This window comes from Prionailurus viverrinus, chromosome C1, assembly GCF_022837055.1.
Source record: "Prionailurus viverrinus isolate Anna chromosome C1, UM_Priviv_1.0, whole genome shotgun sequence".
Lineage (NCBI taxonomy): Eukaryota > Metazoa > Chordata > Mammalia > Carnivora > Felidae > Prionailurus > Prionailurus viverrinus.
Window position 1 is genome coordinate 69,858,217 of NC_062568.1, and position 138,585 is coordinate 69,996,801.

Sequence of the window (138,585 nt, forward strand, 5' to 3'; positions counted from 1 at the left end):
TGGCTTCTCGTTCATTTAGAGTTATGCTTCAGCTGGTTGCTGGGACAGAAGGGACTAATTGGCATGAATAAGAGAACATTTTTTGGGGTAGCCTCGGTGGCTCAATTGGCTAAGTATCCGACTTCAGCTCAGGTCATGATCTCATAGTTTGTGGGTTTGAACCCTGTGTCAGACTCTGTGCGGACAGGTCAGAGCCTGGAGACTGCTTTGGATTCTGTGTCTCCCTCTGTCTCTCTGCTCCTCCTCTGCTCTCTCTCTCTCTCTCTCTCTCTCTCTCAAAAATAAATAAACATTTAAAAAATTTAAAAGAGAGAGAACACCTTTAAAGAAGTCACAAGTGAAGTCTGGTTTCATGACACAGTTTCACAGCACGAGAGTCTACTGGAGGAAAGTTGCTTTGCATTAAGTGTGTAACTTTGACTGGAAGCTCCCTCCAATGCAATGTTTAGAGCCCAGTGATTCTAATTCTGCTTTGAAGAATAAGGACTGATTTTGGGCTACATGCTTTTGTTCAGTGTGAAACAGATTCCACTGGATCTAAACCAGCAGGGGCGCTGTCGTATAAGAAAAGCCCAGAGCCTCCAAGCAGCACAATGTGCCTTTAATAGTGACACCATGTGGTACCATGTGGTACCAACAATCGTGTACCAGTTCAGGGGTCTTAAACTTGATTTCCATTAGCTTTAAAAACATACCAATACTAGAAATTTACTTTAAAAATTATTGAATTGTATACTTACAGTGGGTGAATTTATGGTGCAAATTATACCTCAATAAAGTGAAAAAACAGTGTAAAAAATGACACCAATGCTTGGTGCCATCTTTCAGTCAGTTATGTCAGAACCTCTGGGGTAGGGCTTGGACATCATTAGGTACGAAAATCTCCCCAGGAAGATTTAGCAATAACTAACAATGGTACATATGCATTTCCCTTCTGACTCAATCCTGTTTCCAGAAAGTTACTCCGAAGACAGCAATACAAACAACATACACAGTGCTATTCATTGGAGCACTGTTTGTGAATGCAAAATATGGAAAAACACTTAAATACTCATACATAAGAGAGTAGAAGAATAAACTATGGTTCATCCACACAACAGAGAGTATTATGCAGCTGTAAAAAAAAAAATGAAGAAGACCTTTCCAAACCAACATTCAGTGATATCCAGAATATATTTTTATGTGAAAGAAAAATACATATATCAATAGTAGGGAACCCTTCAAGTAAAAATGAAGGAGATATAAAAATATATACATACCTCTTCTCATTTGGGCAAAAAGGAATATGGGAAGAATAAATTATACACTAAAGTGATGGATTATCTACAGAGGTAAGTGGGAATGGAGTGGAGAGGATGTGGGAGTAAGAATGGGTAGAAAGCATGCGTGGGGGCACATTTCTAAGCCCACCATCTTGTATAGTTCTGACTTTTAGGACCAAGTGGTGTTTCACGTATTAAAAAATAGGTAATTAATATCCATCAAGATGGGGGGGGCAAAGAGAATACACATGGTGACCAATGAATCTAACTGCTAGAAATAAATACCACAGCTGTAACAAATGAGATATAAAAGAAGATAAGCCTAATATTGGAAAACAGTATTTTGAACATAGTCTACAAGGCCAAAGACACAAATATTGCCCTCTTGTTAGTAAATTTCTTTTCATCAGAGGTTTGTATTAGTAATTCTGTAACTACATATACTCTAAAATTGAATAAAGAAGTAAATAAACTGTGGATAGTGAGGGCCAATTTATTACTGTCCAAAGGAGTTACAAATGAGGAAAGAGGGAAGGCTAGAATGAACCCTGTGCATAAGGATCATAGAGATAAGATTTAACTACTGGTTTTCAATACATATATAGAGAGAGGTAGATGCAGAGATAGATACAGGTGTGCATGTATTTGTGTGTGTATGCATGTATATATTTCCTTGCTCTGGTTCACTTAGAAGACCTAGAAACAATGACACCTCAGCAATGAATATACCTAATGCCCTAACCTTGGTTTTTTAAGCACTATTTTTCAATAAAATAGCTGAGTCCAGGGCTGAGCACAGAAAACACGAAGAAAGTCTGGATCATGTTGTGGTACTAGAAAGTAAACGTTGAAGAGGGGTGGAAGCTTAATGAAAAGATTAGATACCAACCTGAAGTAGCTCCCAATTGCCAAAGCTGGGAATATTGGATTATAATTCATAGGATAAAATAAATATCCAAGTCTGCATGGATAAAACAGATAATTGAACAAGTAACTAAATAAACACAAAAGAAAGGCCTGGTTTTCCTTACAGTAGAATTGCAATGAGTAAATGTAAAATGAATAGTGGAAATATAAAATCACCATTTGGCAAATGCCACTGTAATAATTGTTTTAGGGAAGCCTCAATGGATGCTAAAATTAGCGGGTAAACATATAATTAGAAACAAGATATTTGCATAATCTCAGAATATCTCACCACAAGATGCTAATTACAAAGAAAAAGTAGTATCCTTACAGTGGAGAAACTTGGCAGACACTATCCAACCAAGTAATAAAAATTAACATCACCAATAATGTGACACATTGACATCCTGGACTTCCTGACAGGATGCCCTGAGGGTATGATGCTATTTCTGCAATTTCTTGTCAAAAATACATAACTTCCATTTAATCATGAAGAAATGCCAGACAAACCCAAATTGAAGAACATTTTACAAAACAACTGACCTGTACTCTTCAAAAATATCAAGGTCACGAAAGACAAAGAGAAAGTGACTGAGGACCAGTCCCAGATTGGAGGTGACTGAGAAGACATACTTGATTTTGTCTTGTTTGGGGGTTGGGGGAGGCTCTCTGGAGAGCCAGGCAGGACTCGGTGCTATTAGAATAGGTGATTCCTTGAGTAATTGAAGTGATGGGGACAAATGCATAATCCAGGAGGCGGTACAAGTCACAGAGTTTAAGAATGATCTTGTGGTACCCTGTACTTTTCCAGCGTAGCATTTATCAAATTACAGTCACATGTCTGTTTCCCCTACTAGAATATAAGCTCCATGAACACAGATAGGTGCCCATCTATCTCATCCACTACTCTGTCCCAGTGCTGAATACATTGTTCAATAAACATGCAGAAAACCATAACCTTAGTCTTTCTTTGCTGAGCAAGCCCCTGCAAGCACCTTTGTCTCTCACCTTTGCTCTATGAGTACCCACACTGGTTGGAATGCTCTGTTCACAAGTGACTGAATGCTCCATTCACAAGTGACTGAATGCTCCATTCCTTTATTTAATGCCTCTCTTCCTTCAGGCTCAATGCAAGCCCTATATTTATTGGGAAGCATCTCTGGCTTTGGAGACTAGATGTAAGTATGCAAGTGCCCGTTCTTTCACCCTCGAGCTTCCAATCCACCTCCGGTCTTTCTTTCTTTCCAGGCAAGGTTACTTAAACAATAAAGAAATGTCTTTGGGGGTACCTGGATGGCTCCATCGATTGAGGATCCAACTTTGGCTCAGGTCGAAATCCTTCATGAGTTTGAGCCCCGCATTAAGCTAGCTGCTGTCAGAGCAGAGTTCACTTCAGACCCTCTGTCCCCCCTCTCTCTGTCTCTCCCCCCCCCTCAAAAAATAGAAAAAGAAAGGCCTTTAAATTTTTGAGCAATGATTTTCATGCTGTTTTTAACATCTATCTTGTTGTTTTGTAATTACTGATGAACACATTGTTTGAGTATGTTTACAGGCTCCTTTTCTAAAAAGAAGTCATATAATACACAGGGGTGTACATAAATAATACAGGTAAAAATGGAACTGCTCTCATCTGGTTGGGGGAAGGGAGGGGAGCAGAGAGGAGTGGACTGAGGAATAATGCAGAGCCTTCCCAAGTGACCACCACACTCCTAGTCGCCACTCCACTCTGGGAGCCTTTGAGGTACAGTTGACAAACTTTTTGTCCATAGTTTGAAAACTCTGGGCTAGAAGTTTGTCTCCTGTGAACTATGGCACTCATTCTGCTCCCTTCCATTTTGTATTTACCATGCTATAAACTGGACTAGAAGAATGGAGTATATCTTTTTAAACCCAAGACCTGGCACAAAGCCTTCGTCTACTGGTTCACTTGGTGAAAGTTTCTTGGTAATGATCATAGGGCCAAGGTTTCCAGAAATTTTCTTGAGACGGTTCCAGAATCGGACCTGGGGACAGAAAGGGAAGTTTTGAATTAGGGGGCAGAGGTCATTCTCTTATATCGATGTGCAGTAATGTCAGACAGAGGAGGCTATGCAGTGGGGAGCCATTAGGAGTTTTGGAGGACACAGGGGGATTTAGTAAGTTCAGGATGGATTGAGGTGGGGGGCCCGACAAGGCCTGTGAGCGCAATAGCCCACTGTGACCTGAGACAGCCTAAAACCAGAAACAAATGATCACGCTCTGTCTTACATTAATCCCCCAGGGTGGCCTCCTCAGCAAGCTATTCTGGGAAGATAATTGGAACTCGCTAGTTTCCAGGTACCTTGAAGATCAAATCCCAACAAAATGTGGGCAGCCTCCAAAGCAAAACTTTCCTTGACATTCCCCAGTCTCCATCCCACAGCCCCTATTCTCAGCTCAAGCCTGAACTCTTTTTCAGATCCAGATGAGAAAATGATAACTGCTCTAATTATGCGGGAACCCTGCTCTGGGTAATTGTGCTGGTTTGATTGGTGGCTCCAGTGAGCCGGCTGTTGGTGGGAGCATCCTGCCCTCTGCTGGATATGGCGGGAAGAATGAATGTGCATGGCCTGCGAAGGGATTAATTAGATGGAAAGTTTTTTATTTTATCCGAAAACAAATATTTGCTTGCATGGTGATGAGGTCTAATTAATCAGAGAACACATCCTTTCAATGACATCTGGTTTCTTAGGGGATTTCCAGGTATCCAGGAAAAAATCATTATCATGTGTATACTTCTTGCTCAGTAAACGGGGGTGCAGACATTTGTAAAGAAATGTAAAGAACCAAAGCTGTGTCTCTAATAAGTCTTAAAGTATTCACATGGCCTGATGGGGTAGAAAACACTTCAGGAGTACCATCAGACTGCTTGAGTTTAATTCCGCAAGATACTAAATCTCTCCAAAATGAAGTCTCTTCATGTGTCAGGTGCCAAACCCACTTTGAAATGTTGTTGTGAGGTTGGAGCCAGCTGATCATCTATATGAAAGTATTTTACTGTGCCCACCAGAACTGTGATATATATATATATATATATATATATATATATATATATAATGCACAGGTTCATACAAGAGTATACATACACACATGAGGTTCACACAAAAGTACCAGGCAACACTGTTTGATCATTGACTCTTAGTGAATTCTGAAAATTGACTTTGGGTAAAACTAGAAAACAGATACCAATATTTCAAGTCTAGAGAATGAAAGAAACCTTCCTAAACATATTGAAAGAAAGCAGGATGTCCTAAAATAATTTTTTGCGAGTGGCTCTGGAGACAGAGCAACTTTTTACAAAGTAGTATTTACCTTCAACTGCCCATCATTATGTTCTGTATAACCGCTAAGAATGTCTATATTTCTCACTTTTCTAAACAGAAAAATGGCCACGACGAATTCTAAGAATAATTCTTTACAGAAATCCAATCCTTCTCTTCCCTCCTTTCTTCTTTTGTTCTGGGTCCTTCCCTATTCCTCTCCCTCCTGTTCTCCTCCTGTTTGATTTGAAACCAGAAATAAGTTGTTTCCACTAGCATTGTTGTTGCTGTTGAGGGTGAGTCATTTCTTGTCCCCTACAGCAACTGCGTAAGCATGCCTATCCTTTCTTTTCAGTGCCATTATTACCACTGGAGTAGCATATGGTCCCAGCTCTTAAGTCGCTGGTCATCCAAAGGGTGCAAAGCTGAATGACAACGGTGTTTGATAATATAGTAGCTCTTGAATCAAAAATAATTTTAACTGAAAAATTTATTTAATTTTATTCTCTTCATTAGCAACTCTGTTTAATAAGGGATTTTAAAACCTCCCATTTGTGCTTCCAGATGAAGAGTAAAACCAAGTGTAGTTGATCACCTTGCCAGCCTCCATAAGTGCTATATTGATGTTCTGTAGAAAATTTAACTTCATCAAAAATTTAATACTAGCTGCTGAAGATACAAAGGAATAAAATATGATCTCAAAACCTGAGACATTCAAGCTTTAGAGACCTATATAAATAAATATGTGATAAGGTGGCGGTGTGGGAGTTGAGGGAGAAATAACCAAAAGAATTCATCTAATCTTGAAGAATGAAAAATTTTCCAGGTGGGCAAAGTGTGTGTGTGTGTGTGTGTGTGTGTGTGTGTGTGTGTGTTGGAGTAGGAGGCAGGGGAGCAGCCTTCAAGGCAGAAAGGCAGAGCGTGATATTGTATTATGGACATACGTGCTGTGACAAGAGTAACGGAGGGGGAGGTTGAGGCTGGAAAGGCAGTTTGGGGCCAAATGAAGACCCTATTTAAGGACTAAGATATGGGGCTTGAATCTCACTGAGTTTGTGTGTTAACCTATACGCTTGAGTGGCAGATCAACATTAGACCTCTAATATTTTCTGTCAGTAGGGAAGTGTTTGCTGGGGAGGAAGGCTGGGTTTAAAGTGGTGCTATAATTCCCTAGACTTTTAAAATATATGTAAGTTGCTGACTGAGGAGTGCAACAGCCTCTATGTTCAGCCTCAAAGTGGGTTGAGCTAGTGACTCCCAGGACAGACTAGAATCCTTACTTAACATCTTTAAAACATAAAGGCTTACCTCCCTTTTGATTCATCAGAAAGTCATGCATTTTTTAAAAGCAGTTACCAGACTCTTGTCTAGTTAGTCTTAGATAACCCTATACTCTAAAATATCGGGAATCCATTGCCTGAAGAGAAGGGTTCAGAACTGGCATAAGTCATTTTCTGCATCCAATCAGCCATCTTTTCACATAAAATAAAAAGGAGTCAGGAAAAGACCTGTGGAGAATGGCTCTCTGCTTCACCAAATATGCTTGCTCATCTGATTAATCATTTTTAGAAAGCCAGATTATTTATATAAACTGCTTGGTATGATGTTACTGATCTTAACTCTCCTTGTTCGACCACAGTAATTCCATCAACATTGCAAGAGACAGGACTGCTCCCAGTAAAGCTTTGTTTATGGTATCTTAAAAGAAAGCACTTTGAGTTGATATTCCCAATTCCTGTCATCATAATGCGATTTACAGGTAGCTTAAAAAGGTTTTCTGTTGTGTGTTTGCTCAGCACTTAGCACATTATAGACATTCTGAAGAATGGAACAAATTCCATTAAATAATTTGGACAAACACAAAGCATAAAGAAGCGTATGCAGCGGAGTCTGGTGCTTCGTGCCCCCCACTGCTGCTGTAGGAGCGCAGACCATGTCTGTCTTGTTTGCTCTTCTGCCTCTCATACCCAGCACATAGTTGGTGCTCAATAAATACCTGAGGAATAATGAGACAATGAAGAGAGTCCCTTTTCTCTTGACTTTGCTTGCAGTGGTTACCCTAAGGGCATAATAAAGGAATATTTGCTCCATGACTACTTGGGCTCATGAGTTAATGTTTGCAAAGCGCTTTGAACTTCTTGGGAAAAAGAATGGTGTTTTTGTTGGCATTGTATCATGTTTGCAGTGGCACATGAATTACTCCTCCTTCTCTTCCTCCAGCTGCTCGCACTGTGCCCTCCCCCAGCTCCATGCCAGGCCAGCATCTCGCAGAGGACAGCTGCACGGGTCTTCCTGCCTTCCTCCAGCCACCTCCAGCCCTACAGGAGAGGTAGGGACAGAGCAAACGCTGGAAAGATTTCTTTCAGGCCTCCTTAAGACACTCTGGGGAAATGAAATTGGGGTCGGGGTCGATCCTAATGACCTTTAGAGCAAATAGTGTACAGAGGGCTCCCCAGCCATGGAAGGAGCTGTTAGGGCAGAGAGGCTGACCCATGGGGACTAGATTCTGAAGGAGAACTAGAGGATGTCATACAGGCGACTGGGAGAATGTGCCAACATGGGTGGTTTCTTTAATGTATGTAGTTTTAAACACATAATACAAAGCCTTGACAAGTTACTGGCAGAAAATACAGTTGCATTACAAGGAACTCAACCAGATATCTTCTGTATGGGTACATTTCAACTGTCGTGACCACTTTCTCCATAATATTTAAATATTTGAGAGTGGCAAATAAAGGAGTTCTATCTCAATAGATACAGGCTTCAATGTTTTCCAATGTGTTTATGACTATAAAAATTGCCTTTATTTCTAGGAACTCGATCATTAAGCAGTTCAAGTGTGATCTGGGAAACAAAAGGTTTTTGTGTTTGTGCTTGTTTTGTTTTATTAAGAATGGCTGTCCTTTATGAACAAATTCAAGAAAAAGAGGTTTGGGTTTTTTGTTTGGGTGTTTTTGTTTTGAGGTTACAATATATTAACTCTCAGCTGATCACACACAACAAACATCTCAAAGTAATTCAGGGAGAGCTGGTTACAAGCAGAAAAACCAAATTGAGTATCAGCGGCAGAGTTTGCCTTAAAGGAAGGAACAGGTCCTATTTGCCACAACTTTGAAGTGACTTGTTTTCCAGAGCAAATCATGAGGTTTTCTCTGTGTGTGGAAAATTTTCCATAATACATATTCATATGCTGGTTGCTGTACATGTAGCAAATTTGCTCTCTCTCTCTCTATTGTTCCTAAGGACTGGAAATGAATGTTATGTGGACAAAAACTAACATGGTTCCCTGTTAAAAAGACCACACAAACGATGTCTGTCTTGCTTCAAAGAAAAAACTGAGGTAAGTCTGGGTTTAGCTGACGGCACAAAATAAACCAAAAGTCTTCGATTTTGTTTTAAGAAACCATGGAAGGAAACTTCTCTCCAATTAAATTAGACTTATTAATCTGAAAACAAACACAAGCTGAGTATATTTTGTGGTTAGGTTATAGTAAGCAGCATTTGAAACTCTGAGACCTCAGTGTCCCCATAAAAGCCACCCGTGAAACATTTATTTGGGGGTGACTCCAGATAAGAAATGGTTTCTTCCCCCACTTGATTCACTATAAAATAAAGCGCCATGATTTCCCATTTGTTTGGGGCTTGAAAATCACATAGGTATTATTGAATTGTTATGGGTTTTTTTTTTCCCATCTCTTTATTTGTGAGGTATTTGAAACTAGACAGTTTGCCCAGGTCCTAAAATAAACACACGGGATCCCCCTTCAGGAAAGAGGAGAAGGGCGGTATGAATCAGGATGAGATCAAATTTCTTTTTCAGAACGTCAGTGTCCTGTGGTATTGCATGGAGCTGTAAATTCATGTAGAGCAGACGGCAGGCAACCTCATGTGGCCTGGCTTGGAGACCAGGAGGAATCACTGTCTGAGATTTGCCAACCAAAGTTCTATGGTAAGTTTGAGTTTGCAATGCGCGGGTGATTCTCCTCTTGTGTTATTTTCTTGGGGGTGGGGCGGGGAGGAAGCAAACAAGAGTGAACGAAGTGTGATATATTAAGATAAATAAAATATTGAGGGAATTATTACTGGGAAGTCCTTAGTCAAGTGTTTCGTGAGTAAGCAGATTGGCTCTTTGGGGTTTCTTTCCTAAATATTTTGGGCTTCTACTTGCTGTTACTCGGTCTCTCTTTTTTGTTCTTGTTGTTCTTGTCACTAGATCTCTTCTACTTTTTCTTATATTATAGGGTCAGCAGATTTGGTGGTGGGAATGTGTTCTGTAAAAGGCAGATGTGGCGTTTGTGACATGCGTGCTATTTTTGGTAACGGCCAGAAAGGTCCAATAAATACAGGAGTGTGACATTATGGCCAGGAAAAGGGAAAAGAGTAGAGAATGGCCTGGAAAGTTGAAAGCTCTTATTAAGAGAAAGGAAAAAGCTGGTGAGAAGCCAAGTTTAAACTGGCTAAGCACTAGAGCTCAAACATGGTATCCTAATGATGAAGGCAGAGCAAAGCAGCTCATGGAAACTCTCTCTCTTTCTGTGTGTGTGTGTGTGTGTGTGTGTCTGTGTGTGTGTGTTTAGGGAAAAGAATTGGGTATTTTCTTATCTATATATACACTAGTCTTTCTTTTTTTTTTAATGTTTTTTTCAACGTTTATTTATTTTTGGGACAGAGAGAGACAGAGCATGAACGGGGGAGGGGCAGAGAGAGAGGGAGACACAGAATCGGAAACAGGCTCCAGGCTCTGAGCCATCAGCCCAGAGCCCGACGCGGGGCTTGAACTCACAGACCGCGAGATCGTGACCTGGCTGAAGTCGGACGCTTAACCGACTGTGCCACCCAGGCGCCCCTACACTAGTCTTTCTAAGGACAGGAGCTCTGTCCTTAGCTCCGTATCATCTGCAAAGAATAAACAATCAAACATTTATTGAACAAAAACTGAGCTCTCTTTGTAGGTGCTACAAAACAAACAAACAAACAAACAAGAAACAAGTCAGCAAGCCAATTGCTTTCAGGTACTTTCTGTGTGATGGGCCTGAATAAAGTAAGCAGAACTCAGACAGAGGCAGCTGAAACCCAATCAAATAATTTGTCCGTCAAAAGGTGATCAGTGAGTGTATCATCAAGAATTCCCTCAAACCCCTCATTACGGCAGTCACACTTTTGGGTTAGGCCACCAGGGGGCAGGGCATTGTCTCCAGGAAAGGTTTGTTAAAGGACAGTTGGCATCAAAAACACAGGGCAGTGGATCTCAAACTTTTTCAAGTATGACAAGTGTTCGAGTCCTGGTTCCTGGGTCTTACCTGTGGTGATTCTGATTCAGCCAGTCAGGGTGGGGTGGTGGGGGAATATCCCTGGGGATCTTCATTTTGTAAAAGATGCAGAAAATGTGTGGGGTTTCTCTAGCTTGCTAACCTCATTAGAAGACTGTTCGGAGTCCACCAGGAGCCTGGCTGTGAGAGAGACTCATAGCAGTTGAGATGAAGAAGCCGTGCCTTTGTCACACACACCTGGGTTTGAATCCTCTGTGGCGGTGGACAAAGTGCTTTTCTTGTTGGAAATTCAGGTTCCTCCTTTTTGAGGACGGCCATCTTGTCTACCTCCAGGGGTTTAATGATGCACAGAAAGCACTTAGGGGAGGGGCATACAATAATGCAATTAGTAAATATTACCTCTTGCAGTGGGGAGAGAAGGGAAATGTCAGTGGTTAAGACCTCAGTGGCCAGGAAAATGGTTCCGGGAAGACAGAGACAGGGATAACAAACAGGAGGCTAGTTCTTGGATCTTGGGGGTCCAGGGGCAAGGTGTGACCAACAGGAGGCTAGTTCTTGGATCTTGGGGGTCCAGGGGCAAGGTCTGAAGATAGATCACAGACTGGAAAAAGCATAAACATGAGGACAGGAGGCACCCTTTCTCACCATTACAAATGTTTCCCAGGAGTGGTAATAAGCCACCCAGATGGCACAGTTAATTGGAATTATAATTGATCCCCAAATAGTATTTATGTCAATAGTTAATTGATTTTCCTCAGGAAAATCATTGTAAGAACTTCTAAAAGGGAACAAAATGAAATGCATCAAATTCGGCAAGTTGTTCCTATCTGCCACCCACTCTCCATGGGAGGAGTAATGAATGAAGAGAAAAATGGAAAGGAACAGGGACTACAAATCAAATAGACTGTCATGAAATGAAATCCTTTTCTGGCAATTCAGTGCGATGTCAGGTTGTACTGAACCGTCTGGCTCGCGTGCATGTGACCGTTGCCAGGGACTCTCCCAAGGAGAAGCATGAAGAGTAGAGGAAACAGGCTGATACCTTTGTTAGGTGTCTTTCTTAAAAGACAAAGATAAAATTTAGAGGCCCCGAAATGTATGCTCTGACTGCAACAGCCAACAAATTAATAGACGGGGGGTATGAAGGACCAGTGGGGGTGAGATGCAACCAGACTGTCCCTGGGCAAATCATTTACCCTCTTTGGGCCTTACTTTCCTCCCTAAGTGCCCTTCTAGCCCTGACGCACTGTGATAAGGCATAGAGAGTGGGGCAAATCCCAAAGCATTCGTATTTGTACCTGGAATGTAGTCCCTAAACTAGGGTACCTAAATTATTGCCAAATGCTAGCTGTTTTGAAGAACTTTGTTCACCCTGAAACATGAATTGTTCTGGGCTTTTCTATAAACCCAAATTTCAACTGAAATATATTTTAACCAATGCTGTTATTTCTATTGATGTTATTCATATCCTCTCAGTAAACACCCATGATAACGCATGGTAATGATAAATAAATGATGAAGGAAAAAATGCTAACCATTTTTGAACACGGTGACCTCCTACATATTATGCTTATCATATTTCCTCTTTAATCCTTACACTAACACTGTTAGAAGGCATCATTGTGGCCATTTTCCATGAGGATTCTAAGGAGTCACAGAGGTAGCAAATGGCAGAGCTGGGATTTGAAGCCAGGTCTTTCTAACTCTAAAATCCATGTTTCTATCCTGTAACATACCATAAATCTACTCTACTAAGTACATGCATAGTATGCCTGTATAGTTTGTTTCTCAATTCAGGGTCTTCCATTATTCAAAAATACAATTCAGGGGCACCTGGGTGGCTCAGTCGGTTGAGTGTCTGACTCCTGGTTTCGTCTCAGGTCATGATCTCACGGTCTGTGGGTTAGAGCCCCAAGTCAGGCTCTGTGCTGACAGTGCAGAACCTGCTTGGGAATCTCTCCTTTTCTCTCTGCCCCTCCCCTGCTCGCGCTCACTCTCTCTTTCAAAATAAGCAAATAAACATAAAAAAAAAATAGAATGCAAAGTGTACATATATTGTCTTCCTCCTTCACTTTTTACTTGTGACCACTTTAGGGGGCCACTTTTCCTTAACATCAATATCACATTGTTTTTTAAACTGAATGAGTTTACTGACTAGTCTGAACTTGGCCTGCGGGCATACATGTGAAAGTAACAATGTTTCTGTCTCCAGTTGCTTAAGCTTTGTCAAAATTCTCTTTTCTCTGGACAGATACCATGACCTTTGGTCGGTTTTTCTGTGAAAAAAAAAAAAAAAATGACAACAAAACACAAGTGACTCCTTGTTACAAAAATTCAGTCTCAAGCCGGTTTTAAAGTATCCCCTTTGACATCATCAGTTAGGAGAAGGTCTTAGAATGGGAGGGTGGGGTTTGCTTTGCCTCTGGGACATCATCTCTGTCTCCCTTTTCCAGGCTACAACAACTTGAGGAGATGTGGGGCAGGGAGGAAGGAGAAGAAAAGGCCAAGTTTCTCACATTTAATAGTGAGGTTTTCATCCTTCTGTGAAAGATTTTCTCTTCCTCTGGTTAAGGTTGACTGGCAGGCTGAAGCTCCCGGTATGGTAGGCGTCCATATAGCAGTTTTCAGAGGGCCCTTTGGGGGCCTTTCCAAGCTAATGGTATAGGCGATCCAGCTCCAGTAAGATCTTATACGTGTAACACCCCCCCCCCCCCCCCTTCTCCAACACTACCACCCACCCTACTGCTGCTGTGCTCTGCTCGGTCAGCAGCCAGCCCTCGTGCACGGAATATGGCAAGATTGTACTAACTGGCTACTTCCCCTGAGTTCCCTTGGCCCACAGACAAAAGCTTGCAAGTGGCCCCGGGGCTGTGGCCTCTCTCCACGTCCCTTTTTTCCCTCAGTTCAAATAGATACAGTAAGTGAACTGGCAAGGCAACTGCATACGCAGATGTCCAAGTTAGTCATGAAATGCTGGCATTCTCCCCCTAGAGCCCCCTCTCCCTGGCTTTAAGAATGCCTCTCTTGGCAGCCCCCGCACTTGGCTCAGCGGTGAGAGGTGTGTCCTTGGGGAGCGGATAAAAAACCCTCAGCATCACTCTTTCCGCCCCCCCCCCCGCCCCCGTATTAAGGCCGCCTCACAGCTTTGAAGACTTGCTGCTTTTCTTTCCCCTCCAATCTTCCTTCTAGACTTCACTGGGGGAGGGGAGGACACGGTGCGGAGTGGCAATTGAGAGCAGTGGGGCCACTCACCTTTCCCTCAGGGAGCCTGGGAGGAGTTGATGGCTGCAGATGTCCTCCAGCTTCTTTATCTCAATATTGGGACTCCAGTAGTTCATTCCGCGGCGGCAGGAAAACTTACACTTAATAGCTTATTAACATTTGTGCCTTTCTGGGGACAAATATTGATATCAAATGAAAAACTTCTTATTTGCTAAAGACACTGCCAAGAGAATGAAAAGGCAAGCCACAGACTGGTAGAAAATACTTGCAAAAGGCATACCGAATGAAAGGTTGTTATCCAAAAAGTACAAACGACACCTAAAACTCAATTATAAGAAAATGAACAAGCTGATGAAATAAATGTGCAAAAGATTTGCACAGACTCCTCGTTGAAGAAGATACACAAGACGATGGTTAAGCATTTGTATGATCCCCGTATCACAATGAAATTCCACTACACACCTGTTAGGACAGTGAAATCCAAATTATTGACAATACCAAATGCTGGGGCCATGATGTGGAATGACAGGAACTCTCATCCATTGCTAATGAGAATGAGAAAACAGTACAGCCACTACGGAAGAGAGTTTGGCAGTTTTTGACAACACTAAAAATACTCTTACCCTACAATACAAGGATTGCACTCCTTAATGTTTACCCAAATGAGCTAAAAAAAAAAACCAACAACTTATGATTATATAAAAGCCTACACAAGGATGTTTATAGCTGCTTTATTCACAATTTCCAAAGTTTGGATGCAACTAAGATGTCCTTTAGTGGATGAATAGATAAAGTGTGATATGTCCACACAATGGAATATTATTCAGTACTAAAGATAATGCTCTATCAAACCATGAAAAGCAATGGAGAAACCATAAATGCAAATTACTGAGGAAAAGAAGCCAATCTGAGAAGGCTACATATTGTATGATTCCAGCTATATGACATTCTTTAAAAGGCAACACTAGAGGACAATAAAAAGATTAGTTGTTGCCAGCATGTCAGAGGAGGGAAGGATGAATAGATAGAGCACAGAGGATATTTAGGGAAATGAAACTAATCTGTAAAATATTACAGTGGTGGATACATGTCATTACATATTTTTCCAAACTCATAGAACATACAGCACCAAGAGTCAACCCTAGTGTAAACCCTGGACTTTCAATGAGAATGATGTATCAGTGTAGGTTCAATAACTGTAACAAATCTCCCCGAGTGTGAGGTTGATAGTGGGAGAGACTGTGCGTGTGTAGGGGCAAAGGGGATATAAGGACTCTATACTTTCTGTTACATTTTGCTGTGAACCTAAATGTGCTCTAAAAAAGAACGTCTTTTAAGAATTAACTTACATTAAAAACATTCTTGGGGCGCCTGGGTGGCTTAGCCAGCAACTCTTGATTTTGGCTCAGCTCATGATCTTGCAGGTTATGGGATGGAGAGATCAAGCCCTGTGCACTGTAGATCCTCTCTCCCTCTCTCTCTGCCCCTCTCCCACTCGCTCTCTCCCTCTCTCAAAATAAATAAAAAATAAACTTAAAAAATACATTCTTATAAACAGTCACAGGTCGCCAAAATAGAGAAATCTGCTTTCTACTTTAAAAAAAAATTAATAGGGGTGCCTGGGTGGCGCAGTCGGTTAAGTGTCCGACTTCAGCCAGGTCACGATCTCGCGGTCCGTGAGTTCGACCCCCGCGTCAGGCTCTGGGCTGATGGCTCAGAGCCTGGAGCCTGTTTCCGATTCTGTGTCTCCCTCTCTCTCTGCCCCTCCCCCGTTCATGCTCTGTCTCTCTCTGTCCCAAAAATAAAAAAAAAATAAAAAAAAATTTATAATGTTTATTTATTTTTGAGAGAGAGAGAGAAGGGGAGGGGCAGAGAGAGAGGGAGACACAGAATTGCAAATGGGCTCCAGGCTCTGAGCTGTGAGTCCTGAGCCTCACGAACTGCAAGATTGTGACCTGAGCCAAAGTCGGAGGTTTAACTGACTGAGGCACCCAGGCGCCCCAAGATAATCTGCTTTCTAAATGGATGACAGATTTCTTCACATCTGTATAGAACCAAGTAATTTGTTACATGTTTGTCCATCCTTTGGGCAAAGAATGTCTAGCAAATGATAGATGCAATTTAGTCTTCTACGTCCTCTCTATTATGTTATACTAGGAGACACTGATCCTGAGATGACTAGGCAGCAGCACAGGTGGATGAGTAGAGACACCTCTTCCAGGAAGCCTTCTCTTTGATAGTGCAGCTACCTCAAGGCTACAGAGAATTCTGCACCACAGTTACCGTTCCGAACAATGTAACTCTACAGTGACTCATTGTTACCTAAAAAAACAGCAATCTCCAAAAGCTGGGATGCTCTTTTCTTAGAACACTCTTTTCTCTGTTCACAACTTCAGTTGGTGTTTACTTGGTACTAGAGGCAGAGAAAGACAAAACCGAAGCTGTCAAATTAGACATGGCAGAGCTCTGAGACATTTAGTCACTTGGGCGAAAATGACATTTAACTATTACAGTACTATTTGACTTTTAACTGTAGACACCCATGCTGTGTGTTGGCCTCTCAGACACCTTCTATCAAAATAAGATGTTTTAGGGGCACCTGGGTGGCTTAATCAGTTAAGCATCTGACTCTTGATTCCAGCTCAGGTGAGGATCTCACAGTTCGTGGGATCGAGCCCCATGTTGGGCTCCATGTTGACAGCATGGAGCCTGCTTGGGACTCTCTCCCTCTCCCTCTGTTCCCCCACCCCCAACTATTCACTTTCTCTCTCTCTCAAAATAAACTTTAAAAAAAAATAAGATGTTTTACACAACTAACAAAGAGTTAATATTTGGAGATTTCCTAGGTAGGTGCTACAAACGTATCTCCAAAGGATGGGGTTATAGGTGATTGTAAATTACATTTATGTATTTTTCTGAAAATTGTGCTTATAATGAACACGCATTGTTTATCATCAGGAAAAAATATATATATAACTCCATTTGAAAATTTAGATGACCCAAAAGGAAAACAGATAAAGTAGTTACGAAAATTTTGAAAGATAAAGGTTACAAGGACTCGCCCTGTTAACATACAATAATGACAACAAAAATATCCGACACTTCTGTGACACTCTCTATGTGCCAAGCACTATTCTAAGCGTTTTATTTTACAAACTAATTTAATCTTCATAACCTCATGAATGAAGTAATATTGGTATACCCATTTTATAGAGAAGGAAACTGAGTCATGGAGAAGCCATGACCAGCCCATTGTTAGATAGCTCGTAAAGGGTAGAGTTTAGATCTGAGAACAAGAACCTGGCTCCAGAGTAGGATTCTTTTTTTTTTTTTTAATTTTTTTAATGTTTATTTTTGAGAGAGAGAGACACACACAGAGGCAGAGAGATAGAGGCAGAGAGACAGAGTATGAGCAGGGGAGGGGCAGAGAGAGAGGGAGACACAGAATACCAAGCAGGTTCCAGGCTCTGAGCTGTCAGCACAGAGCCCAACGTGGAGCTAGAACTCACGAACTGTGAGATCATGACCTGAGCTGAAATCGGACGCTTAACCGAGTCACTCAGACACCCCTCCAGAGTAGGATTCTTAATCACTCTACTGAGTTACAAAAACAACATAGTAGAATAACATAGCATTGTCTAAAGATCATAGCTCTTAATGTAATAAATATAAACAGACTGGAAATAGAATATTGAAAAACTTAATAGGAAATATGAAGCACCATAAATCAATGAAACAGAAGCTAGGTATTTTTACAGTGCTATTCAGGAAAGCAGATATTTAGATTGTAAAAATGCAGTTTAGGGGCGCCTGGATGGTGCAGTCGGTTAAGCGTCCGACTTCAGCCAGGTCACAATCTCGCGGTCCGTGAGTTCGAGCCCCGCGTCGGGCTCTGGGCTGATGGCTCAGAGCCTGGAGCCTGTTTCCAATTCTGTGTCTCCCTCTCTCTCTGCCCCTCCCCCGTTCATGCTCTGTCTCTCTCTGTCCCAAAAATAAATAAACGTTGAAAAAAAAAATTAAAAAAAAAAAATGCAGTTTAGTGCACCTTCCCCCCCACTAAAAATAATTATCCATTTTATTCCAAATAAATTAAGGAGTTAAATCTAAATAGTTAAACCAAAATAACTTGGAAGAAATATAGATGAATATTTATCTGATCTCTGGATGAAAAAGGATTTTCTAAACTTAAAAACAACTAAGAAAATCACAGAGGAAAATACCGATGGATAAAATAAAAAATTTCTGTATGTCATAAGACAAAAAGAAAAGACAAACAATCAGCATGTTTAAGAAATTATAATGTTTCATACACAAAAGAGGAATGGAAATGGCTAACAAAATATGAAAAATACCCTCCTCTAATACAAGAAAGACAAAAACTCAAATTAAAACAAAAATTTGGTGGCATTTTTCACAGACCAAGTTTTAACTGGCAGTAATCAAGGTTGTCAGGAGTTCTTCAGGATGGATGGAAAATTTCTACCAAAATTTTACCAATATCCATAGACAGCCTTAAAACATCCATCATTTCAAACCAATATTTTTATATAAGGATTTATCCTCTGAAAATGGTTACGTGGACAACTATTTACGTTCAAGTTTTCATCACATCATTATTTGTAATAGTGAAATGTTAGAAACTACTTAATATTTAATAAAGTTGGATGAGTTGGTAATAACTGGAAAATACGGCATGGCTATAGAGTGGACTATCTCACTACAATTAAAATCACATTGTGAGTAGTTCTTAGTGAGTAGAGAACATGGTTAAGTGTAGCAAGAGAGGATATGCAATTATTTATGCATCCAGTTAAAAATAATAACAACAAAGGACTTGAAAGATCATGACATATGTTCCTCATGGTTACAGGTAGTGGTGGGGATTTCTATCTCTTACAGGCTGCCTTAAAACAGAGACAAGAATGGGTGGAAAGTTATTTTAAACAAATAAAAGAAGAAGTATGGGGGCAAAATAGAGACAAAGAAAGAGGGGCAGATCACTGAAAATGATGAGAGGTACACAAATATGATCTCAAATCAGCAATGATCGCACAGCCAGGAGGAAGTCTAGAGCGAATAAAAATGTTGAAACAATGAATGCTCTTGGTCCGCCCCTTCAAAGCAATGGAGTCAAGAGAAAAACTGCAAGGATGGGTGCCTCTGTCTCTAACTTTGAAAACAGATGCCAGTCCATCCCCTGGGATATGTTGATAAAAGCTGGTGTTTTTCTAAAACAAACCAGTTCTCTTCCCAAACTCACGTCTTTATAGATGTCATGTAGATTTTCAGTGTTACCTCTAAAATGTCTGGTTAAGATGTTTCCAAAGGAATGAGTCTGGCACATGAAAAGATGCTCAAGATCACTCATCATCAGGGAAATACAAATCAAAACCACGATGAGATACCACCTCACACCTGTCAGAGTGGCTAAAATTAACAACACAGGAAACAACAGCTGTTGATGGAAATGCAAACTGGTGCAGTCACTTTGGAGAAGAGTATGGAGGTGCCTCAGAATGTTAAATATAGAACTATCCTACAACCCAGCAATTGTACTACTAGGTGTTTACCCAAATGATACAAAAGTACTGATTTGAAGGGGCATATGCAGCATTATCAACAGCATGTTTACGGCAGCATTATCAACAATAGCCAAACTATGGAAAGAGCGAAAATACGCATCAACTGATGAATGGATAAATAAGAAGGGGGAGATAGATAGATAGATAGATAGATAATGGAATATTACTAAGCCATCGAAAAGATTGAAATCTTGCCATTTACAATGACATGGATGTAACTAGAGTGTATTATGCTAAGCAAAATAAGTCAAGTCAGAGAAACACAAATGCCATATCATTTCACTCATATGTAGAATTTAAGAAACACTAGAGATGAACATAGGGGAAGGGAAACAAAGAGAGCGGGAAGCAAACCATAAGAGACTCTTAACTATAGAGAACAAACTGAGGGTTGCTGGAGGGGAGGTGGGTGGGGGGATGGGGTGGACAGGTGATGGGTATTAAAAAGGACACTTGGGATGAGCACTGGGTGTTGCATGTAAGTGATGATACAAATCTAAATTCTACCCCTGAAAACAATATTACACTATATGTTTACTAATTAGAATTTAAATAAAAACTTGAAATTAAAAAAAAAAAAAGGAATGAGTCTTGGAATTCAGTCTTTAGCATTTCTCTGTGATTAAATCTCTGAACTTTCCAGTCCCTGCTATTTTATAAACTGGGGAGGAGGGCAGCAACAAAAATAGATGTAATTGGTCTGTTAGCTGTTACTTTCATTTTTCTATAAATATACACAGAATTTTCCAATTCCCCCCCCCCCGTTTCAATTGAACTTTATAAAATGTCTTAGAGAAAATTGAAGGTCTAATTATTTTCTTCAAACACTTGTCTCCCCTGGGAGGTTGGATGTATTTATCTCTTGTAAGCTCTGCTCCATGGCCGGACCAGGAGGATTTATTTCCCTGCATTTTGGTTCTCATCTTGACCTCTTGGTTCTAATCAAACCCTTCTGGAATCAGGCTCTAACATCCAGTATCCTGGATCCTTGATCCACACTCAGGTTTCTCTTCTCAGTTTCTGTCTCCTCAACTTACCTGGGATCTCTTCCTATGTTCCCTTGCACTAGCCTGCCTACCTGCCCACAGTGAGTGGCCATTTATGTAGGTATGGTAGAAAAGAATGTTGTTTACTTTCGTTGTTTTTTTAGGAGGTATCTGTGTTTGGTTCAACCATGAACATAATTATTTTTAATGAACTTGAACAGAAATCAGGTGTATTTAAAGCTGCATTTTCCATTGAGTCATCATTGAACTGTTTTATATAGAGAAGAACATTTTCTTTCCTCTCTCTTAGTAAGATCCCATGGGGTTCTCCATCAGCCCAGGATATGAGATTCTGGCTGTTGGATCTCAAAAGGTGATATCACCAATCCCAGGGCATGAATCATCATAGCCTGTGCATCGTTTCACTGGTTGCTCTGTGAGGTCTAGGAGATGATGCCTATGAATTCACCTCCTCCAAGGTCACCTTCTCTCCTCTCTCCTCTCCACTTTATCTCTAAAGGCAGTTTTGGCTGTCACCGCAAGCAGTACCCCAGGTGCCAGATTTTCAGATGCAAATGGTATTCCGCCGCTTTACAGGAACATCTTGTCACTCGGGCCAGCTCATTCTTTCAGGGAGGACATACCTACCAGTAGTACGGTGGTGGTTTTAGCTGCTGTTTTGTAAAGACAGAGGTCACAATCAGAGTTGTAAAGTGCTCATTTAAAACCAGCATGTCTACAGGTAGTTTCAAATGCCCATCGAGTCACTAAATCTCTTTAGAAGTGTGGAGCCATTTCAGACTTCCATGCCACATAAAGCCCCTCTGTTTCCTGTTGGAAATCCTGACGTTGTTATTAACTTCTCATGTCAACCCTGCCCGCCACTGCTTCTAACTCTGGTATTCAGTAATTCATTTAGCAAATGCAAAGTGCAGAGCACCTATCACCGGGCACTCTGGTAGGTGCTAGAGATACAAGTGAAAAAGAGTTGAGACCCTACCCTGAGGCAGCTTACAACCTGTTGTGAAATACAGAAGAGAAAAAGCCAGTGAATGATGTGGGGTGGTAAGAAAAATCCCCCATGCTGTGGGAATGTAAGTACACAAGAGGGACATTGAGAATAGTTTTTGGAGAGGGGAAATTCCCTGGAGAAGCAATCTAGAGCCTGAAGAAGAGTGGCAAAGCTGTCTGGTGCTTCCAGATCCCTCCTCCATGGGAGGCATCTGCATGATGCATGTGACAGGGGCACACACTGGGATTCCAGAAGCACCAGGATGATAGGGCAGTAAATCACCAAAGCAAGCTTGGCCAGGCTCTGGGGAAACAACAATCATTAATCTCTAGTTTGGGTAGTGTTCCGGTTTGTTAACGTTTGGGGGCATTCTCTCAGTGTCACTTAATACACGTTAAAGACAAAAATACATAAATGGTTTATTTCTTTTTGTGGGCAAAATTCTGAATGTGCCCTGTCGGATCCAAAGTTCCCTCTGGGGTTTGACTGCAGATCTAACTTTCCTGGAGGCTGGCTCGAGCCCCAGAGTGACCTCTGAGAATGGACCTACCTTGTGAATAACCCCACCAGAGAGGATCTGTCTGGGCAAGGCTGAAATGATACTACTTGTGCGGCTGATGCTACTTCTACTACAGCTTGGCGTTGTCGTTTTTGTTGAGTGACAATATTGTAGGCACTGTCCAAAGCATCATTCGCTATCTCCAGAACAATCCTGCAAAAACAGATGCATTATCTTCATTTTGCAGGTGAGGTTACGGAGGCACAGGGAGTGTAAAAAGCTTTGGGCCACTGTTCTCAGCTTATGGGACATATTAAAAATTCATATACAATAGGGAACAGCACATTGCTACTGAGCTCTGTTGATAATCCCTGAGGTTCAGAAGGCCCTTGTGCCCCAGCAGCGCTTCCTGGCCTGTGACACACTGGCAGCAACGTGCCCAGAAGAGCCCCGTGGGACTGGTGGCTGTGTCAGTTGCCACAGGTTTCAAGGAATTTTAGTCTTGGGCTTCTATAACAAAATACCACAGACTGGGTGACTTCAACAGCAAACATTTATTTCTCCCAGTTCACAGGACTCAGATGCCCAAGGTCACGGTACCAACATGATTGGGTTCTGCTGAGAGCCCGATTCTATCTTGCTGTGTGTCATATGATGAGAAGATCACAGGGCGCCTGGGTGGCTCAGCCGGTTAAGCGTCCGACTTTGGCTCAGGTCGTGATCTCGAGGTTCGTGGGTTCGAGCCCTACTTCCGGCTCTGTGCTGACAGCTCGGAGCCTGAAGCCTGCTTCGGAGTCTGTGTCTCCCTCTCTCTTTGCTCCTCACCTGCTCCAACTCTGTCTTCCTCCCCTAAATAAATAAAATATCAAAAGAAAAATTAAAAAAAAAAAAAAGATCAGAGAGAGGCAAGCTCACTTGTCTTTTCTTAGAAAGGCACTAATCCCATCATCAGGGCCCCACCCTTATGCCATAATTACCTCCCAAAGGCCTAATCACCAAATACTAACACACTGGGTGTTAGGGTTTCAATACATAAATGTGGTAGGGGTGGGGATGTAAACATGCACTTCATAATACAAGGCAAACAAAGGGCCTTCTTGGGGGCAAGTAGGCCTTGTTAGAGGAATAACACAATCTGGAAGACCCCAGAGTCAGCGATCAGCGAGGAGCCCTGAGTAGCCCACCCCAGGCCAGCGGTGTCACCCGGCATTAGTTTTCTGTTTTGTTTTCTTTTTGTTTCTGTTTTGTACTGTCTGCTGCGTGTTGGTTGTTAGGGGCTTAGATATGTTATTTCTTGCCCAAAAAAATGATCGGAGTTACTGTAGTTGAAACCACTCCTCTTGGGGATAGGGGAAAGTGTTGTCTGGATTATCAGATCAATATTGTTGACATCAGTAATTCCTAGGTAACCCTGTAAATCTACAGACTCTTTGACATACTCTAAAACTTTTATTATCTAAAAACACCCACCTTTTTAATGTGGGTTTACTTACTGTAATAACACATAAACTGAAAAAGAACACAAGAAACTAATTAAAACTTTTTTCTATGCTAGTGGAGGGGCTGTTATGCATATGTGCACTTTGACAGGTGGCTAAGAAAGTATAGAAATCTCTTACTTAGAGGGGTTGAAGATAGAGCAGGTGTCAAATTGGTTCTAATTAGACCATCGAGGAGGCACTTTTAGTGGTGGAGAAAGGCATGGCCTGGGCGGCTAAGAATAGAAGGTGCACTTAGCCACATGCCATGCGTTAGTGGGGCTCTGATTCTTGTTTTGAAGTAATGTCAACCTCAGTAGACACCTTTCTCCGCACTCCAACTTTATTGAATATAATTGACAAAATTGTAAGGTATTTATTTATTTTTTTATTAAAAAAATTTTTTTTGTTTATTTTTTAGAGAAACGGAGCATAGGTGGGGGAGGGGCAGAGACAGAGGGAGACAGAATCCAAAGCAGGCTTCAGGCTCTGAGCTGTCGGCACAGAGCCCAACGCGGGGCTCGAGCCCACCAACCGTGAGGTCATGACCTGAGCTGAAATCAGCAGCTTAACTGACTGAGCCACCCAGGCACCCCTAGTTTTACTCTTTGAAAGTTTATTAATTTATTTTGAGAGAGAGAAAGAGAGCATGTGAGTGGAGGAGGAGCAGAGAGATAGGGAGAGAGAGAATGCCAAGCAGATTCCATGCTGTCAGTACGGAGCCCCATGAGGGGCTTGATGTTATGAGATCACGACCTGACCCGAAATCAAGAGACAGATGCTTAACCAACTGAGCCACCCACCCAGGTACCCCTGTAAGATATTTAAAGTGTACAACACAATGATTTTGACATTGTGAAAGGATTTGCTTCATTAGGTAATTATCACATCCATCACCTCACCCTTTTATTTTTTCATTTAAGTTCTACTCTCCTGGCAAATTTCAATGATATAATACAGTGTTCTCAACTACAGTCACAAGTTATACATGAGATCGTCAGACCTTATTCATATTCTACTGAGTGCCCTCTTGTTGAGGGACCTCTTGTGCTAAAGACTTATGATAAAAGGGTACTTAAAAGATACAAAAGAGAATCATTGACTCATTGTTATCTGAACATGGCCTTCCTTTCACTTTCTTTCCAGAATGTTGCCATCAGCAGTGACAATGACAAGTAGGGGAAAATGGTCTGGAGGAGGGCGGGGATGACTGCCGTACCACATAAATCTTGTGTCCAGTTGTTACTATTACTATTTTTGCTAGAGACCTGAACCATCTTTCAGAAGTCCCAGCTAAGCGTCGCCACAGAACCTTTGTAGGTTGTGTTTGTCCCCGTCAAGACAAGCTCCTATAGAGCTAATTAGGGATGCTTCGTGCCCCTGCCCAATTCCACCCAAGGTATGAGAGGGAACTCTGGGTACATAGTTTGTACGGTGTACTCTTCGTATTCATCTCAGTTCACACAGACATTTCCTCATATGCGTTATGCAGTGATGGAATCAGCAAGATTTGTTTGTTACTTAGTCATTCTCTTGGTTTATTTAATTTTATCCCTGTTTAAAAAGGGATTTCAAGTGGCTAAATTTTCGTAAAATTGAACAAGTTGGCTCTTGACCACATTTAGCATGATGTCTCTTCTTTTGCTATTTTTGTCGTTGCTTAATTCATTGTGAGCATAGAGAGTTCTCTTGCATTTGAGAGGCTGGCTTCACGGCTAAGTTAAGGAAAGGGAAATGGAGATACAACACGGTTCCTGACGTGCCAGAAGCTTGGAGGAGGTGAAACACCTGGTCCATAAGAAAAAAAATATCAAGTCTGGTCACCTTGAAACAGCTGAAGCAATATTTTATCTGTTTCTAAGATACTTGGGGAAGTTAAATCAAACAGGAAACAACAGAAATTTCTGAGTCAGAGAGGAACTGCTCGTTACTCATTTGACTTTGCAAGCATGGTGATGATGCCATTGCCCTGAAACATACAACACTTAAGATAACTCATTGCCAATTATGAAAATACTATGGTTATACTTGCCCATCACGTAATCTCATGGCTGGCTGGCCTCACCGTCTCCATTTCGTTTAGAGTGCTCCAAACCTTCATAGAAATAGATCATGTTGTCACCAACGTTTTAGAACGTCGGGCACTTTGACGACGAAGAAGTTAACTTATCCCTCCCTATCTTTTGGGTGACCTATATAACTTGAATGGGGAAACTATGTATGAGAGTAAATGAAAAGATCAGTGTTCCCCTGATGTAGCTGAGACAACGCCTAGTTTCTCAAGATACAGGGAAAAGCTGAACACTAGATGCAAAAGTACTGTAAACACTGACCTTGCCGCCTGTGGATGGCAGTCATCTGTAAGACGCAGACAACTTGTTACACCCAATGAAAATCATGAAAGGGGAAGCTGAATGGGGAACTGGGATAGAAAGTTTTCTCTTAGTGGTCTCTTCACATTTTGGAAAACGAGTAGGTCCGTGTAGCATTTGCAGAAGTTTTCACATTATAATCACTGCCATCATACACTGTCTCTTGTAATGACATCTAGCAGGGCTGCTTCCGTTTTATTCTCTACTCTCAGTGGGAGAGACAATGTCTTTGTTCCTAAAGCAACAGTCTGATTCTGTGACTTGGGACCCTCTGTCTGCATGCCATGGCAACACTCAGCAGTTCAGGATCTCTTAGATCTTTTCATTTCTATTTGTTGAGTGCTTACCGGCGTTGGGTGCTCATACAGCATTTAAATTTTCACAGAACCCTCTGAGGCTGGTCCTATTTTCTACAGATGTGAAAACAGAGGCATAGAGAGAGAAGAGGCAGCTCTTCCCAATGGCTTCATTGCATTCTGTCCCCGTAAGGTGCTTGCAGCAAAAGTCTAGCTTTTTCCTTCAACATATTTTATCATTATTTTAGACATTTAAACAGTTTCTGTAGTTACGGAAGTAAGTCCATATATAGGGTGAAGCTTAAAACATACAAAGAGGTAGACAAAAAGAAGTCTTCCTTCCCTTACCCCCAAAGACTACTCCACAGAGGTAACTGGTATGAATTTTTAATGTATTCAGAGTTGCCTATGCATAAGCCCGGATATACATGCATACGCACGCATATTCAGTTTCATTTGTGGATCTCCTAAGGTAATTGTGTTATACCTTGACATATTATAGTCATTTGTGAACATGCTTATCTCCCTAAATCGACTGTGAGCTCTCTGAGGACATCATGCTATGCATGATGGTTCTGGTTATCTATCATTAAGTGACAAGTGATCCTAAGACTCAGAGGTTAAAATAAATGCTTCTTCTTCTTTTTTTCTTTTTTTTTTTCTTTTTATTCACATATCGACAATTTGAGCAAGGTCCAAGGGGAAAATAATCTTTGCTCCATTCAATATTGGGGGGGTGGGCTCAGAGGTAGGGCTAGAATCATGGGAAGGCTCAGTTGCTCTTATGTGGGTACTTGATACTGGCTCTCTGTTGGAACTTCAAGTAACATGGTGGCCGGGACACACACTCATGGTCTTTCCATGGACCTACTTGGCTTCCTCAGAGCATGGTGGCTGGGTTGCGGGCATCTCAAGGGAACAGGATAGAAACTCCTTTTTTTTTTTAATAACTTAACCTTGGATGTCACATGGCATATTTCTGCACTAGCCACAGCCTTATCTAGACTCAAGGGAATAGAATGTATATCCTGCCTCTCAAAAATCACTTTGTAAGGAAAGCCTATGGGATATCTATGAGGTCATCTTTATAAAATACACTTATCCCCCAAGTAGCTTTTCATGTTAGGCTCATCCCTCTACTTTCCAGAACTTCATCTCATAGTATTGTACATAGTAGATGATGAATCAATGTCCAGGAAATTGAATTGTTGAATCCTGGTTAGGAGGAGGAACAGGTAGAAGTTCTTTGCACTTCTGAACTGGGCTAACAAGGGAAGAGGGGGGATGGCTCATTCTCATGAGGATGCTGCCCATCATCTCAGAAAGAAGATCCAGGTATAAAATCTCACCAGAGACGATGGTTCGCGGTTGCTAGAAAAGGTGCTTATACGATGAATCACGGGAATCTACCCATGAAACCAAGAGCACACATTGTATGTTAGCTAACTTGACAATAAATTATATTTAAAAAGAAAAGGTTCTTATAAAATGGTTCCCCTGGGGTAACTGCAGATGCATTTGAGCTGTTTTCTTTGCCAAAAAGATGTCTGAAAAGTACCATTTGACTGTGCAGGAGAAACCGGGACGAATGCCGTGCTGAGTTTCATGTGAGCAGGTGTGCAGAAAACTGCATCCTCTAGGGACCATAGTCCGTGCATAAAGCCCTGCCCCGTCCTAGTGAAACTCACCTGGATGACCCAAGAGCCCGAGTAATGGTTTGGCAGTGGTTACGTGAGCATGGAAGTGAAAGCCTGGGGTAGAAAAGGTGAGGGCCAAGTGTCCAGGCTGCGTCCTGTTGGCTCTTAGATTTCGTGGCAAAAATTATTATAGGTGCCTATGAGAGAAAAGCTTTGACACAATGGTATCTCTGTGGGCCTTCTGGTACCGACATTAAGTCTCTAACACCCGCTGAGGTCTGGCATCAAAGAACACATCTCCTGAACAAGCAAAGCGGGATGGGCTATGCACAGGGAGATGTGGAAACACGGGAGAAGTCCCTGTTCACAGAATTTGTTTCAAAACCCATTCCTATTACATCTTATTTTGTCACTTCTATTTGTGCATCTTCTCCTCTGTCCTGCCCTTCATCCTCTCACACGTGGTTTCCTCAGTCAGCTCTCCATCTCCTCTGCTCACTGGACATTGACACGTTTGTCGTCTCTTGGTGTCACATCACTCAAACCGATAACCCCAAATCAGACCAGCCTGGCCCCTGGGAATAATCTTTCCCCCACCTCCTTCCACATTCACATGTACACCTGCAGTACACATACTTGTTGCCTCCCTTGTGGGGGTTTTAACTGGGGAAATTCAAGCTCCAGGGGCTCTACTCTTCCTCCTAGTTTGGCCTCAATAGAGGGAGACCATACGATCATTAAGGTTCCGTGATGATGTGCTTACAAGAGCTTAGAACCAGAGATATAATTTTAAAAGAGCTTGTGTTCATTTTTAAGTGCATTTAGAAAAAACCGAACAGAGACACAAGGGCAATATCTTTGGCTAAATGTTTCTCAGTGACCCGTAGGAGCTTTCTGTCATGTTTGCCTACATTGGCTTCTCCACCCATATGTATGTTTGGGTTCATTTACCCTTTAGTTCATTATTATTTTTTAATATTTAAACTACTTTAATAAAACATTACTCTTGAATAGGTCATTAAAGGCCACGTTCTTCCTCTACTGATAAGATTCACTAGTAGAGTATGACTTCTTGGTACCCACTGGGAGTTGTCTCATACAGGAAGAGGAAGCAACTGAAACAAATTCCATTACAGTCTTCAGATGCTCAGGTCAGATTCTCTGATTGGGCATTAGTCTGAAGGGATGGTCAGACTCTGATTATCTAGCTGAGTTCAAGATACACATTTAGTGCGGCTTTCAGAATTACTGTTTTTAGAAAACTACAGAATCTCAACAATTGTTGACCTGCCATTACAAATGAATTCTGTAGCATGGGATAAGGAGAGGATTAGATTTCCCAATGTAATTTGATTTTTGGACCTCAGAGGTTGAGCACTGTTTGTTGGAGCTTGGCTACAGAAGTGGCAGTGAAATTGGAGTCCAACAGTGGAGCAAAATCATTAGGTTCCTTGCCATTCCTGCCCAAGGTATCATCATCCTCAGTATGGCTCAGAGTTCAACTTGCACTCCCATTGTGCTTTATACCTAAGAGTCACTATGTAAGTCCTATTCCTATACTTCTGTACTTCTGGCTTCTCCTCTTTCGCATTTTCCCCAATGGACACTACTCTGGTTCAAGCCTTTATTGCCTATTTCTAAGATTATGACATTAGTCCAACTGGCCTTTAGCTCTTTTCCCTCCAATTATCTTACGATCAAGTCAATTTTCCTAAAATTTCCACTTAGTTGACTTATACCTCTGCTCAAAAAAATGAGTGATTCCCCTTTGATTATTGAATCAAGTCCAAAGTATTTAGCATAGTAGATAAGAGCCCTTACCCATTCAGTCCCTGTAAGGTGCTTGGTAGCACCTTACAGGTAGCACCTGTAAGGTGTCTCTTACTAAGCAGCCCACACTCCTGAAACACCAGCCTTGTTACCAGTCTCTGATCAGTTCTCTCTCTGTTTTCTCCTCTTGATGACTCCCTTTGGACCCTCATCCGTATGTGAAATGTTGAGTCTTCCATAACCACCGTATCTAACTATTGAAATTATACTAGTATCTCTAAATTTGTCTTCCTCCTTTAAAGAGAACTCCTGCCCCATCCCAAGAAGAAATCAGTCTCTCAGTTCTGTCTTCTTGAAATCCTTTGTACCATTTTCTGTCTTTTATTCTATGGAAGTGGGTATGTTGATCTCTTACTAGACTGTAGGCTCATTCTGGGCAGGGACAATGTTTTACAAAATTCAGCATTGCTTTTCCTTAGCTTAGAGCCAGATATATAGTGGGATTTTGCTAAAGGTTGTTGTTTTGAATGGAATTCTCACAGATTCTGGGGGAAAAGTTAAATTTAATCCAGACCATCAACTCAAGTTTTTCTCTATATAAAGCGTATAAAGCGAGTGTGGTGAAATGTGTATGATTGGTTTGTTTTCGTATTACTTTGATTATATATTCTAAGTCAGACATTTTAAATATGATTTAATAAAGGATGCTTAAGAGATATAATTGTTGAAAGACAATAGGACAGTTTTCTCAAACACTGGATGCACAGTGAGTGCACTTATGTGTTAGTGTGTTAGAATTTGTCAAGTCTAACAACAAACTCCTAATACAGAGGAGACATATATATGTATACATATATATATGTGTATATATATATGTGTGTGTGTGTGTATATATATATATATATATATATATGCCTTTATTTTCCTCATCTCTTTTTAGAGGTGACTCTATTACTCTATTGTGTGGTATGCTTATGAGAAGTGAGACCACCAGTGTGTATTTCCATCTTCAACTATATTAATAAGATCCAACTAATGTGTAAGCTAGACTGAGGGTTAGGGTCACAGAAAATTGTACAGTAAAGTCATAAAACTGCTATTTTAAAGAAAAGCTGTTTTTGTGATTTGTTGTTCCAAATCTTCCTTCTCTCATATTAAAAGGTATCACTTTCAGAATTGACTCTCTTTGTACCTTGTAATAATTAGTTATCCTGTTTTCAGTTTTGAATAGTGCATCATTTTCCATCATTACCTTCAGGTAATGTATACTTTCTTGGGGGTAATGTTATTCATATTGGACTTGCTTTTTCAGTCCCGACCACACATTTACCTATTTCTCTTGAGCACAGGTCTTTTTTTTTTTTTTTTGAAGACAGAGGGAACTTTGTTCACAGATGAACTATGTGACAGGAAGGGGACATTTCCCACCTTCCTCTCTGTCTTACTATTTCATCATGTGTAACAATGTTTTCCACTCCTCTGTAGATAAGAATCTTTTTTGTGAATTTTCTATATTTAACACCAACACTAAATGCTGTTAAGCAACATCAGCCATTCTCACCACATCCACCCAGATTAAAAGTGAGTCAAAGACAATTAGGTTACTCTGGCAGGAACCGTCACCCCACAAACTGATAATTTTTGACAGTGTCTTTCAGTCCTTGTAGATGCAAACAATGTGTTTCTTCTGCAAATGCTAGGAGATAGACTAAGGTCATTTCCTTTTTTTACCTGTTTTTTACTTTTAAAAGAGAATACAATATTTTTCCTCATTTTACATTCTTTTTCAAAAAAAATTAACAATTTTATTTATTTCTGAGAGACACAGAGAGACAGAGCACGAGTGGTAGAGGGGCAGAGAGAAAGGGAGATACAAAGCAGGCTCCAGGCTCTAAGCCGTCAGCATAGAACCCAACGCAGGGCTCGAACCCACGAACCACGTGATTATGACCTGAGCCAAAGTTGGACACTTAACAATTGAGCCACCCAGGCACACACACACCCCCCCCCCCACCTTATTTTACATTCTTGATCCTTTGCTTGACTTGTTAGGGCTAGATGGGTACTTAAGGATGCTCAGTTCTCATATGTAACCAACCACTGGATTTCATCCAACTCTCTTCCCTAGAAGTCTTGCCTAACTTTGTAAAACTCCAAAAAAAGACACTCCACAAATTCCTTGACAGTACATGCTAATGTTGAATGGCCTTTCTTTTCTGGAAAATGTCACCTCAAGTAGTCATTTGAAGAGTAGTAATAACTGGGTTGCTCTTGTCTGGACATCAAGTCTTGTCCTCTTGTAGTTAATCAACAGACTGATTATCAGGTCAGCCTTTGTGTTTTATCCAATCCGTGTCATTCAACTCTTAGCTTCTTCTTGATTTCTTCTCTGCATCTTCTTCAAATATCCACAACTTATGACTTGTTAAACTTGGGACTTTCTTTGCTTCTATCACTAGTCTCCATATTTAAGTTTTTTTATATGAAGTAAACTGAGTGGGCCAAAGTTTGCTTTTCACCAACCAGTTCAACTCAGGCTCTTCTAGTTAAGAAACTCAGGGACAAGGAAAAGATACTCCTGTGACCAGTTTTTCACAAAGGACATTTTAATCCTCCAATTTGAGTGTTTTCACACGCAGGTGTAACTTACCGTTAAACTGATATAAAAGACCACTCTTACCACCCCTTACCCCGAGTAAATTTGTTTTGGAATGAATTTATCTCTTCTAGTTTATTTAGAATAATGTTTTGTGTTCTTCGGCAAATCTAATACACTGTCTCTACCTAAGTTTCCTTGTGTGTCAAATGTAGCAGAGGAAGGGGATTGTCCCAGGACTTTTTTACTCTAATCATATCTTTTAAATTTTGTGATTCTAGATGAACCTTTAGTGTGGACAGAATGGTGATTAGAAAAGACCGTTGGGTAGAAAGACAAGAATTATAAAGTTGAACAAGATCTGGGTGCAAACAGAACTATCTTCCTCTCTCTGTGAGAGCCTTCCCCTAACTCAGGAAGAGTCTGACTTTTTCCTCCTCCTGCTGCTTTCCTTCTTATTCTTCTTTGTTTCCTGTTTTCCTCCTCTTTCTCCTTATGTTCTGCCTTCTTTTTCTTTCTTTCCATTTTATTCTTCCAGAGGTAAGAAGGCATAATTTTCTAAGCAGCACACTTGGAACATTTTTGGAATGACTACCCCCAAGTTCTTATTCTTACGTAGACTCATATCGAACAAAAACCCTGTGGCAGTGTGCATGTGTGTTTTTTAAACTTTATTATTTGTGTATTAAATTGAGTTTGCATTTCCCAGTTTTCCACCTGAGACAACAAGGGCTTAGCAGAGAGAATATTTATTAGGATGTGAGACCCCTTTCATATGCATAGTATCTTTCTTTCTCATGGAAGAAGGGCATGCTAACCCAGTGTACATAGTTAGTACAATGGGTTTTTATTGTTTTAATATGTTAATCTTGTTTTCCATTGAAATGCCAGTTACCATGATTGAATTTATATTCTATCTCCTTTCCTACCCCACCTCAAATAACCAAGCATAAAAAAGTTTTTTAGTTTATTTAATTTAGCAGAACAGGCAAACAAAACAAAACAAAAACCAGTAGTTCATTCGGTGTTGTTATAACTCAGACTTTTTTCCAGGTACCTGAAGAAAGAATTTATTTTTTCTTTCCTATAATTATGTTTTAGTATTGAGGGTTATTTTTTGTCAGGGTATATTTCTAGCAATTTGGTTAAATGTTGTAAATCAGTCAGAGTCTTTAAAAAATTTGTCCTGCCAAGACTGTGAAATACATTCCTACATATTCATTTTTGAATTGATGGACGGATGACAGGCAGTAAGGCAGCGGGATTGAGCACTGAGCGATTCTTGTGTCAGGCTTCAGAAATCTTAGCAGTCTGATCTGTAGCACATGAAAAGGAGTAGGAAAAGAGCAAAAACCAGAAATATGTATGAGAGTTTGGTTTTCAAACAGAAAATAGCAGCAAAGAACTATTTTTATTAAGAGGAACAGAAAACTAGTAAAACTAGAGAGCTAGAACAATAGATGCCATTATGGGCAAATGAACTGATGGTTTTATATTATATTGAAAAGTTACCTGTCATCTTACGCCATGCCACAATCTTACTGATTAGTTGAAAGATCATAAAAATGATTGAAAGTCTAGTAGCCTGGAGTTATGCGGAAAGAAAAGAAAAAGGCAAAGTAGGTTCTAATGATGATCTTCTGGTAAAAGGTGGTGTGGTTTGGCAGAAGGAGCATTGGTGTGGGAAGTGGAAGCCCCATGCCTTACTCCGCAGCTACTCCAGGGTTCCATGTCTCTCCAGGCAAGTGGCTTCACCTCTTTGGTTCAGATTGTCCCCATCAGTAAAATGAAGGCATTGTATTGAGTTATGTCTAAGGTCCCCCCATCTCAAACTTTATAATGGCTTCTCATCCACCAGGAATACAGGAGAAACGTACAAAGTATATGAAATTAGCCTTGGTGACAAAAAATATACAGTATTTTTCAAGCTAGGGATGAAACAGTCATAAAACCTGGGGCAATTCTATTCAATCTGTGATGTTGGCATTTGGGTGCAATGCTTATCTTCTTTTCCTTCCCTTTACAAAGACCATTGTATCTTGTTTATTCTTAGCGGTTTTCAAAAAAACAGCTGTAAAAAAAAAAGGAATGTAAATAGAAAAATTAATGCCAACTACACTTTCTTCTGGGGAGACCGCTGGTTTCCTCTCAGCCTGCCCTGCTTTTTCTCAAACCTTGTTTGCATGCCAATTTTGTGTTTCTTTGCAAACCTTGTTAGAGTTTTTGTAAAAAAAGTGGAGGAATAAGGAAAAGAAAAAGACAGACAATTACAAAACTATTACTAACAAACTACCAGTAGTTAAAAGCAAAATAACACACAACTGCATTCCTCTCTGTACCTAAATCCTTCAAGCACCCACGGAATTAAGTAAATAATTAACTACTGCTTACCTGGGGAATGACAAAGAGGGCCTCAGGGTTTGGTAAGCAGGGCTAGATGATCTTCAAGATCCCATTTAGTCCAACTGAGAACAAACTGAGGGTTGATGGGGGGCGGGAGGGAGGGGAGGGTGGGTGATGGGTATTGAGGAGGGCACCTTTTGGGATGAGCACTGGGTGTTGTATGTAAACCAATTTGACAATAAATTTCATATATTGAAAAAAAAAAAGATCCCATTTAGTCCATAGTTTTCATGACATGATTCCTGCCTTCAAGGAAATCACATTTAAAAAGTGGAGAAAAAGGGAAATTTACACTAAGCCATGGTGGTTCACTTGAAAATGACAAAAGCCATATTACAGACTAGCGTGTCCCTAAACACTGCCAGCATTTTCAATTACGCTGTTTTTCCTGGGGAGTTCATTGATTTAGATGGTTTGGCTTTCCATTTGCTTGGGAGAGTGAACCATGTTCCAGAAACAAAACCATTAAGCAAAGGATAGCAAACAGCAAGCAAGGGATATAGTGGAGAGTGACAAATCTATAATGATATAACTGATTATTACATTTGAGAGAGAGAGAGAGAGAGAGAGAGAGTACGTGAGGGGGGGAGACGGGCAGAGGGAGGAAGAGAGAGAGAGAGGACCTTAAACAGGTGTCACACTCAGCGCAAAGCCCAATGTGGGGCTCTCAGATTATGACCCAAGCCAAAATCAAGTCGGATGCTCAACTGGCTGAGCCACCCAGGCCCACCCCATTTACTCCTGAACGGAATTTGTATCCTTAGAAAAGTTCAAAGGCGTAAGTTTAGTAACATCATCAGCTAGCAGTTATTGGAAAACAAATCAAAGTTAATTGCCTTGAAGACCGTTGCTCATGTTAGCCCTACATCTTGGACAGAATACTTCAAAAGCATTTATTTTTTAAAAATCTACTTGAGAAACCAGCTAGTAAACCAACTCTCTAGGTCAGTGAAAGGTGGGAGTCAACAACCTGGCAAAAAAAAAAAAAAAAAGAAAGAAAGAAAGAAAAAACCAAAAACAAAAACTACCTTGTTATCCCTGGTTCAGGGAGTAAAAGCTTAAGTTTGTTTTCTGGAGTGAAGAGGAAAGGAAACATCAGTGTGTCAGTGTGTAACACGTACGGGATTTTTTTTTTTTTTTTTTTTTTTTGCCAGGTGTATGAGTGAGACAAGTGTTTCGCACAAACTTTGCCCCTATGATTGCTGTTATTGAGGGAGATGAAATGCAGCAGCATGAGAAAGACCTAGGGAATATTAACAATCTGCTTACAGGGAGCGAAAGCGTTGTCCTACACACTGATTAGGGCGTTGAATATCATATCATAGATAGGAGCGACAGATCGATACAATCTGGCTTTTCCTTCATTCACTTTCTTAGCTTGTGGCTAGGAGCCAGTGATATATTTTCCTGTCTTTGTTCCTCACTCCACACGTGCTCCGGGAAGCAGCAGTTATGCTTTCCTTTCTTTGCTTAGCCACGCTCAGCGCTTCTCTGAGGTCCTAGCGAGAATTTTAATCAGTCCTGGCCAGTAATTACTGTCTCTCTCCAGATGCATCTCTTCTACAGACTTCATTTTTATGCTTCTCCAGTGTTGCCGAGGAGGGTGGTCCCGAAATCCTCCGCGGTACAGAGCCTGTCGGCTGAAGTTGAACCACCAGCAGGGAAGACGTGAAATGCTTCCTTTTCTCTTTCCACAAAATGACATATTTTTCCTTCCTCTTCTCTTTCCTGTAAAGTGGTGACATCTTTTTCTGACACTGCTAACCTACAACAGGTATTTCGGTGGTGACATACACTTGAGAGTTTCCCCTCCGTGACCCCAAGAATATTTAATAGTTTAGCCCTTCTACTCTGCATTTTTTCTACTTGGTCAAAACAAAACCAATCGGTTAGGGACAGTGGCCATTTTACCAATGGCCTTAAGGGGCATCCTTAAGCGTGCCAGTTGTTCCTCTATCACGCTCCTGAGTGCCCTGTCAAACAAGCCTATGGAATAGCTTGAAGTAAAATTCTTAATTTCAGTAATTTTCATCGGCTCTGACTCCCCCCATGTCACTCCAGAAACCTCCATGTGACATCCAGTCAAGTGAGTTATCTGCTCCAAGAATCTTGTTTACTCACTTGATATCTATCCATTCGATTTTTACTAAACCAATATGTGGTTTAAGCCCATGAGGGGGATAAATATATATAAAATGAGGTTCTCAACCAAATAGTAGGAGGATGACGATTCACATAAGTGACTAGAATATATGGTGATGTGTCAAGGGCTGTGTGAATGAGGCAGATACTAAATTTTATAGGAGTTTAGCGGTAGTGAGATAGGCTGGCTGCTATCATCAGGGAATACTTCACCGAGGAGGTAGGACATGAGCTTAGCTCTTAACAGTGGAGGAAGTTTCAACAAATAGAAATGAGGGGGAGGTTTTAGGAAGAGGGGACAGTTAAAATTATTTAATGTTTATTTATTTTTGAAAGAGAGAGCCAGAGCACGAGTGGGGCAGAGGGAGGGGGAGACATGGGATATGACGCAGGTTGCAGGCTCTGAGCTATCAACACAGAGCCCGATGCTGGGCTCAGATTCACAAACTGTGAGATCACGACCTGAGCCAAAGTTGGATGCTCGACGGACTGAGCCACCCAGACACAGGAAGAGGGGAGAGTTTAAACAAAGATGCTGAGGTATGACAACGCTAGGTATATTCTCAGGAGGAAGGCTTTCACACCGTGGGGACTCTAAATTTATTTGGATTAAAAGCTAAGATTGGAAAATTAGGTAAGAATTAGATTCTGACTGATTTTTAATGCCAGGCTAAGAAGTGTAAACTTTATTCAGTAGGCCTGAGGTATGACACAGTCAGACAGGAATAGTTGGGTTGGGGGAGACTGTACGTAGGGAGATAAGTTGCCTACCATTTTGTTGTGTTGTAGGCTGCTGGACCCAGGGCCCGAGCTTGGAAGAGGCAGGTAGGTGGTCAGATGTTAGACGTTAAGACATTCTAGAGGCAGAAGTGATAAAACATGAGGTTCAATCAAGTAGAAAAAGAGAAGTCTGAAACAAAGTGAGAGGCTGCATTCTGCCCTACAGGACTGGCTAGGTGAGTCTAATTTATAAAGTGTGTACATCTCAAAGCACTGAGGGGTCTATGCTGGGAGAAAGGAGCCCTAATTATACTTCTTCAATTCTGATGCATATCTTTTCCACAGTTTACATTTCTGATATTAGGATGCTTCTTACCGTCTATGGGTACATTTAACGTGGAAGTTTTCCTTGAAAAGTATAGTATTTCAATGGCAGTTGATGGCACTTTACCAGCACAGAAATAAAGTATAAAATGTATATTATTACCGTATTAAGTTTTCCTTTCAAACTACCAAATTATTTCACACTCATTACAATTAAGCCAAACAATCCAGAAAACATAAATTACACATGGATATTGAAAACACAGTAACTATTATTCATCAAATGCCTACATTGCCCAGAGTAAAGAACCACCAGGAGAATAAATCAACTGCCAGAGCTCTGGGCAGGTTATGAATGCATTCATCAAATGCTTACTGAGCAGCTCTTATGAGAAAGTCACTCTTCCAAGTGCTAGCTGGAAGGATACAGAGATGAATGAGGAAAGAATTCTATCCTGGGGAGGGGGGGTGGAGAGGTGAGCTCACGACTTATTAAGGGAGAGGAGGAAATGTGATTCATCATAAGAGAGATCCCCAAAAATGTGTTTTGGATGCTCATATCTGCTTGGGGACATCGGGCAACGCTTCGTGAAAGATAGGGTATTTAAGTCAGGCCTGGGAGGATGGGTTGGATTTCTACAGATAGAGCTGGTGTAGGTAGATTCAGGTGAACACTGTGTTGTGAACAAAGGTAAGAAGTTGGAAAAAATCATGTGTATAGAAGGAACACAGCAGTCCAGGGTGGCTGGCGGGCCAATATGAGTAAACAGTATGAGTAATAATGGTTTCAGGAAGCATTTAATGAACAATACTAGGTTCTGTGTACTCTTGTGTTTTCCTTGGTGATGTGCAGTATAACTAGTCCCATTTTATAGGTGAGGACAATAGCACACAGATCCGTTCAGTAACTTGCCCAGGGGCCTAAGAGCTCAAGCCGAAAGGTTGGCCTTACTCCTTTCATAAGCAGTGTACGTGTAAGGTCACACACAGGGATACACAGCTGTGAAAGGGTCCTGGACACAGGCCGAGGAAGGGGCCACAAACTATGTGAAGGACTCGGAAGCTTACTCTGTAGCTGATGTGATGGCATCCCTGGGTTTGAAATGCTACGTTCTCACTGCTATGGTGTATATAATGGAAGTGGACCAAAGTGGTTTTTAGAAATATGGTACCAGAAGAGTGTAGGTTGTGCATCAAATTCTAGCATCCTCTAGGGAACTTTAAAACCCTTAGATTCTTGTAAGACTACAATCTCATAGATCTTTTTTCCATTTCCTATGTCATTTATTTTGATCCACATAATGATGTGGCATTTCCCCCGGCATTGAGTCCATGGAGAAACGTACCCCAAATTGTCACTGACTTTGCCAAAGCCCTCAGGCTGGTAGGTGGCAGAGCTGGGGAAGGAAACAAGATCTTCTGGAGCCTAAGTCATTGCTACTGTCCTTATTTGGTCCTCACTTACTTTTATCTTAACAATTTCCTCTGCAATCAGAGGTGCAAATAGGCATATATATATATATATATATATATATATATATATGTATGTATAGTAATTGATAGGCTTGCTCAACACTGGAAATCAGTACTCTTAAGTAGATCATATCCTTGCTCAACAAGAGATGTGGACCACTTTCTGGCTGACACTGGCAGGACCATATGATCAGGTGTTCGTCCAGAGAGGCAGTAGTTCCTGTATTTTTCCATCAGTGGGGAGGGAAAAACCCTAGCTGGCTGCCTCCGGAAACTTAGTGTCCGGACTTCTTGGCAATTTCCCAAGGCTTTTGTTTTGGGAACTAGGCCAGCTGTCTACCTATCTTAGGTTAGATCATTCATTTCACGACCTTCTCCCCAGCCCCATCCAGGTGATTAGTAAAAAAGAATGATCAGTGCTTGGCTAAAGAGAAAGTATCATTGTTTCCAAATTCAGCATAATTCCTTGTCGTGAATTTGTGTATAAAATGTCAATACTTGTCACTTCACAGACCTTTCGCTGTGTTCTGAATCAGCACCCAGATCAAGGAGGGGCTGAATAACCACCTGCTCTTGAGATTGACCACATTCCACTTTTAATATTGTTATACTTTCTTTAAATATAAGGAAGAATGGATGTGTATGCGTTTCCTAGGGCTGCCATGAGAAGTTACCACAAACTTAGCGGCTTAACTCAGAGTTTTTTTTTTTTCTCTCACAGTTCTAGAAATTAGAAGTTTGAAATCAAGGTGTCATCAGGGCCATGTGTCCTCTGAGACTCTGGGTAGAATCCTTCCTTCTCTCTTCACAGCTTCTGGTGGTGCCCTTTCATCCCTGGTGTCCCTTGACTTGCACCCACAAAGCTTAGCAATCCAAAATCTGTCTCTGCTACGTTGTGTGATTCCTATGTGTCTCCCTTCAATATGATGTTTTCCTCTTATAAGGACACGGGTAAAAATACTGGATTGGGGCCTACCCTAAATCTTCATCTTAACTTGATTACGTATGCAAAGACACTCTAATAAATAAGGTCACAGGTACCAAGGGTTAGGACTTCAACATTATTTTGGGGGGGGGGGAACACAGTTCAGTCCCTGTGGTACTCTTCCTTTTATTTTGATTTAATTATGTACAAATCATACCACTGTGTCTAGATTGTAAATTTCTTAGGGGAATGAACTGAGCTACAGTAGAGGAAATAATTGGTCCCTCTTTAGTAAATCCATATTGTTTTTTAGATTTTTTTTTTTTTAATTTTTTTTAACGTTTATTTACTATTGAGAGACAGAAAGAGACAGAGCATGAACATGGGAGAGGCAGAGAGAGGAGGAGACACAGAATCCAAAGCAGGGTCCAGGCTCTGAGCTGTGCCCGGGCACAGAGCCCGACACGGGGCTTGAACTCACAAGCCACGAGATCATGACCTGAGCTGAAGTCGGACGCTTAACCAACTGACCCAGCCAGGTGCCCCTTGAATTATTGTTTCAATTGCTATCATTCTGAGAGACTTTTTTCCCTATATGTCTGGATTCTGATCTCCATGAGGGCAAGGTCCTATCTGGTTCATCTTTATGTCCCCATAGTGTTAGAGCAGTTTTGGGGAAGCAATATTGCACAGTGGTTAATGTTGTTATCATTGGAAATGTCTGCTGTGGATTTTAATCCTGACTGTCCTGGATATTCGTTGTGTAAGGTTAGGCAAGTATGTGAGCTTCATCTGAAAAATAATGATAAATATAATATTATTCTTATGATTTTTATGAGAATAAACACTTTAGACATTGCCGAGATGTTACTATGATTATATACTCAGTAAATGCTTGTAGGATCAAAGGATACCAAGTAGTCTACTTATAGTTCTGCCGTAAAATTACTCTGTCTCTTCAGTGAGACTTACATTTTCTAGGGCTTAGTTGTTGTTTTTGTTGTTGTTGTTGTTGTTGTTGTTACCCCAAAATTAAGGGAGTTAGATGAGATGACTCTTAAGTTCCTTCCAGTCTAACATTCGGTAAATTCAGCTAGTATTTTCTTATTACTTCAAGGATATATATGTTTCTTCAGTTGTATATTTAGTTGATTCTATATTGAAGATTCTAACTGTGGATTTACCAAAGAAGGATGCATCTTCATTGATTTGTCTCCTGTGCTTACTACCTTGTACAGTATCTGTCTGACTTTATTATTTCAATTAAATAATAGGAAAAATTTATAGATGCCCATTTTAGCCAGCTCTGTTCATAACTTTATGGACACATGGAAATGACTAATATACTGTCCTTCCCTGTATTACATTTGGATCTCAGAGAAATTAAGATTTCATGTCTTTCCTTCTTTTTGTAAGTAGACAGGGATGGAAGTAAAATAGAGAATTCTGATATTCTAAGAGTTACCTTATTGTTCTTCTGTATTTCCTTCTGATGCACACGTATACACACACACCCCATCTCTCTAGACTCTAAAAGCAAAAATGGAGAAGGTGAAGTACACTCCAGTAAGTTGCTTCCTGCTAGCCTTTGTCTGCTGCCTCTCTTGCTATTGTCAAAAACAAGTCCCTTACAGGTAGTAAGGTCAATCCAGGCAGCTCCAGGTGTTCAGTAGATTGGAGAGCTGTCTACTTAGGAAACTCCAAGGTGAACACTCCCTCCCAGAGTTGTTCTGCTTGGACTGGCTTATTTAACACCTTTATCCATTCAGTTAGGAATAGTTTGGGCCTCTCCAAGAGGCAATATTTGAGCTGAACTTTGAAGAGACAGAGGACAAGCCACCTGAAGATGGTGGGGAGAGCACTGTTTTGGGCATAGAGAAAAGTGAGTGCAAGAAGCCCTGAGGAGGAACTGCTTTCCGTTGGAGGGTCAGAAGAAAGGCCAGTGTAACCAGGGTGTGGTATGATATGAGGTCATAGGATCTACCAGAATATACACAACCTCAAAGGGCAGGCTAAGGAGTTTGGATTTTAATCAAAGGCCAGGAGGAAATTACCTACCTAGCAAGTAGGTATTTTAGTCTTCCAAGTAGTATGCAAAATTCCAGTCCCAGACAGGCTTCTTGCTTTCTAAGAAGCTCCCTTCTACAGTTCTGAAACCCTTCCCCATTCTGTGGGGTGGCACTGCCTGCAGCCCCTGGGCGAGTTAAGAAAAAGCTGAGTACTGAGGGTGATGCAAGGTGTTCACTGAGGGAAAAGGAAGGAACACTGTCACTTGTTTACCTTGAATTTTGATGAAAGATCTGGGTTTTGAAATGGAGCTATGCGTGTGTGGTGGGGAAGGGGATGGGTAATAGAAGACTAATGAGAACTGAACTTGGCAGTTCTGCCACTTAGGAGGGGGTTTCAATAGGACGAACCGGTGCCCTTTACTTGCATAAAAATCAGAGGCTTGTGATTGTGTTCCTCTCCTTTACTACACTATGTTGTGGGGAGTCCAGCGGTCCTTCCTGAGGAAGAAGTTTAGCTGGTTGACAGAAAATGATAAAGAAATACGAAAGAATTCCCTAAATGGGTGCAAAATATCCCATTAAAGAAAGCAAAATCGTAGGCTGTGAACAAACACCACACATCCAATAATTCTCATCACTAAGCTTAAACAGGTATGGTGACCTTGAAAATGCTAAGATATTATTATCAACAAAAGGTGACCTTGAAAATGCTAAGATATTATTATCAACAAAAGGTGATGGTCTTTTTAACATTCTCTGTGAATTGTTGGTATTTTTTAAGTTGACCAACTAGTATAGGAATGCATATTTGTTATTAAAGGTTCAAAACACATAGACTAAATTTTGTAGGGCTTCTTTCACACCCCTCCTCCCTTGCACCCACAGCACCTTCTCCAGCAGTAACCAGTATTCACAGGTTGGCATATGTTTGTGCACATCTACATAAATGATCTTTTTTTAAGGAACAAACATGGGATCCTATTATGCACATTATTCTTTTCTCTTGCTTTATTTCCCTTAAAGATCTTTATGCGTGTACATATTTATTTTGTATTTTCTAATGGGTGCAGAATATTCCTTGGAATTATCATCAGTTACTTAGACACTGCCCAATATATATACATTTAAAACTCCAATTTTTCATAATTACAAACAATGCCACAAGAAACATTTTTGTACTGTTTTCTGCATGTGTTAAGAGTACCTCTGTATGGTAAATTCTTAGTAGAATTCCTGGTATGTATATTTTGATTTCAATACTGTCAAATTATTAATAAAGCTTTATTGATTTCTATTCCTAAAAGTTCTAAGAGTCCACTTAACTGTAACTTTACCAGTACTAGGTATTATCCATTCTTATTTTTTGTTTATCTGGTGGGTAAAATTAGTGTCTATTGTTTCAAGTTTTACTTTCCTGATTGCTAACATGTTTGAATATCCTTTAATAAATGTGTTGATGCCTTGTATTTCTTCTGTAATCAATTGTGCATCACAAATAATTTCTTGATATCTGCCATTTAGCTTTGACCTATGTTCATTATAGTTTTCATTGGACATAAATTTTTAATCTTTATGTTGCTAATGCTGTCTGGACTTTTATATTGTTAGGAAAACCATTCCCAACCTGATCTTACTATAATATTCTATATTTTCCACTACTATTTCATATATGTAAATTTTTTTTCTTACATTTAACTTTTTAAACCATCCGGAATTTATTATTCATTGTAATAAAATACTATCACTTAATTTTTTTCCACATGGGTAGCAACCACATTTATTGAAGAGTCTATTCTTTTCCTGATGAAATTAATTGCTTTAATGATATAATACCTGAATATGCATGGATATGTTTGGGATTCTCTATCCATTTGACAATATTCTATTTGTTAATATTCTTTTTATTGACCTATTCTATTTGATGGTGTTAACTCCTATGATATTTTTTGATACTCAGGTACGATAGTTTTCTCAATTCCCATACTTACCTACCACTATTATTTTCAAATTCTTCTCAGCTAGTCTTGTGTACTTTCTTGTTCAGATGAGTGTAAGAACGTATATAAAATGCTATAAACAAACAAGCTAACAAAACCCCTGGGGATTTTGATGTGTAGTACATTGAATACTTTAGGAAATTTACAGATATCTTTATAAGAAGGACTTTTCTCATATAGGAACATGGTATTTCTTTTCCTTAGTCTGGATTTTATAATGTTCTTCGTAAAATCTTAAACATGCTAGGTTCATTCCTATTTTATGGTTTTTGGCTCTTTTGATAATGTTTCTCTCCCCCGTTATTTCAGTTCTTTTCATCCATTGCTGCAGTATGATAAATTCGTTTCTCTTTATATGGTATCCTTTGAAACTCACACTTAAGAAAACCGTCTACTGAGTCTGCTTTTCAGTGGCTTGTAGATTGTCACGGATATTCTAGTTATGCAACCATATCACCAATAAAGATTACAGTTTCTCTCTCTCTCTCTCTCTTGCACACACACTCATCTATGTATACACACACATGTATATATTATCTATTTATAAATATTTTATCTTCTTGCCCACATGCTTAAGGTCCTATTCTTTGACTTAAATGGATCTGAATGAACTCATTTCAGTGAATTACCCCTATGTTCAAATGGAAACCACATACTTTACTGAAGTAATTTTTATTAGGTGTAGCTGATACTTTTCACCTATTTTATGGTTGTTAGAATAAAAAACAATACATATTTTGACCTTTATGTTTAAACGTGTTGGTCATATCCCAAATGCTTTACTAATGAAGCAACTTTAAAAGAAAAAAAATAGGGGCACCTGGGTGGCGCAGACGGTTAAGCGTCCGACTTCAGCCAGGTCACGATCTCGCGGTCCGGGAGTTTGAGACCCGCGTCAGGCTCTGGGCTGATGGCTCAGAGCCTGGAGCCTGTTTCCGGTTCTGTGTGTCCCTCTCTCTCTGCCCCTCCCCTGTTCATGCTCTGTCTCTCTCTGTCCCAAAAATAAATAAGCGTTGAAAAAAAAAATTTTTTTTTAAAGAAAAAAAATAGCTACTTTTTTTTAAGATAATAATCCTCAAGCAAGGAAAATATTCTGGTAATTAGGTGGCCAATTTATTTCTCTTAGAGACTTTATATTTCTGAGAAAGGCATCTTCATATCAGAGAATGACTTCTTTAGGATGAAAATGTACTTCAGTTTGCTTAAAGCATCTTCACCTTTCTCTTAATAAATTCATGGGGAAAAAAGTAGTTTAAAACCTTTTTTCAGCAAATCCAGAATTAGGGATCCTTGGGCTACTGATCACTCGTTACTTTGTGTTCATGCTTAAAGAGTCTTTACTATTGTTACAGGAGCAACGGCACCAACAGACAGACAGACCCCAGTCAGGCAGGCCTCCCATAGAGAAAGTGCCCTTCTCCAAAAAGGTTGGAAGGGCCTTGTTCTGATTGGTCAATACTGACAGGCAATTCGGGAAGCTCATTGGTGTGGTTTGGAGCCGGGGTCTCCCATTTTAAGGCTGGCTTGTATATAAGGCTGCATTGTGGCCCCTTTCTGGTTCTGTCCCGGAGAGAAACAGTTTCACAGGAGTAGGCAACAGAAAGCGCTTCAGGTACACAACGTTTTTCATTTGGGGCTTGTCCCCACGAACCCTAACTATCTCACTGTTGGTGTTTTTCCCTCCAAAAGAGAGCCATGTCTGTGAATACCGGGAAACTCATTTGCGGACTGACACTTTCTTAACGAGTGACTTAACAGGCTATTATTTTTCACACAGTATGTGTTGTGATTCTTTTCTCTGTTCTGTAAGCCTGTAGCTTTCGTTTTTTAAGCCAAGGAAACCATGTGGTATGAGGAGGAACACAGTACAAAGCAAATAAAGATGGAGATACTGTGGTTCAAGTCAGGGCTGGAAATTCCAGAAGCTGGCACACCTTTCTCCTCTGGGTAACTCAAGGATCTTCTTACATTCTGAGGAGTACAGTCTCAAAAGTATTGTAGGGGAGTGCCTGGGTGGCTCAGTTGGTTGAGCTCGGACTTTTGCTTTCAGCTCGGGTCATGGTCCCGGAGTCCTGGGATCCAGCCTTGCGTTGGGCTCTGCGCTGAGTGTGGAGCCTGCTTGAGAGTCTTTCTCTCTTTTTCTGCCCCTCCCTCCCTTGAATGCGCGCACACGTGCTCTGTCTCGTGCGCACTCTCTCTCAAATTAAATAAATAACTAAAATAAGTAAAATAATTTGTAGAGACTGTGTCCTGAAGACTTAAGTCCTTCGTACCTACAGAGCATTTTGTATAGATGTATTGACATACCCACAAAGATCCGGGGTAAAACCTACACACATACGTATCACATCAAAGTGGCCCACATACAACTTTATACCTTTAACATGGACCTTCTTAGAGACCCATCTTTGGCATATTCCCATCATGCTCAGAGCACGCTCCCTAAACCTGAAGTAGGTAAAATGATGTAAATATTTTTTTTTAAAAAGCAGTTAATTATGTTTCTATGCAATAAATGCACAAAATGAAGGCACAAAGATAATCTGTTTTTACATTTGAAATAAGGCTTGAAATTATCTTACTGAATGGATTCATGAACACCTGATCTAGATAATCTGTTTAGGACCCCAGATGAATTCAGCAGCTAAATCTCTTAGGTGGCACTATAGTCTACCCATAGCTTCATGACTGGTTGGATTAAGCTTTAATAGGTCAGAAAATTTCCTTGTACTTGTAATAAAACATAGTGGATATGATCTATTGTTAACTATTATTTATATTATATTTAAAGTCTTACGTGTGTGTGTGTGTGTGTGTGTGTGTGGTTTTAAATAAGTACGTCACAACTTGAAGCTAATATTTGGTTTGTATCCACATTAGGGTTTCTAATATAGGGACTTCATGATCTCTGTTTCTATTATTTCCCTTTCCTCAGCTTGTTATTTTTCAGAGCCAGCCCTGATTGTCGTTTACCTTTTTCTGAAGAAGGAGAATTCCCTTTAAGGAACTCTCTCAGAATCCCAGGGACCCACACAGAGTTTTTGAGGAAGATAGAGACACCCATCCACCCAGTCCAATCACACAAATAGGTGAGAAATAGGATAAGCCAGTTGTCACTGTTAGTCAGCTCTCAGATATGAGAGTAGCCCTACCAAATTAAATTTACCTTACATAAACTCAAACATAAAAGACTCAAATATTGTCTGTGTGACTATAACCTGTGTCTATGTCAGTGCAAGTAGCCAAATAAGGGCTTCCTGTGTAAATGAAGGCAAAATGCAAAAATAAAACAAATAAGCAAAACCAAACACCAAACCAAAACAAAACCCTATGGTTTTCCAGGAAGCAAATAAAGACTTCTTGTGCAAATAAAGGCAAACAGCCAAAATAAAATAAACCCAACAACTGTCTTAAAACCTGAAGGACACAAAGGAATTCTTGGGTTTTTCTTTTTTCTTTTCTTTTCTTTCTTTCTTTCTTTCTTTCTTTCTTCCTTTGAGCAGCCATTTCCTTCTGTCCCATATCTACTCTAATGAATAGATGAATTAGGGGTAATGGAAACCCGGAAATTCCTGACGTTGGCTCTGACAGTGTTTTGCAAGCATTGCAAAATGGTACAGGACAACAAGGGTTTTCACATGTACTCTGGCCTTTAGACTGCTCATCCTTGCTGCATATATGAGCATTTGGTAGTAGATAAGGCATTTCATAGAGAATTAAAGTAATTTCCTTTGAAGTTTTTCCTTTTGAATTCTTATTACTTAAAATTCAATAGTAATACTCTACTTTGAACCAAGCGCTATGCATGGACTATTTTATCTGTTCTTCCCTACAAATTTTTATTTTAGATATGTAAAAACTGTGGTTTAGAGAGCGTATTAGTCAGCTTGGACCAATACTGTAATAACAAATACCACAGACCGGGTGGCTTAAACAGTAGAAATGTATTACAGTTCTAGAGGGTGGAAAGTCAAAGATCAAGGTGCCCATAGATTGGGTTCCTGGTGAGAGCTCTCTTTCCTCTCTTTCTGGCTTGCAGACGGCTACCGCCTCCCTATGTTTTCACATGGCAGAGAGACAAGAGAGCAAGCTAGCAGGCACCAGCTCTCTGATGTCTTTTCGTATCAAGACATCAATTCTATTGGATCATGATTCCACCCTAGGACTTCACTTAATTTTAATTACCTCCTTAATTATAGGTCCTGTTTCCAAACACGGGGGTTTGGAGCTTCAGCATATGAGTATAGTGGGGCACAATTCAGTCCACAGCAGAAAGAATAAATGACTTTTCCAAGGTCAAACGCTACTTGTAGGGCCAGGATTTGAATCCAAAAAGTTAAGCAATGAAACCGCCGTTGTTAACCTTCTTATAGCTGTCTATGAGTTTAATGGGTGTTATGGAATTGGCCAAGTTTGCCTTCTAGACCCTCCTGCCTTTCTCTGTTCCGTCCTCTAGGTATATACCCTTCTCAGAGGCCTCTATCACATCTTGCCCATGTTCCAGCTCCTCAGGGTTCAATTCATTTGTACTAAAACTTAACTCAATCCACGAGTATTTGCATATTTATGAAAAAATGCCTCAAATAAGAATGCCCCCCCATAATGGGATGTTAGGTTTCTGAGTAGACGACAGACATATATATATATTTAAGCTTATTTATTTTGAGAGAGAGAAAGAGATAGATGAGAGAGAGAGAGAAATGGGGGAGGGAAAGAAGGAGAGAGGAAGGGAGGGAACATGAGTGGGGGAGGGACAGAGAGCACAGAGCCTGATGCAGAGTTCCAGCTCCATGAGATCCTGACCTGAGCTGAAACCAAAATTCAGGTAGTTAAATGACTGAGACACCCGGGCGCTCCATGACAAACATATTTTAAAAGAGCTTCTTTCTTTTTGGGGCGCCTGGGTGGCGCAGTCGGTTAAGCGTCCGACTTCAGCCAGGTCACGATCTCGCGGTCCGTGAGTTTGAGCCCCGTGTCGGGCTCTGGGCTGATGGCTCAGAGCCTGGAGCCTGTTTCCGATTCTGTGTCTCCCTCTCTCTCTGCCCCTCGCCCGTTCATGCTCTGTCTCTCTCTGTCCCAAAAATAAATAAATGTTGAAAAAAAAAATTAAAAAAAAAAAAGAGATTCTTTCTGCATCTCTCAGATTTCTCTTTACGTAAGATTGTGGCTCTTTGGACTATGGGTCCATAATACAAGAATTTTCTACCAGTTTAGTTTTTCTTCTTTGGTGCTTTAGATGAATATGAATTCATTTTTGTTAAATATCTACTTCCCTCCCCTTTTTGTTAACAAACATTGCTTGAATGCTTTCTATACATAGGACACGAGTATACATTTAAAGATACAAATTGGCTCTTACTTTCCAGGTGTAATCTAAGTATCATATGTTAAGTTCAAAAGAAAGATCTGAAAAAAATGATATGACATTTCAGAGAATAACGTTAGATAAGAACTGGACTTTTTAAAAGTTTTATTTTATTTTATTTTGTGGACAATGAGGCAATTTTGAAATCTTTTGAGTAGGTAGATACATTGATCTGATTTATTTTCTGAATCAGCTTTATAAAATAAAGGGGAGGATGAAGAGGAAGAGAGTTCGGAATAGTGTAATTATTCTGAGGCAAATTCTATAGAACAAATAAATTGTAAATAGTAGAACACCTTTGTGAATCAAGGGTTTGAGGCTTGAAGTCATATTTGTATGAAAATATTAGTATTTCTCCACATTTTATCACAAAGGCTACTTTTGATGGAGGATGTTATTAAAAATATTTAATAACTGGTATGACACAAGACTTTGACAATCAGAGAAAGGAACTGGCCAATCAAAATAGGCCAGGTCCTAAATATATAATTAACAAGTCTGACCAATCTGGTATATACTGACTGAATGTCAGCTCTGCCTTTGTCTCTGGTTGCACAGCAATGGATCTTACGATTTGAAAGATTCTCCTTCTTAAACAAATGTCATAAAATAAGTAAAGCTTTTTTTTCTAATTTCTTAATTTAATAATAAACTTCTATAATTTATATTAGCTAAGGTCAGCATAACAAATTGAATTGATACAATTTTGGCATCCATCTGTAATGCTTGGTTGTCATTTTGCTATATGGCCTTATATCAGGCAAGTGTATAATTTCCATTTGGCATTTTGAAATATGAAAATATTTACTTAACTTTATAAAATTCTGAGGGGGCAGGTGCACTGCTGTCCTCAATTAACAGTGTTGATTTAAGTCATGTACCTCATAGCCTGGAGATGTTTTAAAATCTCTCTCTCTCTCTCTCTCTCTCACACACACACACACACACACACACACATACACACACACACATACACACACACACACACCACATAAATGTCTTCATAACTGACACATTCTTTAGTTGTCAAAGTCTCTACCAGTCTCTTTTGTTTTACACATTTATGTTATATTATTTTACCTATCTGGGCCCTGAAGGCAAATGCAGTTGTAATCCCTGATTTAGATATTTTTGTGTTTTTAGAAACATCGTTTTGTTCAAGATTTTACCCTTTATACTTGGCAGCTTCTGTTCGGCCTGGATTTACCTTGACCTCCATTTTAGTTCAAAACTTTCTAACTCCTTTACGTCCTACTATTGACCTTCACAATTATTTTGAAAATCACAGTTGACTTTTTCTAGTAGGGAAAACTTCTTTTTTTGGTTTTTGTTTTGATCCTTTTCTCTACTTACATCCCCGCTCCTCCTCTGAAACCAGTTCTCTCAAAACTACAGGTCTCAAACCCCCACCAAAAAAAGTATCTGTGATCTTGAGTACTTCATGATGGCGTCCTTGACCCATATTCATGCCCGGACCAACAAGAAACATTCTTGCGCCACCTTGGTTTGCCTGATAACTTCCTGTTCTTTCCATTATTCCCCGAGGACCACAGGCTGATGCTGCAGCAAAGTCTAGTCTAAGAGAGGGTCAACTTTGAGCTCTGAACGTGCCGGTCTTCTCCTCCCATTGTTCCTTGTAAGATGATGGATAATTTTAGTCAGGACAAAGTAGTAGAAGGGCAACCGGAAGAATGCCGAATGGTTATCCAAGTGGCAGATATAATGCCTTTTTGATGAACATTAATGAGCTAGGGTGTACTTTGGGGAAAGTACATTACAAGGACTTTGTAAGAGAACATTATGACTGGACCCTGTAATTCTTGCTTATATCCACAAGAACTGAATGTGTGCGTATCTTGACTTTGACATTGAACTGCCCATATTAAGTAGGAGAATGGGTGGGTAACAAATGGCAGAACTTGGGGAAATATTTCTTTCTTCCTTTTAAAACAAGGCAGGTGGTTTTTTGAACACGACTTGCCACAGCTCATAAAAGCATAAGAGTTCTGGTTTTTTGAAAGAGAAAATAATAAGTTGATTTTTTTTAACGGTAAAAGTATTGTTTCTCCCAGGGGCTTAAAGAAAAAAAAGCATTGAGAAATGGGAGTGAACTGCAAGATAGGGTTTGTGTAACAAGTACCTAAAACCACAGAAGTCACGTGGGCTCTTTCTGCTTTGCTACTTTTGATTACTTGTCAGAGGGTTAGAGTTTTAGCTTCCCCCATCCTGCAAGGCCACTCAACCATGTGCTAGCTGGAGTAATCTTTATTCACAATGTCTTTACAAAGGCTCCTGCAACAGAACAGCAATGGCAATCTGGTGGACTACTGTGCTGGTCCATCTTATAACCCTGACTCCACACTCACAGGCAGCTTCCGAATGGATGATAATAGAAGGATTCAAATGCTGGCAGACACAGTGGCCACTTTGCCTCGGGGAAGAAAGCAGGTATGATTACTGTTTTGTACTTTGAGAGTTTTCCTGTTCTCTTGGGAGCAGAGTGATATGTTTATCTGACTTTGCACTGAACTTGTACTTTAGAGGCTTGGAATTAGTCACTAAGAGTATGGGGGAGGACGCAGCTAAGAAGCCCAGGTTGCTCATGGACTAGTCCAAAAGATTTAAGACCATAATAAAATATTGTTTGCAAGGCCAAACTTAAAAGAAGATTGTTTTCCTCATTTGAAGAGGTGTTCAGGTAAAATGAAAATCGTTAAGTGCATCAAACTTAGAGAGTGCATGCAGATGTGGCCCGTTTGAGAATCATTGATCTTTTCCCCCTGTATGTGTCCCATTGATTCTATGCCTCCCAGCCTCACTCCGTGATAGTCATTTTCAATGGAATGAGAGTACCTTTTCTCCAGGACAGCGTTTGTTGACTAAATTGTTTTCGTTGCGGGGGCAGAGGTACATACCTAATGCCATTGGGGATGAAGGCTTTTACTGGATAAATTGGCAGATTGAGAACCAGCTCAGCTATTTACTAGCGGGTGGGACCTTGGGCAAGCCACTTGCCTAAGACTTCGTTTTCTTTTCTCTGTAATGGAGATAATAATAGAACCACCCTAAGGAGCTCTTCTTTGGCGTAAGTGAAGAAAATGTGCCGTGCCTGACACAGCGCCTGACGTGAGGTTGGTGCTCAACCATCATGTTATCATTTTTATTTTTATGGTAAGGGATTTCCCTAGAGATGAAAAGTCACTTAGGAAAATCCATGTCCAGCTGAGTTTATTTTTCGTTTCTTTGATTCTACAATTTCCAATTTTTAAAATAATTTTTTAACCATGGCACCTCTTCAGGTTTTAGTTATATAACTTGTTATCATGCTCCAAGTGCATATCTGAATTTAGAACTGGGATTGCTTTAAAGCATGAATTTTTGCCCTTCAATCCTCCATGTACATCATGTGCTCCTCTTAAGCCTTCTAATTTCAGGATTAGAGAGTTAGAGCATAGTGGGCGAGTCATGATCTTTTCTCAGCAATGTATACAGCTGATTCCTCGTTATTTTTCACAATGAAGATAAAGGCATAATTTGCCATGGTTGGGATTTTTGATCTTCGTTTAATGCGAAAGTGCTTCTATGACATTAAGTTTAATCCAATGATGAACATTTCTGTCAATTTACTGCCTGTCTGAAAATAAAGCAGCTATAGGAAGCACCAAGGTCTTTATTCAGGTTTCAGATATGGAGCAGCTTGTAGAAGGTACAGAGATGAAAAGAACGCATTTCCTGGCCTTTTAGGGGTAACAATTCAGTAGGCAGAACAAAATAGGCATTACACAACATAAATGCTCTAATTCAAGGACATGTCTTTTTTTTTAAAAATTTTTTTTTTTTTCAATGTTTATTTATTTTTGGGACAGAGAGAGACAGAGCATGAACGGGGGAGGGGCCGAGAGAGAGGGAGACACAGAATCGGAAACAGGCTCCAGGTTCTGAGCCATCGGCCCAGAGCCTGATGCGGGGCTCGAACTCACGGACTGCGAGATCGTGACCTGGCTGAAGTCGGACGCTTAACCGACTGCGCCACCCAGGCGCCCCAAGGACATGTCTTTTAATATAACCTTGAAGGATAGGATGTTCCAGTTCTGAACGGTATTCCAGAGCAAGGGAATAATTAATGCCAAGGCACAGATCTCGGGGCCTTTAGGGCACGTTGAGGTAACAGCACATTATTATGTCTGGAGGACCCAATAAGTGTCTGTTGAAGGGGAGTGGAGACCTTGGTGCTGGGCTCCTTTACGCTTGATCTTAGCGTAAGGGCCGAGAAGCCGGCGGGCTGCTTTACTAAACACTTACCCTGAGGAAGCAGTGATTTGACCAACACAGGTAGCCACTGGGCATGTCTGAGCAGTAGAGGGTTTTAGGAGCCTCACTCTAGAAACATGGTGAGTACATGGGTAGAGACTAGCAATGAGGGACCAACTTTTATAGTAGTTGGAGAAAAAGGAAATGGACAGAATGGAGAGGAGACCCGGAGACTTGGCTGTGAAAGGCAGTGAAAACAGAGGAGTCACATCTGGTCTTAAACTCGAGGGAAGATAGCTTCCACTAAAAAGAAGGCAGTCAGTACGAGGTTACTGGAAGGAGATAAGGAGAGGGATTTGGGCACACAAAACACATGCATTGTGCATAGGTATATAACCTATATACACACAAATGCCCACATTCTCACACCGACGAATCTATCTGATGTTCTCATCTTTTTAGGCCCCGTCTTCTCCCTTTTCTCCTATTCTCCCCCATAGCAAACTCCTATTCAAACAGTGTTTTCTTCCTGTTGTGAGAATGACTTTAAGGAAAAAAAGAAGGCAAAACAAAAACTCTCTTCTGCATGATACTTATGATTCTGTACAGTTAGCATCAATGAGACTTGATGCAAGTTTATCCCAACATTTCAGGCTTTTCCAAATGGATGTTCATTTCCTTTAAGTGGTTTGTAGAGAATAATCACCCATTTGGCACTCCCTGAATCGCAGGCAACAAGATCCCTGTGAGGCAACCACATGAGCAGGTGTTTTTCTGCCCACTGTTATTTTCAACACTTTCAGGGCTGACGTCAACAGTTCATACTTCTCGTTATTGTTGGCTTTGGTTTCTGCAAAGCTGTATCTGGTGAGCATGTAGTTTCAGATTAATCTTCGGAAGCATTTGGGTGTTTACACTTGGAATTGCTTAAAAATAGATTTCTGTGTGTACCTATTATCTCAATACCTTTATTTGTAGGAGGCGACAGACATCTCAGTACAGCTTCTACTTCTGAACATATTTTTGGGGGGTAAAAATCCCTGTAATGGAAAACAGTGTGGGAAGGAGACGGGAAGAAATAAAGATAGGCTTTATAAATGTGGTGATAACAAAGGAGTAGTGATTGGGCCGCTCTGGGCCGCTCCCTCAAGGGTAGTAGGTTGCAGTTGGAAGGCAGTTTAAGAACCAGGGACCTGACAAATGGGTTAGAAACTGGAATGTGCCTCACTGCTACCACAGGTTGTCTTTGCCTGACGTTCTCCAGGTTATTGAATTATTACTCAGTAGGCAACTTCAGAAAGGGTGAATTCACTTAAAAGTTCTGATCCGGAATTTTGTGCTAAACTCTGTAACGTGTCTATTTCTGGGATGGGTTCTGCCTTGCAGAAGCTTTCACATGATTTCTGTCTGTTCACCCATCTGTGACCCCGAACTCCCAAGTTTCTAACTGCAACAAGGTATCTTGATCATTAAATGAATACTTTTAGGTAGAACACTGTGTTAATTTCACTACGAAATAATTGGAAAAGTATTCTCTAATTCATACTGTGGCATGCCCTGAGTGAATAGCCCACAGTTTTTCTTGGAAGAGAAGCTCATGAGTCCACAGTGAGACTTTCTTGGGAAGCTGTGACGTTTATTTGGGTTCCTTAAGGGCACTTACGAGTTAGGAAATTGCACACGGTTCCGTTATTTTGCTGTATCTTAGAATATGTCTGTAGGGCCCTGCTAACCCAAGGTTCCTGGGTTAAAAGGGAAACAGAAAAAAAAAAAAAAAACAACAACACCTGGATTCCTGGAAGAATTAGGGAGATTGCAGCAAAGACTGGAAAAGAGAACAAGGCACAGGATTTGGGCTTTTGAAACAAACAATAGAAACAAAAGAAACATGTTAATATATATCCTCTCTCCACCCCCAATACTTTCCGGAAATGCATTCACTCAGTGGGGACCAGGAAGTAACAATCTGTTACTTAGCAGCAGAAGTGGCTGCAGTATTGAACTTTGAGCTCCTGTGAGTCTGCTGGCTCTCTGGCTGAGCTACAGATTACCCTGATCTTTTGCAAACTGACAGCTGAAATATTTAGTGTTGGCTTCCCCCTAAAGAGGGACATTGTAAATCACCGCATAGCGGCAAAAATTCCGTTTTGAATATTAATGCCTGATCTTTGAAGCCCTCTAACTAAAAACAAAAGAAGAGGAATCATAAACTCAACCCCAGGCATCTTTATATTAGTGGCTAACAAGGGGTTAAGGAGCTTTGTCTAATCAGCGGTCGTCATTGAATGTGTGGTTTGCAGGCCTGCCAAATTGCCAAACCTAGAGTTCTCATATTAGATAATGTGTAATAAAAGACAGCTGTTGCCGGCATATGCCGTTCATCACACACCCGTTCCTTATCCATACGTTTTGGTGTCTCCGCTGCAACCCCGAGAAAAGGCTCTGGCTGGGAGCGCATTCGGGAGCACGGACGCCCCGGGTTAGAGCCTAGAACGGGTTAGAGCCTAGAACAGGTTAGAGCCTAGAACAGGACTGCTCACTCTAGGAAAAGGGCTGTAGGCAAAATATTTTTCAAAGGGTGACGCTTTGGATAAGGCCTTAGGCATGCTTCTTCCCACTTAGGCAGATACCCGGGTGCCTGAGCACGGCTGAACCCTGGGAACATTCCTTTCCACATGGCCTGAGTCTGACAGCCCAGATCACATGCAAGGAGGCTGTGTGTCAAGATGTGGCACGTGTCAGAAAATTTGATGGTGCCTAATTTGTTTAAATTGTTTTTTCTTTAAACATCAGGTGCCTAAGAGAGGTTCATCGCTGATCTAGAGTAGAAACTAATTTACAATTTGACATAGCCTGATTTTGTGTGTGTGTCGCTGGTAACCCAAATCAGTTGATCCACAGGAATTGGGTCTCTGCCGTGCGCCTCACGGTGTGATAGGCAAATATTTTCAACTAGTGGATTAGCTAGATAGAGAGGTGAGCCAGAGAAAAGTAGGAAAATTGCTTTCTGTGTAGAGGATTTGGGTTTGTCTTGTGGAGTTAAACTATTTTATATTTGAATTTATCTGGAATGATTTTTTTTACTTTAGAAGGCAGGTTACAGGTGGACCAGATGAAATCTTAACGTTCCTGTCAGTGCTGTGATTATTTGCTTGGCAAAAGGGCATTTAAAATTGCTGAGGAAAGGCTGGAAATAACTCATTCATTTTGGCCACCATTTATTCCATTTGGCAGTTATGTATTAAGGCATCAGAACTTCCTTTGTTTCCTATTAATCCTTTATGGGTCTTGCTGTTTTTGGACTGAGATGGTTTTGTTCTTTTTGTTTTGTTTTGTTTTTCATTTTTGATGTTGTCACGTGTTTGGGATTTTCTTAAATTTAATTTTCTATTTTTAATGATTACCCTTGAGTTTTTCCTGCAAATATTTAAAATTTGATGAAGGGCAAAGTTGAAGAACATTTTAATGCATTTCTCCTGAACTTGATCTTTCACCACTACTTACTTACGTTGGTGTCTAATAGTTTACTTCTATTTGTCTATTTAGCTATTTTGAAGTTTCCCCTATATTCCAGGCACTGCACTAGGCACTGGGGTAGAAAGCAAAACAAGTACAGTCCCCACGTGGCTCTAAGGATAAAGATAATTCTGTACAGAGGCCAGGTATCTAATCCAGCATACCCTTTATATAAATACACATACAGTCTCCACATACAAGAATATGTGACTAATATGATGAATATTGATAGCAAGAGTAGTATTTTTAAATATAAGCCCTGGTTATGATAACAGGTAACAGGTAGATATGACCTACCTAAGAAGCTTGCAATCGGAAACAAGGATAAAAGCCAGGGAGATGCAAATAATGAAAGTCGATTGAGACAATGTGAGTGCAGTGTGCTGGCGAGATGAAAATACTTGGGAATATCAAGTTCATTGCTCTCTTTTATAAGAAGGGAGCCCTACTGCATAGCTGAGTCGTCCCTCGCCCATGTTTGTGGTTAGTAGGACAAATCAGGATGAAATAAACTATGCACGTTGTTGTGGGCCATCTATCGTTAGTCCTTACAAATTGAAAATAAATAATTTCTGGCAAATCTAGAGAATCTTTTTGGGTCTGAGCCTTCTGATTGCAGACTTCAGGATGATGCAAATGATTTGAGGGGTGGAACTGAAAAGACAAGGAATTCCAAAACGTGATCAATTTGCATCAAAGCGAGGAGAGATCATCTCTTTCTTACATTAGCTTAACTGACCAATCAGTAGCCAAATTCTGAACGCTGAGCCATTTCAGAAAGTTTGTGAAAAGGCTGGCATTTCTTACTTGATAATTCAGATTCATTACAGTGACGTAGGCTTCTGTCCTAACAAATGCCTTAATGAGGGTTTTGTTTGTGCATTAATTTTATGTGTTTTTCGCCTTCTGATTTTCAACCTCTATTTGTTTGGACTATGTGTTTATCTCCTGACTTTTTTTTTCTCTTAGTTTATTCATTTATTTTGAGAGAGAGAGAGAGAGAAACAGAGAGAGCATGAGTGGGATAGGGGCAGAGAGAGAGGGAGAGAAAGAGAATGCCAAGCAGGCTCCACAGCGTCAGCTCACAGACCAATGTGGGGCTTGAACTCACAACCCGCGAGATCAGGACCTGAGCCAACACCAAGAGTCAGACACTTAACTGGCTGAGCCACCCAAGCGGCCCCTGACATTTTTATGTATTCACTGATAGATGACAGGCATGTCAGGTTGACCATGAAACGCCCATGGGTTAGCTAGGATTGCAGTTTACATTTTGGGCCACTGGACCAACATTTGAGAAAGGGCTGATTACCATTTGTTAATTCCTAAACAATAACACAAAAACACAGAAAAAACAGCCATCACCTGAAAAAACAAGATGCTGCCTTTTGCTTATGTTTCCTATTTACAAGGGTAGAAGGTATCTCGGAAGTTTATGTTTATAGGATCTTTTTCCAAAATATGCCGAGGAGGAAAGGTGATAGTATTCCTGTTGTTTATACTATTTGGTTCCTTTGCTCTCTTGGCTGCAGATCTCACCACACTCTTCCAGACCTTCTGCAAAAATCAATCATAAGCAGAATTGAGGTTTTGAGTCCCTGGTTTCACCTGAATTGTGCTTCTGCATATGAGTTGGTTCTTTAGAGATTATTTTTTCCTGTTAAAAACAGTAACATATTGAACTATTATAATAAATACAGTCATTTCATCAGTATCTCAAAAAACTATCAAGCATTTGAGTTTTATATGCCATTCTGTGGGTGTTGTTTTCTTTGGATTTCCGTGTGATTAGAAATTGCTATGGTTAATCTTTCGGAGGCTATTTTAAATAGAGATTAGAGATGACATTCCTTTTGGAAGCTTTGGAGTTTTGCCACATTACGTGGACTCTTTTTGCCAGGGTGTATTATTATCTGAGCCTCATTTAGCCTTTTAATGCTCCAAGGTTCCCCTTCCCCGCTCTCCTTTGCTACCACTAGAAAATGGAAATTACTACCTTTACATAACAATTTCCCAGAGCTGGGCCAAAGAAGGTGACAAAGAACAAAGTGCTTGGTGATTTACAACACTTCATAGTTGTGTCTTAAGGACCTTTGGATAACTGTGTGCTTATTATATTTTTCAGCTTGCTTTGACGAGATCAAGTTCTTTAGGTGACTTCTCCTGGTCTCAAAGGTAAAGAGATTCTTGTATTTTTGTGTCTCTCACCAAGGCATTCAGGAGCACAGCTCTTCAGACTGTGGACGACAACACACACACACACACACACACACACACACACACACACATACACACACACACACACACACACACACACAGATTCTCACATACTACAGTTTACATGAATGTCAGCTGTTCGTAATTGTGGCAGTTATTTAATGATACGTATGTGACAAATGTGATACTTTGGTCTTCATGCATATTTTTCAATTTTTTTTGTTACAGAAAGCTTGTTACCGTGGAAAAGCAAGATAATGGAACTTTTGGATTTGAAATTCAGGTGGGCAGTTTTCAATTTTCCAGATTTTAATGAAGAAAGTGGCACTGACAGTATGATATTTGCAAAGAAAGAGTGAAGACAGGATCAGAGAATCATGGGCTCTGTGACTTGTATCTGTGACTTTTATCCAGTGTGCAGTGGTTTGGGGGAGTTTTTCAGCGTGCTGGGTGCCATCAAGGAAAGAAAACATTGAAGCCAAAATAAAACCCCTGAGACCTGCTCAGCTCCTTGTTCTGAGTTGCTTTAGTTTTCCTGTAAGTCTGAGCCTGATCAGAAACACTTGGTTTCAGCCAGATCTTCTAAATAAGAAAGTGAAATACTCTATTACAGATGTGCATTTTATATATTTGCATTTAAGATGTGTTTTGCATAATAATTTTTGTACTGTATATCAGATTTAAAAAATTTTTTTTTCAACGTTTATTTATTTTTTGGGGGGGACAGAGAGAGACAGAGCATGAACGGGGGAGGGGCAGAGAGAGAGGGAGACACAGAATCGGAAACAGGCTCCAGGCTCTGAGCCATCAGCCCAGAGCCCGACGCGGGGCTCGAACTCACGGACCGCGAGATCGTGACCTGGCTGAAGTCGGACGCTTAACCGACTGCGCCACCCAGGCGCCCCTGTATATCAGATTTTAAATCTATTCTCTGGCATTCAAGAAATACTTGAAAGCGTGTATATTTGTGTATATGGGACTGCATGTATTCGTGTGGAACCTCTGTTACATTTTGAGATACTAAGGATTTCATCTTGGATATGGCAAAGAAAATTGGACTTTTTTCTTAATGACAACACCTTATAATTACTATTTGAAACATTTTAGAACATTTGGGTCTACCTGCATATTGTCTCATGCTCTAGGAAGTTTATAACAGTCTTTGTAAGTTTCTATTTCTTTTTTGTTTGACATTTCAAAAAAATGTTTATTTATTTTTTGAGAGAGAGAGACAGAAAGAGAGAGTTTGAGACAGAGCGTGAGCAGGGGAGGGCTAGAGAGAAGGGGACACAGAATCCGAAGCAGGCTCCAGGCTCTGAGCTGTCAGCACAGAGCCCGATGCAGGGCTCTAACTCATGAACCATGAGATCATGACCTGAGCCAAAGTCGGACACCTGACTGATTGAGCCACCCAGGTGCCTCATATAGGTTTCAATTTCTAATAGCTTAAAAATTTCATTTCTTATTTGCTCTCTGCTTTTTCATGGCCATATTTGTAAAGATGGTGAGTTAGGTCAGATGAAGTCCAGTCCAATTAAATGCAACAGTAATAGCTTATGTATTACTGTTTTTTTTCCTCCATCACACTTTGGCATTTCTTTTCGATAATCATAGTCTTTTGCATAATCGTATTCTTATAGTGCACATCAGCTTTGAGATTAACTTTGGTGCTGCTTTCAAAAAACTTTGGTAACTGAATATCAACCCCCAAATTGGAAAGATGCTGTGTATTTGAAGATTAGGAACAGGAAACTGCTAATAAGTAAAACATGCCTTCTGAATAAAGAAACCAAATGGAACCCTAGCTATAAGGAATAGGGAGAAGGCTATAGGAAGAAGAAATACTTTCTACTTTCTGAACTATTCTACTTTTAAATTCGGTGACATCTATGATTCTTCTATGAGGTTTTAGGAGCATAGTACTCTCTCTTACTCCCCATTCATACGAAACGCTCTCTCTCTCTGCTGTGGAGACACTGCCTTTTGTGCTTGCTTTTAAATGAGAATTATCCAGAGGGTATGTAGCAGTTGCTACTGGAAACAAGATCGATGACTACCCACTTATCCTATTTAATGTAACAAATGAGGATTTTCTTCTTACTCTTCTATGATCTATGTCATTGTTTCCCCATGTTTCTCCCCCATACCATGAATGCTGACTCCACATGGAGCACAAGTCAAAACCGTCATTAGTGGACAGCAGGTTACAGCAGCTAGAACCTTTGTAGATAAACACGAGTTGATGATTTTATTTCTGAACTGCAGTGTGTTCCAGTAAAGCAGGAACCCAGTCCTCTGCCAATTTCCTCTTGGTATATGCTTTCCATTGCCAGCTCCACACCATCATCTATTCTTTTTTTTTTTTTTGATGTTTATTTATTTTTGAGAGAGACAGAGAGAGAGTAGTGGAGGCACAGAGAGAGAGGGAGACAAAGAATCTGAAGCAGGCTCCAGGCTCTGAGCCGTCACCACAGCTCCCACAAACAGCGAGATCATGACCTGAGTGGAAGTCGGACGCTTAACCGACTGAGCCAACCAAGCGTCCCCACACCATAATCTATTCTTTAACAGTCCTAAGATTTGCAGTAGTCATCAAATAGGGGAAATACTCTGGGAATTTTTTGAAGACCAGATAGAGCCTCGTGTATCCCCATCGTGCACCCATGGTTAACATGTATTTGGGTTCTGGTCTACCAAGTGAAGGGCACATTGGCAAAGAAACTACACATCCCCTTTGGATTTCCCTAGTTTTATACTGTGAGTGAGAGTCACACAGTTTGATAGCAACACAAATGTTAGATTCATACACACCAAGTTCATGTTCTCTCGGTGCTGCCTGGTGGGATTCTTAGGAGTTTCAAATGAAACAATACGTCATATAAAGTCCTTAGTAACGTGCCCGGTACCAGTAGATCAAACAATGGCAGGTGTTAGAATAAAGGTCACCGGGCCTGAGAGAGGGCAATGTGACTTTTATATCTCTGAGAAATGCAGGGGATTGTTCTGTCATTGGCTTCTAAAAATGGGAACCAGAAGACTAGGGGTGTGTGTGTGTGTGTGTGTGTGTGTGTGAGGGGGGCGGGGGGGATTATTTGACTATTTCAATCCAGAACTATGGGGCTTCTGCCTTTTCTTCTCTGTCCCCAATCCACAAATTTTACACTGGTTGTGCGCATATATGCTGGCTGTGTAAATCAACACGTCTCCTCTCATTGTACTCACTTTGATCACTGGACCTGGAGGGCAGATTCTCACTGCTAATAAGAGCTGTTATAAGGGTGGTTTCCCAGAGGAGTGACTGTTAGAGCTTTGGTTCATGTACCGCATGGACTAGATCACCTTTTCATTCCTGAAAGGGTCCAGGCTGTAGCAAGACTTCCTGGCAGAAATGCTGTTAAAGGGATCTGACATAGAGGGAAGTATAATAAATGACCTTTAAAGGTCCCTCGTACCTTTATGATATAGGGATTCTAAATGCCTTGCAGAGTGAATAGAGATTCCTTAGATGTTAACTAAGTCAAGTTTCTAGGAGTTGCATGCACATGATTGACTTCTGGTTCTGGAGTCTCTGTGTCTGTAAAATAAGAAGGAGTGAACATCAGGCATTAATTTCTCCACAGAGAAGCAGTACTGTAATAGGAATAACTTTAGGAATCAGATTACTCAACTCAGATACTGATTTTGATTCTAAATGGAACTAGGCTTCGTAACTTAAATGTGTGCAAAAGAAAAATATGTTTGTTATAGGTCACTGGGCCACTATATCGAGCAATATTTATGGAGTGTTCTTGGTACAATTTGAAACAAAAATAAAAACAAAACCAAGCGGGTTTTGACAAACTGAGGCAAGAGACGAAGCATAACTTTTTCTAATTTAGTTGAGTGACTAATGAACCGGTGAGTATTCAGGCAGGCATACCAGAGAGCACTTAGACAAGAAGGTAATCACGTCAATTATAGCACTTTTGAAAAAATACAGGGCAGATTGTCATTATTTGCAGAGCTCTGATTTAAAATAATTATTGTTGGCACATCTCCCTTCCTGGATGTGTACTGTTCCATATGCTCTTGTAATGAGTGCTTTAGCTTGGGAGAACCACACAGAGATTTTTCTCTTTGCTTTTTGGCTACTATTGTTTTATCCCATTGGGAAATAAGAAACCTAATTTTTCTTAATAGATATGTAATAATGAGAGCATCAGGTGGTCTCTCAGGCTTGAAAATGGAAAAATCTTGAGCCAGTCTTATCCCACTTTTAGTCTCACGCTGGATTTTTTTTTTTTTTTTAATGAAAAGGGTTGGCTACAGATTTCATCATAGAATCTCAGGACTGGTACCTTTGATTCAGTTTATATTCGAGAAAGACTTTCCAATTGTTCTTTGTACTTTTACCTGTTCCGCTGCGTAATCAACACCCTTTTATTTTTTGACATGTAGATTTTGAATTTTTTGAATAATAATTACGTATCACTTGAATTTTTAGACTTACAGGCTCCAGAACCAGAACATGTGCTCTTCTGAGATGTGCACTCTGATTTGCAAAATACAGGAGGACAGCCCAGCCCACTACGCTGGCCTGCAAACTGGTAATTTATAACTTTGCTCATGTTGGGAATGATTTAAATAGCAAGAAAAGAAATCTTTATGCCATCGAAGGCCAGGATGTGATTGCTGCTTTGAATTTTCTTCCCTCTTTTATGTTGCTAAGGTTTGGGGCTTGCTTGTTTTGTTTTATTTGCATGTCAGGAGGGATTCTTCAAGCAAGTGTTTTAACACTCACTTTCCTTGGCATCTCCCAGGTGATGTCCTTGCAAATATCAATGGTGTGAGCACGGAAGGCTTTACCCACAAACAAGTCGTTGACCTGATCAGATCTTCAGGAAACATGTTAACGTAACTATCCATCTGCTTCCCATGGGGCTTCAGAAATGTTATGGTCTTTCACAATGCCTGTTGAGTGAATGAATAGGCTTTTTGTTCAGGATCACAAGAAGGGAGGCAGTGCACCAAAGCTTTGGGATCGGGTACAGACGTGTATTATCAGTCCCTTTTGTTTCTCAAGGTTTCCTCAAACTTGAAAGTATTGTCAACATCTAAAGTCAGAGGACATCAATAGCCCCAACATCTGTGTGGGAGGGATGGCATTTAGAAAATTTATTTATTTATTTATCTTAATGTCAAATTCAACTAAACTGGCACTACATTCTCTTTGGATAGAGAGGAATTAGTCCAGCTTCCATGGTTGATATAATCTTGTGGTTAGAACAAATAAAAGGTCAGGAGGGCTGAGTTTTTTACTCTCACACCACAAGCCAATTGTTTTTCTCTTCTAGTGTTCCATTTAGCAGGAAGAAAACTCTGGTCAACCCTCCCTGCCCTGCGACACACACTCACACTTACTAATAGTCCAGACTTACTCATGGGAGAGTGTTCTCCCCAACTAGAGATTTGACTGAATTTTCTACCATACCATCCTTTAGAGCCTAATACGACTTCAGTAATTAGTTAAAAGATGGAATTTCCTCAGTCATTCAAATGATATTTATTGAGCAAATACTATGTTTCCAGCTTTGTGATATAGGCTTAGGAGAGACAAAGACAAGGCCTCTTGTAGTGCTTTATTATCTGTGGAGGGAGATGGACAAGGGAAGCTTTCAAAATAAGTAATTTTGAAATTTCAACTTTTGGTTACTGCTATTAAGGAAGTAAAATGAGGAACGGGGTAGAATACTGAGTAAGAGGATTCTACCTGCGTTTAGAGGGATCTTGCCTGAGGAGGGGAAATCTGGGCTGAGACATAAAGAAAAAGAAGGGATGGTCATGGGAACTTCTGGTGAGAGCCTTTCAGGCAAAGAGAGAGGTCTGTGAAGTCTCAAAATGGGCTTGGCATGTCCAAGAGATAGAGAAACAACCAGTGTGATGGGTGGTTGGTAGATTAGGGAGAATATAAGAAATGAAGGCAGGGAGTTGGCCAGGGGGCAGAGCATGGGTCTTGTCAGGCTAAGTAATTTAAGCGTTTGTTCTGACGAAGGTGGGGTGTGTGTGCATTATCTCGCTCATCCTTCACAGCCACCTTGTGATGTTAGTTTTATTTCTATTTATGGATCAAGTGCCTGAAGCTTAAGTTAGGTGGAATTAAGATCAATGATATAGTAAGTGACTGGGCTAGGATTTGACCCCCCGCTCTGGAAGCCAAGATCTGTTCTCTTCAGCTACCCCACAGCTGCTCATTGCAAGCTGCCAATAGAAAATCCCCTGGATGCTTTTCAATTATTCTGGTCTAAAGCTTCAAAGATGTTCTTACTGAGTGTGGGACTCGTGATGGTCCAACTCCGTGGATCCTGTGAGTTCAGGGTAAAGGAGCTCTTTACTCCAGAGAAACTTGAATCTATATGGTTGGAGCCATATAGAATCCCAGGGAAAATGGTGGCAGTTAGAATCAGGAGGCTATGTTCCAAATGGTTGAGGTGGGTAGAACGCAGGTATGTAATTAAGGAGTAGTGGGTGGAGACAAATGGAAATTCAGACGTCAGGAAAATGAGAGACAACTGTATAAATACTGAAGAGGGTGACCAGTGTATTCCTGAGGTTTGGCACATAGACATTTATTGCTTGTTCAGCTCAGGTCAGCATTAAAGTTCCCACTGAAACAGATTCATAGGGATCCTCACTCGTGACCAGAGACAAGACCATCCTAATGAGAAAGGAGACAACATCTTGGCTTTCATTATCATTTCATTATCTTGGGAATGATGCTATTAGAAATAGAGAAAAAATTCGTCTCCGTATTTAATGCTATTATTCCCCCATGACTTGAAAGATTTCCTGAATCTTAATAAATAGTTACAGCTTATTTGTCAGAAGGAATTTGAACCAATACTTTAAAAATATTTAGGTGTGTGACTAACACATGGAATTTGTTACCTTATTCAGATTGCTGACTTAGTAGTCAAAATAAAGGCCTCAACATGAGCCCACAAAACAAATCACTCAGGATAGAACACGTCCTTTTATTTTTAGAAAGGCATTTGGTATAGGGAGAAAAGAACAGCATCAAACTGATAATGCTAGGATTAAGGTTTATAAACTTAAAAGGTTCCAAGATGTGAGAGTCATATGAAGGTTATTATCTCTTAGTGGTTTCGGTTCTGTTTGTTCGAGCTGCAAAATTAAGTCAATTTACAGAGTAAAGGTCCCTAGCATCCCAGGAAAGAAAGGATGTTTCCCTTTTCCAAGAAAGAGCATGTTGCTTCCACTGTTTGAAAATCCCTATTGCATGTTGGTTTCATTGCTGGACCCCTCATGCTAAGCATGACTATCTAAATTCTGGCACACAGTAAATGCCCAGTAAATATTCACCAAATAGAATAGGTGATTCAGTCAGAGACCATAAGAATAGATTCCATTAGAGAACAACAATCATTGCCATACGCTGGCATCTATAAAGCGAGCCATCGGTTACAAGTTAAACAGTATCTTTTCTTTCAACCTCCCTCTCTAGGGGACAATTTGTTTTTGTGTTGCTTTTGTTCCATTTTCTTTCTCTGAATATTGTCAGAAGATTCCGCCTAGGTGCAGATACTTGAAGTGCCATGGAAATAATAACATTTATGTTGCTTTTTTAAGTGTAGTCTGTGCTCAAAGTGGCATAATCTACAAGGATGGTACTTGTTTGAAAGAATCACTCATGCTGTTCCCTCCCCCCCTCCCTTTCTCTTAAAACAGGATAGAGACTCTTAATGGAACAATGATTCTCAAAAGAACAGAGCTGGAAGCAAAGCTACAAGTTTTAAAGGTAATTTAATTTAATACAGTGAGGTACCTTTTTCATCCTTGAATGTGTGAGTGGTAGAATAAAAATCTATTTGAGGAATTGAAATAGCCCTTGAAGATGAAATGTCATGATGAGTCTAAACTGCTGAATTATCAAGAGCCACACAATTACCTTTACGGGAATATTAAATTCCACAAGCCAGTGCAAATCACGTTCTTCCTTCCTCCTTCGGTGTTTCTGTGAGGCTCAAAAAAGCAACAGGAAGGCACATCACTTGAAGAACTTTTCATTCATGCACCTGTGATCTCTCTTGATTTACATTTTGTTTGGGGAAGAAACAAAGGAGGAGTCTTTTCTTCATTCCCCCCCCCCCCCCCCCCCCCCCGTGTTGCCTGTTTGCAGGAGGGCCTAGAAGTTTTGTTTTTCCACTTTCCTCTTCTGTGTCTTTCTGTTCAGCCTCTTTCTTCCTCCAGAAATCATCTCCCTCTTCTGTGGTTGTCCTTGAAATCTACTTTCATCGGCCAACACGCAATCAACTCTGAAGCGGGAAAAAAAAAAATTAAGTTTCCAGGAGACAGTGCATATTGCAGGATGTTTAGATACAATTCCCTGGGATGGCTTTTTGGGGGTCTTGAAAATCTCAGTTTGCTAGATGGGTGAGGTTCTGCCAGGCCATGAAGTACAGCCCTCACCCATGTGCATGTGAGTCATGCTCCTACAGATTGCAATGATCTCTTTATCCCAGAGATCTCCCCTGCATGGCAGTGAGGGGGCCAGTCTAAGCAGAGACCACACGGCCTACTACAGGCAGGTTGCTTGCCTGGACTGTGTTTAACAATAGCTGGTGTTTATCAATTTTCTTTGTGAAGCATGGTCTTCTTTTCTTTTTAATGTTTATTCATTTTTGAGAGAACTAGAGAGAGCATGCACATGTGCGTGCCAGTGGGGGAGAGGCAGAGCTGGGGACAGAGGATCTGAAGCGGGCTCTGTGCTGACAGCAGAGGGCTCGATGTGGGTCTGGAACTCACGAACTGTGAGATCATGACCTGAGCCAAAGTAGGACGATTAACCAACTGAGCACCCCTGAAGTGTGTACGTTTTAATTTTTGCGCCCGTGAGGGGAGAGTTACTGTTTCTGTTTTATCTTGTATTCTTCCTCCCTCCCCCCACATCTAGTTCATCAATAACCTCTGTTTCCTTCTGTATCAACACTGATTTTGTACTCTTGTTATTGTACTTATTGCTATATTTTGAGTTAATTTGTAAAATTTCTTTAAAAATTCCTCTGTTCAGATTATGATGGGACTTGACATTTATAGGATAAATATCAATTGACATCTTTATGGTTTTCACTCTTCCTACTTCAAACATAGGACTTGATCTTTTAAATCAGGTTTTTTTGTGTACTTCAAAAATATTTTATAATTTCTTCATGCACTGCTGTATATCTTTTATTATGTTTATTCTTATGTACCTTCTAAGTTTTCTTGCTATAATAAATATAATCTTTTAAATTTTTTTTTCAATGTTTATTTATTTTTTGGACAGAGAGAGACAGAGCATGAACAGGGGAGGGGCAGAGAGAGAGGGAGACACAGAATCGGAAACAGGCTCCAGGCTCTGAGCCATCAGCCCAGAGCCTGACGCGGGGCTCGAACTCACAGACCTCGAGATCGTGACCTGGCTGAAGTCGGACACTTAACCGACTGCGCCACCCAGGCGCCCCTAAATATAATCTTTTAACTTTAATTTAATTTATTTATGTTTATTTATTTTTAGAGAGATAGAGAGTGCACATGCATGAGTGGGAGAAAGGAGGAGAGAAGAGAGAGAGAGAGAGAGAGACAGAGAGAGAGAGATTGGATCCCAAGCAGGCTCTGTGCTGTCAGACCAGAGCCTGATGGGGGGCTTGATGCCATGAATCATGAGATCATGACCTGAGCTGAAATCAAGAGTTGGACGCTTAACTGAGCCACCCAGGTGCTCCAATATGATCTTTTACTTTTAAAAGATCTTTTAGGTTGTTGCTATTTATTTTTGTGTAAATAAAAAAAATAATGTTTATTTTTGAGAGAGAGAGAGATGGAAAGAGTGAGCAGGAGAGGAGCAGAGTGAGAGAGAGACACAGAATCTGAGCTGTCAGCACAGAGCCTGACGCGGGGCTCAAACCCACAAACCGTGGGATCATGACCTGAACTGAAGTCAGACGCTTAGCCATCTGAGCCACCCAGGTGCCCCTGTGTAAATTTTAAATCCAGTAGTCTTACTGAAGTCTCTTTATTCCGATATGTTTGTAGATTCTCTTAGATTTTTTTTATTTAGACACAATATTATCTGCAGATACTGAAAGGTTTGGCCCTTTACTCCCTGATTATTCAAATATAGCTGATCCTTGAACAACAAAGGTTTGAAGTGCAAGGATTCAGCTTACTTTATTGTAGGGGTACAGTATGTAACATAACATACAAAATATGTGCTGTTTATGTTATCATTAAGGCTTCCAGTCAACAGTAGGCTATTAGTAGTTAAGTTTTTAGGGAGTGCAGAGTTATATGTAGATTTTTTTACTGTGCAGGGGTCAGTGCCCCAACCCCCCATGTTGTTCAAGCGTGATAATCTTCTTGTTCTTGGCCTTAAAGGGAATGCCTCTAACATTTTATCATGAATATTTTGTATGTAATAAACAGTTAAATGTAAATGTAAATGTAAATTACATTTAGGCTTTTTTTTTTTTTGAGAGAGAGAGAGAGAGAGAGAGAGCATAAGTGCAAGTGGGGAGGGACAGAGGGAGAGGGAGAGGGAGAAGAGAGAATCTCAAGCAGGCCCCAGGCTCAGCATAGAACCCAATTCAGGGCTGGATCAAGTGTGAGATCATGACCTGAGCCGAAATCAAGAATCAGATCCTTAACTGACTGAGCCACCCAGGCTCCCCTATTTAGGTTTTAAAACTGTCAAAACTTAATTTGTTTTGGTAAAAGAGAGTATTCGTGAGCATCTTTTTGTTGTTGTTGTTGTTGTTGTTGTTGTTAAATAAACCTGGCTTCTTTAACCTTTTGTAGAAAAAGGAAAGAAATGTACAAAATAAACTGGTGGGTGTTATTTAAAGTATGACTGATCAAATAGGACTATATTTCATGGAATAAAGAATTCACCTGTAAAAAACACGTTTCATGTTTCTAAGCAATTTCTGCTCCTTCAATGTTTTCTCTTGAAGTTTTAATATTCATACTTACCTATTTTTTTAAACGATGCATGAATTTCTTCAATATACCCATCCTCTCATAGAACATCATAAGAACGTTAACATGTTTAAATGTCCATTTAAGACCCCATCTTTCTTATTATTGCTTGCCTTTGGAGAATTTTATCAACTTTTAGAAAGAAAAACTACAGGCTTCTGTTGCAGATATCTGGTAGTGAACAAATACACTCATACGTTGAAGTGGCCTGCTTGCTGTTGTTTTCTGTTCCTTACCTCTGGGTTTACTTTCTTTTTTTTGCCGTAGTACTTGCTTTTAGCAAGGGTAAGTAGGTCTTTCTTTATCAGGAAAATCTTGCACTGCTACTGCTGAAGGAGAGTTTTGCGAGGTGACTGAATTATTCTTAGCTGATGCTCTGTCTCCTTAGCACTTTAAATGTATTGCGCCTTTGATATTTTTGTTTACGAAAGATCTCCTATTTTTTTATCCTTTGTAGGTAATCTGCACTTTCTATATTTTCTTCTAAAAGGTTTAAGGTTTTTCTCTTTTACACTTACATTCTGAATGCATCCAGAGTTAAGTTATATATGTGGTTTGAGATGGGATTCTAATTTTCTCTGATTCTCATATGAATACTCAGTTCTCTCAGTACTACGTATTGTATAGTCCGTCTTTTCGCCCAACTGAACTGCAGAGAAGCCTCTGTTTTCAAGCACGTTTCATATATGCATGGATTTTCTTATGGGCTCCGTATTCCGATCCATTGTTTGTCTCAAACTCAGTTATTTTACCTTAAATATTGGTATTCCATTGAGCAAAATCTCCAGGTTATTCTTGGTTCTTTGATCATCTATATAAATGTTAGAATCAGGTTGTCAAGTTCTGTAAGTACATTTTAGAATTTTGATTGATACCACATTTTATGTAGATAGCTCAATTTTAAAATGCTTGACATTTGTATGGTATTGAGTTTTCTTAGTGACAGACGATCTCGCCATTTTTTCGCCCATCCTCCCACTCCCCACCCCTCTGGCGACCACCAGTTCCCTGTATTTTTTGAATCTGTTTCTTTTTGTTTGTTTTGTTTGTTTGTTTGTTTGTTTGTGGAATTTTTTCGGATTCCACATAGGTGTGAAATCCTGTGCTATTTGTCTTCCTCTGTCTGATTTATTTCACTTAGATAGTATCCTCTAGGTCCATCCATGCTGTCACAAATAGCAAGATTTTATTCTTTTTTGTGGATGAATAATATTCCACTGTTTATGGACACCATTTATCCATTTCTCTATTTATGGACACTTAGGGTGCCTATATATCTTGGCTATTTCTTTTAAGTTTATTTATTTTTAGAGAGAGAAAGAAAGAGAGAGAGAGAACATACACGTGAGTGGGGAAGGGACAGAGAGAAGGGGAGAGAGCATATCCCAAGCAGGCTCCAAGCTGTTAGTGCGGAGCCCTACTTGGGGCTCGACCTCACAGACCGTGACATTATAGCCTGAGCCAAAATCAAGAGTGGGGCATTTAGCCAGCTTAGCCACCCAGGCGCCTATTTTTAAGTTTTTGAGAAAACTCCATACTGTTTTTCACAGTGGCTGCACCAATTTGCATTCCTACCAATAGTGCATGAAGTTTCTTTTGTCTCCACATACTCCCCAGTACTTCTTATTTCTTGGGTTTTTTTATATTAGCCATTCTGACAGATGTAAATGATATCTCATTGTGGTTTTGATTTACATTTCCCTGATGATAACTGATGTTGAGTGTTTTTTTTCATGTGTCTATTAACCATCTGTATGTCTTCCTTGGAAAAAATGTCTATTTAGGTCCTCTGCCCGTTTTTAATGGGATTATTTGGGGCTTTTTGGTGTTGAATTATGGAAGTTCTTTACATATGCTGAATATTAACCCCTTGTTGCAGGTATCATTTGCAAATATCTTCTCACATTCAGTTGCCTTTTTGCTTCATCGGTGGTTTCCTTTGCTGAGCAAAAGCTTTTAATTTTGTTGTAGCCCCATAGTTTATTTTTGATTTTGTTTCCCTTGCCTGAGGAGACATATCCAAAAATATGTTTTTAAGACCAATGTCCAAGAGATTACTACATATGTTTCCTTTTAGGAGTTTTATGGTTTCCTGTCTCATATTTAGGTCTTTAATCCATTTTGAGTTTATTTTTTATATGGTATAAGAAAGTGGTCCAGTTTCATTCTTTTGCATGTAGCTGTCCAGTTTTCCCAATTACTGAAAAGACTATTTTTTCCCCATTGTATATTATTGACTCCTTTGTCATAGATTGATTAACCATATAAGTATGGGTTTGTTTCTGGTCTCTCTATCCTAGTCCATTGATCTATGTATCTATTTTTGTGCTGGTGTAATGTTTTGATTACTTTGGCTTTTTAGTTTATCTTGAAATCTGAGATTGTGATACCTCAAGTTCTGGTGTTCATTTTTAAGGTTGTTTTGGCTATTTGGGTTCTTTTGTGGTTTCATACAAATTTTAGGATTATTGTAGTTCTTTTTTTTAATTTTTTTAATGTTTATTTATTTTTGACAGAGAGACAGAGCATGAACGGGGGAGGGTCAGAGAGAGAGGGAGACACAGAATCTGAAAGAGGCTCCAGGCTCTGAGCTTTCAGCACAAAGCCCGACACGGGGCTTGAACTCACAGACCACAAGATCATGACCTGAACCGAAGTCGGGTGGTCAACTGACTGAGCCACCCAGGCGCCCCTTAATTTTTTTTTTAATGTTTATTTATTTTTTGAGAGAGAGAGGGAGATAGAGCACAAGCAGGGGAGGGGCAAAGAGAGAGGGAGACACAGAATCCAAAGCAGGCTCCAGGCTCTGGAGTCAGCACAGAGCCGATGCGGGGGCTCAAACCCACAAACCTGAGATCATGACCTGAGCTGAAGTCTTGTGCTTAATCGACTGAGCCACCCAGGCGCCCCAGGATTATTCTAGTTCTTTAAAAAATGCTATTCATGGAGCACCTGGGTGGCTCAGTTTGTTGGGTATCTGACTTTGGCCTTAGGTCAGCATCTCATGGTGCCTGGGTTCGAGCCCCATGTCAGTCTCTGTGCTGACAGTGTTGAGCCTGCTTTGGATTCTCTCTCCTTCTCTCTATGCCCCTCCTCGACTCATACTTTCTCTCTCTCTCTCTCAAAATAAATAAATAAACTTACAAAATACTGTTTGTCTTTTGATAGGGACTGTATTCTGTATTGACTCTTTAGGTTACTTTGGGTAGTATGGACATTTTAATGATATTAATTCTTCCAAAGGGTGGACATTGAATATATTTCCATTTGTTTGCGTTGTCTTCAGTTTCTTTCATCAATGTCTTACAGTTCTCAGAGTAGAAGTCTTTCACCTATTTGGTTAAATTTATTCCTAGATATTTTGTTCTTTTTGATGCAATTGTAATCTGCTACTTCATTATTAGCATATGGAAATGCAAGAGGTTTCGGTATTTTAATTTTGTCTTCTGCAACTTTACTGAGTTTGTTAGTGTTAATAGTTTTTGGTGGAATCTTTACGGTTTTCTATATATAGTGTCATACAAGCTGCAAATAGTGACAGTTTTACTTCTTCCTTAACCAGTTTGGATTCCTTTTATTTCCTTATATGTCTGATTATCATGCGAGGATTTCCACTCTGTTGAATCAAAGTGGTGAGAGTGGACATCGTGTCTTCTTCCTGATCTTAGAGGAAAAGTTTTCATAATCTTACCATTTTTAATTGTTTTCTTTGTCTCTTTCAACAGAGTCTCATAATTTTACACAAGTAGATCCTGTATGTCTTTCGCTAGATGTAACCCTTTCTATGAATGACTTTTGTTTGTATTATAGTTTCTTTATAAAAAATAAACGTTTTGGTTGAGGTTGATGTATAGATACATAAAGTCAATTTTTATGCTGTCACTCAATCTATCTTGTTCAAACTATTGCTAAACTATCATTTAAACAAATTATCTGTAGGTTATTTTGGATTTTCTGTGAAGATAGTAACCATTGAGAATAACAGTTTCTCTTTCTTCATTTCATTGACTATAGCCTATAATATAGTGTTGAATAGAAACTATAATAATAGGCATCTTTGTTTTTTCTTGATTTTAAAGGGAATTCCCACTTGTTCCTATTAGGAATGAGCTCTCTCTATGAATATACTTTTCTGATTTGGGATGCTCCCTTCCATACCAAATTTACTGGTAGTTTTTATAGTGCTTGTGTATTAAATTTTATCAAACACTGCTTTCTGCATGTATTATTCTTGTTTATGTATTTCTAATTTTTTTTTAAAAATTTATTTATTATCGAGAGACAGAAAGACACAGAGTGTGAGCAGGGGAGGGGCAGAGAGAAGGGGGAGACACAGAATCCGAAGCAGGCTCCAGGCTCCGAGCTGTCAGCACAGAGCCTGATGCAGGGCTCGAACCCACAAACCTTGAGATCATGACCTGAGCTGAAGTCGGATGCTTAACCGACTGAGCCACCCAGGCACCCCTCCTGTTTATGTATTTTTTAAAAACCTGTCAATATGGCAAATGACATTTAAAGATTTTCTAATGTTAAACTACTCTTGCATTTCTAGAATAACGCAACCTAGTCATAATTTACAATCATTTTTTTATATAATTGTAGATTTGATTTGCTAATATATTCTTTAGGATTTTTGAAGGTAGCTTCATTTATAGGTAAAATGGCCTGCAGTTTTCTTTTCTCAAACTATCTTTCTTTAGTTTTGGTATCATGTTTTCTGGACTCTTAGCATGAGCTGGGAAGAATCTTCCCCTTTTCTTCTCTGCTAGAATTCTTGTAACTATCTGAATCATCTGGGCTTAAGGTTCTTTTTTGGTGAGAATACTTCTAAACTCTGTTTCAGTTTCCTTATTAATTATAAGACTTCTCAGGATTTCTGTTTTGTTTGTTTTGTTTTGTTTGAGTCAGTTTTATTGAATTAATGTTTTTGTTAATAAATTTTCAAATTTTTCAAATTTATCGAATAAGTTGATAATAAAAATTCTTTTCTCGTATTTTTATTTTCTTCACAAGAAGGATTATGTCCCCATTTTTACTTGTACTACTTTAATGCCTTTTTTTATGGGACTCTAGAGGATTTTCTATTTTTGAGTCTTTTCAAAAACCAGTATTTCAATTTGTGGCAATCTTTTGTCTTTTTCTGGTTACTTTTAAGATGTTCTTGGGGCGCCTGGGTGGCACAGTCGGTTAAGCGTCCGACTTCAGCCAGGTCACGATCTCACGGTCCGTGAGTTCGAGCCCCGCGTCAGGCTCTGGGCTGATGGCTCAGAGCCTGGAGCCTGTTTCCGATTCTGTGTCTCCCTCTCTCTCTGCCCCTCCCCCGTTCATGCTCTGTCTCTCTCTGTCCCAAAAATAAATAAATGTTAAAAAAAAAAAAAAGTTAAAAAAAAAAAGATGTTCTTTTGTCTTTACTGATCTAAAGTTTCACTGAAATGTGATTCGGTCTGGATTCATTTCTAAATTTATATTGCTTAAAAATTGCACTATCTTTTCAATCTAAAGACTTATGAATTTCTTCAGTTTTGGAAAACTCTCATCTTGATCTCTTTGAATATACCTTCTTCACCATTCCCTGAATTATCTTTTGGAATTCATGTTGGACATATTTTAGAATCTTTTGATTTATTTCCCTTGCTTCCTAACCACTCATATTTTCTATCACTTTATCTTCTTTGTTAGGTTCTTGTTTAGTTCTTCGGTAGTGTTGTATTTATGCTGTATAGAATGAGTTATTTCCATCCAGCTTTAAGGATTAATTGATTCTTAAAAAATTTTTTTTAATGCTTATTTATTTTTGAGAAAGAGAGAGAGACAGAATGAGCAGGGGAGGGGCAGAGAGAGGGGGAGACCCAGAATCTGAAGCAGGCTCCAGGCTCTGAGCTTTCAGCACAGAGCCTGATGTGGGTCTCGAATTCATGAATTGGTAGATCATGACCTGAGCTGAAGTCAGATGACTAACCCACTGAGCCACCCAGGCGCCCCAGGATTAATTGATTTTTAATTTTCAGATCATTCTTTTTCATGTCTATCCATTCTCGTTTTACTTCTTTGTTTCAGATTGCTTGTTCTGATCAACATTGGTTTCATTTCTTCTTCAGAGGATTATAAATATTCTTGTTTTAAAGTCTTCTTTGGACACTGTTCATTTTCATTTTGTTTGGAGAGAATCCATGTGCTGACAATCGGTTTTCTAGCTTTTCATACCTTTGGACTTTTAATTGCCCATTTCCCTTATATGGTGGTCTCTCCCTTCCACTCAATATTGTGCTTGGGTTTCCTCCACCCTGCACTTTCGAGGCTCCAAGTCAGGGCTGGCCGTGTGGATGCCTTCTAGAGGGTTAGTGTCCTGTTTGGCTCAGGTCATGAGGCTGCATTTTTATACAATTGCCTCTTTAGGCTCGAGTTCTACATGAGCCATAGCCACCATTAGCAGCTTTTCTCAGCCTCATTTTCATGGTCACGAGCCAGAAATGTCTGGATCTGACGTGTAACCAGGGTCAAGTTGGCTTCCCCTTCCCACAATGACATTTAGTTTGTGGGTCCCACATAAGTACGCACTGATCTTTCAAAGACTCTGTGAGGCCACAAGCTCTTCTTTAGAAAGGGTGGTCCCTTCTGAGCCATGGCTTCAGGGATTCCCTTTCTCAAGACCTCTGATTCAGATGTTTAACATGAAAACAGCACATCCACTGTGCTAGCTGGAGGGGCTACTTTTTAATCTAACTCTGCTTTTTACTGGGTTCATAGCCCTTGGGAAGGATTTGGTACATTGCACCTTTGTTTTCTAATCTGGAACTTCGTAGGACAGTTAGGAAAATTAAACCGCGTATTATCCACAAGAGCACTTTATAAAAGTCGTAAAGATGGAAATGTTTAGCTGTATGTCTCACGTATATTGGAAACGTTGGAAATCCATCCAACTCAAAATACCCGTCTGTGAGAGTTGAGTTTGATTTCAGGAAGCCATCCTTTGATATATTCATTCAACCAATATTTACTAAGCAGCTGCTGCATACCAGGCCCTGAGCTAGGTACACTGAGGCAATAGGACCCAATGGGGTTAGATCTCCCACATGCTTTCATTTTCTTCTGATGGCAAGAGCTCTCGTTGGTCCAAATATACCACTGTAATGTTAAGAACAGGCAGAAACAGATTCTGAGGAAAATGGGGAAGCTTCCACAGAGACCAAAAACTCTTAATCACTTTGACAGATCTGTTCTTTACTCTGGTGTTTTCTTGGTTTAAATGATGACGTGCCTAGATAACTGGACCAAATCAACAGATTAGATATTTTAAAATGTTTGTTTTCACAAAAAATAACTATTTGGCAAGGCCTGACTTTGTATTTCTGAAAGCAAGTGCAAGCTTCTCTCTGTGTTTAGTGTTGATTGTCAGCCTATGCCATGCTCCTCTCCTGGACTCTATTCTCTTGCAGGAGATAGACCCCTGTAAGGAGGAAGGCGCTGGATCCTAGTTTTTTTTCTCCATGGGTCCTTAACTCTGACCTTCATAGGACCACAGTTTGCACAAATAAAAGGAGCTGTAATTCAGGTAGCCTGGCCATCTCGTAGACACGCTGACTAAAGTATAATGTAGAAAAAACAAGACATCAACTGAGCCAGGCATTTTATGGCTTTGATTTAGTGCTTGCATATCATACAGGTAACTCTAAGGGTTGATGCTTAGTGTTACTGTTACCAAGGCTTGGAAAATCCCACCCACTGATTGTTCAGTCCCTGAACTGAGGAAAACCATTCTTCCCTTAAGCATTCGACGATATTCTTGTAAGTGTATTATTTTCTTTTCCTTAGCCTTTCCCCTTCCAAATGTGTTTTTTCCCTCTTTCTTTTCAGCCTTCATCTACCTCTTCCAGACTGTTTCTTACCGAGCAGTGCCTGTTTCCAACTAGGCTGCCTTTCCTTTGGGATGAAGCGTCCACAGGCAAATCTGAGCTGTGCCTGCCTGCTGGGCTTGCTGTGGGGATGGCAACCGGCAAGGACCGGGGGTAGGGTAAAGGCCAAAGGATGTGAGGGAGAATGAGCCTCTAGCTATCCTTGTCAGATGGTTTCTTCTGCCTGGCTGGCTTTGATTTTCCTCACCTCAGCCCCTTTGATGGGTTAGGCCAGGTCTCCTGAGCAGTCTTGACTGACAGCAGCCACTTCGTCCCACCCTGGGACGCTGTTCTCGTGCTGAGCCGCCAAGGAAGGAAGCAGTTAAGTGAGGGTCCTTATTAGCAGTGTTCTAAGTTTAGCCCTCCAAAGGAAGCCTTTCAGACAGGCCAGCTTCCCCTTTTTGGTATGAAAGATAAATAGGTGTGCAGCAGAAAACACTGGTTTAATGCCCCAGGCTTATAGAATGATGGCATTTACTGAACATTTACTAAGTTGTAATCACTGTTCCAAACATTCTACATCTACTAACTTACTTAATTTTCATGACAATCCCAGGGTCTGGATTCTATGAAGGCCTTCATCTTGTGCTTGGGGGAAGCCTAGATGGTAAATCCTTGCCTCAACAGCTAGTAAATGGACACAGACCCAAACAATCAGTTATGTAATATTTAAAACAAATGAAAATAAAAAAAGTCATTGTTTCTGTTGTCAATTGTTTCAACTCATTGGTGCTACTAGATTATTTCTTGAGAAAGTAGTATTCCCAACATCCCCCTTTTGTATAGAAAATAATCTTCTGAATGAATGAGAGGGTTTGTTAGTGCTAGAAAGAAAGGAAGAAAAAAATTAATGACAAATCTCAACACCCAGAAGTAAATTGCTACCTTCACTGGGGATTCCCAATAATTAACACTTTTTTTCTTCTTTATCAGCAAACCTTGAAGAAAAAATGGGTGGAGTTCAGATCTCTGCAGTTACAGGAACAGCGTCTGCTTCATGGTAAATGTGACTTCCTGTTCAGAAACCACACTAACATTCACCTTTTTTTTTTGTATTTCTGCCTCTACGTTATTTTAAGATTATCATCGTTGTAAGAAAAAATTGTCTAGCATGGATCAGGAATGCTAGTGTATGTTTTTTGTCATGACTTTTGGAGTGACCTATGTATCTGGAGGGTGAGTAAGTCCAGTCACCTCCTCTCCTCCATACGTGTAACACATCGGCACATGAAAACACGCACGTGCTCACATGCATGTGCACAATTGCAAGAGGCACGTGGAGATTTTAGAAGAGCCATAGATGAGTTAAATTCCTGACAATGTTTATGGCTCGGGGGTTGTGTGAGTCTCAGAAACTATGGAAGCTAGAATGGTAGCACGCTTCTTGGGTAGACCTCCTGTCATTTGTTCATGTTATACAAGTTACATGAGTGCAGAGAATCTCTTCTTCTTGGCCCATAAACCCAAGACAGAAATCGGAATGATCATCCCAATAGTCAATGCATGGCTCTCGCAGTTGTGTGAATTCTGAAGGGAATGGGTTGATTGAAAAATTTGTTGATGTGACATTTGCTTTGTGACTCCTGTAACCCGAGGAATGAACTTGTACATACAAATAATTCACTGAAACCACTAGGTATGTGGGTGTGAAACATAGGTTATATCTTCTTAAGATAACACTGAGCTAAAGTCTCCATTTATAACCCAGAATGTCTATTTCAAGTCATAACTTATTTATGGGAAAAAGACATTTAATTCATAATTAGGCACTAATGTACGGCATAGAGGTTTGTGTTGAAATTTTGTTCTCTTAAATGAAATTTATATATAAGTTACTTCTCTTTTGTATGTTTTAAAATTAATATTAAAACAATTCTTAATAGATTCTTTTGGGGGGGTCTGAAGTGTCCTAGCAGGACAGAGGTATAAAAATCCAGCTACCTCCTGGATTTCTGTAGACTTGAGGGTGTTTAGGAAACCTTTGCCTCCCCTTCTCGAGCATTCTGCGGTGGAGATGGGGTTTGGTCTAATAAGTACAGGCAGTTCTGGGGTTCTATAGGAACAGGCTTGTACGGACAAGGTGTTTCGTTCAGGATTAAGGGAAACGACTCCGCGTAAAGCCACTTTTGTATATGTTCTTTTTGAGAGATTGAAGGACTTCTTTAGTTTACTTTTTCTAGGCCTAGAATAAATACACGAGGCATGAGATTCTCAACGGCTTTCCAATCAAAAAGAATTCATCAACTCGTTGACAGATGATGTAAAGTAGGTTTTATTAGTAAAAAGGAAAGCATTATGACTAGTCAGTGCAGAGCTCACATATTGAACCTTGCAGATCAAATAGAAAAATAAAGTCTCTTCTATTTCTTTTCCTGAAGCAGAGTCACCTTCTAATTATGTCATTCTCAGGCTGGTATAACAATTAATCCCCTTTCTTTCAGCAGCATACCAACCAACTCAGGTAGTACATAAGCAAGTGGGGTATGGACAGGATGGATGTTGGTGTGCAATTAAAATTCGAGTTTGGAGAGCCCAGATACAGAGAAAGTTGATGAACAAATTTAACTAAGCCAATCAAATTCAACTTGTACAAATGAATTGTTACTTATTTCAGGACAGGGATGTTTTCTGGGCACACTAGCATTCCAGAGCATTTAAGTGTTAAAGTAGTCTGGGAACAAACAAGGAATATTGAGGCTGAAAGGCATTTTTTTCTGTTTTAAACACCTTTTGAATTCTCTATAATCAGCCTATAGGCGCAGGTTATATAACTGTGTTTCCCATATACTTCAACTTATGTTACAGTAATTGTATAATTATTTAAAAAATACAGTACCTTGGGGCATCTGGGTGGCTCAGTCGGTTGGGCATCCGACGTCGTCTCTGGTCATGATCTCACAGTCCGTGAGTTCGAGCTCCATGTCAGGCTCTGTGCTGACAGCTCAGAGCCTGGAGCCTGCTTTGGATTCTGTGTATCCCTCTCTCTTTGCCCCTCCCCTGCTCATGCTCTGTCTCTCTCTGTCTCAAAAATAAATAAAAACATTAAAAAAATAAATAAAAATACGGTAACTAAAAATCAGAGGAACTAAATGGAGGAAGTCCATAAGACAGCATTTCCCCAAGTATATTCTTTATTTTTTTTCCCAAAGATATTCTTTAGAGCCCCATTTCTGTGAGAATTTTAATGAATGTTGCAGAGTCACTTCAGTTTAAGAAATAATACTCTTGGGGGTGCCTGGGTGACTCAGTCGGTTGAGCATCTGACTTCGGCTCAGGTCATGATCTCACAGTTTGTGAGTCAAGCCCCATGTTGGGCTCTGTGCTGACAGCTCAGAGCCTAGAGCCTGCTTTGGATTCTGTCTACCTGTCTCTCTGGCCCTCCCCTGTTTGTGCTCTGTCTCTCCCTCTCCCCAAAATAAAACAAATTAAAACATTAAAACAAAAATAAAACATTAAAAAATTAAAAAAAAAGAAATTATATTCTTGGAGATTGACAAGTCACCCTGGCATACTGTCAGATGAGTTGAACTGTTCTTATACGAAGAATCTTGTTTAAATTTATTTCATTTAGCATTACCGTTTCTGTGACCGTGGAACACTTACATGGAAGCTAGTCCACGAACAATAGTTTGGGAAACACCCCTACAAGGTTCATCAAATGGCCTCAAAATAAGTCACTTGTTCATATAGGTGAAGCTCAGTGAAAAATATTGTTCACTTTTACTCTTTCTTTTTTGCGCCCTTTGAAGAGAAGTTTTGTGTATTTACTCGAAGGGAGTGATGCTCATATGCATTCCACAGTAGACTCTCTTTTCTGCATTCTAGGTGACTCAGGTAACTGCTCGAGTTTGGAGAACATGGACATAGATGAATCAGTTTTGTTTGGAACCCTGCCTGGGCCCAGCCCTGCCCTCCTGGACCGGAATCGATTATCCAGCGAGAGTAGCTGTCTGAGCTCCATGACGATGGACAGCGAAGATGGCTACCAGACATGTGTGTCTGAGGACTCAAGCAGGGGAGCCTTCAGTCGACAGACGAGCACAGATGATGAGTGCTTTGTCCCCAGGGATGGGGACGATTTTCTGAAGAGGTCTTCTTCGAGGAGGAACCGAAGCATTAGTACTGCCAGTAGTGGGTCCATGTCCCCCTTGTGGGAGGGCAACTTCTCAAACATATTTGGGACCCTGCCCCGGAAAAGCAGAAGGGGAAGTGTCCGGAAACAACTCTTAAAATTCATCCCCGGCCTTCACCGTGCAGTGGAAGAGGAAGAGAGTCGCTTCTGATGGGCTGTCTTGCCCTTTTGTATTAGCTTATTTCGTAAATATCTCTAGACTTGTTTAGAACAACTCCACCCGGCCTGGTGGGAAACTGTGGAGGGATTGCAAAACTGAAACCCCGTTTCATGGCAATAGTGACCTTTATTTAAATTTTTGTGTCATGATTTTTGCTTAAGTCGTTTTGTAGCCAGGAAAGCTCTGTTTATAACCAGAAGGTAGGGGAATTAAGTCATAAGTTAGATACTATAACAAATTAATGCACATTCCTGCTCATTTTAATGCTGCCTGTGAAGGCAAGGGTTATATTTATTTTCTGGATTATCTATGTGAAAAACTGAGAACTTTTCAGAGTCAAGTGTAAATAAAAGAGTGACGGAATATAATTATTTGGGATACCTTCCATAGGTTCATTGGTAGGTCACGGAACCTTATGTTTGCTTAAGATCAGGAGCCTCCAGGGAGGCTTACTAATAGGCAATTTTGAACGTTTTCTGCTTAAATCTGTGAAGGATTATAAACAAAGATGATAGTCAGCTATGTTTCACAAACACAGCAACAATAAAGCAGGAGGCATATAAGTTAATATTAGGGTTTAGATCCATGAGATCCATGGAAACATGTTGTCTAATAGGGGTGCTGAGGAAGATTATGATACGGCCTTTTTTATAGTCAGCCTAAACAAAATAGGTGAGAATGTCACTTACGCAATTCCACTTTTGTTCTGCCTAAACTTTGATGGCAAGTCTAGAATTCTCAAGATCCTGCATACAACTTTGCAATCTTTGTTTTTGAGCAAATGTCTGAAATTTGAAAAATTAAAGCCAGGAAAAGGATTTTTCTCCTGTAGAGTTGTTCGCATTATTCCTCACTTTATATTATAGATTCCACAGTTACTGCCTTAGCATTCTTTTGCGTGTTGGTCATGTTAGTATCACATTACTTCTAGCCTTTCAATCACATTTTCATTCAATATCCATTTGAAGTCCATGGTTACTCTGTTCTGGTGATACAGCTGCTCATGACCTATATTCTAGAGTAGACAGTGTAATAAATAGTCCTTACTGATTTAAAGCTGTGTGTGTGTGTGTGTGTGTGTGTGTGTGTGTGTGTGTTTGGGAGAAAGAGATGTTTGATAGGTGACTTTGAGTGGAACCACACTTAAATCAAAAGAATGAGTCATTTTGAGAAAAAAAAAAAAGGAAGCGTGAGGAAGCCTGTAGGGTAATAAATGAATGTTAAAAAATAAAATATAAAAAGATTTCTAATTGGAACCTGCTTTCCATTAATTATTTGAACTTAGAATTATCCAGTCGCTCTGCTTGAGAATCATTCATATGAAAAGCAGTTTGTAGTGTTTCACAGAAACAGTTACAATCCTGTGTACCACTTACTGAATACCTAGCAGGTTAAAGATGCTTTCCATGTGATCCATCCCTGTTAGGTGTTAGGCCTACAGAAAGGAGGAGGAATTCAGAGAAGTTCCCATGGCCAAGGACGAGGCTTACATCGAAAGCCATTCCTTTCTGGCTCTGGCCTATCTTCAGTCTTTCGAGATATTGTTTACTCTTTTGCTGGTTCTATGTGGTCATCACCACAGAACTTCCCCCCACCCCCACTCCTCAGAGAATACATAAAGCACACCCCTCAGAGACTCTGCATGGATAAAAATTGTCTTTGGTAAAAAAGAAAACAAACACATTTAGAATAACTCTTTCTCTTGGCCTCCACAGGCTAGTTTTCAAATATGGGCACATTAATAGCTACGTGGTTAACAATACATTTATTTTCAGCAAGGGCTTGCAAACCAGTTGTGATTGCCTGACACTGTTTATTTCCCATCATAGATTAGAATGATCATCTGCAGTGTATTTTGTTAACCTTATTTTGCCAAATCCGGGGGAAAGAAATCATTGTGTTTATTTGAGGAAAGATGACTTTAAATTCTTCTACAACGTGATCAGTGTTTTAAGAACTTCCACAGATCATCTGGGAAAGCAGGTTATAGGTTATTTGCTTTTCTTCTGGCTTTACGTGTTAAATACAGTATAATGCTTCTTCCTTACAGTAGTCGTCAAATCTAAAAAAGTTCAGGGAAGGGACAGAGCAAATTTTGCTATAGTCTGGGGTAAGAAGAATTAGAGTCAAGAGTTTGATATGTTCTGGAAACAAAGAAAAGCACTTTTTAACCAAAGTACAGGAAGGAAGGGTATCTCATGTTTTGTGCGTTCACAAGTTGTAAGAAAACTGGCTGTTCAGTGGAAATGTGGGTAAATTTCTCACAGCAGAGCTTTTCAGACTTGTGACCTCAGTGGGGCTTTAGAAGACTTCATTTCTCTAATCTCTTGGAGCACAATGACTCACTTTGATGTAATTTTTGAGAAAATAATTGAAAAGCTAAGTGCTTTGTTTTTTGCTTATCCCAAAGTTGTCAAATATGCCATATTGGTGGATTTCACTAATTGATAACTGGTTGTGAAAATGCATTTTTTGTCGCATGGCAGGCATCGAGAAGCCAAGTTTGAATGAAGCATATTGAGAATTATTCTGTCATGTGGCTAAAGGAACACCACCTTTGTGGTGTTAGAAACGTGGGTACTCTATTTTTTTGAAATGAGCTTCTCTTCATCACTTTCTACTTTGTAGTGTTTTTATATCTTAGTTGCATGTGCAAATAGTATTAAAAATCCTAGTTTGAACTGAAGAAATCAAACTTGGGTATAATTTGTGTGTACTGATCATACAGTATAAGTATTTATGGATGTATACAACTTAAGTATAGTAAATACTACATAACAACTATATCCAACCCTTCAGTTTACAAGGTTATTGGTACTTTGTATCTATTTCCTTACAGAATATGGGCAATAAAAAAGTTAATACCTTTCTGGAATAAAGAATGCTATTCTTCAGTGTCAGAAGTCTCTTCCCTCCCTTTCTCTCCCCCCGTTCTATCTATCTCTATCTCTTTACCTATGCACCTTAAATGAAATGATTATTTTAAAAGCAGATTTTTAAGAAATCTGGGATCACCTCTTGATACCTAATTTTTTGACATTTTTATTTTTTATTTTGTAAAGAAATTTTTTAACATCTATTTATTGTTGAGAGACAGAGACAGACAGAGCATCAGCAGGGGAGGGTCAGAGAGAGAAGGAGACATAGACTCGGAAGCTGGCTCCAGGCTCTGAGCTGTCAGCACAGAGCCTGACGTTGGGGCTCGAACCCACAAATTGCAACATCATGACCTGAGCCAAAACTGGACCCTTAACTGACTGAGCCACCCAGGTGCCCCTGACATTTTTAAAAGGCATTACCTACTTAATTGAGGCTTTGCCCTTGTATTAGCTTTTTGATGTTTAACACATTACTACATACTTAGAGGTTTCAAACACATTTATTAGCTCAAAATTTGTGTGGATCAGGTGTCTGGGCAAATATTAGCTGGGTTTGCTCATGGACTCATGAGGCTGCAATCAAGGTGTCATCTGGGATGACTTCTTACCTGGAGTTCTGACTGGGAAAAGAAACACTACTAAGCTCCCTCAGGTTGCTGTCAGAATCATTTCTTTGTGCCATAGATAGGATTCATGGAAGCTCGCTCACCAAAAGCCAGCAATGGAAAGAGAGACCGCAAGCAAGGCAGCCTTAAATAATGCAATGTAACCATACAGGTGACATCATCTTTGCCACATCGCAGGACATGCTGCACAAGTGACATCCGACCAACTGTGCCATATTATGTTAGGCGTAAGTCATGGGATCCATCCAAGCTCAAAGAGCAGGGATTGTGCAAGGCGTGAATATCAGGATGTGGGGATCAAGGAGGTGCCTTAGGATTTGTTCACAACATCATTCAAGGAGTTCACAAACTTGATAATACAGTGAGTCTTTTCTAAGCTTCTTTGAGTAAATATAAATGGAGAATGTTAACAATTTTTAATACAGAAGTAGTAAGATTAAAGAGTTCTGAAATTAAAGAACCTGGCCAAGATTGTATAACTAAGCAAAAAAGCTGAAGGGGAAACTGAATTCAGGTCCATTACTGACCTCCCAACATTGTTCCTCAGGTGCATGAAATATTAGGGATCTTCAAAGAATATTAAAGTGTGAACTAGCTACTTCCTTTAAAATTCTTCTCAGGGAATTTGAGTGTATTTCAGTGAATTCAGTGATTGACACGATGAAATTTGTCACTTCTATGTGGGTACATCTTTGTGAGCATAGGTCAGGAATGCACAGAAAAACAAAATAAAATTCTCATAATCAAAACTACAAAGCACAGAAGGAAATGATTAACCATGAGCAAAAGTCAGGAGATGCCACAAATAGCAGAATCATCAGAATTTGAGAAAATAAAGCAGTTTGAAAGAAAATAAGACTTATATTTCTTAGGAATAGAAGAGAAGTCCCTTATTAAAGAATATATGCAAATATCATAATGGTGAGAAACTGTCTATTTCCTCACTAAGATCAAGTACAAACTCAGGATGTCCTGTCATCACTTTTATTCACCATTGTGCTAAAAGTTTTAGCTAGTGTACTAAGACAAGAAAGGAAACAAAAAGTATATACAAACTGAGAACAAGAAATTAAACTTTGCAGATGACATGATTATGTAGCAATTCAGGAAGAATCAACAACAACAAAAATCCTGGGAGTAATAAGTGAGTACAGAAAGTTCACAGAATACAAATTACTACACAAAAGCCAGTTGATTTCTTATATACAAGCACTGAACAACTGGGGTTTGAAATGAAAACAAAAACAAAAACATGACAGCAAAGCTTATAATAATACCCCAAAATGAAATACTTAAGTATAAACCTGAAAAAAATATGTACTGTTACTATATGTGAAAAATTCAGTCTGAGAAAATCTAAATAAATAGAGAGTCTGTGTTCAAGGACTGGAAGACTTCGTCGTGTTAAGATGTGACTTCTTCCTAACTTAATCTATACATCTAGTGAAATCCTCATCGAGATTTCAGTAAGCTATTTCATAGACCCTGACAAACTGATTGTAAAATTTCTATGGAGAGGCAAAAAACCTAGAATAGCCAAAGTGAAGAAGAAGGAGAAGAATGAAGAGAAGGAGGAGGAGGAGGGGAAAGTTGGAGGAATCGCAATACTTGATTTCTTGACTTTCTGTAAGTCTACAATAATAAGAAGCATGATATTGGCAAAAAAATAGCACATAAATCAACACAACAGAAGAGAGTACCCAGAAATAGACCTGTAACAATATAGCCACTGATCTTTGACAAAGAAGTAAAGGCAGTTAAATGGAGAAAGGATGGTGCTTTCAACAAATGGTTCTGGAACAACTGGACATCCATATGCAAGCCCTTACACATTTCACAAAAGTAACTTAAAATGAATTATAGGCCTATATATAAAACTTAAAAGTCTAAAACTCCTGGAAGATAACATGGGTTTGGTCACGAATATTTAGGTAAAACAAAAGGATGATTCATGAAACCAAACATCAATATACTGGACTTTATTAAAATTAAAAACTTCTGCTTTGGGAAAGATACTGTTGACAGAATCAAAAGAAAAAGCATAGACTGAGAGAAAATATTTGCAAAAAAACATATTAGAAGGGGACTTATATGCAACATACAAAAAGGACTTTTAAAGTTCAAAACTAAGAATCCAACCTAATTAAACCATGTTCGAAACATCTAAACAGACGCATCTCCAAAGATAATACGTAGACGGTAAATACATACATGAAAAGAATGCAGTATTATTTGTCATTTGGGATTTACAAATTCAAACAACAATGAAGTACTACTACATGGCTACAGGATAACTAAAATCTAAACCACTGGCCATGCCAATTGACATCAAGGATGTAGTGCTACAGAAAAGCTCTTGCATTGCTGGTAGGAATGCAAAATAGCACAGTCACTTTGGAAGACAGTTTGGCTTTTTTTCTCCCCCACGAAGCTAAAGATAGCTTTACCATATGGTTCAGCAATTGTTCTCCTAGGTATTAACCCTACTGATTGAAAACTTATGTTCACACAAAACCCACACACAGATGTTTGTAACAGCTCTATTCGTAATCACTGAAACTTGGAAGCAACTTGAATGTCCTTTGATAGGTTAATGGATAAACTGTGGTATATCCATATAATGGAATATTATTCAGGTATAAAAAATGAGCTATCGAGACAGGAAAAGACCTGATAAGTCCTAAATGCCTGTTGCTAAGTTAAAGAAGCTAATCTGAAAGGGTTATTATAAGATTCCATTTACGTGAAATTCTGGAAGAGACAAATAAATCAGTGGTTTCCAGAGGTCTGGGGTAGGATGGAGGGATGTGTATGTGGAGAAAGTTGAATAGATGGAGCCCTGGTGAGTTTTATAGATCTAAGTCTACTTGGTCTACTGAAACAAAATACTGCTACGGAAACAAAATACTGCAGATGGAGAAGCTTAGACAACAGAAATTTATTTTCTCACAGTTCTGGTGACTGACTGCTCAGGAGCAGAGCCTTGTGGGTAGAAATGGCCATTTGAGGACAAAGCAGCCATCTGCAAACCAGGAAGAGAGCTCTCCCCAGAAACCAAACCCTGTGGAACCTTAATGTCGGACTAGATCTGGACCCAGCATCCAGAACTGTGAGACAACTGTTGTTTAAGCCATCCAATCTGTGGAATTTTGTTATGTCAGCCCAAGCAGACCAAGACAAGTATGATAAAACTATTCTGCATGATATTGTGATTGTGGATACATGACACTATCTATTTGTCCAAACTCATAGAACTTTACAGCACAAAAAATAACTTAATGTATGAGAATTAACAAAAACCCATTTAAAACATTGGAGGATCCCAGGATTGAATGCAGAATGGGACAAGACACTCTGACTATATTACTAATGTATGAAACAACCTACTTAAGAAAAGATAAGGAAAAGGAGCCGACTTAAGTAACTTTGGGAATGATTAGTCTATAAAATTAAAGGCAAAAGAAACCATACATAAACATATTCCAGTTGAAAAAAAAATTGTTTCTGATAGGGGTGGCTGTAAACCATTCTGATACCTCTGTACATGTATATTAGAGTTGAACTATTAATAAATGACTGGTTGATGATGAGAGCCTGGGTTTTCTCTATTGGAGTGGGAGTTTACTGTAAGTAAGGGAAGAGACTAGGGTGGTCCATGTGGAAATGGGTTATAGATAGAGACATCAGTATGCACTCAGTATTAGCTTAATACTGATACAGATGGTTACACAGAGAAATATTTATAGTTATAGTATATACATAGATTAATATACTCACACATATTAATTTGCTCTGTCAGCAGAGAAGGTATAGAAGGAATGAGATACCCTAGAATCAATGAGCAGACCAAGCACCAAGATCTTGGTTTCTAAATCCATTTCCAGTAAAAGAAGCCAAGATTCCTTGCAGAAATGACTGATTCTAGAACTGGGGCAGGAAATGTACAAGAACCTGGAGTAGTTTGTAGTGCCAGAATGTAAAGTATTTAATATAAAAACAAAACCTCATTGTAATGGAGATATCAAAGGGAGACAGAAGCTTCCAATGGCCAAATGTGGAGGTTGGAGCAACAAATTAATTAAAAGAGTATTAGACTGTAGCCAAAGATATAAAATAAATATCCATGGGTGGGCCCATACTGATATAAATGGATGACTGAATAAATAATGAATGGAGGGAAGAGACCAGTCTCCTGTGCAGAAAAATTCCATATAACTCATGTAGACATTCCACTCTCAAAGAGGTGGAGTATAGCACCTCATTCCTTAAACGTGGTTACTTCCTTCCAAAGAATACAGCATGGAAAGGGGAGAGAAAAGTATCTCTACAGCAGAGATACTTGACAACTACTTCAGTCAGGTGATCAAGATTAATATCAATAGTGACAGGTGACATTGATTACATGTAGGCTTGATATGATGTAGTGAGAAGGGCTACATCTCTGTAGTCTTCCTTCTCAAACCTTTAACCTGAGTCTAATAATGAGATGAACATTAGACAAATCCTAGTTAAGAGACATTTCATAGAATACTGACTGTAAACCCCGAACATGGTTAAGATCGTTAGAAACAACTAAAGTATGAGAAGCTGTTCTAGCCAAGAGAAGCCAAGGTGGGTATGATGACTAAATGTAATGTGGTCTCCTGGATGGCATCCTGGAACAACAACAACAAAAAGACACTAAGTAAAAAGAAATTCTGAATAAAGCATGGACTCTAGTTACTAAAAATGCATCCATATTCATTCATTAACAGTAACAAATGTACCATACTAACATAAGATGTCAGTAATAGGGGAAGCTTGGTGCTGGGTATATGGGAATTATGAACTATCTCCAGAATTTTTCTGTAAAACCAAAACTGTTCAAGAAATAAAGTTTACTAAAAAGAAGTACATGGAAGTTGATTGAAAAGAATAAAAGGAAGGAATAGGAAGCACGGTGGAATTTTATTTTAATCAAGATTAACTGGGAAGATTTAAATAAATTTAAGCACATTTTTACTCTAAAAACATGGTCATTGAACTTAAGCCTTCCAGATGGGAGGAGCAAAACATCCCAACATAGATACGGAGAATTTGTGAACTAAAAGATGTAGGAAATTACGTTCACATAGAGAAAGAAAGACAAAAAGAGTGAAAAGATTACAAATAGGTTAAAGAGAGGGAGGAGGGAATGAAAATATTGAGGATACATCTAAAGAAATAGAGGAAATGAGAGGGTTGCTGTTTTGAAAAGCTGATGAATGGGAATTTAACAGAATCCAAGAAAAAAACCATGAATTACGAGAGTCAAAAAAGACTACATTTTGAGCAGGTAAATAACATCCACCCACACTCACACATTATAGTGGAACCATGGAACACTTAGATCAATAAGAAAATCTTAAAAGTACAACCAGAGAAAGGACCGATTACAAGGAACAATACTGATGATGACAGAATCAAGTTTCTAAATCTACAATGGTGGGGACACCTACTACTAACTAAATTCTCCATGATAAAGAGTGTCACTTTGTGATATCTTTCATGAGACTGTCTACTAGCCTTTCCTAGGTGCACAGCTTAATTCACCTTTGGTGGCATGTACAATTTTCCTTCTTATAATTTTGTAGCTACCAGATGAACGAAATATTTTTTAAAGGGACAAGAATTTTGATTCACAAAAGAATGCTTATGTTCAGTTTTCATTTGTTTCTTCAATCACTCAACAAGTCAATGAACAATTGACCAATTTTAATTAGGGGGAACTGTGTTAGAAACTGAAAACAGATAAAAGTTTCTTATTTCAATTCTTACAGTTGTGTCAGAAGACACATATTATATTATGATAAATTCTAAGGTAAAGAAGATATATATTTTAGGAGCCTATACAAGGGCCACCTAACTCAATTTGGAGTCAGAAACGTGATTATTTTTGTACATAAACCCTTTAGGGAAGGAGTGCAAAGAACTTCACTTCATTTATGACATTAACACAGATATATGAGGGGCGCCTGGGTGGCTCAGTCGGTTAGGCATCTGACCCTTGATTTCAGCTCAGGTCATGATCTCACAGTCTTGAGATTGAGCTCTTGAGATCCGTGCCCAGTGCAGAGCCTGCTTAGGATTCTCTCTTCCTCTCCCTCTGGCCCCTTCTCTGCTCTTGCACATGCTCTCTCTCTCTCTCTCTCTCTCAAAAAAAAAAAAAGTTGTTTGTCATCAATCAATCAATCAATCAGATATATGATAAGGGAAATTATAAAACTGTTGTTCTAAGCAAATCACCTGAATTTGCAGTAAGCTTTTCTTTTCCTTACGACAGTGTCAATTTCGTGATTATAACCTGAGAGCATTCAGGTAAGATTACAAATTATTACTGATGTCCATGCTCAAAATGATAAGATATCGCCTAGTACCCCTTCCCTTCTCAGTGGATGTTTGAAGACAGTGTCTTCCATTCTTGCCCCAATTGTTTATTATTTGAATCTGCAAATGCTAATGAACCTGTAATGCCAGAAAGGAAATGAGAAGTACATAACTGACACTGTTTGGAGGGTGAAATTTTGTAATTGCTTTCTCCCCAAATGTCCAGAAATTGAGTTAATGTGTCAATACATCTTTAAACCTCATCACCACAACAACTAAATAGTGGACAATGATAAACTGATTGACTAGGCAATGCAGTTTAATATTATAAAATTATATAATTGTACTTAATTATAGTATCCTTCAATTCTTGACCATAAGTGATGTACAGGCAAATTTTTTAAAGTGTTTTTTAAAAATGCATAGGTGAAACATAGAAGACAGTAATGGGTATGCAACTGATCCTAATTAGACAGAATTGCCATTTCCTCACCACAGTGTGTGACTCTTTTATTTTAGTTCTAGAACTACAGACAGAGCCACCGATTAAAAACAGGATGTGGGTGAGTAGTCGTGCCTAAGACTTGCTGGACTAGACATGAGCTAAGATAGTGGTTCTAAAACAGCAGTCTTCAGACAAGTGCTGGCTTGTTGCATAAGAACCACCTGGGAAACTTGTAAAATGCAGGCATCAGATCCCAGAAAGTCTGTCAAATCGGTTTGGGTGGGGTCCAGGAATCTTCCTTTTAAGCAAGCTCCCGGACAGATTCTTACACAAATAGTCAAGGAACCATAGAAACACTGTTCTATGCTCATGATTTCTCTGCCGGCTCTCTTATTGGTAAAGGGTTGGACTCTGAGTGATAAGAGAAAAAGGATAAGAAAGTTATGAAAACTATCGAAAATTACATGTCTTAATTTATTATATATTTTTAAATGTTTACTTATTTTTGAGATAGAGAGAGAGAGAGAGAGACCGAGTGCAGGTGGGGGAAGGACAGAGAGAGAGGGAGACACGGAATCTGAAACAGGCTCCAGTCTCTGAGCGGTCAGGACTCATGAACTCATGAGTCGAACTCAGAGGTCGAACTCATGAACCGTGAAATCATGACCTGAGCTGAAATCAAGAGTCTGACCCTCAACCAACTGAGCCACCCAGGTGCCCTTCCCCCATTTTCAACACGGAATGATTTTGACCCTTACTTGACTGAAATGGAAGCCATCTGAAAAGAATATCCTCAATTCTTTTACCCCCAGTGTTGTCTGTGTCACTTTCCCTCTGGCCCTGTTTCTGAGAAAAGGTACTGACTGATGTGAATCCGTTTTTCCCATGTCCCACATCTTTCGTACTTAGCCACAGATTTCTTCCATCAGGTCTATAAATGTTTGCCACCTTTCTTTATTCTGAATTTAATACTTAAGTCTGTTTTACCAACATGAAAAGTAAAAAGAAGGTCATATGTCTTCAATATTGAAATAAATTTTGTGATCCCCGGATTTGCTCAACTTAGCATGAGCAAACTATCATTCATGGATCCTATTCTATCTTCCTTTCCAAATTCCCTGAGAACCTTGGGACTTTACTTGGTTGTGCTTCCAAACTTCCTGAAAAGAAAAATGGAGACTGTGAGAAGTTACTTGGCAGCCCAGGTTCACTTACTGTTCTTTCTGTTTGTGTCATAAAATTGTCATCAATGAAATCCTGCTCTCCAGAGTGTAGGGCACTGATTGCTATTTTTCCTGGTCCCAAGGCTTCAGTATCTTGGGATTTTTTGGAAAGAGGACAGTCTAGATCATCTGGTATTTAATTCAGCCAAGAGAACGTGAGCTCTCAAGATGGCAGTTCTTTCAATTTCTCATGCTTAGTCTTTTGGATTCAGGACCCCTTTCATGATGGGATGGCTGAATTGGAAGGAGTTATTCTAATTTTCACACGGGAGCAACCCCTCTTTGCATGCCTAGCAGGGTTCTAGTACTGAGCAAAGACCATCTGTTGAGACTACTCCTTCCCTTGTGGTCAATCTCCTTTGTGTCCTTTCCCTGTGAGTGGATCGCATTGAGGACAATCTCAATGCAGTGGAGGTCTTAAATGGCTAATTTTAGAGTCTAAAAAGAGGGATCAGTGTTTTCTTGTCTCACCTACAATAGCGCCCATCTTTGCATGCCAGGGGCAGCTGCAGTTAGCTGATGAAAGGTCCTGTTATTTCTGTAAGACAGTAGATTATATTTAGCTAATTAAGGATCCACTCTAGAAGCTTCCTATTCATAACAAAATCATACTCCAAGATAACTTGTCTCCACTCCTAGACTTAGGGGATCCAGTCATAATTTTACATGTTTTAAAAATGTGTGTATATTAAACCTGGTTTTTCTCAACCTCTTTGTAACACTTGCTCTCTGCAATCAGACTCTCTCCTTTATGAAATACTCTCGTCCTGCCTGCTTGATTATTCCTTTTCTAATTCCTCTTTTACTGACCTAAATGGAGCCATTCCTTGAGTTATATCCTCTGCTCTCTGCTTTTCTCTCTCTACCCTTTTCCCTGGGGTTTTCATCCTGTGTCACAACTTGAAATATTACTTGTGTTCCTCGGCCATTTTCTCAAGCCAGAATTCCTTGCTTCTAATATACCTGACCCCCACTCTCCCTATCTCTCCTAGATATCCTGTATTTCGATTGTATCAAATGGACAGACCTTCCAGCTTCTATAACTACAAAGATTAGGGAGAGTACATACATGAGTGAGTGGTATAGGCAAGATAAAAACAAATCAGCCTCAGTGTCAGGACAGCAGAAAGAGATGGGGACTGTAGAGCTTCTGGCTAGAAGGGCAGCTGCTACTCTGCTCCCGTGAATTGTTTTTCAGGTTTTCTGTTTTTAACTGTCTTGTCCATGGTCATGGTCTCCCCATTTCTAAACATCGACAACTAAATTTTGAACTTGAGAAAACACAGCGCAAGCCAAAGAAAATATATCTGGCAGCCACATTTAGCCTCCTGGAAACCAGTTTGCAATTTCAGACCTAAATCTAGACTGTGGAAGAAACTCCCTGCACAATCCACACTCCTACCCCCACTCTCTGCCTACTCCCTCTCATCCTACTTGATTGCTAGGTTAATCTCCCCCACCCCTTTTTTTTTTCTTTTTAAGAGAGAGAGAGATGAGAGAGAGCCAGTGTAAGTGGGGAAGGGGCAGAGGGAGGAAGAGAGAATCCTATGCAGGCTCCACGCTCAGTGCAGAGCCTAACTCGAGACTCAACCCCAGGACCCTGGGATCATGATCTGAGCCGATGTAAGGAGGTGGACCGTTCAACAGACTGAGCCACCCAGGCGCCCCCTTAGCAGAGCTCTCAATGCTTCCTTCAACACAGTCCCGATTTTCCCGTTCAGCTGTATTTCCCTGGCTTCTCTACATGCATCTCATGCCTCTGGACTGCAGTAGAGGCTTTCTTAACAGACTTCTCTGCATAACTGCCTCATCAGACCAACACAAGATCTCCACTCCCGGGTTAATTCACATTTGGTGTGTTCATCTAACTTTTGTCAAGGTTATACTCTTCAGGGTTTGGTTGTTTGTAATTCCCAAGTGTACTTGCTATTTAAAAATGTTGCTGAGGGGCAGGCACCTGTGTGGCTCAGTCAGTTGAGCATTTGACTCATGGTTTTGGCTTAGGTCATGATCTCACCGTTTGTGATGTGGAATCCCCAGTCTGGCTCTGCACTGACAACACCGAACCTGCTTAGGATTCTCTCTCTCTCCCTGTCTCTCGGCCCCTCCCCTGTTCGTGCTGTCTCTGTCTCTCTCAAAATAAATAAACTTAATTTTTTTAAAAAAAATTGTTACTGAAATTGGGCAGGACAGTATAAAACATTGGAAGAAAATAATAAAAGTCTCAAATCCTGCAATTGGTTTGCTTCGCAAGTGTCTATGAATTCACCTCACACTTTAAAGAAATTGGGGCTGGATATTCTAGATAAATGCTTTATAAGAGAATGATGCCTTTGGAATTCCAATCCATACTCAAAGAAGGGTACTTGGTTTTAGGTTACAATGTTGGTGAATGAATATACACCCGTATCTTTTAGATGAAATCTTCCGGTTTTTATGATCACCTGCTTTAACAAAATTTGTAGATTGATCAAGTGCATGCCAAATTATCTTGGGTTGAATTGGGTATTTTGCACCGTCATTTCACTCCCAAGCTTTCTCGACATTATTGTTTTATTCATGCCGTTCCTTTGATCTACATACAGCTCCCCCCCTCTCCGTTTCTAATTTTCTCAAATTCAATACATTGTGTGTAAATGGCTCAGATGCCACCCTCCCCGTCACACCACAGATGTGCGAATACACATATGCATTCACATCCACACACGCACCCACAATTTCCCCCTTGATATCTCCTCCTTGATGTGAGCTGTCCATCCTTTACCTTTCCTTGGTCTTTGTGCTTCACTTTCTTAATAGCACTGATTGTATTTTTTTTATATTGTATATAACAGTATGGAATATATCGTCATACATGTTCTTACCTTATGCCGCTAAAAATGCTACCTTCTTTGACGGCGGATTTGCTTACTTATTCATTTCTGTGTGTCCCATAGTACCTAGCATTGTCCACGCACGTGCGAAGTTTTGAAGCTGGCTTTGATTCTTGTGCCTCAAAACTCTTCTCTCTCTGACTTGGCACCAAATAATGCTAATGGGCAGGCTCATCGGGGACTCAAATGGGTGCTCAAACCTATTGGTAATCAGAGGGTTTGGGATCGATCGTATTTAAATACTCAAGAGATTTAGAATCTGTCTCAGAAATTGTAGGCCAGTTGTAACAAACGAGCGTCTCCCCTTTCTCTGTCATTGGAGGTGACAGATGAACCAGCCCCTGGTAAAAAGATACAGTGAGATTAGAAATGGTATGTTGCCAGACCACTGTCGAGTTGATGTTCATTGCTTTTAACAAAATCCTTGGATTTTAATGTGTGACCGATCATGTTTGCAGTATCTCTGCTGATTTTACAATTTGAAGAATTACACACACACACACACACACACACACACACACACACAAATCCACGTGCTTTCCCTTTGTGTCATTTATTTGGAGGGTTTTGATTGTTGCTCCTTTAGGGGGGAAATTTAATAAACAAAAGGATCCACGAGATACTTATTGACCCTCTTGTCTTACAAACAACAACAAAAAGCTAAATGTTGTGTATGCATCACTAAGCATGGGACACACAAAATTTGGCAATCATTTTAGAAAGCAAGAGAGACATGTGTGCCCTTTGGGCTCATTTTGGAAACAAATTTTTTTTTTTTACATGTCAGGTTTCTAAGAGCAAAATCCTCTGTGAGGTGTCAGAAGAGGGAACATGTTTAACACGAGTTAAGCATGGATTAGGAGACTATCCTCAAACGAGAACGTTCATGGGCATTGTTGCTTGGCAATGACAAAATAATTTTTATGCTTTTTGTTTTTTTAGAGAGAGAGAGAGAGAGCACAAGTGGAGAAGGGTGGGAGGGGGTGGGGAGAGACAGAGAGAGAGAGGGACAGAGAGAGAGAGAGTCTTAAGCAGGCTCCACACTCCGCACAGAGCTGGTCCTGGGGCTTGATCCCATGACCCTGGGATCATGACCTGAGCCAAAATCAAGAGTCAGACAACTCAGCCGACTGAGCCACCGAGGCATCTCAAGGCTTTTATTAAATCAAATAAAAAAATGTTTCCAGTTAACGCCTACTTATGTCCTCAGAGGTATTGTTAATATTTTAGTGAGTTTTCCTACAGACCTTTGGGCATGTCTGTATGAAATTGTACTGTAAAAAATATAATTTATGTATGAAATTGTAGTTTTTAATATCTAAAAACCATAAACATCTAATACATTTACCTAAACTGAATTTTACCACATATAATGTTCCACAACTTTATTTTTAAACTGCATCAGATGCATATGTTCTGAAACTTTGATATATGAAAACACCTCTTCTTTGCTTTCTTAGGTGAATGCTCTACTGGTGGGGATTGTGCTTTAGGATGACAGCCCTTTCTCAAGACGGTAATAAATATTTTCTCTCTTTTGCGTTCTCATTTTGCATGTAAACAATCCAAAGCCAGTTTGTTTCCCTTATAAAGTATATTTTGAAATACGTACTCTTGGAATTCTTGGGCACTTATTCTTGGAAAACATTCTCAGATACATTTTGCCTATCAGACCAAGGAGCATCAGTGGTGTCTGTGTGCATTACACGTGTTTAGATTGACCATTCGATCTGAACAATTCACCTCTTTTCTCACCCAATGATGGCTTACCCTTATTTTGTTTCTGTGATTATTGCCTCTGCTCTATCTCTACCTTCTCTTTTTCTTGAACTCCCACTTTTTATAGCTTAACAATCTGCATATTCTGTTCTCCAAAGCTTTTCTCTCCCCCCCACCCTGGGTTGCCATCATTTTTCTTGATTTTTTGCTTGATTTATGATGGTCTTCCTTCATAAATCATGGTCTACTTTTCTTTTTGGTACATCGACTTATTTTTGTAAAACTCAGAATCAAGTTCTTAATATCTGGAACGTTTTAGCATTGAATTATATCACCTTGAAATTACTAATTATGTTTCTAAATATTCTCTTCTAATTAGTATACTCACTCTATCCTAGTAAGAGTCCCTTGTTCACTGTGATGGCCCCTGCACATGCTAATGATTCCTGGTTTTCTTATTCCTTGTCTATGTTGCAAGTACTCAATCACCCCCTCCCACCCCATTCTTCCTATCCCATCTGAGGCTGAGGATTATCCCAAATTTTTGGTACTGGCCAGAAGTCTTCTCTGAATCACCTTCATTTTCCTTATTGTAGCTCTGGGACCTACCAATCAGTCTAAGGATTGAATCAAGGAGTGTTTCCTCTTTTTTCTCTTCTCCTGGTGAGTTTCTGAAAGATAGGCATGATCTATTCCTTGGAAACTTCGTAGTATTCAACTGTAAAGTCATCTGGGCCTGCTATTTACTTCTCAAGAAGATCTATACATTTTTACTTGACTTTATACACTAATTATAGGATTATTCAAAAATTCTGTTTCAGGCTGCCTGGGTGGCTCAGTCAGTTAAGGGTCCAACCTCAGCTCATGATCTCACGGTTTGTGAGTCAAGCCCTGTGTCAGGCTCTGTGCTAACAGCTCAGAGCCTGGAGCTTGCTTCGGATTCTGTGTCTCCCCCTCTCTCTGTCGCTCCCCCATTCATACTGTTTCTAGCTCTCATACATATATAAAAACTTTTAAAAAATTAAAAAGATAGTTCTGTTTCTTCTTGAGCGATTTTTAATAACTTACATACTTCTAAGACTGCTCATATCATGTAAGTTTTGAAAGCTTTTAGCATAATATTCTGCATGGTATCATTTGATTTTCTTTTTCTTTTTTTTTTTTTAACGTTTATTTATTTTTTGGGACAGAGAGAGAGACAGAGCATGAACGGGGGAGGGGCAGAGAGAGAGGGAGACACAGAATCGGAAGCAGGCTCCAGGCTCTGGGCCATCAGTCCAGAGCCCGACGCGGGGCTCGAACTCACGGACCGCGAGATCGTGACCTGAGCTGAAGTCGGACGCTTAACCGACTGAGCCACTCAGGCGCCCCTTGATTTTCTTTTTAATCTTCATTAACTATTTAGTTATGCTATCTTTAAAAATCCTAACATTTGTTTGTCTCTTCTCACTTTCCCCTTTCAGTTTTGGCTGAGGCTTGTCTATTTCAGCAGTCTTTAAAGTATACATGTTATCTTTGTTGTACTTACTATATTTTGTCTTTTACTGATTTTTGCTTTCAAAATTTTCTCCCCTCTACTACTTTCTTCAAATTTAGTCTACTGTTACGTATCTAATTTTTTAGAATGGATTTGCGCTTTTTAAAGTAATTATTTAAGGCTATACATCTCTTTCTAATTACTAGTTTGGATGGATCCCATGGGTTTTGACAAACATTGGATGTGTATTTTTTTATTGTTTTGTTCTAAATATCTTAAATTTGCATTATGAATACTTATTTTGCAAATGAGCTATATAGAACTGTGGCTTTTTTTTTAGAATTGTATTTTATATTTCTAAAAGTATGGGATACTTTATTTAACTTTTGTGTTATTTTTTTTTTTTAATTTTAATCTTTATTTATTCTTGAGAGAGAGACAGGGTGTGAGCAGGGGAGGAGCATAGACAGAGGGAGACACAGAATCTGAAGCAGGCTCCGGGCTCTGAGCTTTCAGCACAGAGCATGATGTGGGGCTCGAACTCACGAACCTTGAGATTGTGACCTGAGTCAAAGTCAGACTCTCAACCGACTGAGCCACTGAGGCACCCCTACTTTTGTGTTATTGAATCCCTTAATTACACTGCAGGTAATATAGTTTGTATAATAATTATTGTTTACGATTAGCTGGGATTTGCTTTTAGCTTGTTACATGGTCGCCTTTTTTGTTGTTGTTCCATGTGCATTTGAGCAGATGTGTATTCTCTAATATCTGGATGCCAAATCAATACAATTCAATTTTTTATACTTGGCCATTAAATAGAGACAGATGTTTAGAAATCTTTCACTTTTTGTTAGATTTGTCAACGTCTCATGTTTAAATAAAATTTTGCTTTCCATATTTTGGAGTTATTTTATGGGTGTATAAGTGTCTAGAATTATATTTTTCTGATTACTGGAAACTTCTTTTTGTTTAATGTTTATTTATTTTTGACAGAGCGAGAGTGTGAGAGAGAGATAGAGAGAGAGAGAGAGAGAAAGAGAGAGGCATAGAGCAAGGGGGACACAGAATCCAAAGCAGGCTCCAGGCTCTAAGCTGTCAGCACAGAGCCCTACACGGACAGGGCTTGAACCCTTGAACCGTGAGATCACGACCTGAGCCGAAGTCAGATGCCCAACCGACTGAGCCACCCAGGTGCCCCTGGAAACTTCTATCACTATGTAGAGATGTCTTTGTCTCTAATACTTTTTGGACTAAAGTCCATATTTCTAATATAAAATAGATATTACAGAGTTTTTTTGTTGCAGTTCTTGATTTGGCATATCATTTTCCATGTTCTTAACACATTTGGATCTTTATTTTGTAACTGTGTCTCTTGTAAACATAACATAGCCAGATTTTTAAAAGTTCATCCTTAAAAAAAATCTATCTTTTATTTGGAACATTTAGTTTTTTTTTTTTGTTTTGGTTATTTACTTTATTAGTATGTGTTCTAGTATCTTATATTGTGCTATTGACTTGTTTTTTTCTATGCTTTTAAAAATTCTCCTTTCAAAAACATAGATACATAAAAATAAATAAAAAATAAAAATTCTGCTTTTTAAATGAATGTATTTTGCTTTTGCTTTTCATCCCATTAGGTTGGATTTGAAGGCATACATTTCCAGTTTGTTCTTTCAATGGACATGCTTGAACTTGTACCATGTACACTTAATAATCTAGCAAGGTCTGAAGTTAGTCGACACAGTTAACCTCTCCTTTTGAAGAAAGCAAAGATACTGCCCATTAACTGTGATCACCCTTCTCTTGAATTGTATGCTATTGTTTTCCAGTATTTCAATTCTTTCTTCCAACCATACAAATATGATAATAATGATTATTTTGTAAATATTTATTACTCTCATCCTTATTAATTTCTTACCATTCCTTCTTGTATCTCAGATAGTGCTTCTGACATCATTTTCTTTCTTCCCAATATTGATCTTTTCAGTGAGAGTCTAATGGTGAACTTACATTTCTTAATGTAAGAAAATCTTTATTTCACATTTTTTGAAATAAAGATTTGCCGGATTCATGATTATAGGCACATAGCAGTTTCTCTCAAAACATTGAAGATTTTATTTTACAATTTTCCTTATTCAATTTTTGCTCTTGAGAAATCTGCTCTTAATTTATTATCTTTGCTAGTTTTTTTTTTAGTGAATAATTATAATGTCCTCTTTTTATCTTCAATAATATACCTTTTGGGGCGCCTGGGTGGCGCAGTCGGTTAAGTGTCCGACTTCAGCCAGGTCACGATCTCGCGGTCCGTGAGTTTGAGCCCCGCGTCGGGCTCTGGGCTGATGGCTCAGAGCCTGGAGCCTGTTTCCGATTCTGTGTCTCCCTCTCTCTCTGCCCCTCCCCCGTTCATGCTCTGTCTCTCTCTGTCCCAAAAATAAATAAACGTTGAAAAAAAAAATAATATACCTTTTCACTACAATATGTCTATGTGTTAATTTCTTTTGTTTACCCTGAATGGCATATTATATTTTGATTTCATTGCCTAAGGCTGCTTATCTTGCAAGTCAGGGAATTTTTCAGCTGTATCTCTTGAATATCACCTCTCCTTTATTCTTTCTATTCTCCCCCTCCACATTTTGAATTTGATGTGTGCTAGAAAATCCTATTCTATATGTCTGTGTTTTCATGTATCTTTTGCATATTTCATCTCCTAGTTTCACTTTGTTTTCATCTTGATTTCTTCATAATTACCTAATTCTTGATAATTTCTTCACACGGTCCTTTCATCTCTGCTTAATCTCCTATTTAATCCATCCACTAAATGTTTAATTTCAATGCTTCCATTCTCTAAATATCATACCTGGTTCTTTTTCAAATTTTCATCATTACTTTTTTGTCCTTGTGCATTGAAAGAAAAGTCAATCTTTTATTTTTAAAAATACTTAGTACATATCTGTTTTATATTCTGTATCTGATAGCTCCAATATCTGAAGACTTTAATAATACTATGTGTTACTTCTGGTGACTTTTACATAGGGTCACATGTTTTTATGGTGTTTTTTTGTTTGTTTGTTTTGTTTTATTTGTTTCTTGAGAGAGAGAGAGCATGTGCATGTGCACACCTGAGCGGGGAGGGGCTGAGAGAGAGAGGGAGAGAGAGAGAGAGATAGAGAGAGAGAGACTCCCAAGCAGGCTCCATGCTGTCAGTACAGAGCCCCACGAGGAGCTTGAACTCACAAACCATGAAAGCATGACCTGTGCTAAAATTAAGAGTTGGTTACTTAGCCAATTGAGCCACCCAGGCACCCCTTATGGTATGTCCTTGATCACTGTAGCTCTTCACCAAATCCCTTTTGAGAATTCATAACCCCTTGATTATGAATATGCTTATAATCCCTTTAAGCATAGAGCAGGATAGTTTAATGGTTTTCTATTTCTTAGTGTATTATCTTATTTTCTTCTCCTTTTGTTCATTTACAAAGGTTTTTGTAGCTTCTGGTTGAGGGTCTCATGTTGGACTCTTTATGTTTGTTACTAGTCTTGAATGAAGAAATTAATGTTACCAGCCCTTAGATTAAGAGCAGTGTGGAACACACTAATGGCTTGAGTCAGGGCCATGGACAGCTTCAGATTGGGAATGGTGCCTCACTAGTCCTCATCAACTCAAAATTGTTTATTGACCTTGTTGCATGGTTCTTTTGGGGGTGAGCAGGTGAACTCGTCTGAGGTCATCTTAGGTTTCAACAGAACCTCTTGGCTTACTGTGGTTTTAGAAGTGATCACTCTGGATTTATTTCTGCTCAGTTGCATTCATCTTTAACTACAAATCTGGTCTTTGTTCTCTTTGTTCTTCTTCTCATGTTACCTCCAGATGGATTTTTTGAGGTCAAAACTTTTTGAGCCTCGGTGTCAATTACTTCTATGCTATTTGCATAGTGTTGATGTTGACTCTCTTAGGGCCATTCCCCAAGTCTTTTATGGACCGCCATGCCTTTATTCCTTCTTATTTTATTTAAAATATCATTGGAAACATCGTTAGCAATTCTCTGGCTTACTTTAAATATGTATGTTTATAGCTTTTGCCTTCATTTTGGTCAACATTGTACAGAAATTGGTAGATTTTGTGAATATGGTCCCATGATTTTTTGTTTCTATGTTTGTTTGTTTTATAACTCTTTTCTGAACTTGTAATTGCTCTTCCCCATTTAAAAAGTTTTTGACACTTTTCATAGATGCCAAGGAAAAATATAGAATAAATATGCCTTTAATCTAATATTTTCCAGAAATTCCAAATCAAACAATTTTAGAAGGATAGGGCTATATGTAAAGCCTGTTTCTTTTTTAATGTAAGCCTTCGGGATAGTCCTTTGATGTGGTGTAAAATGGGATGCCATCTAAGGTGGCCAACCTGAATGGCAAAGTTAGAGAAAAAGTGCATACGCTATTAACTTCTTAGAAAACATTTTTAGGAGGGTCTCTTTCCCATGTTACTTTGATCATAAAGAAATGGCACCTTGCATTCCCCTTTCCATACACCAGAGTCTTATAAATATTTTGGATCACAAAACAGTACAGGGGCTTTCACTCATAGCTTCCTTTCTCCATAGAAATTGGACACTAGTTCACATGGACAGTGGGATTGGAACCAAAGGACAAATCCAAGTAGGATTAACCGCCAACAACTGTAGCATTTTAACAGTGTGTGATCAGATTGAGTTCTTTCCAGAAAGGTTCACTCTCGTTACTGTAACTTGGTTCTACATGGACTTCAAGAAACACACAAAGATATTTATATAGAGTTTAGCATATCTACTCAAAGAACATTGTTGGGTAGAATTAAAATTTCTGTTAGCATTTATCTAATGCTTACTATATGCTCTGGAACTTTTCAAACTCTTATCTGTACTTTATGTCATATCTATTCATCTTACTTTGAGAGCCAGTTATATTATTGTTCACATTTTTCAAAAGAGGAGATTGTGGAACAGTGAGGTTGTATGTCTTGCCCAAGAGTGTAAAATGTAAAATGTGACTTTAATCAACTTTTACGATGATCAACTTTACAATCAACTTTTACATGACGGAGACTTTGGGTTTGTAGGCGCATAGCTCTGGAATCAAATCTTGCCACTACTTATTGCTAGCTTTGTAATGTCAGGCAAGACAAAAACTTACCTCCTTCGAGCCTGTTTCTTTCACCATAACATGGAGATAATAGTAGTATCTACCTGTAGAGATTTGTAAGAATTAAATGGGATAAGTTATATATAAAGTTTAGCACGTACTAATCTCTCAATAAATGTGAGCTACAGAGACGGTAACTAATTATTACCTCTACTGAAAGCAAGAGGTTACCTCACAGGAGAGAATTCATGCAAAACAATCTGACAATCGGAGTTCACTGAAATTTGTACCTAATGATACTTACAAGAGGAGAAGAAAATGGATTGTGTTGTTTATAAATTCACTTAAAATAGGAATCCCAACATGAGACTTTATAGGCTCTTAAAGAAAACAAGGACAAATTATCAGACTGTATCCCATATCATACTGCTCCTTTTGAAGAATTCATTCCCATAAAATATGGCTAAATACCAGGGGGCCATGTAAGTGGAAATGTTTCAGTGGAGGCTTCATGACATGTACTGGTGTTACCGAACAATGCAATGAAGTAGTCAAGAGCTAGGACTTTGGAATGAGATGCTGGTATCCTCTGTCTAAAAATTATATGATCTTGGCCTACTTTGTTAACTTTATTTTTATTTTCTTAATATAATGTATTGTCAAATTGGCTTACATACGACACCCAGTGCTCATCCCAACAAGTGTCCTCCTCAATGCCCATCGTCCATTTTCCCCTCTCCTCCAGCCCCGCATCCACCCTCAGTTTGTTCTCTGTATTTAAGAGTCTCTTGTGGTTTGCCTCCCTCCCTCTCTGTTTGTGACTATTTTTCCCCCTTCCCTTCCCCCATGAACTTTTGTTAAGATCCACATATGAAATCATGCCATTTGCTGCAATGTGGATGGAACTGGAAGGTATTATGTTAAGAGAAATAAGTCAGTCAGAGAAGGACAGATATCTTATGTATTTACTTTGTTAACTTAAAATGGATGCCAAGGGGTACTTGGTTGGCTCAGGCAGGTAAGTGTCTGACTCTTGATTTTGGCTCAGGTCATGATCCCAGGGTTGTGGGATCGAACCCTGCATTGAGGGCATGGAGGCTGCTTGGGATTCTCTACCTCTCTCTGTATCTGCCCCTCCCCTACTCGTTCTCTCTCTCTCTCTCTCTCTCTCTCTCTCAAAATAAGTAAATAAGCTTCAAAAAACAAAGAAGCTTTCAGCCTAGTGCCTGATCCACAATAAAGATTCAGTAAATTTAACTACATTTAAAAACTGTAACACTTCAGTTTCTATCTTCCCAACCCTTTTAAAAAGGTGAAAGGGCAGGGGCGCCTGGGTGGCTTGGTCGGTTAAGCGTTCACCCTCAAACATCCGACTTCTGCTCAGGTCATGATCTCGTGATTCGTGAGTTTGAGCCCCTGGTCAGGCTTGGTGCTGACAGCTCAGAGCCTGGAGCCTGCTTTCAGATTCTGTGTCTCCCTGTTTCTCTGTCCTTCCCCTGCTCATGCTCTGTATCTCTGTCTCTCAAAAATAAATGTTAAAAATTTTTTTTAAAAAGGTGAAAGTGCAGAAATCTTTTTCATTGGTTCTAGAATTTCTTTATTTATGGCTAATCCTACTTGAGTTCTCAGAACTCAGGTCATTATCCAACTAATAAAAGTCACCTTAAATAATTCCACACTTGGTGCTCTTCTCTAGCAGCTCTGATCCCCTCTCTAAAAGTACCACTGAGAGAGAAGAAATTGCGTATCTCGTTAGCCTCTTGCTTTAACTTATTTCCTTCATTCTTAAACCTGTAAAAAAAAAAAAAGGCAAGTTTCCCACTGTCTTTTATCCTGAGAGTCTAAGGTAACAGGAAGAAGTGCATTTATATAAAGGGGTGGTTAATTCATTGCCACTAATAAAATCCCTCAGTATACTTACAGAGGAAGATAGAGTATATTAAAGGGAAATGAAAATATGGAACTCTTTTAGCTTTCTTATTTCTTGCATTAACGCAGATTTCTTTTTTTTTTAATTTTTTTTCAACGTTTTTTATTTATTTTTGGGACAGAGAGAGACAGAGCATGAACGGGGGAGGGGCAGAGAGAGAGGGAGACACAGAATCGGAAACAGGCTCCAGGCTCCGAGCCATCAGCCCAGAGCCCGACTCGGGGCTTGAACTCACAGACCGCGAGATCGTGACCTGGCTGAAGTCGGACGCTTAACCGACTGCGCCACCCAGGCGCCCCAACGCAGATTTCTTTTAAATACAAATTGATATAGTTTTGCTATACTAGTGAAGACACTGTGAATTAGATGTGAATGTGTTTTAGGTATTATATACCATTGGTCAGCTGCTTTTAAGGTGATATCTCATTTATGTCTCCCAATAGCTCCATGAAATTCATTTGGACTCTTAATTTTAGAGTTAAGGACCTCAAGGCTCAGGAAGGTGAAATAACTTGCCCTAGATCACCTGGATGGTAAATAATGGACGCAAACAGGTGTTTCTTACTAGATACCAGTGTTATTGATTGATTGATTGACTGATTGATTTTTGCAAAACCATATGGCCTTCTATAAAGTGACCCCAAAACATGAATTAAGCCTTCATCTTGCTTAAGCATCTCGCTTTTGATATTTTCCCCCAGATTTTTCTTTCACCATCCCTATTTATAGTTCTTTTTCCTCCACTGATGGAAAATATTGCTTCTAGAGGAGCAAACTGGTACTAGAAAAAAAGAAAACTTGTTCTCTACTTTTATATCACACAAAAAAATAATGTGTCCCTCCCCTCCAGCCCCATTATCCAATTTACCTTGACCATTTTACCATTAATAATATATAAATATTTATCTAGTGTAGCAACACCTCCAATTTTAATTCAAGTACCACTTCGTGTTATTTATTCATGTTGACAAAATATCTTCTGTAATTGTTTAAAAAATGAGTTAAGAGAGTTCAGAGCTTTGAACCTTTAAATTTCTTCCTGTCTTTATTCCATGACTAAAAGCAGCTGACTTATTTCCCAGATGCAATGAACTGATAAAACTGGATGTTTACAATTACCTTGAGACTTACAGAAGTAAAGCCTTATAAAATGTTCTACAACCCAAGTCTACATTCATGACCTTCTTATTGAAATTCCCTTGCATCCTTTATAAGGCTATGGAACTAGGTTTACCAAAATACCAACGGTCACAAAGTTCAAGGAAGAAGTTTTCTATGGGAAACCTTGTGCGATCATATTTGTACTTCAAAGACTTAGCTGGCGATGCCACACTATTCTTCCATTAAGTACAATGGGTCCTGGTCATTATCCCTGTAATACAAATACAGATTGCAGACTTTTTCTCTTGATTGTTACTGTTTACCTCTACAAATACAAAGCCTTGACAGACATAATGTGATTATTTCAAATTCCCGTCACAAAGAGTTCACACCTTTGCATTGCCTGGCAGCCTGACACAGAGTTCTCAGATTAGCCAACAAAGAAGATAAAAAATAAAATAAAATAGATCAAGGGGAAAGGCCTAAACTGCAATGGTTTGCAGCCCTAATTCTCTGCAACATTTTCCTTTCAGCGTTTCAGAAAAGTTGGTTCACTAGACTTGTCTTTCACTAAAGAGAACTAACCTAAAGAATTGGGTTCAGATTTTTTTTCCCCCACTGAGAAATTCATTAGAGGGCTTGTAGATATGCTTCTCTTGAGTAGATTCACTTTAAATTTTTCGATTAACAAAGACACTTTATCCGTCTTGGCCACCTTTTGAACTCACTCCGTTCAAAACCCTCTAGGTTCAAAAGTACACAGAAACTGATGATTAGAAATGAACTTTCTTTGTATTCCCCAGGCGTGTGTCAGGCTTCTCCCCTCTCTTTCTTCCATCCTCTTTGCTTTTGCATATTTTTGCACTATTATTTTGTTTTTTCTTTTCATTGTCTACATCGATGCTGATCAAATTTTGTTCTGTTTTGTTGATTGCTTTCTATGCTGATGACATTTCATTGAAATTAGATAATAGGGCTGTGTGCTTAAAACAACATTGTGCAAAAATTATAGTCTTTTTTTAAGTTTATTTTACTTATTTTGGTGGGAGCAGCAGAGAAAGAGGGAGAGGGAGGGAGAGAGAGGGAATTCCAAGCAGGCTCCACTCTGTCAGCGCAGAGCCTGACGTGGGGCTTGATGCCACGAACCGTGAGATCATGACCTGAGCCAAAATCAAGAGTCAGAGGCTTAACCAACTGAGCCACCCAGGTGGCCCAAAAGTTATCATCTTGGGTAAAATGTAAAGACAAAGTAGAGTCATCTGTTACTATACAGGAAGGAAGTAGAAAATTCCACAAACTCATAATCTCTGGTCTTCCTACAGTGATCACAGAACCAGAAGGCTCAACCCTTCTATTATGTGACTACTCTTTTTTTTTTTCTTTTAATTATTATTATCAGCTTTGAACTCCTATTATGCAATGCAGAGACCAGTATAAAATAAACTGGTCCGTGTTATTCAACGTTTCCCAAACGGAAATGATTTCCCTAAGTCCATTCCTATCGCCAATAATCAGAAGAAACTAAAACATGTAGCTCTGATGGGTGCCTTGCTAAAGCTCGAATTACTTCCCATTGAATTAGATTAAACACAAACCCCTCATCACGGCGCACATGCGCACGTAGATTCTGGCTGTTGCCTGTCTCGCTGACCACATCTCCAACCGCATTCTGTTTTCTGTGCTTCAGCAACATTGGCCTCTGTTCCCTGAGCACACCCTGCCCCTGTGGTTCTCTACGCTTTGATGACTTTTCCTTCCAGTGTGCGAGCGGCGGGCTCCTCATCACTTGGTACCTCCCTTCTGAGGGCTCGCCATCTTCTCCTCATCTAAATAGGTTCATCCCTCTCCCTGTTGCTTTTCCTTATTCTGTTTCCCACTTTCTTTTCTTTCTAGCATTTTATTCCATCTGGAATTCTCTATTATTTCCTTGTTTACAGTCTGCCTTTCCAAAACAGAATTGACAGTTTACCAGAGGAGAAGACTCATCTGTGTTTTTGACTGCAGTATCCTTAGCCCTCGAAGAAATGCCTTAGCCCAGTGAGGGCTCAATAAATGTTGGTTGACTGAATGAATATCTCAAGATAATAATGTATTGAGAAAAACAATGCATAGCCTCTCCTACTCTGATGTGAATTCTTTATGAGTTAGCCACAATGGGACGATTGATCTGAAACAAATCTATTGTCATAAACATAAAGATATTTAAATAACCCATCCATTTGTCTTTTTAGTAATCAAAAATTTACTGCAGCTTCCCAGCTTCTCACTGAAATGATTCCCAGAGGCTAAATGTGGGGCATATTAAAATAAACATTTAAAAAAAGGCTGAGATGCGTGTATGACAAAAACCACACAGGAAATCTATATTTAGTGTTAAGTCATGTGATTCTTAATTATTATCTCTGCTTGTGCCAGAGAACAATGTGTCATGACAGTCTCTTGGGTATTTCCTCTAGGATTTATTGTCCAGATTGTAACTCAACTTGGTTTGCAGAGATTAATATGAAATATAAACTAATTGGTGGTTCTATACTTTTGAATCATGTAGGAAATCAAACAGCAGACCATGAGGAAGAGAAAGATAAGAATCAAGGCAGAACTACTGGCTGGTTGTAAATTCATCACCTAGAAGGATGCCTGAATTTATTGTGCTCCTTTGAAAATTTCAAATGCCCAGTTTTCTTCTGGGCAGAAAACAGGCACTGTGCATTTGCTTGAAAGAACTTATTTTGCTAACTGGATACTGAGGGAAACAAAATCCTGTGATTTGAATCATTTCCGGGTTATCGGTTAAGGCATTACAGAAATTTTTACAACTTATACAGAATTCTCATACTCATAAAATTTGATTCTCACACCCTGAAAGTCAGATCATAGTCTCCATTTTTCAAATTAGGAAACCAAATCTCAAAGATACTGAAATCTACTTAAATTCAGCAAGTAAGAGCCAGGGTGGCTTATGTAAAATAGAAACTTGTGTCCATGTATATTTACAGCTTATTCTCATTTCTCTCTTTTGTCTCACTTGTTAATAAATGTTCTGGATTAGAGACTTCTATTGGAAGAAGTAAAATTATGTTCAGTTATCTTTTGTATCAAACATGGTACCAGTAATCCATTATTTCTATAAGACTTAAGATTTAGTTTTTCAGTGTGAAGAAAAAACAATGGGTTAGAGTTATGCTCTAAGATAATAGAATATTGGTGTTAGAAGGGACTATATAAAAGGTACTATTTACTCTCTCATACAAAACAGAAGTACCTTCTGGAGCATTCCTCTGAGATGGTGGTATTTGGTGGGCCATCTAATGTGTCTGCCACTTATAGCCCCTCTTACGAATGTCTCTCATACAGGTTGCAGTGTTATTATCACATCACCCTGGTCACAACTGGGTAGATCATGGCTGAGTGTCTGTCTCAAAGGCTGCTGTCCGGAGAGATCAGTGTGTAAGGCATTTGTAAGAGAAATCTAATGGTAATGTGCTCCCCTGGATGGTTAGCAGGAAAAATCCAATAAGATGATCTTTCAGGAGGTTTTAAGGTATGTCATAGAGAAAATCACCAGAGAGCACAGATGTCAGAAGCCAAACAACAGAGAAACTAGTGAGGAGAAGCCACCAGGAAGGTTCTCCTGCCTTGAAGTATAGGAAGCCATGAAAGGGAAAGACGTTAGTCGGTTGTGGGGCAGGTCAATGCAGTTACAACAGCAAGAGGAGAAGCACCGTAGCAAGCATAGTCAATGACTGAAGTCGCCATGGGGTCAACAGAAGAGTTCTTTGATAAACAAAGATGCTATTCAATTCTGGACCAGTAAATACACTTTTATTTCCTTTTTGAACATGGCTATGGCATTAAAAATTTTTTTTTTTATTTTAATGTTTATTTATTTTTGAGACAGAGAGAGGCAGAGCATGAGCAGGGGAGGGTCAGAGAGAGAGGGAGACAAAGAATCTGAAACAGGCTCCAGGCTCCAAGCTGTCAGCACAGAGCCCAACGTGGGGCTCGAACTCACAGACCGTGAGATCATGACCTGAGCTGAAGTCAGACACTCAACTGACTGAGCCACCCAGGCGCCCCTTAAAAAATATTTTTAATGTTTTTATTATTTGTTTCAACAGAGAGACAGAGCACAAGCAAGGGAGGGGCAGAGAGAGAGGAAGACAGAATCTGAAGCAGGCTCCAGGCTCTGAGCTGTCACCACAGAGCCCAACCTGGGGCTCAAACCCACAAACTCTGAGATCATGACCTGAGCTGAAGTTGAACGCTCAACCGACCGAGCCGTCCAGGCTCCCTTGGCATTTTTGAAAATTCCTTTTTCACTACAGCTGAATTTTCAGAGTATATTCCCATTAAGTGAAGTAAGTAGAAAAACACCTCTGCTCCTTGGTGACTTTTAAGAGACTAACAAGCCCGATCTTTCATCCGTCCATTTTCTTCTGAGTCATTTTGTTATGTGACAACTAAACTTAATCCCTTATAACTATAAAGTGTTACTCCTCATTCAGGACTCTAGGAAAATACCAAGTAAGTCTATTATCTTTAAGTAAGTAGGTCATTATCCTTATCACAATCTGTTAACTATGGGAAGAATGTTAACTACTGCATCTTAGCAACCTCAAACCTCCAAATAGTTACATCAATGAAATAGTCCCAGATTCCCCAGTAAAGTCATGTGACATAGTTTCCAGAACTTTCAACTTCACTGTCAATGTCTGATCCTCCTTTAATTTGTCAACATTCTATTTCAAGGTTTCATTTATGGCCAGACATAAACCTTACTCTCCCTTGATATAGACAGCATCCTCTTATTAAGGTGTCTAAGATTTCATTAACTTTTAGCTTTGTCATCATCTTTGGCTTGTAGTAGTCCTTCTCCTGGGCATTTTAAAATACACTGTTGGCCTGAATTTTGTTCTTATATAATTACACTTTTAAAATATCTAATATGTGATTTAAATTTATCTGTATTAAATTTAGTCTTATTGGTTTAGTTCCATTATAGCATTTTGCTGCCTTTTCAAAATGCTTCTAGTAGAACATTTATGTGCTCACAAAGGTGGTAAGTGCACACACACACACACACACACACACACATATTTCCCATCATGTTATAAGTTTGAGAAGTTTTGAATTAAAGAGATATTTAAAAAGTTAAAAAGATTGATCTCTGCATGACCTCTCAGAGTCTAATCTCTAGAAGAAACAGTATGATCTGCTTTTCAAAAAAATTATGTACCATGGAACTCTTTTTGTAGAATACCTGCCAACGTTTGCGGGAACACAAATATCTGTGACTTCAGACATGTTATGAATCTTCCAGAATCATGACCTCCTAATCTCTAAAGTAGGAATAATAATATTCACCTCCCAGGTTCTTAATGAATATTGAAGGAGGCAGTGGTTTGACCCATAGAGAAAGCTCGGAGTTTCCTCATGTTTTATTCCCTTCTGTTAAGATTTTTACTTCATGATTTATGATTTTTTCTTGATGTATTGTCACATTTAGTCATCTCGGCCCACAAAAATGTTTAATTTGTCTCCAGTTGTCCAATGGCATTATCAGACTCCTCTAAGACTCTTTCTCTATTCTTCACAGTATTCACTTTTGCCTAGAGTTATTTTAGCCTTACAATCAAATATGAAAAAATCAGGTTGAAATTCCACTTTGTTAGCTGGCTTTAATTAAGTTCAATTCAACCGTTGTTTCTGGAGAATGCTTGCCAAGCATGTTGACATGGCCTTCTTTGCCATGTATCATGTTTCATCATATCCCTCTCCATCCTCTTTTTACATCGTAGAGTGCAATCACGTTGAGTCCAGGGGCTCTCAGAGTTGCTTTGACGGTCTCGCCCCAACCTCTACATCAGACATGCAGCTCATTCCTATTGACGTGAAGAGCTGGTTGCAATAAAGTAATTATTTCAATTAGGAACTCAGTGTGATCTTGGCTGATATTTGCAAAGCCTTTCCAAGGTTCGGTTTCGTTTGGTTTTGTCCCTGTTTTTCCTGTGGTCGAAATTGAAAGAAGAATTAAAGACATTCGTGAAAATGAGACAGGGATCAAGACCACTTATGCAACTTCTCTGTTTTGGTGGATCCCCTTTTCATCTAAAAGTACCGCTGCCTCCCCTATCTCACCCCACCCAGGTGTCTGGGGCAGTCTCAGAGAAGGCCACAGCTGCTCCTTCAGCTGTGGTGTGCAGTGACCCAGAAAGACCAAGGTGGTGAAGGGAAGCAAGCCAGCGCATGGAGAAGATGTGGCCGGGCTAACGCATTTGCTCTAAAATACAACTCTTACTCATTTGGAATGTTAGAATCCATTTTACTTTATTTTCAAATTGCCCCCTTCTGGTACTAATTAGTCCACAGCAAAATTTATGGTAGGAACTTACGTGTATTGGCAGAACCCTTGAAATTACTCTGAGTCCGCCCTTTTCTCTCCTTTGGGAACCTGTAGTCCCCAGGCTGGATTACTATGTTGGAGAATTTTATATGTACACATTACCCTCAGCCCTTCACCTGCCAGGTAGTGGATGCAGGTGATCTGCGTGCTCTGAAGCACACAAGGGAAATCAGCTTACCCACTTTTTCATGCCTCACTCCTTCCTTTCCCGTTTCAGAGCAGACTTGCTTCCTCAATCCTAAAGAAGGAAGCTGTGTTAGACCCATAGTTACATCACTATATCAGTCAGGATGCAACCGGAACAATAGAAATCACTGTGGGGGACATAGGGGGCTCCTTATGACTTAGAACACACTGTTTGCACTTCAGAGAGATGTGGAAGTCTGTTCTTATTGAGAACTGAAGAGAGGTGGTAATAAGCTGTTCCAATAAATGATAATAATAGTGGACTCTTAAAAACTGTGGTCCAAGGACTGCCAGAACTTCATAAAAACATTCTTGGTGTAAGAGATCCTGGTGGGGCTTCTTCTAACAATTGGTTTATGAGAAGAACTCAGGGAAGGGTGCACAAATACACACACACACACACACACACACACACACACACAATCCATGTACTTCAGGTTACCTCTACATGCCATAAGCAGGTGCCAACATGCATTCCTGGTCAGAAAATTTGGGAGTCACAGACTTACATATGGAAGCTTTCAGAAGGAAGCCAATTGTCCCAAGCTTTGTTTTTCTCTAGGTGAAACTGTGTCTTCTTTGAGAAAGCTGAAGGAATCATAGAATATTTCCCAAAGTTCAGTATACATACATGGGAGGAGTATTATTTGCAGGCTGCTCATGCTTATTCCAAGTGCTGTTGGTCTGTTAGAGATGCTGTTAATGAGCTCCAGACACGTGACTTTCTTAAACTTGACAAAGAAACAGTGAAAAGTTATGCATGGTAAACACACACACACATACACACACACACACATACACACGCGCACACAGAAGGTAAGTAGAAAAATAGAACTTGAACAGAAGCTTGGGATTCTGAATGATGGACCAATTATAAGCATTAGTAAAACGAGGGAGTCCATTTATTGTCTGTTTTCTGCAGAAGGGACAAGGGCACGGTAGCCATCTTTGTTTCTAACCACATGTATATGAACTGACAGCAATAGCATTTGAACAGAAGAGCTGTTTCACCATCAAAAGTTGCCAGAGAGGATACTAAATATCCTCGGACAGTTGAATTTCTGATTGGACAGATGAGGAAGAATAGTTGCTTCTTAAGGCAAGTGATAAGCTAATATTGGATGCAAGTCAATTGAAATACTTCTTTTAATATTCTAAGACATTCTTAAGATTGACATTATGAATAACACTGTTATGGAGCTGGCTGTCGTAATAGGAAGAGAATGGATTTTGTATTCAGACAGACCTGGATTTTAACCTTGCTCTGCCCTTCACAGTTCCATAACCTTGAGTAACTTATTTAACTTTCCAAGTTCAGGTTTCTTACTCCATAGAAAACAGCCAGCAAGATTACTTCACTGGGCTGTTCGGAGGATGATGGGAGAAATTAAGAGCAAAATGGAGCTTGGTCTTTCACAAAGTAGTTAAACCAGATTCCTACCGGAGGGCAGATGGGAGTCTGGTGGAAAGCTTGTTATCGGCGAGCAGTCAGCCAGCCCAATATTCAAAGGATTCAGAAATCTAGGCTCCAATGAACAACCTAGCATGCCAGACAAACGTCAGAATTTTGGATTCTAGCCAATTATGTTATTTTGGCAGTCATCCATGTCACTTTTTTATTAAGGGCCTTAAGACCAGGAGTCAGAAATAAAAGGAAAAGCAAAGTACTAGTTGAGAAGATTATATAGGCTGAAAGAAGAAGCCAGTCAAATGGAGTTGGTGTGAACCCTACTGCCCTGGCTTCAAGGGCAGCGAATTTTAAATCCACCTCGGGCTGGCCTTCCTCTGCAGCTTTTGGATTTCCTTTTAGATATTCTAATGACAAATAATGCTTCTCATGAATATTTAAATATCTTCCATGATGAGGTTCTGGAAACATTTTGCATTTCTTTTTGGCTTAGGACTTTGAGCAACCTTCTTTGTGATTAGAATGTAGAAGAGTTATTTCCCTTTTCCTATTGGTTATTTGGAATTCAGGTATTTCAGACATTAAAATGTCAGGATCCAACAGAGAGTATGGATATGGATGAGATCCCTGAAGAGTAACATCAAAGGTCTTACCTTACCTGTTGATAAAGGTTCTCTTTATAAGATATGTGTTGTCATGGTGATGGGGGTAGAGACCGAGTTGGAAAGGAATTAGAGAAGACAGTATAGCATGGTAACCAAAGGCTTAGCATATCTAAATTATGGAGAAATTACACTTCCTTGAGCTAGTCTTAGACATCACACACACTGCTTACAGGCTACTGGCTCACGATATGAAATCAACAAATAGCTGAAGAAATGGTTTCTTTCTTCTCTACTTTATCTGACCTATAACTTCAAATTTGAGAGAGTGGAAGTTAGGTGTGGAAATTGTTCTGGTAGTTAACATCTGAGAAGAGCAGGAGGTATTCCTATCTTAAACAAATTTTCTTGATACGTCTAAATGTCAACTCAAACATTTGAATATTTAGTTAGCAACAATTGTGCATTCAATGCTCAGATGGTTACTGCAGGTCATGCAAAGGAGGCAGGATATTACCCTCAACTTAAAGGAGATAAAATCAGGTGTCACATGCAAATTGTATTTTCATTATTTATTGATGAATCCTTTTAAAATTCTGCAGAGGAAGCTTTGAGAGTCAGTCGTAGGCGTTTGTGCCAAGCACCAAAGAACTAGTTTCTTTTATTAATAAGAAACAACTTGATAATAAGAATATAACTTCATTGGCTGGGGGCGCCTGGGTGGCTCAGTTGGTTGAGCGTCTGGCTTTGGCTCAGGCCATGATCTCGCAGTCTGTGGGTTCGAGCCCTGCGTCAGGCTCTGTGCTGACTGCTCAGAGCCTGGAGCCTGCTTCAGATTCTGTGTCTCCCTCCCTCTCTGCCCCTCCCCCGCTCATGCTCTGTCTCTCTCTCTCTGTCAAAAATAAATAAACATTAAAAAAAAAAGAATATAACTTCATTGGCAATGCTAGTATAATACATTTAAAAATGTGTACATTGAATTATAGACTATTTCCACAGTCTTTTATAACTAAGTTCATGATTTTTGCCAAAGCTCAACTCACCTGTACTAGTTTCCACTTGTTATTTAAAATAAATCAATTAAAAAATTTTTAAATTACCTTATTTGAAAAAGAAATGGGAAATTAAAAACAAATATTGCTTGGCATAAATAGAAGGCAATGGTAAAAAGAAATAAAATTAAAACAAAATAATGTAATCAAATCGTAGATAAATGCCGTTGCCTGCTGAAGAAAGGCCTTTGACCTAGTTTCTCTCTGTTTAAAAGGGAGATTAACAAGTGCTAGAAAGGTGTGAAACCGTACTCACACTGAACGCAGACTTTCTTCTTTACATAATTAGAAGGACTAAAGAGAACTGAAATAATTTTCTTACTATGTGACTTAATGCTATTTAGTACATGTCCAACAGCTGTGTAAAGCATCATGTTCCAAACTTTGGAATTCACTGTCTTGAGGCACTAAGGTCAAGTTCATGTAGTTTGTTTTATTTACCCTTAACCTTCTGAGGATGGCACTAACAGCATATTCACTTATTTATTTATTTTAAGTTTTGTTAATTCTTTTGAGAGAAAGAGAGAGAACATGCATGCAAGCGGGAGAGGGGCAGAGAGAGAAGGAGAGAGAAAACCCCAAGTAGGCTCTGTGCTGTCAGTTTGAGGAGGGGCTCAAATGTAAGGAACTGAACCATTAGATCATGACCTAAGCCAAAACCAATACTCAGACGTTTAACTGACTGAGCTGCCCAGGCTTCCCAGCATATTCATTCATTAACCCAATTTTAGAGATGTAGAAGCAAAGGCACAAGAAGTTACAAGGTCCCTTCTATGTTTAGTCAGTGGTGGACAGCAGACAAACCCAGATTTTGGAAAAACAAAGCCATTTCCATTATAAGATCATGTATTGTATTATGTTATGCACTATGCAACAAATATTTCCAGCTCTTTTTTATTCTACACCCCCCTGCTTTATTGAGATATAATTGACTTACAACACAGTGCAAGTTTATAGTGTACAATCTGTTGATTTGATACACATATATATTGTGAAATGATTACCATAATAGCATTAGCTAACACCTGCATCGTGTCACATAATTACCTTTTTTTGTGACGGGAAAATTTAAGATTTACTCTCTTAGCAACTTTCAAGTATATGATACAGTATTATTTACTATAATCACCATGTGGTACAATAGATCCCCAGAACTTATTCATCTTGTAACTAGAAGTTTGAACTTTTTTTTTATGTTTATTCATTTTTGAAAGACAGACAGACAGAGTGCAAACAGGGGAGGGACAGAGAGAGAGAGAGACAGAATCCAAAGCAGGCCCCAGGCTCTGAGCTGTCAGCACAGAACCTGATGCGGGGTTTGAACCCATGAACCACAAGATCATGACCTGAGCCGAAACCAGAAGCCTCAACCAACTGAGACACCCAGGCGTCCCGGAAGTTTGAACTTTTTAACCAACATCTCCCCATTTTTCCCACCCCACAGCCCTGGGGAACCACCATTTTACTCTGTTTCCATGAGTTCAGCTCTTTAAAGATTCCACACATAAGTGATAGAATACAATATTTGCCTTTCTCTGACATTTCATTGAGCTCTTTTATTAATAAATATCTCATATAAGTAACATAGAAATTAGCAAAATTTTTTTAATCAAGAAACAGGAAACTGAGCTTCCTTATATCAATACCTTAATGATAGGCATTTTATTAACTAGAGAGATATTCAACCTCTGCTAGTGATTTGTTTCAAGAGGGATATAGACTGGAAGTGAGCTTTATTCATCTGCATTTGTATATAGTGTAATAAATGTATGGAGAAAGAAGAGAATTGATATGGGTGGCAATACAGAAATCGTATTAGACTTCTCCAATTGACCTTAGATTTACAGCAATGGAAACAAAGGCTCTTAATATTAAAAATATATATATAAGGTGACAACACAGGGGAAAGCAAAGTTCTGAAGATCAGATTTAGAAAGGCTCAGGTCCAAAATGGGTTGCAACTTATGATAAAACCAAAAACGATCAAAAGATCTTAGCTGCAGGGCGCCTGGGTGGCTCAGTCAGTTGAGTTTCCGACTTTGGCTCAGATCATGATCTTGAGGTCTGTGGGTTTGAGCCCCATGTCCGGCTCTGTGCTGACAGCTCAGAGCCTAGAGCGTACTTTGGATTCTGTGTCTCCCTCTCTCTCTCTGCCCCTCCCCTGCTCAAGCTCTGTCTCTCTCTCTCTCTGTCAAAAATGAATAAACATTAAAAAAAAATCTTAGTTTCATTTAGGACAGGAATAAGATCATCATAAGAACAGACTCAGGAATAGGGCAGTATTTCACCATTAGGGTATGAAGCCAATGGCTGACATAATGGAATAGAACCTTTAATTCCTATTTTGCTTTGTCTTTTTCTGTGAAAGAGACTGACTTCTACACTGGACTATGCAGAGTAAGCATTAGTATGGAAGAATAAAGATAAAGATGAGATAAATGGTATAAGATGATCCTGCTGCTAAAAATGAGCTCAAGTTTTCTGCTGTGGGAAAACCAAACCCCAGAGTACAATATCCTAGGGTGCAAATGAGGAGAGTAATATATGAAGAAATTTTAAGGATAAAGTGGGAAATGGAAGATAAGAAAATGCAAATGTAGATTCAAATTTTAAAAAGAGGAACAAAAAAATGTATTCTGCCATTCAAAATTAGTGAACTTTAAATTAATGTTGGGCAAGGTTCCAGAATGAATTATTAAAGAGATGATTCATAAAATCCTAGAAGAGGATCCAACAAAAGTTCACTATGATCAACTTATGACAGAATTCATCATTTTGTTTTTTAGCAAAAAACATTGCCTGTTTTATATCTGATATTCCACAGGCATATTGGAATTTCTTCATAAAGTTTCTGGGGAAAGGATGAAAAAGTATGTATTTAAAGCAACCTATTGCAAGATGGTTCACATATGTCCAAACAAGGGATGCTTAACAGAATGATGTCATTCAAAGAGGATTTTTAATGTTGCCTCCCAGGACCTGTGCCTGTTTAACATTTTGTGCAGGACAGGTCTGCTGGTGATGAATTCACTCAGTGTTTGTTTGTCTGAGGGAGTCTTTATTTCTCCTTCACTTTAAAAAAAATTAATGTTTATTTATTTTTGAGAGAGAGCAAGAGAGTGAATGGTCAAGGGGCAGAGAGAGAGGAAGACACAGAATCTGAAGCAGGCTTCAGGCTCTGAGCTGTCAGAGCAGAGCCTAACTAGGAGCTCAAATTCTTGGACCGCGCGATCATGACCTGAGCCAAAGCAGATGCTTAGCTCTCTGAGCCACCCAGGAGACCCATATTTCTCCTTCACTTTTAAAGGATAATTTCACAGGCGATCTAGGTTGGTGGATTTATTTTTTTTTTTTCTTTCAGCAATCGATTTCATTCTACTCTCTTCTTGCTTGCATCGGTTGTGATGAGAAGTCTGCTGTCATTCTTATTCTTGTTCCTCTACAGATGCACTCCCCCTCCCCCAGCTTTTTTCATGATTTTCCTTTTTTGTTTGGTTTTTTGCAGTTTGAATATGATATGACCAGGTGTTTCTTTTGTTTATATCATTTATCCTGCTTGGTATTCTCTGATCTCCCTGGATCTGTGGTTTAGGGTCTATCATTAATTTGGAAAATTTGTGGCCATTTTTACTTCAGATATTTCTTCTGCTCCATTCCCGTTCTCCTGATAGTTGAACTATACATGTATTATGACTTTTGAAATTGTTCCATAGTTCTTAGATGTTGTGCTATTTTTTTCCTCATCATTTTTCTCTTTACATTTCAGTTTAGGAAGTCACTGTTGACCTATCTTTAAGTTTGTTGATTTTTTCCCCAGCTTTAGTGGGTCTACTAATGAACCAATCAAAGGCATTCTTCATTTCTGTTACAGGGTTCTTTTCTTTAAGTATTTCCTTTTGATTTTTGTTTGATTCATTTTTCTTCTTGCATTGTTCATCTGTTCTTGCATGTTGCATACTTTTTCCATTAAGGCCCCTAACATATTAACCATAGAAATTATATTATAAAATCCCTTTCTGATTTTCAATATCATTTCAATATCAATGACATATTAATTCTGGTTCTAATGATTGCTTTGTCTCTCCTGACTATGTTTTTTGTTTTCTTTTTGTAATTTTTTTGGGGGGGAGGCAGTCAGACAGGTAAATAGGTAATAGGCTTTTTCTGTAAGGATTTATGTGAATCTGGCTACAAACTGGGCTGTGCTTAATGTTCACTAAAGCTTCAGGTGCCAGAGGCTTCAAATTCTTCCTTAAAGGTCTCCTCTTTTGATTTGGGCTTCCCCATGCACTTTTCTTCAGAGATACTCTGTGTCTTGCAACTCCTTCATCTGTAATCCTCTGTTATCATACCAGAGCCCCATTGCTGTGGTGGGAGGTATAGGGGAGGGAAAACATTCAATAATTTTATGATTAAATCTCAGTCTTTTCTTTGAGGGGGTACTGTTTCTCTGGGCTGTCACAACTGTTTCTTCAGTGGCATCACTTTTTAATTTATCCCTTAAAATTAACTGGTACAGTGAGGTGAGAGGTGGATGGGCAGGGGGAATGGCCTCATTCAGCTGGAATAAGGCTCAGGGGAAGACTCCCCCCCCCTTTCCATAGGTAGGCCTTTGTTATGGAGAAGACTACAAGATATTTCACAATGACGATTTTTCCCCTTTTTCCTCCAGAGCCAATGGAGAATCTCTCTCAGATCTTCACCATGAGAACCTGGCTGGGTTTCTGGAGGTAGCATTCAAAAATATGTGGGGCCGCTCCTAAGACTATGGCCCCAGGAGTTTTTCCTCTCACACTAATCCTGACTTAGCCTCTAGCAATTTATCAGACCTACTCTATAAATGTTCCTAATGGCTTATGGTCCCAGTGCCTTCTGTTCTAAGTAAACACTTATAGACTTTGTCTCTCCAGATTACAGAGTAATGTTTTGTTTTGAAACCTGAGTTCTCTGATGGGTACAAGAAAAGTCACTGAGTTTTAGTTTAACCAGATATTTTAATCAGAAGGATGGAAATGATGGCTTCCAACTTCATTACGTTGAGGCTGAAAGTGAAGGTCCGAATTCTTCTGTTTAACATCTGTAATTCTTTGTCTGAAGATTTAGAGACTAAGGTCAACTAGTCTGAGGATGAATTATACCAGGAGGAACAGTGACTCTACAGGATGACAGAGTTGTGATACTGACAATCTGAACCCAGAGCATAAATTTAACTAAATATAAAACAGGAGGGATAAAATTAAGTCTTTGGCCTTGGGTTCAGAACACATTTTCCAATGGTGGGAAAGGTGAATGGGTCCTTAACAATGACATGAAAATAATATGGGGCTCTGAGTCACCATTTAGATTACCATGACTCAAAAGTGAGGATCAGTTTAAAAAATAATTAAAGCATTGGTTCACTAACGTGTTTTGGGGTATTAAACATCACAAGGGGAAAAACTCAAATACATTAGATAAACATTTCCTTTATTGAAGACCGTCTTGGAATCTTTAATGTGCTCAAGTTCAACATGATTTTTCAAGAAGATAAAGAACTGGCTGTACTCCCCAAATTTATTTGACCATCGATCTGTTTTTTAACTTTAACTCTGGCATTTAATAGTTGTGAAACAATGGATACAATATGTATCCTCTGAGGATCTTAGTTTTCTCATTTATAGAATAAATATAATGATGACTGCTTTACAGTTATGCTATAACAACAAAATGAGAATAATATTTGGAAACACTTGCCATTGTGCTAGGTACAGAAGTGCTGAGTAAATGCAGGGTTTTCTATAAAGGTTTTTTTTTTTCCAGGCATTACTTTTAAAAAGATAGTTAGGAATGGGTCATGTTTAAAATAGTTAGCAATTGATATGACTTGGTCATTTACCAATCAAAAAGACAGTGGTCTAAGAACAATTCTTAGCTATTGGTCATAAAGATGTCAGGAGGGTCCCAGTTGATAGGGGAGGGCAGTGGTGAGCACTGAGGGAGAGTCTTAGAATCATGGCTTTTTATTTATTATAGTGAAACTATTTCAATATTTTGATGCAGTGTGTCTGTAGCAGTGTCTCTCTGCTCACGATCAGCTCTGTACACAGGCAAACAAGAATATGTTCAAAGAACAATGTTGAACAGTGCAAATATACTCAATATAATGTAATATGAGGGATAGCTAAAGGAACCAGAGATGATTATTTCAGAAAAGGGAAGGTTTGGGGGACAGGGATGGGCATAAAAGCTGTCTTCAAATATCCGAAAGATCGTTAGGTGGAAGACAGATCAGATTTGTTCTGTGAGGCTCAAAGGGTTTAATCAAGAACAATCAGTGTATGAAAGTTTCAGGGCATGAAAGTTCAGCTCCACACAAGAAGAGGTTTTCAGAACTGAGAGCAGTTCAAATTATGGCTGCCCCCATGAAGTGCTGAATTTTCCATGATTTAGAGATGTTTAAAAAGAAAATAGTCAAATGTTGAACAGATGTTGTAGAGGACATTAAACTTTTGGACGGTACGTTTCATAGATTCAACTCAAGTTGCCTTCATCCCTGAGCATCTGGGCAGGGGACACAAGAGGCAGGAGTTCTCAGTGGTAATTCTTCCATTTCCATGAATTTACACACTCTTCCATTTTCATGAATTACACATTTATATATAAAATGTAACTATGTAAAATATAAATAAATATGAAAACATAAATTATTATATGTAATATAAAATAATTTATATAAAATGGAAATATGTATAAAATAACAACTGCATTCTCTTCTTTAGCCACTAAAATAAAATGAGAGCCAGAGAACTACATAAAGTAACCAGCAAGGTAAGGTGCTGGTAAGTTAGACTACAAATTGAGAACCTCTTCACCCCTGAGGTGTATTAACCCAAAGACCGACAAATAAAAGCAATTTGCTATTGTAAAGATGTACAGAAAAAAACTCAAAACTAACTGAAGTCAGCTTATCTTTTAAAGATGTGTGTTTAAATGCTTTAATTTTCCTTAATCCACTACATAAACAACATATTTTAGTTACTGATTAATGCCAGTTAGTTTAATGAACAAAGACCCAAGGGAGAACAAGAAGGACTCACAGACATACAGACAAAGGGTGAGAGAGAACTGGAAAAAAGGAAGGTAATTGCCAGAAGCATGTTCTCCTTTATATGCCTGGCTCCTTTTCCTCTCTCCTGCCTTAATTTCTGCTTCATGAAACTTTCTACTTCTATGAAGGTCGAGTTTTTCATTTGTAAGAGAAGGAATTTGGGTAAGATGCATCATTTATTCATTCAACAAACACTTATCAAGTGCATATTTAGTGCCAGGCACCTTGTTAATTCTCTGTGTATGATGCAAAAGTGCAGGTCCTTATTCACCCTCTGTTTCTCCAAGCCCACATCAGTTCAGTGACAAGATGTCTGTGATCCTGGTTTGCCAGGAATTGCTTTTGGAAAGTTCCTTTTTTTTCTTTTACATTTATTTATTTTTGAGAAACAGAGTGAGACAAAGCGTGAGCGGGGGAGGCGCAGAGAGAGAAGGAGACACAGAATCTGAAGCAGGCTCCAGGCTCTGAGCAAGCGGTCAGCACAGGGCCTGATGCAGGGCTCGAACCCACAAACTGTGAGATCATGACCTGAGCTGAAGTCGGATGCTCAACCGACTGGAGCCACCCAGGCGCCCCAGCTTTTGGAAAGTTCTTAACTGGACTCAGTATGAAATGATTTGCTTCAGTCATATCAAATGAATGCCTGGTTATGAACCCTGGAATGCTCCATCTATACACACATAATTATCATCCCAAAGCCTGTGCACAGACCATGCGGGGTTAGAAAGGAGAAATGAAAGAAATCACTGTTGAATTGCCACCAATTCCCCTTAAGGATGACTATGAGTTCTGACTACTGTCATTTCCTTACTTATGTTCCTCTTCTCCCTTGGGATTTTGGATGGAAGAAGTGGCAAGTTGTTCCTTAAAATTGGTTGCAAAATCCAGCCTTATGAATGAATTTTATTCTTAGCTATTGATCTCCTGAAATACAGCCCAGGAGATGCTACCCATTAAACTATGTCTCTTGCTATAGTTGGTAAAAATGAGGTATAAACTTTAAGCTTTTAAGTACACATTAGCTCTTTCCCCCAAAACCAGCCTTCTATAGAGGTTGTTAGGACTCCATCCCTTCAGCTTCTGTGAACCCTGACTTTCAGTAAGGATGGGTTGGTTTTGTTAGACAGCTCATTTTTAAAATTAGAGGGCAGTGCCTGAGTGGCTAAGTCAGTTGAGTGTCTCACTGCAGCTCAGGTCATGATCTCACAGTTCGTGGGTTCGAGCCCCGTGTTGGGCTTTGTGCTGACAGCTTGGAGCCTTGGAGCCTGCTTTGGATTCTGTGCCTCCCGCGCTCTCTGCCCCTCCCCCACTCATGCTTTGTCTCTCTCTCTCTCTCTCTCTCTCTCTCAAAAATGAATAAATGTTAAGAAAATTTTTTTTTAATTAGAGGTTCACACACGTGTACAGACTGTTGCACGTCTATCCATGAACATCAGACTAAAACATAGTAACAACAGTAATTCAGCATGGGGATATTGTAAGGTAAAAGAAGTGGAGAGCAACAAATGAAAAGAAATAATAAAAAAAAAAAAGTTGAAATCAGTAAAAGGCTGTCATTGACTACAGTATTAGTGACCTGTTCTCCTGGGGACTTCATTAAATAGAAAAACTCTACAGAAAACTTAGTCCCTCTTGTTGAAGAGTAGCTGTTTAGTCCATGTGATTTGGTTTGGCAGAGAATATTGCCATATTTGTGATGAAGGGTGGATCTGTGTTTAAGAGCATCAGCTCTGGAGCCTGACTTCTTTGGTTTAGAACCTGGCTCTCTTTGCTCTGTTCCTTATAGAGAGACCTTGGCAAGTGACTTAAACTTTCTGTGCCTCAGTTTCCTCATCTGTAAAATGGTGGCAACAAGAGTACCGATCTCAAAGGGTTATTTTGAAGAATAAAGGGCTACTGTATTCAAAGTGTTTTGACCAATATTGGTGCATAATAAGTTGTAGAGTATGTTGGGTATGCTTATTATTATTGTTGTTTTTTGTCATTACTGTTCCCAGAAGTTTGTCTTAAGGCTTTAAGTTCTTAAGTAATACAAATAATGAAAGAAGTTTTATCATTCAAGAGAGTTGCTGCTTTTTATTTTTCCTTGCTTAGGAGTGTGTTGGAGGTCAGTTATCATAGGTGTTTGTTAGAATGTATACCCAAATCACCCAGATATTTGTTATCATGTATATGCTCAGGGACTTAACCCAATCCAAATATCTAAAAGCATTGTAGAAATTGTGTTTTAAATGAGGAACCCAGGAGATTTGAGGCAAACCGAAATTTGATGGCAACAAGAATATCCTGCATTAGCTTAATCACAGAAGCAGGCTCTTTCTAGAGAATATGTTAGATTCCAACTACTGAGCTCTCTGGACATGATTTTAATCTTCACAAGAGGCTTTAAAAATTTTTTTTTAAATGTTTTTATTTATTTTTGAGACAGAGAGAAACAGAGCCTGAGCAGGGAAGGGGCAGAGAGAGAAGGAGACATAGAATCTGAAGCAGGCTCTAGGCTCTGAGCTATCAGCACAGAGCCCGACATGGGGCTCGAACTCACAGACTCTGAGATCATGACCTGAGCTGAAGTTGGACGCTTAACCAACTGAGCCGCCCAGGCGCCCCTTATCTTCAATGGAGGCTTCTATGAACAGGTCCTATCATAATCTCAATTTTTCAGATCAGGAATTGTGGCTTTCAAGAGTTAAATGATTTGCCCAAGGTATGCTAGTTAATAGGACTTTGAAAGATGGGATTGGGTCTATCTGGCCACAATCTGGTCTTAAACACGTCAAATAAGTCACATCCTGTCTCAGCACAGGCTCTTCCTCTGCTGGGGCTTTCTACTCTGAGAAATTTGACCCAGAATATCCATCTTCAAATTAGTCAGGGCTGACTTAGAAATCCCTCTAATACATGATACACAATACACTCTTTTAACATGAAGAATGTATTAGCCAATGTGTATTTTACCACGAGGGTCTGTCTGGTGAGCAGCCAGGAGGTGAGAGAGAACAGCATTCTGTGTGGCCTTAGGGCTGTATTTTTATTTCATTTTCTAACTTAAATTCTGCCTGTCTGCCCGTAGGTGGTGTCTTCTAAATCCTACATTGTAGAGAACCCAAGGAACACTTAGATCCTGAATCACTAATATTTGATAAAAGCATATTTATAAAAGAAGGATAGGGTGGCTAGATCAGCACCAAACCATTTTGCACACCTAGAAAACCGATCTGAGGACTAACACACCAATATGCATAATTTGAATCAGAGAACTCAGTAAGTACATGGCACAGTGAGCTGAACAGGGGGAGAGATAAGCCCTGGAAGGTAGGGAGCTGTTTTTGTTTGTAGAGAGAGGGCAGAGACAGGGAGGAGAGTATAGGAAAAGCACTCCCTCCGAAAGCAGCTGGAGAGAAAGAGAAAGAGTGGAAACACCCAAAAGGAACCGAACAAGAAAGGGAGAAAGGGAGAAAGGAGAAAGGAGAAAGGAGAAAGGAGAAAGGAGAAAGGAGAGGGTTTCAATACCATTAGGACTCTATAAACAAGGGAGCACAGAGTCGGAAACTCCGCAGCTCGATACCTGGTGGTGCTCTGGTGGGAAGGGCGAGTCCCCAGGAGCAGACAGCAAGGTCTGAGGGGTCCTCGGGCCACACAGGGAGAGGCGGTTCCCCTGCCCTGAGGACGTTTTGTAGAGGCCGTGCAGCCTCCCCACAAAGGTCCCAGCAGACCCCAAATTACAGCCATGTTCGCTGGTGTAGGAACAAGAACCCTAGGGTGCAGTAAAGCCTGGCACAAGATGTCTTTAGTGATTTACCATAGTCCCTTAACCGCTGCTTCTACACAATCATGCAAATTTTGGGGGGACAGGGTGGGCACCCAGTCACAGTCTCTGGGCCTCTGCAGTGACAGGGTAGCATGAGCATTCCCAGGAGTGGGATGGTACCCAGCAATTGCTCAGCAAGACCCTCTCCTAGAGGCTCAGAGTAGGTTCAAGCCACAGGGCCCTTAGAAATGAGGGATTTGGAAACATAGCCCCACCTGAAATAAAATTAGGGAGGGAGGTGCAGCTTGGCAGACTGATGACTTGGTTGTGGACAGTGTAAAGGCAGGGAATGGATAGAAGCTGGAGACAAAGGAGGGGGTGCTCAATTGCTGGTTGGCGAGAGCACAGAGTTCTGATGCTAGAAACTAGGAAACTGGGTGATGCCATTTTCACCTGTCCTGTGCATATGCATACACACATATGCGCCACACCAGTCCAACCCAGTAAGCTAAGCATTGCCACCTAGTGGAAAACGGAGCTGTTATGAGCCTCGTCCAAATGTGCCAACTAAGCTCTAGAGGACCACCATAAGTTTGTCTGTTTAGCTTATGGGCTATAAAGGGCTTCACAATTTGACTTCTAGGGGAAACTCGATGTAATTTCGTTTGGATTTCATTCTGTTCTCTGGTCCATCTATTCAATTTTTTTTTCCCTTTCATATTCTTGGACACAGAAAGAGGAAACACATTTTTATTTTCCATTTTTATAAAAAAGATTTTTCTTTAATTTTTTCTGCTATATTTTTTATTCTTTTTTGTAAATTACTTCAATCTTACTTTATTTTATTTTATTCTACTTTATTATATACTTTTTTATTTTAAATGTTTTCTTCCTTTTTTCCCTTTTTTTCTCTTCTTTCCCTTTTTTCTCTATTCTATCAAGCTTCTTTCGACAACCAGATCAAAACACACCTAGGATCTAGCGTACTTTCTTTGATTTTTTTGTGTTGTTTTTAATTAAAAAAAAATTATATTTTCTTAATTATCTTTCTTCCTCCAAAATGACAAAACAAAGGAATTTACTCCAAAAGAGAGAACAGGAAGAAATGACAGCTGGGGACTTAATCAAAACAGATATAAGCAAGATGTCTGAACCAGAATTTAGAATCTCTCTAAGAATATGATCTGGGGTTGAAAAAAGCATAGAATCCCATTCTTGGAGAGAAAAGAAGTAAAATCTAGTCAGGATGAAATTGAAAATGCTAGAACTAAAATGCAATGCCTACAGGATGCCATGGCAGCAAAAATGGATGAAGCGGAGCAGCAAATCAGTGATATAGAAGACAAACTTAGGGAGAATAATGAAGCCAAAATAAAATAGGGAAACTGAGGCAAAAGAACATGATATAAGAATTAGAGAACTCAGTGATGCATCAAAAAGGAATAATATCTGAATCATAGGGGTCCCAGAAGATGAAAAGAGAAAAAAAGGGGTAGAAGGTTTATGTGAGCAAATCATAGCTGAAAACTTTCCTAACCTGGGGAAAGACACAGACATCAAAATCCAGGAAGCACAGAGAACTCCCATGAGATTCAACAAAAAACGACCATCAACAAGGCACATAATAGTCAAATTCACAAAATACATGGACAAGGAAAGAATTATGAGAGCAGCAAGGGAAAAAAAATCCTTAACCTAAAAGGGAAGACGGATCAGGTTTGCAGCAGACCTATCCACAGAAACTTGGCAGGCCAGAAAGGAGTGGCAGGATATATTCAACATGCTGAATTGGAAAAATATGCAGCCAAGGATTCTTTATTCAGCAAGGCTGCAATTCCACATACAAGGAGAGATAGTTTCCCAGACGAAAAAAAATTAAAAAATAAAAATAAAGGAGTTTGTCACCACTAAACTAACCCTGAAAAAATTTTAAGAAACCAAGCCCTCTCTGAGGGGAGAAAAGACAAAACAGAACCAAAAAGACCAAAAGCAACAAAGACTAGAAAGGACCAGAGAACACCACCACAAATCCATTTCTACAGGTAACACAATAGCAATAAGTTCATATCATTCAATACTCACTCCAAATGTCAATGGACTAAACACTCCAATCAAAAGACATAGGGTAACAGAATGGATAAGAAAATAAGATCCATCTATATGCTATTTACAAGACTCATTTTGGACCTACAGACATCTTAAGATTGAAAATAAGGGGATAGAGAACCATCTAGCAAGCTAATGGTTGCCAAAAGGAAGCCAGAGTAGCCATACTTATATCAGACAATCTAAACTTTAAAATAAAGACTGTATCAAGAGATGAAGAAGGCAATTATATCATAATTAAGGAGTCTATCCACCAAGAAGATCTAACAATTGTAAACATTTATTTCCCCAAATTAGAACACCCAAATATATAAATCAATTAATCAAAAACATAAAGAAACTCATTGACAATGATAAAATAGTAGGGGACTTCAACACCCCACTTACAACAATGGACAGATAATCTAAGCAGAAAATCAACAAAGAAACAATGGCTTTGAATGACACACTGGACCAGATGGACTTAACAGATATTCAGAACATTTCATCCTAAAGCAGTGGAATACACATTCTTCTCGAGTGCAGCACATGAAACATTCTCCAGAATAGATCACATACTGGGAGACAAATCAGCCCTTGACAAGTACAAAAAGATCGAGATTATATCGTGCATATTTTCAGACCACAACACTATGAAACTCGGAATCAACCACAAGAAAAAATTTAGAAAGACAACGAATACTTGGAGATTAAAGAACATCCACTGTGTTACCTATAAAGTTGCTGTTCCTGTAGACTGCCTTTGTTCCTTTCTAGTCTTTGTTGCTTTTGGTCTTTTTCCTGCTCAAAGTGTCCCCTTTAATATTTCCTTCAGAGATGGTTTAATGTTCATGAAGTCCTTTAGTTTTTGCTTGTCTTAGAAACCGTTTGTCTCTCCTTAGATTGTGAAGGGAACAATCAACAAACTTAAAGGCTACTTATGGAATGGGAGAGGATATTTGCAAATGACATATTGGATAAAGGGGTAGTATTCAAAATCTATAAAGAACTTACCAAACTCAACACCGAAAAAACAAATAATCCAGTGAAGAAATGGACAAAAGACATGAATAGACACTTCTAAGAAGACATCCAGCTGGCCAACTGACACATGAAAAAATGCTCAACATCAGGGAAATACAAATCAAAATACAAATCAAAACCACAATGAGATACCACCTTACACCTGTCAGAATGGCTAACATTAACAACTCTGTCAACAACAGATGTTGGCGAGGATGTGGAGAAAGGGAAATTATTTTGCACTGTTGGTGGGAATGCAAACTGGTACAGCCACTCTGGAAAACAGTATGGAGGTTACTAAAAAAATTAAAAATGGAACTACCCTATGACCCAATAATTGCATTACTAGGTATTTATCCAAAGATACAGGTGTGCTTTTTCGAAAGGAGACATGCACCCCCAATGTTTATAGCAGCACTATCAACAATATTCAAATTACGGAAAGAGCCCAAATGTCCATGGACAGATGAATGGATAAAGAATACGTGGTACGTAAATACCATGGAGTATCACTCAGCAATCAAAAAGAATGAAATCTTGCCATTTGCAACAACATGGATGGAACTAGAGGGTATTATGCTAGGTGAAATTAGTCAGAGAAAGGCAAATATCATATGACTTCACTCACATGTGAAATATAAGATATATAACAGATGAACATAGGGGAAGGTAAGCAAAAATAATATAAAAACGAGGAGGGGGACAAAACATAAGAGACTCTGAAATGTAGAGAACAAATAGGGTTGCTGGAAAAGTTGTGGGTTGGGGATGGCTAAATGGGCAAGGGGCATGAAGGAGGCACTTGTTGGGATGAGCACTGAGTGTTATACGTAGGGGATGAATTGCTGGATTATATTCCTGAAATCATTATTGCACTATATGCTAACTAACTTGGATGCAAATTAAAAAAAATAATTAAAATAATTAATTAATTAATTAAGGATGGAAAACTGGGTCAGGGATATGTTCAAATGAATTTTCCTGTCACATTCCAATGCCAGAATCTTCTATGGCCAATTCAAAGCATACATATATAATGTAGACCATGAACTGGATGCAATGCTTGCCCCTGCAGAAATACAAAAATGAATCACACAAAACTTGCAAGGACCTGATAATATATTAATAAATAGCATAGCTATCATAATTCAGCTCTCATCATGTGTCAGGCACTGTAACAGGTTATCTACATTTATTTTGTCACAAAATTTAATCTTTCCAAAAATTCCATAAGGCATTCTTTGGATGCCTTGAGGTCCTGAAAATTACATAATTTTCCTAAGTTCACATAGCATTTCAGTAGGAGAACTGAGATTTAAATGGAGGTCTTTCAATTCGAACAAGGTTTTTTGGTAGTGAGATAAAACAATTGCACAAATAATAATGCAAGGCAAAATAATGAGGTATCCATAAAACAATATAAAGATAAATTGTGAAGGAGGCTCAAAGAAAAGTCCAAGTAGAAACCGTGGCTACAAATGTGATAAAACATTTGGTACAAGATGTAATGTTGGAGCTCCTGGGTAGCTTAGTTGGTTAAGCTTCCAACTCTTGATTTTGGCTCAGGTTACAATCTCACAGTTCGTGAGATCAAACCCCACATTGGGTTCTGTGCTAACAGCATGGAGCCTGCTTGGGATTCTTTCTTTCTGCCCCTCCCAGCTTGTGCTCTTTTTCTCTCTCTCAAAATAAAGAAATAAACATTAAAAAAAAAAGAAGATATAATGTGTGTGATGTACCTTGAAACATGACTCTGACTTTGGTATTAAGTGAAGACGATGCCAGGGGATGTGAGGAGGAAGGTGTTCCATGTGTGGGAAAGAATAAACCAAGACATGGAAATGGGGCATCATGTTTAGTAGTGTAGAATAGTTGTCTATTACTAGCCTAGAAAAAAAAGTGCTGGGAAATTTTTAGTGATAAGCCTGAAAAGTAGCTGTATCATGTTATGAGTTTGTACTCAAAATGATAATCAGTGGGGCAATGGGCAAAAGCTAAGAGCGTGTGTGTGTGTGTGTGTGTGTGTGTGCGTGCGCGCACGCGCGTGCACCCACATGTAGGAGATTATGGCAAATAGAGAATCTTTTAAAATTTTCCTTTTCTATTGGACGTGTATTATAATGTACTAAGGGGTTATTCAAAATATTTCAATTGGGAGGTGGGGGACAAAGGACTGGAGACTGGAGGTGCGGAACAAGGCAGAAGACTCTTACAATGGTCCATGTGGACAAATCTGAGAGCCCAAATTTACTTTACTGTGTCGACCCCACTGATTGAGTGTGTTGTTCTTCTCCCCACATTTCTCTTGAGTTGTTCAGCTCTTATAGTGCATTTTCTGTCTTCAAATGCTTGGGGATGAGTAAGCGAATCAATAGAGCTTTAAAATCATTGCCCCCCTCATCTAAAGGTCAGGAGAATCTACACAGCTGTCCAATGTTCTTTTCTTGGACTCAACACAAAGGCTTTACAAGAGATGCTAATACATCTACAGATTTATTTCACTCATTGGGAGTATGCGAATTTTTCCTGCTCACCCTGAGACAAAGTTTATGAAACTAAAATGTCACAGGCATCTTAGGAGAGAAATTTTATTTGCTCACGGTCACGTCACTATCAGCTTCTTTCAAATGTATAGATGACTTACTTCTTTTTTTTTCTTTAAGGAAAAATGTGTTTATTTTGTTGCCTTTCTCCTCTGAAAAACATGTTGCCCTAAACTCGTAGTAACATTCAACATAGTTCAGGAGAGATTCTGCCAATGGTGATACTACTTTCATACAGCTCTGCTTCCCCAGGAGGATTATAAAATGCTTTTAAACTGCCAAACAGTGTATATGCATATACAGCTAAAATTCTCTTTTTGTGGTGTTATAAACACCTGTACACATTCCATTTCTATCCACTGAACACTTAGGGACTCTTTATGAATGGTGAAGCCATGTTTTCCATTAAAATGCATCAAGGGAAATCCCACTGTAGGACAAGGTTATAATTTTCTGGCCCAAAGCTCTGGAGAACCCTGTCCACTGGGGACATTTCCTTATGTATGTAAGATAGTATACTCTGAAGCTTATTTCATGGGGCTTCCCTTTTCCTTCCTTGTGTGATTGCTCTCCAATAATCTCAAACACAATTCATTCTCTACTGCATGGATGTGTACGAGAGATAGATCTATGGGTCAGGGTTTAGAGAGTCACCCTATTATTTCATACACTTTTAGGATCAGTTTCTAGCAAGGCAGTGCACTGGGGGGTGTTTGTAGCGGCCATAGGCTGGGACTCACACACTCATTCCAATCCAAGATGAGAAGGATGAAGTCATGGTACTCATTCCAGTGTGTGTTATTAGATGGAACAGATGCCACCATTGTCTGCAACGATCTTCTACAACAAGCCATTTTAAACGGTTCCAGTGACTGAAATTTTCCTGAAGACGGCAGGAAGGGACAGGACTGGAGCCATATTAGATTCAAACTTCATGTATGTGCAGAAGTCTCAGGAGGCGGCATATTTTGCCTCCTACTGAGTAAAAAACAGCCCTTTGGTGATCTAACTCCACCCAAACTACAAGTTTCAATCAAGCCTGTACTGTCAAAAAGATGAAAAGAGAAGAAAATACAACCTTCTTATGGGAAGTCTTTTTGGCCTGTAGCAAGCAGTCCATGATAGTTGAGATTCAAAAATATATATCCTGCAAATGGTTTGGAAAGCTAAATTTTCTTCCCCTAGCCAGTCAATGAAAATTAAGGCAGAGAAGCAAGGAATTCAGTGTATTAGTTTCCTATTATTGCTGTAACAAATTATCACAAATTTAGTGGCTTAAAACGGTACAGATTTACTCTCTTTCAGTCCTGGAGGTTAGACGTCTAAAATCAAGATGTTGACAGGCCTGTATTTCATGTAGAGGCTTCAGGGGAGAATCTGTTACCTTGCCTTTCCAGCTTTTATGGGCTATCTTGTCACATCTAGTACTCCCTTTCACCTTGTAGCTTCTCTTCTATCAGGGCCCTTATGATTACTACATTGGGTTTGATCTGATATTCCAAGACAATCTCCCCATTTCAAAATCCTTAATTTAATACATCTGCAAAGTCCCTTTTATCATGTAAGGTAACAATTCAGAAGTTATAGGAATTAGGACTTGGACACCTTTGGACACCCACTACACTCAGCTAGAGATAGTATGAGACATGGAAAAAGATTGAACCCTCAGGTTCACCTAAGTACCTCCTAATCTCCTAATACTCACCAGCTTGTGGCCGAGAGAGAAAGGTTACCTGTGACATTGCTTAAATGCTTGGATCCAAATAAGTAGGAAACCAACTCTGGACTTTCTAGTTAAATGATCTGTTATGTTCACAGAGTTTAAGATCCTTTAAATTGTGTTTCTTTAATCTGCAATCCAAAGAGGCCTGATTTGTACACTTGCCAAGGATTACAAAGCAGCAAAGCTAGGATTTCATGTCAGGTCATCTGATGCCTGAGTCCCTCCTCTTGACCACTATAGGGATCAGTGATGATAATGTTCATTTGTCCTCTGAGGGGACAAATTCTAATCCCACACACCTCCCTGCCTTGGCCACAGGAGCTTATGCTGTGGCTTCTTCTTTTTTCGTCTTCAAGAAATACCTAGCTTGCTTCTACCAGTACTTTTCTTTAAAAGCTGTACTGGGGAAGGGTCACCGGGTGGCTCAGTTGGTTACGTGTCCAATTCTGGGTTTTGGTTCAGGTCAGGATCTCATGGTTTGTGAGTTCAAGCCCCACATCAGGCTTGTCACTGAGCGTGCAGAGCCTGCTTGGGATTCTCTCTCGCCCTGTCTCTCTGCTCTCTCTGCCCCTTCCCTGCTCACGACCTCTCTCTTTCTCTCTCTCTCAAAATAAATAAATAAACTTAAAGAAAAACTCACCAAGGTAGCATTTTAAAAAAAAAAGGTGTATTGGGGACTCACTGGGATGCCAGGCCTTAGACTCTAGGACCACAAAGAGATATACCTTCACTGGGGTATAAGAAAGTCTTTATCTTTATAGAGATGATGGACAACACCTGCTCCCAACCCCGACTTGCCTCCAAGATTGGAAAGCATGTTTTCGTAAGATGTGGTTGAATTGTCAAATTCTATTACATTAAATTTTTTAAATGTTTTATTTATTTTTGAGAGAGAGAGAGAGAGAGAGAGAGAGAGAGCATGAGTGGGGGAGGGGCAGAGAGAGAGAGAGTCATACAGGATCTGAAATGGGCTCTGCACTGATAGCGGTGAGCTAAATGTGGGGCTTGAACTCACGAACTGTGACATCATGACCTGAGCCAAAGTCAGATGCTCAACTCACTGAGCCACCCAGGTGTCCCTATTCTAATAAATTTTAAAATCTTACATGCTACTCATAAACTTCACTCTTAGCTTTTTGAGGGAAAAACCCCATCCTTTATACTTTGAAATCTTTTTTTTTTTTTAATTTTTTTTTTTTTAACGTTTATTTATTTTTGGGACAGAGAGAGACAGAGCACGAACGGGGGAGGGGCAGAGAGAGAGGGAGACACAGAATCGGAAACAGGCTCCAGGCTCTGAGCCATCAGCCCAGAGCCCGACGCGGGGCTCGAACTCCCGGACCGCGAGATCGTGACCTGGCTGAAGTCGGACGCTTAACCGACTGCGCCACCCAGGCGCCCCTATACTTTGAAATCTTATATTGCCAAATGAAAGTGTGGTTTTATACCAGGCATAAATATAAACACAAAGTATTAAGATGGCATCAGATAATCAACTTAATCTAATTTGTACTAAGTGGCAGGCAATTACTTTTTATGAATATATGGATACTGATAGATTTTATTATGTTATGTTTTATATTGCTGTTTCCTTTAGCTGGGTTGTCCCTCCAATTTGGAATGTTAATCCCTTAAATGAAGCGATTCGGATTATCCTGTCTCCTTCAGGACTGCACATTCCCTTGAGGCATTGCCTATTCCCTATAGAAGGTTCTATGGGTTTTGGGTAGGATTTTGAGCCGAAAGTTTGCCTGTAGTACCACCCCGGCTCAGAGAGGTGATGAAAGTCCATCCTGCTGATGTTATGTATCAACCTGGCCAGTCTAAACTACATTTCCCCAAATTCTCTTTCCTGATTGTTTCGCTATTCTGTAACACATACACTCTTATTGACCTGTTGGCTTACCTGTTGCATGGCGGTACTCAGCCTGCAAGTGTCCCACCTTCCCCTGGATCTTCCTTCAGCTTCTCTGATTTCTCGGCCTTGACAAGAGGACCACCTTCTCCTACAGGACACTCCTACCACTGAGGTCAGAGGCAGCGAGAACTGAGGTTTCAATTTGTCCTTGTGTGTTCCAGCTTGTTCTTGTTTTTCACATCCATCTTTCTTTCCCAACTTCCTGCCTTTGTAGACTTTAAGCTCCAGTACCAGACTCAACCACAAACCTACAGAGACCCCTTAAGCAGCACGCACCATTGTGTAAGGTCAAAACCCTTCAGATAGATAGAGAGATCACAATAGATCAAGCTATAGATCGCTTAGTGCTTCTACTTTTCT

At 39.6% G+C, this 138,585-nt stretch overlaps 1 protein-coding gene and 1 long non-coding RNA gene across 3 annotated transcripts; both read left to right on the top strand.

Annotated features, from left to right (window-relative positions):
- Positions 1-9,279: 9,279 nt before the first annotated feature.
- On the top strand, positions 9,280-84,388 carry CYTIP (cytohesin 1 interacting protein). 2 transcript variants are annotated; one of them, XM_047871115.1, is made up of 8 exons: positions 9,280-9,395; positions 59,417-59,466; positions 59,737-59,791; positions 63,992-64,094; positions 64,308-64,401; positions 67,234-67,303; positions 79,347-79,413; positions 82,239-84,388. In XM_047871115.1, the coding sequence occupies exons 1-8, from the start codon at positions 9,333-9,335 to the stop codon at positions 82,694-82,696; spliced, it is 960 nt and encodes a 319-aa protein (XP_047727071.1). In that variant the 5' UTR covers positions 9,280-9,332; the 3' UTR covers positions 82,697-84,388. The 2 variants fall into 2 exon arrangements, with proteins under 2 accessions (XP_047727071.1, XP_047727070.1); XM_047871114.1 differs by lacking the exon at positions 9,280-9,395 and adding an exon at positions 51,732-51,972.
- Positions 84,389-92,519: 8,131 nt separating this feature from the next.
- On the top strand, positions 92,520-112,602 carry LOC125172374 (uncharacterized). Its single transcript, XR_007154713.1, has 4 exons — positions 92,520-92,546; positions 93,075-93,118; positions 98,557-98,612; positions 112,566-112,602. It is a non-coding gene; the product is annotated as an uncharacterized LOC125172374 (long non-coding RNA).
- The last annotated feature ends 25,983 nt before the right edge of the window (positions 112,603-138,585 follow it).

Bases quoted from the DNA above. Each gene is read 5' to 3' on its own strand.
- CYTIP (XM_047871114.1), top strand. From the start codon at position 51,799: ATGTCTTTACAAAGGCTCCTGCAACAGAACAGCAATGGCAATCTGGTG. The intron at 64,095-64,307 runs GTAATTTATAAC...GGCATCTCCCAG, and splicing joins CTACGCTGGCCTGCAAACTG to GTGATGTCCTTGCAAATATC. The intron at 67,304-79,346 runs GTAATTTAATTT...CTTCTTTATCAG, and splicing joins CAAAGCTACAAGTTTTAAAG to CAAACCTTGAAGAAAAAATG.